The sequence below is a fragment of the Marmota flaviventris genome, chromosome 8 (assembly GCF_047511675.1).
Source record: "Marmota flaviventris isolate mMarFla1 chromosome 8, mMarFla1.hap1, whole genome shotgun sequence".
NCBI lineage: Eukaryota > Metazoa > Chordata > Mammalia > Rodentia > Sciuridae > Marmota > Marmota flaviventris.
In genome coordinates, this window is record NC_092505.1 from 24,095,396 (window position 1) to 24,239,574 (window position 144,179).

Genomic DNA, 144,179 nt, shown 5'->3' on the forward strand with positions numbered 1-144,179 from the left:
ACAGATAAAAGATCAATTTACATAAGATCAGGGGATTCCAGCCAGAATGGAGTAAGGAGTACCAGAAAAGAAAACTGGTCAAAATATATGAAACACCTATTTTTTTTTTTAAGAGAGAGTGAGAGAGGAAGAGAGAGAGAGAGAGAGAATTTTAATATTTATTTTGTTTTAGTTATCGGCGGGCACAACATCTTTGTTTGTATGTGGTGCTGAGGATCAAACCCGGGCCACACGCATGCCAGGCGAGCGCTCTACCACTTGAGCCACATCCCCAGCCCGAAACACCTATTTTTGACACCAAAGCATAGGCCATAGGAACATGTGATTCTTAATAGAAAGGAACAAATGAGATATATCTTACAATTGCCTTTTTGTTATGCCTGGAGGTATTTTCAGAGGTATTCTCTGGTCCATATAAGGACATATGAGCTAAGGACAAAAAGGTTCAGCTTGGAGAGTATGAAGTAACTGGAATTTGCAATACATAGCACTAGAAAGGAAGAACTATACATAGAAACTTTCAGAATTTTAAGCCTTTCACTGAAAGACTGAACTATGCATGTGTGGGGTGAGAGACTCCAAGAAGGTAGGCAAAAATTAACCACAAGGGAAAGGACAATTACTGGGGAACTGTGAACTGAACACCTACCAAAACCCACAGGAGCATGAGTCACTTGAGTTTTATTCAGCAAGAGCGTAGAATCTGCATAGAATCTTTATTGAACATCTGTGACACACAATAGAGAGCCCAGGAGGCCACTCCTTAAGGATAGGACTAAAATACCCTTACAACAACACAACAGTCTAGATCTTTACAAACTAAATTTATAAACAGCCTGAAGAAGTGGGGATGTGGCTCCGTGGTAGACTGAGCCGCTTAGCATAAATAAATGAGTAAAATAAAAATAAAAACAAGCTTTGAAGGGTTGAAGCTCATCACTAGTAGAATAGCCTCGAAAACAAAGCCCAGCCCTCTTTTAATGCTGCCATAACAAACACAATTTTGACTTAAAACAACCTGCTTATTATTTCACAGTTCTGTAGCTAAGAAGTGTAGTATAGAGTGGTTAAGTTTAATTTTATGTTCAGAATTTCACAAGGCGTAGTGGCTCACACCTGTAATCCCAGCAGCTTGGGAGGCTGGGGCAGGAGGATTGAATTCAAAGACAGCCTCAGCAAAAAGCAAGGCTCTAAGCAATCAGTGAACCCTGTCTCTAAATAAAATACAAAACAGGGCTGAGGATGTGATTCAGTGGTTTTGTGCCCCTGAGTTCAATCCCCAGTACCAAAAAATAAATAAAATAAACAGAATTTCACAAGGCCAAAATCAAGGTGTTGGAAGAGTGTTGGAATTAGTTTCCTACCCCTTTCACATTGTGGATTGAATTCATTTCCTTGCAGTTTTAGAACTGAGGTGGAACTTTTCTGACTGTTGGGTAGAGTCAGTCTTTGCCTAAGGTGTAGATGCAAGTCTTTCTCCAAGGTAGAGGCTAATCTTTGTCACAGAGTAATAAAGGGTCAATTCCCTCTAATGTTTCCAGTTGCTTTGACTTAGTCTTCTACTGCTGCTCTCTGAGCTTGGTTAGAGAAAAAAAAAAAAATCTCTGCCTTTAAGAATTCATATGATTAGACTGGGCTTTCACCTACCTTTTAATATGTTATAAACATATTCACAGGAAGCAAAGATAGGGGTATGATCTTTTTGGACACCAATGTCACATTTACAACGTGAGTATCCATCAAAGCATACCAGATAAGCAGCAGAAAAATATACCAATAACCAGTAGGTAAAACAAATCTATCCACAGAAATAGGCAACAGCATTGAAGATGATGGAATTCGCAGATAAGGATTCCAAAATAGCTATTTTAAATGTATGTCATGGTTTAAAGAAAAACATGAAGGTGCTGAAGAAAGGAATTAAAACTAACAAATAGAACTAAATGGAATTTCTATTTTTGAAAAGTATAATAATTGAAATGAGATTTTCACTGGATGGGTTTAGTAACAGGTTAGACACTATAGAATTAAAGATCAGTCACTGAAGTATAGAGAGGAAATACTGAGAAATAAAACAAATCTTGAGTAATCTCTGAGTTGGTCACAAACATATGTGTAACTGAAATCCCAAACTAAAATAAAGTAAAATAAAAAATATTCTTAGGCTTGATTTTTAAAAAAAGCCTATATCTAAGATGTTCACTAAACCCCAAATAAGATAAATACTAGAAAACAAACCAAAATGCATCATAATGAAATTAGCAATAATAATGATAAAAAGGAAAATCTTCAAGTAGACAGACAAAAAAAGGGGGGGACAAATACAAGGGGAAAAGTTAAGAACTACTGTTGACTTCTCATCAGAAACAGTGCAAACCCCCAAAAGACGGAATGACATCATTAAAAGGTTAAAGGGGTGGGGACTATATTCCTACAATTCTATATTTAGATGATGTAGCCTTTGAAAACAAAGGTGAAATCAAGGTCTTTCAGATGACAGAAGCTAAAATAATTTATTATTTCTACTAGTAATAATTTATTTCAGTTTCTGCTTATCTGAGAAAACCTTGATGATACAAGAAATGATAAAGGAAGCCCTTTGGGTGAAAGAAAATGATAACAGATCAATCTGAATATACATAAAGGAATGAAGAACACTGGAACTGGTAATATATGGGTAAATATAAAAGATATTTCATTCTCTTTTAAAATTTACTTAAAAGACAGTCAATTCAGAAAATATAATAATATATTTGGAGTCTATAATATGTAAAGTGAAACATGACAATAAATGAGGAGAGTGGAGAAAATAAGAATGTTATTATATTTTACATGAAGTGTTGTATTATTTCAGGTAAGCTGTGATAATTTTTTTAAAAATGGATTAAACCCTATAAAAAACCAAAAATAAATGGATACATTTATACATACATTTATACATGTATATTATATATAGTATCATATACATATATATATAAAATATGTATATATAATACTTTAAAAAGGAGAGAAAATACTAAGAAGAAAAAATCTCAGCTAATCTAAAGATGGCAAAGAGAGGAAAGGAGCCAGACACAGTGGCACACTCTTGTAATCTCAGCAACTGGGGAGGCTAAGGAAGGACGATCATAAATTTGAGGCCAGCCTCAATAACATAGACCCTTTCCAAAATATTTTTTTCAAAAAACAACTGGGGATGTGGCTCTGTAGTAAAGTGACCCTTGATAAAATTCCCAGTACTGCCTAAAAAACAAACAAACAAAACCAAAATAAAACAAAATGCCTATAGTCTCCAGTTACCTGGGAGCCTGAGGCAGAAGTATCACTTGAGTCTTTAGTTCAAGGCCATTCTTGGCAGCTGAAATAAGAGCCCCCCCCCCTTTTTTTTTAGTTGTAGATGGACAAAATATCTTTATTTATTTAATATTTTCATGTGGTGCCAAAGATCAAACCTAGGGCCTCACACCTGCAAGACAAGCGTTCTACAACTGAGCTACAGTCCCAGCCCCATATGACCCATTCTTTTTTTTTTTTTTTTACTATATACAGCAATATTAAACTTTATTTTTTTTTTATTTAATTTTTATTGTTGGTTGTTCAAAACATTACATAGTTCTTGATATATCATATTTCACACTTTGATTCAAGTGGGTTATGAACTCCCATTTTTACCCCGTATACAGATTGCAGAATCACATCGGTTACACATCCACTGATTTACATATTGCCACACTAGTGTCTGTTGTATTCTGCTGCCTTTCCTATCCTCTACTATCCCCCCTCCCCTCCCCTCCCCTCCCCTCTTCTCTCTCTACCCCATCTACTGTAATTCATTTCTCCCCCTTGTTATTTTTTCCCTTTCCCCTCACTTCCTCTTGTATGTAATTTTGTATAACCCTGAGGGTCTCCTTCCATTTCCATGCAATTTCCCTTCTCTCTCCCTTTCCCTTCCACCTCTCATCCCTGTTTAATGTTAATCTTCTTCTCATGCCCTTCCTCCCTACTCTGTTCTTAGTTACTCTCCTTATATCAAAGAAGACATTTGGCATTCATTTTTTAGGGATTGGCTAGCTTCACTTAGCATAATCTGCTCTAATGCCATCCATTTCCCTGCAAATTCTATGATTTTGTCATTTTTTAATGCAGAGTGATACTCCATTGTGTATAAATGCCACATTTTTTTTAATCCATTTGTCTATTGAAGGACATCTAGGTTGGTTCCACAGTCTTGCTATTGTGAATTGTGCTGCTATGAACATCGATGTAGCAGTGTCCCTGTAGCATGCTCTTTTTAGGTCTTTAGGGAATAGACCGAGAAGGAGAATAGCTGGGTCAAATGGTGGTTCCATTCCCAGCTTTCCAAGAAATCTCCATACTGCTTTCCAAATTGGCCGCACCAATTTGCAGTCCCACCAGCATTGTACAAGTGTACCCTTTTCCCCACATCCTCTGTACCCTTTTCCCCACATCCTAGCCAGCACTTGTTGTTGTTTGACTTCATAATGGCTGCCAATCTTACTGGAGTGAGATGGTATCTTAGAGTAGTTTTAATTTGCATTTCTCTGATTGCTAGAGATGATGAGCATTTTTTCATGTACTTATTGATTGATTGTATGTCCTCTTCTGAGAAGTTTCTGTTCAAGTCCTTGGCCCATTTGTTGATTGGGTTATTTGCTTTTTTGTTGTTTAACTTTTTGAGTTCTTTGTATACTCTAGAGATTATAAAGTGTGTGGCTTTTAACCAAAGGGATAGAGAAATTGGATAAAGGTAGAGAGAGAAATCAGACCTGAGCTACAGTCCCAGCCCCGTATGACCCATTCTTTAAAAAAAAAAAAAAATCAGACCTGGATGTGTAGCTCAGTGGAACAGTACTTAGAGCACTTGCCTAGTATGTGTGAGGCCCTAGGGTTGGATTCCCAGCACTGAGAAAACAAACAAAAAACAAGATGAAACTATGTTGTCTACAAAAATATATACATTAATGAAAGGACACCTGGGGGTAAAGCTAAAAAGAATAGCAAAATACATAAGTAAACACCAATCATAAGAAAGCAGAAGTATCTATATTAATATCAGAGAAAGTAGATTTCAGGAGAAGGAATGTTACCAGAGATAATTTATTTTTCTTTTTTAGGAACAACAGATCAATTAATCGGGAAGACATTAACAATCAATGTATAAAATGATATAACCACTTTAGAAAAGAGTTTTGACAGTTTGAAAGTGAACATATAGGGTTGGGCAAAGCCATTGTCTAGCAAATGCGAAACCCTGAGTTTAATACCCAGCATTGTAAAAAAAGAAGTTAAAATTAAACATAAACTTACCACATGACCTATCAATAGCTCTCCTAGTTATTTACCCAAGAGAAAAAGAAATTAAGCACATAAAAAGATTTGTACATGAAAGTTCATAGCAGTTCTAGTCCAAAAACTTACTTTCTCAATCCTGCTCCGACTCCCTCTCCCTCCCCCCACCCACAGTTTAACTTATATATATGAAATTTTAGAACAGGTTAAAAAATTTTAGTGATACAAATTAGATTCTCTGTTGGGGGAGTTTGATAGGAAGGGGGAGAAAGGAATTTCTGGATTGTATAAATGTTCTATATTTTGATTGTGGTTGTGATTACAGTAGTGTATTCTTTTGTCAAAACTCATCAAACTGTGTTTTCAAAATGTGAAAATTTTATTTCTGTAAATTTATTATATGCTTTTTTTTTTTAAAAAAAAAAAAAAGGAGTTTTAAAGACAGCAAGTAAACTGTACAAACATAACTTAGAATCAAAAACAACTTCAACAGAAGTAAATTACTAATAATTTTGGAAAATTTTTACTGAATCACTTTTTTTAAAACCATGAACGATTTATAGTCACACTAACCTACAATGAGAAATTCAAATAAAAATAACATAGATGTTTCTCTTTCAGTTAGTGTATCTCAGACTTCAATAAGCATAGGAATAACCTGGGAATCTTGTTAAACTGAAGGTTCTGATTGAAGAAATTAGGGGTAGGACCTAAGATTCTGTATTTGTAACAGGATATCTGGTGATGTCCATGTTGTTTTATTGACTACACTCTAGTAGCAGATCATTTCCTGAGGTATTCGAGCCCTGTCATCAAGCGCTGTTTAGTCCATAAGTTTCTAAGATGTATGGAATCCACTCTCTACCAGTTCAAGAATATTTACATGTAAATTGTCAACTCAGCTCCCTTTCCTTTGGTGAATATAAACGAAACAGGTGCTTATGATGCTGTGGAAAGCAGTGGTCTTGAGTTTGAGTTCAAATCCTAGCTCAGTTTGTAACGGTGACGACTTGGGTTAGTCACTGTAGGCTGCAAAATGAGAAAACAGTTCCCGTTTTTTCCTTCCTAGGCTGTTGTGAACACACAATAGAAAACGTACGCCAAAGTATTACAAGAACTGTAACCTTAAAAAAAAAAAAGGAAGAAAGAATTTAAAAGTCCATCAGAGTTTGAGAAAGAGGCAGGACCTAAACATGAGAGAGTTGGGGCTTAGGGATTACTCCCGGGGTTTGAAAGGAATGTACCATATTACGGGAAAGGGGCGCCCCATCAAAAATAATATTCAACGAAGAAGCTTCTGTACTTAAACTACGCTTAAATCGAGATACGTAAAATATGAAGTTTTCCCTCGTTATGTAAGTTAACGGGCATCTAATTGGAAGTTCAGTGGTAGTATTTCGCTTTAGTCTCCTGATTTCAATTCAAGTGCCACAACCCACGCATCTCGGTCCCTTTCTCCCACTCACCCATCACTTTCCAGGCCCCCACCGCGGCAGCCCGCGCCCCAGGGCAGTAGTTTCCACTACGCTGAAGGGGGAGGTAGTAACGGGCTCATCTATCTATGCACTTCGAAGAGGGGTGTGTGAGGAGCCACTTTCCTTTGAACGGTAAGGCGACCCGGGCGAGCAGACCTACGACCACTATGAAACTCGAGTCAAAGGTGTGTCGTCGGTGTAGCATGGGAGCAGCTGGCCAGCGGCCCTCCTGCGAGCGCACGGCTTTACCCCGCGTCACGCCGTTCTTCCCCGCAGCATGCCCTGCATGGCGCCGGCGGGAGGGGGCGGAGCCCGGCGCGCGGCAGCAGCCTGTGCTGCGGCCGCCTCCGCTACGGCCGGAAACAATAGTGGAGGAGCCCGTGCCGCGCGGAACGGCTGCGGCGGCCCACGGAGCCGGACGGTAAAGACCCCGCAGTCCAGTCCCTGTCCCGCCCGCGCCCCCTCCCGGGTCGTCCTGCCTCCTTCGAGCCCCACGTCCCATAGCCCCTATCGCTGCTGCGCGCCGAGTGCCCCTAAGGACCAAAAGACGGACGTGGGTCTAGGCTGTCTGAGGGACGGGCGTGCGCCCCCACTGCTGGAGGCCGGATGGTGACCCGGTTCCCGAGACGCTGAGACTGACGGACGGGCTGCTGTGGCCCTCGGAAGCCTTCCGAGTGGGAGGAAACCCGGGGCGAGTGGACAGGCGCTCCCGGCAGCCGGGCTCCGGTACCCTTCTCCCGCCCTGACCCCAACTAGGGTCCCTTCTGCCGTGCCTCACTGGTCGCCGTCAGACTTTGGGTGCGAGCATCCGGGACGGGGCCCGTCTTCCCCGGGTATTCACCTTCCCACGTGCCTTTGCCTGCCGCAGACCTTCGATGGGAAGCCTCGCTACGCCGAGTTAGCAAAACGCCTCTAAGGTTCCCACAATGAAGTTAGCAAAGCAGTGCCTGGAGCAGAGTCCTTTTTCTGCTTTTAACAGGGTTAAGTTGGTTGACAGAACGCGGGCTGAAAGACCGCGCTAAGTATGATTATTCAAGGTCTGGGGACGAAGAGGGAGGACTAGAATACCCGCAGAGCTTTTGCCTTTAGATCCCCATAGCCCAGTGAAATATGGGAAGGGGGTGGGTGGATGGATGGATGTAGTGTCACCTGTGGCCAGGCTTTTACTTGGCTTTGTGGTTTTCCACATTAAAAGTATGATATTGAACTACAAGTATGGCGATGCTTGTGTGATGGGGCTGTTGGGGAGAGCACCTTTCTTGTTTCCTAGAAGTTGTCAGATATTGCATGCCATAATGTCAAGTTCTCGAAATTGTATAACTTTCCTGTTTCTTAATAGGGGCAGTATGAACGAAGAGGAGCAGTTTGTAAACATTGATTTGGATGATGACAATATTTGCAGCGTTTGTAAACTGGGAACAGACAAAGAAACACTCTCCTTTTGCCACATTTGTTTTGAGCTAAATATTGAAGGTAAGAACATAGTATAGATTTAAATTTGTGACATGAATTTTACACAACTACTTTATGCTGAACTGGTTATAAGGTAAAATTAACATTTATTGAATGATTGGAAATTGTGCTAAGTATAAAGTGTGGAGATTAAAAGGGAAATGAAGCTGAAATGATGAATGTAAGAGAGAGCTTTGTTTTTAAACACCTACATACCAGTCCCCTCTTTGTCAATATAAAAGCAAGGTATGGATGTTGCCTCCTAAACATGTTTTCTGGTTGAGATCTTATTAAATGTGTGTGTGCATTCCCTTGTGTGTATTAAGAACTAGCATACCATTTAATTGATGAGCTAATGTAATTAGGTCCTACCATGCTAGTACCTGAAAGAAGTGAGCTCGAACTCTTCCCTTAGTGTTTCCATCATCTGGAAAAATGTTTCTTTTTTTGGTTTTTTTTTTTTTAGTTTGTTGCCATTTGTATTCATGCACCCTGTTTCTGAAATTTTTGATAAACTCTTTTCAGTGATCACACACACACACACACTTGGTAATTTTTAAAAATTAAAAAGGTTTATAAAATTTCTTAATAATATTACTTAGATACCTGAGAAAAAAGTTCTCTAGAGATTTAAAAAAATCTCTTATTGAAGGTATTTGTATTGGTCCACAATTAATGTGTCTATGGATATCAATCATTTGCTTCCAGGAAACGTGAGATATGTTTCCTTAATCTTGACATTGTTATATTAAAACTTTCAATCCTTTTAGATATTTTTGAGTTGCACTAAAAAAAAATTAATATTCTTGCAAAAATAAAAATTTCCCTAAAATTTAAATTTTGACTTTTAACCGATAGATTATCAGTAGGAGGATTTTTATTAGACCTTTAGATTGTGTGTGGACTATTTCTAAATATTAGCAGTTCCTTTTTCCTGGACTGTTGAAATTTTTCCTAATCTTTATTTCTTCTGTTTATTAAGAGATATGAAAAATTTTTTTTTTAAATATTTTATTAGGGGCTGGGGATGTAGCTCAAGCGGTAGTGCGCTCGCCTGGCATGCATGCATCCTGGGTTCGGTCCTCAGCTTCACATACAAATAAACATGTTGTGTCTGCTGAAAACTAAATAAAATAAATATTAAAATTCCCTATCTCTCTCTCTCTCCCTTTAAAAATAATATTTTATTAGTTGTTGCTGGACTTTTATTTTTATGTGGTGCTGAGAATCGAACCCAGTGCCTCACACATGCTAGACAAGTGTTCCACAACCCCAACCCTGAAATGTTCTTATAGTGAACACACACCACACACACACACACACACACACACACACTGTGATTATGTACCTTGAAATTCCTGTTAGGACTTGTTATTCAGAAATGGTGTAGTCACCAAATAGTGTGTGATGAGCATCATGATTTCCTGTGAGTTATATAGAATACCTATAACTTTGGCTTTAATGAATGTAGTAATTATAACTAATTTCAAAAGGATGATGTAAAAGTAGTGTTCTATAGCATTTAAATTACTATTTTCTTAATCATAGTAGAGTAAAAGATATAAAATTAATATTCTTTGGAAATAGAGTTGGCCCTGGATATACCAATGTGTTGTAGAATTTCACATTTAGATAAGCAGAGACATTAGAAATTATCCAGCCCAAACCCCGTGTTTTACATCTGAGGAAACTGAGGGCAAGACAGTTGGAACTGCTAAAGATTATTGTAGTGGTGATGGTAGGCTATTGTTTTATGTCAGGCATTTACTTTGAAAACTTCTGTACCAGGCATTATACTAAGCACCTTACATGGATTATCTTGCTCAGAATAGCTCTGGAATGACTACTGTGATTATTCTTTTTAAATGTGATGGAACTGAACCTTAGAGACCTAAGAAATGGACTTTGAAGTCATACAGCTAATAATTGACAGTCCTGGGCTTTGATGCATGGCCATCTGGTTCTAGTGTATATAATCCATTTATTTACTATCAATAGTTATTTTAATTTTAAGACTGATGTTAGAAACCTGTCCTTCTGAATTACAGTTCGTTATACTTGCTGTTTGTTCTGCCAGCTTTTCCTAACCAGTGCTTCCTGCTAAGTCATCATTAGAGGGGTTCACATTATATTAAAACTTTTTTGCAAAACCTAAATTTTCATAATTGATTTTCTAGCCTTTTTAAATATGCCTTTTAACTGGTTCTCAATCATTATATAGAAAATATACAACCTATCCTCAGGTGTCATCTTTGTAAACATTTCAGCTTTTGATATGTAAGCATAAGTCCTATGTTTTTGAAGTAATACTGTTACAGTTTGAAAGACAAAAACCATTCTCATTTTGAACTTAAACTACTTCATTTGATATTCTATGTGTATTTTAGATATTGTGTATTAAAATGCCAGTTTAACTTTTGTGAGGAAAAAATAGTTTAAATTTCTTCTCAAGGTATCTAGTGTTTGTTTCCAGCTCTATATTTTGTGGATTTTCACTTTTTATATCAGTTTACAGATTTTTAAAAATTAGAAAAAGAGTGGTAAAGCAATCACATACCAGATTATTATTGCTTATATTCTTCATTAGGAAAACTTTTGGGGGGCTTGGAATGTGGCTCAGTGGTAGAGCATTTGCCTAGCTTGCTCAAGACTCCAGCACCACAAAACAAAACAAAACCAAAAAACGCTCCTAGAATACCTTTTCAAAGAGTTTTTTCAACTGCTAAATTCTCAACACAATGCCAGTCAAAAGTCACTCTCACTCTTAAAACATGACATTTAACTAGTAATTTGGTATAATTTTCTTTGTAGTATGGTAAAACCATAGTCACCTGGTTTTGTGGTTTAATAACTGCTAAGTTTGAGCTAAATAATTCTGCTTTTCGTTTTTTCCACAATGAGGCTTAGTAAAAATAAATTATTTTGAGGAATGTTAACAGTTAAGATAGTTTTGAGTCCACACATTTGTAATAAATAAAAATAATACTTTATACTTTTTGGATTTACATCAAATTACACCAGTCTCCTACTAATCAACTGGCTTCTTGTTTAAAAGCTATGTGTTTGCATAGGTTTATGAAGCCAAAACAAAGGAAGAAAAGAGTAACAACAAAAGACAGTCTGATCTTGTTGCAGAGATTCTGTATTCTGGGCATGGCTCTAAGTTGTCTTTTTTTTCTGTGACTTCACAGTAGTTAAAAGGAATGGGGTATCTAACTTTTATGTACTTCCAACCATAGATGATATGTTTCAAGGATCTAAAAAATGGATTTTGACAAATGTTTTTAAATGTTCTCAAAGTTGATTTTTTTTAAGCCTATAATTCATTATTAGCGTAATTTGTCAACTTTTAAGATGAGGAGACAGATGCATAAACTTTCTAATCCCTGTGGCCTAACCTTGGCACTAAGACACTATAAACTTCCTATTACCTATGGGCTAATCTTGACATGAGACACCACATTTTTTCATACATGTTAATGACCATATACACATCTAGATCACCGTGGTAAAATCTCTGAAGCTATTCACTACTATTCCCTTAGCTGAGGCAGAGAGCAAGGCAGCCTAGAATAGTCAGCAGCCAATAATAAACTCAAATATAATGTAACAGTCAGAAATGAGACCAGAGGGGGAAAATCCAGGGTTCAATACTGTAACTTCATATTTTCTACTTTCATTTTGTGTCAGAAAATTATGCAAATAGTTCTAAGATCATTTTTACTTTTTCTGATAATTAACTTGCTTGCTTTTCTATGGAGAAAATCTCTTTTAGAAGATTGGACTGATTCCTATTATATCAAGCAAACAAAGTTTTCAGTGTAAGTTGACCTTGCTAGTTGATGAGCTAGCATATTTCTGGCCACTCTCTGTGTAGTCCATCTTGGACTTCTTTCATTCTAAGTGTTCTTTCCAGGAAGCAGAAGCAAATTCAGCTCCTTAGTAATCTTTTCAGCAATACAAATTTGTAGGTGTTTTCTCTTGTTTAAGGCACAGGTAAACACACTTTTTATTATTATTTTTTTTTATTTTATTTTTTTGGCAGTGCTGTGGATTGAACCCAGGGGCACTTTTCCACTAAGCTGTGTCCTCATTCTTTTATTTTTTTATTTTGAGATAAGTTAAGGCTGATCTGCAACTTGTGATCTTTCTGCCTCAGCCTCCTGAGTCTCTGGGAATACTGGTATGCACCACCGCACCTAGTGGCTTTTATTCTTCCTTACTTCTCTGATTTTGACTGTATACTGGTCATGGTTAATAGTCAGGAATCAGTTTGAATCTTAGTGTTAAATTTGACTTAATTTGGAAGTCAGAACTGGTTATTTACTGATTAAGATCTGTGAGTCTTTCTCTGTGTCCTACTTCTGACATATCATCTTTGCATGTAAGTAAAAGGGCCCACCCTAAACTGTAAATAGCAAATTCAGTCTTTCTCTTGTTTCTCATCATATAATGACAACATCATATTTTAACTTAAAGTAGCATTTTAAATATGAAGCCTAACAAATTCTGACCTTTATCTTGGTTTTCTTTTATATACTTGGAATTAAATACTGAAAGGTTTATTTTTCTCCTTAAATGCCTCTGATTGTCACTTTAAATACATTTGAGTACTTTTTAAATGGTTCTAATAGTAAAACTTGATTATTTGGACAGAAGGGATAAAAGTGGAACGTGGGCTGAATTGGTGATAAGTTTAAATTATTATTAAATTAAAATATTTTAAAAGAAAAGTAATTGAAAATAAGCTAACAAAATCTGGTAAAAACAAGTTTAAATCATACACAAATTTTGGTTTTGAAGATATACCTGTTAGGAATTAGGTCTGTATGTAACAGGAAATCCAAATATAATGAAAAAAAATGAATATTTGTATTTCTTATGTAAGAAATACATATATTTTTTTCTCTTCTACCTTCCTTTAATACCCGATTTCGATCTTTCAGGTTACTGGCTACTGGAACTCTAGCCATTGCTTCCTTATTCCAAAAAAAAAAAAAAGGAGATAACGCACTCCTGTATCTAAAAGAAGCTTTTCCTTAAAGTCCCTTGTAATTCCCCATTTCACTGCTCTTAATACAAGAGAAGCTGCTCCAAATTAAATCAGTGTTTTACTAAGAAAGGAACAATGGATATTGAGTAGGGCACTCACGAAATTGGCGACAAAGAGGCCTTTTTAGTAATTAAAGGATATCTTACATTGGAGGCAAACTATTTGAGCTACAACTAAGACCAACCATAAATGCTCTGATGAATCTTTATTTTTACTGTTTGAACGGAAAGCGATCTTAGCAAAATAAGGGATTATATTCTGAGAAAGAGCATGCAAACAGACCTTGAGTGGACTTGTTGCCAGAAAGTTGGGTCAAATTTTAAATTTTTAACCCATCTCAGTACATAAATGTAATGATTAATGCTACTGCCCATAAAGAGAACCCCCTTTCTTTATTGTCAGAAACTTGTGTAATTAAGCATAATTAAGTTCTCATATTTTATAAAATTAGAAAATCTCTTCATAGCTAATATATAGAGCTCTCCTATTTGATTCCCCATTTACTGTGTGATGTTGAGCAAGTTACTTACATGTATTATTCAGTCAGGTTGGCCCATCTAAGTTTTCAACAGGAAATGATAACATAGCAAAAATGCCTGTAGAGATAAACAGGAAGGTTGAAAACCTTACCTTATAAAATGATTTTTAAGTATAATTGATCATTTATCATAGCTAATATATAGAGCTCTCCCATCAGGGATAAGAAGTAAGAAAGAATATTATCATCCTCATTTATATATGGTAAAATGAAGGCACTCAGATAAATAAAGTTGTAAACCACCTTGGTTTTCCCAATGCCTCTGATGACTCCTGGTTTCCAAAAAAAAATAACAAGAAAGAAAGAAAAGGTAATATTGGCATGGCATGTTCTGTCCTGGTCTTCCAGACTCACTCTCCCTGGTCTTTTGTGACCCTGTCTATATATAGTATCTAGTAGATCACCTTCTACTTCATCTCCTTCTCAAGCTGTCAAGATGTAGACATCTTGTGTAGTCCATGAGTACCTCAAACTGCATATCTAAATAGACATTATTATTCTACTCATTCCATATTGAGGTTAAAAATGATGTATGGAGAAGAGAAGGTAAAGGGCTGTCTAACACATAGTAATTTTCTTACATGTTCATTTAATACACTGTCCCCTCTGGTGTTTGCAGTTCCATAAGACTATGGATTAGAGTTTATTTTATTTACTAGTATATGATCAGCCATGGTGCTAGGACTGTCAGAGAGTAATGAAAGACTATTTGATAAATGAATTAATCTAAAGGAGACTTTAGAGAACTGCCATTTTGAGTTTCTTCCTTTAAACTTGTCCACTGTGAAATTCTTTCGTTCATTCACCAAATCCCATGAGATCTTTCTAGAATCTATTAAGTTTTGTGAACCTTACTAGTGGAAGAGTTTTATCTCATAATCAGAAGAGAAATATAATAATAGCCAGTAATGATACCAGTAGTGATATCTGGTTACCTTATTTAATCAGGAGAATAAAAAACAGCATTTTGCCCCAAACATAGAGCAAATAATTTTGGCAGGGCTATCTTTAGAATGAGTTTTCTAGATTCATTTGATACACTGTAACTATTTCTGGACACCACAGTAGAGTAGTATAAAGTTAAAACAAGTATGCAGAACATATAACCCAGAATAGGTGTTAATAAGAATATCATAATTTTAAATAAAGGATTTATTGAATGTATAAAAATGACATTCTGGTTCAAAGTCACAGTTTATTAATCCCAGTAAATGACAGAAAATGAAAAAAACTGTTTTGTGAGATATGAAAACAGATTATATCAAGATTGAAAGGCTTTAATACTTGAGACAGAATTATTCCCAGCAAAGGATACATTTTTCATGATTGAAATGATTTATAATACTGTTCCTGGAGAATTGACAAAGAGAAATAAGCTGCTCAGGAGTAAAAAGTAATTTCTCAAGCACATGTAAATGACAATGGCCCCTGAAGAAAGAAGACAAAGAGGTTTATCTCTTATAGAAGTGAGGTCCCACCCTCTAGTTGGGAGAAGGTACTTCTAATCTGTTCTAAATAAATACTGAAGGAATTTGTACTTTAGATAAATGCCTTATCCAAATCATAGTGAGGTATTGTTGGCCATGTATTATATACTTTATATGCATTATTTTATTTCATTTTTAATACAATTATATGAGACAGGTGCTATGTTATCCCAATTTCATGAATAAGGAAAGTGTAGAACTAGTCCAAAATTATAGTTTAGATGTTCAAACTCAGAGTCTCTTGATTGCAGAAAGCCAAAGGACTTAAATCATTTCTGTTCCCAAAGAAAATTTCATGGACTCTCAAGAATTTCAGAAATAAAGTCTAGGCAAAATTGAAAATGAATTACAGTGAAGTAAGGAACAAAATTTGGATCGTTAGAGATACATAATTTTAAAATAATTCTACCTGTGCAGTTATTTAATTAATATACATTCTATGGAATATCCAAAAAATTTGTTTTGAATGACCTCAAGAGAGTAGTGTGATGTGGTTTCCATATAGATTATAATCTAAGTAAACAGTTATCTGCGAGAATCTTCTATATAACCTAGCATATTGCTCAAAAGGATGATTAGAGTAGCAAAAATGCTCACGTATCCCATATTTAAAAGAAAAGAAAAAAAATCTTCCTTTTCCTCCCTCAAACCATAAAACTTGAAAGAGCATTGTTCAGTATCTTCTTTCTCTCCTTCCAACTTAGTCATCAGCCTTAGGAATTTACATTTTAACAGGAATCCCAGCAGACACTTAAATGCAGGTGATATATGGACCAGGTTCTTAAAGACTTAACACGTTGAGTTGTGTAGGTGTAGTGATGAGTTGAGTAGCACTGACATCTAGTCTAGCTGTGCTTTTCAAGCTGTATACATTGACAGAGGATAGTTTTCCAGTTTGCAAAATGATATGGACTAGCAGCAGCCCTGTCACCCTCACTCTTTCCTTCCCCCTTACCCTCTCCATGTAATCTGTCTCTGACTCTTGATTCTCTCCAATCTGTTCCTTGTCTGTTATTCCTTCTGCTATACCTCAGTACAGGGTTATTCCTTCTTACCAGTGTTTCCTACAAAACCGCTTATTGCTTTCACTGACTTTATCCTCTATCCCTTATCCCTACCTCACATATTTAGGTCCTCTCACTATAATCAGAAAGGTCTTAAAATAAAAATCTGATCATGACATTTATTTTTCTTACCATTTTCTTCAGTTTAAGCTATTAACTCCCTAAAGAGACCATCTTCATTATTTATCATCCCCTAGAAAGACACTCTACAAGCCATTCATGCTCTGCTCTTTCCTTTCCCTTCGTTCTGACTTCTCTACTTTGATTATCTAGTTCCCTCTCTTTTCCTTCCTCCTCATATGCAACTGCTTGCTTTTGGAGTATGTTATTGAAAAAGAAAGAATCATAAATAAGACCATTGCCTATGTCACAGGGCTGCTGTAGAGATAAGAAAAAATGATGACTATAGGAACTATATAAATATACATATATATATAGGATGTGAGGCAAATGTTAGTATTCAAATCGAAGTACAGAGGCTTTTCATCTTGTCTGAAAAGGTGAAATATTACTGAAGGTATTGCTATTATTTGGATGATATATTGAACAACTTCTCCATTAACAAGTATTAGACACTGAGGAGGTTTAAATTGATGTTGAGTTAGCCCTTCTGTGGTTTTCAGTAGGTTTTTCTGCTCTGGCTTCCTTCATTTTCCTTCTGTACCAGGTACCTACCAAGTGCTTTCACCAGTTTTTTAATCGTGCAATGCATTGTGTTCATTTAACATCTTTCCCCTACACAAGCACACCCACAAATGAGAAAAACCCTTGAGATTCAGTTCCTTGCGTACTCTGGACTTTACTGAGGAATTTATTTAAAAGATTACCATTACCAGTTTGTGTGTTCAATCAGCCGCTACTGATGTACTTTATTAAATGGGGGAAATTCCCTCAGTTTTCCTGTTTCTTCTTTACTACAGCAAAAAGCGTTCTATAATACTCCTGCAGTATTTGTGTATCCAACAAGAATTGGCAAATAAAGCCCTACTGTGTTTATGAGTTTACTTTGAAGGAGGGGGACAGCTTTCATTTGAGGGTTAAATACTTTTCTTTGCTAGACACATTTTTAGTCTAAACAAATTTTCACAATCAAAAAAAATTCAGATTTTTAAGATATTTTAAGTTTTTTTAGGGTGAATTTTCTCTGATTCAGTTTCTTAATTTTTTGTTCACTTAATTCACTGGAACACACAGTATAGTACCTAAAGTCTAGTTTCTCTTGGACTAAGGAACAATTTGTTTTTTTCCAAACCAAAATGTATTTCTTCATGGGCACCTTAGTAATGTTTTAAATTTTCACTTTCACTACTTAAAATGATAAAAATTTTGTTTTCCCAAAATAAAGTTTCTTTATTTCATTGAAAACACAAAGTATACCTATTACATGACAATCAAAATATAGGATGCAAAATGAATATAGAGACTCCTAATCATACATACTTACTAATGATCTCAATATTTTTGGTGTGTTCTGCTTCTAAATTTTTGGCAATAGGGCATGTAAAGAGAAGGTAAATTGTATTTAAAAAATAAAATTAAGCATTTATGCCACTAAATAACCAGCTTTTTCATTTAATATCTAAGGAACATCTTTTTCATGTCAGTAGGTAAAATTTTACATCAGTTTTTTTTTTTTAAGGTTGAATCTCATTCATAATTCGTTTAACAGTATATCATTGGTGATGACTGTTTAGTTTATACTTCCAATTTACCAGTACTAAAACTTTCTTACATGGTATTTTTTTGCTTGTCTGGTTAAATTCCTATTGTGTTGTGGCTTAAATATCCACAACTAAGCTTATAGGTCAGTCATGTCCCATTTTACAAGCATCATTTGTTTTAATGTCTTCTATTACTACTAAATTGATAGCATGTAATCTGTTGTTTACAAAAGGATTCATTGCAAATCTACTAATTAATTATCTTTGCCCACATATGAATATAGCACAATGAATCTTGCACGCATACATATATATACACACATAAAATTAAGCACTAATTGAAATAATAATAGAAGGGAAAACAGTAGAGTGGATAGGGGAGGGAGAAGGAGAGGGATAAAATTATGTGCATGTACAAGTATGGCATAATGAATTCACTTTTATGTATAATTGTAATATAACAGTAAAAAATTAGAAAAAAAAAAAGCTATTCTGTTATCAGAAATACTTCGTCTTAATTTTGTAATCCCCGTATTTAGATCAAAGTTCTTTTTACTCTAGAATTGCTATGATATTTATGACAAAAGAGTCACAGCATTTAAGGATATTAATGCCAATTAAAAGTAGAATTCAGATTCCTGGTTATGAATCAGTATATTCTTGCCCCAATAATAGTTTCAAATCCTTGTCTTTGTGTATAGTTAGTGTAATTAAAAGAAATGCTTATAAAAATATGATTGAAATAAAGATCAGCTAAAGTGTGTTGTTATATCATTACATTTATGTAGTTCACTTTGACCTGCACTGCAATTTCTTATTTCTATTTTATCTTTTTGCAATGATTCCTTGGTTATTTCTTTTTCTCGTTTTAGCTTAGTTTTCGTACTAGTGATTGGTAAGTTGTAATGATTTTTTTCAAATTAGCTTTAATTTTTACTATTTATTACCTAGAATAGTAATTGAATTAGAAGTACCTCAACTTCACTAGCTAAAATTCACTTGTCTCTTTATTAAATGCTGTTATAAAATACTTATCCTGAAGAACATTTACCTAGAATTTCAGGATAAGTGATTCAAATATATGTGAAGAAGTTGAATTAATAGTTTTGGATCAGCTTTTCCTTTTGTTTCTCTTATCTATAAGAAAATCAGTTTCTCAGTTTCTCAGAATATTAACTGAGCAGATAGCAGTTGAGGAGATGAAAGGCAAAGAATTCATCCAATTATCACATTTCTTGATTTGGAACCCGTAAATTTACATTGTCATAATGGTTCACCTCCATTCATCATATTATTATGAGGTATTTTTAGGGCTATGTTTTGTTTAAATAACATTTGTCTTTGACTTTATTTACCATTAATAAACTATTGTTTTTCCTACAGTGTAGTTAGTGTCTCTGTATGTCACATTTAAGTGGATATTTATAACTAATAAATCAATCCTATCATAGTTAATTTGAGTAGCTTTTTTAGGAGTCTTTTATAACAACTTCATGTTAAAATTATTTTAGAATAAGTATCAGTGCACTGAATTAAAGCTGCGTAATGGAAAAGTGAATTATAGAGAAGGTTACTTAGGTCAATTGAATTATTGGCTTAAAATTTTTGTAGTATAATTTAAATTATTGTGCTACTTAAAAAATTATAGTCTAAATATGATGTATTTTAATACTGCAAAAAATATTTAGCCTTTTATATTCTGTGTTGCTAAGAGCTTAGTATCTTATATTAATCTTATATTAAAGACATGGTAATGGTTTACATCCATGTTCACTTTCCAATAGCCTTTTGTTTATCAGTTAACTATATACGAGCTGCCCTGTCCGATTTAGTAGCCTAGCCAGGATGTGATTATTTAAATTAAATTAAAACTTGAGTTCCTAAGTCATATGCACTGTATTTCAAATGCTAATAGTCACTTGTGACTGCAAGCTACTTTATTGGTTAGCTCAGATATAGAATATGTCATGTCCATCATCACATAAAGCTCTTTTGGATGTTGCTAGTTTAAAAACGGGTAGCTAAATTAGGGAGTAGACTTGAGTATGAATTGTTATTTTTTTATACCGTTTTAATAATAAACAGTTGTTATGTAGGTTTGTTTCCTCAACTTTCCAACTGTTAGAATAAAAAAGTAGAATTCACCAAGATAGATGTTTTTTGTTGTTATTGTTTCAACAAGTCATTTGAAGTTTATATATCCTGTCAATAAAATAACCCAGTTCTACGGCTTTCTTGGTTATTTGAGATTAAGGTTTTTCTTTTTAATATTATCTGTCTGAATTCTTAGCTCACTGACAATGGCCCTTCCAATTCATTTATTGGATTAAGCTGATTTGATTAACTATTTGATCCTTCTCATAACATATACAGAAACTTGAACATCCCTACAGACATCCCTAAGCTGAAATCTTCTGTCTAGTGACCACTTGTTGGCATATCTTTCTTTAAGGCAATACTTCTCACATGTGGAAAAGCAAGTTGCTGGACCCATCTGTTTATTGGCTTGGTGTGCTTGCCAATAATTCCATCTGCTACTAGGGCAGAAATAAACAATTACCTTTTACTTTCAAACAGTATGTTGGGTACTTGAACATGGCAGACTCTATTTAGTCATTTAAGTGGCTCTTGAGTTAGTAAAGGTCTGGAGGGAAAAGAATGTGGCACTCCTTTACTGTAGTACTCTCTAAATTGCATAGAACAGCTGATAAAATTTTCCAAGAAGCATAAATCTGTCCTATTTTGGATTCAGAAGTAGGCATTCCAATCTTGCCTTCCCACTTTTGGTCTACCATATTTAGTTCCATGATAGGATAGACAATTTGAACATCATCCCACTAACAGTTAGTTATTGGCAATAGATAAGATGGTGAGAGCTTTTCCTGAATCATGGCATGGCTATTGCTTGCTCATCAGATGCATAGTAGTTTCGTCAAACTGGGTATCAAAGCATCACTCATACAAGCAGTATTTAACTGCAGCAATCCATAGAGATATCAATATATAGTCCTAGTACAGGACAGGTGGCCTGGCGTGGCTCAAGAGCCCATGAAATTAGTTATATGACATTTATTAAGAGAGTGATAAGAACTGTTTTGAATTGAAGAACACTTGCTCTATTTTCTTTTGGTAGCGCTCTGTAGTACAACCTATTGGCTGCCAGATCTCTGATTTTGATTATAAAGATAAAACAAAAAACTGAGAATTGTATATGAACCTAATGTTTATTTTCTTTAAGACACGTGGAGGCCAAACAAAACTTGTCTGCAGTATGGATCCAGTCCATAGGCTGTGAGTGTGCCACCTGTACCTAATAGGGCTTTTCCTATATTCCTTTTATAAGAAATGGTTATTTGCTCAAGAGAATAAAGTAATCTTTTAGTGCTTTTAGTCTTTCCTACTGTAACTGTTTGGCCCTCCTCCCATTTTTATAAACAATGCTTGTTTAAAGAAGCACAATAATACTTCTTAATATGGGCAACTCCTGTAAATGCAGATGCTTATATTCCCTTTCTTAGGAACTAAGATTATCACAAAAAGAAAAACACTTCACATCTTGGGAAATTATTTCAGCTGGGTAAAATGTGAATTTCCATATAAAAGATTTTGAAGCAGTTTATTTCTACATAAATTATACAAATGTTTATGATATTTGATGGCAGTATACTTAAAACTTTTTCGCAGCATGTTAACAACCTGGAACTTAAATCACAACTTAATTTTCTTGCCATGTTTAAACATCAAGGAAGAACATACAAACCCACCATTTGGAAAACCCATGCTGCCAATTCTCTAATTCTGCTCAGAGTTTGAGGTTAAAGTTGACATGCTGTGATCCATGTATCTTACAACTTTACAACCAGCTACTGTTCATATTCAGTCTACCTGTGGAGCACCAAAGTATATAAGACCATTCCTTTGATTGGAAGATAGAATAATTAAATTCAAAATAAAGTCTGGTTGATAACAACTAAACATGCATAAGGCAGTCAGATGGTGTGATTCAGGAATGTGAAGTATAAAACTATGCAGCATCAGTGTAGAGACAGTGCTGAGAGTGCCATTGACAGGACTAGCTGGTGAACCATCAGGAAAGATTACATTTGCTTACTTTATTACCTCCATGTTTTAAATAAGATCTTCGGGAGATTAGGGATAAAAGGCAGAGGATAATAGGATATCTGAAAGAAGTTTTTAAGTGTTTTTGTATTTATGACTTTTTTGTGCTATTTGGAGTATCATCTTTATTAGGAAAAAAAGTTGCATTACTGCAATAGGCATATTAAATATAAGTATAGAAATACTCTTAATTTTAAGAGTAACAGTGGTAATTAAAGATAAATATTTACATTTTAGTAGCCTTTGAGTTTCTCTGGGTTTAACTAAGTTTACATAAAAGAATTACCTTAAAGAGTTAAAGAATACCAATGTGGGGATAGCATGCCAGATGGGTTAGTGGGAGGGTTTTCAAAGTATATAAGTGGTTCATATAAAAAAATCTGAGAAAAAATAACTGTTCAATATGAACAGCTTAACTTTGTAAAATGCCACTGTTCATACAGAAATTTCTAAAATCTTTTATCCAGAAGAACCTAGTACCTTTAAAAAAAAAAAAATACATCAGTATGGTTGCCAAGTAAGGTATTGGTTCTCTAATAGTAATGACCTTTTCACCAAAAAAGTGACATGGGTATCTTTCAGGCATGTTTTAAGGAAATTTTCATAATAATTACTATGTGACATTGGCCTTCAGAATTTTTATTGTAAAGAAATCTTTGACCACCATTTGACCCAGCTATTCCCCTTCTCGGTCTATTCCCTAAAGACCTAAAAAGAGCATGCTACAGGGACACTGCTACATCGATGTTCATAGCAGCACAATTCACAATAGCTAGACTGTGGAACCAACCTAGATGCCCTTCAATGGATGAATGGATAAAAAAAATGTGGCATTTATACACAATGGAGTATTACTCTGCATTAAAAAATGACAAAATCATAGAATTTACAGGGAAATGGATGGCATTAGAGCAGATTATGCTAAGTGAAGCTAGCCAATCCCTAAAAAACAAATGTCTAATGTCTTCTTTGATATAAGGAGAGTAGCTAAGAACAGAGTAGGGTCGAAGAGCATGAGAAGAAGATTAACATTAAACAGGGATGAGAGGTGGGAGGGAAAGGGAGAGAGAAGGGAAAATGCATGGAAATGGAAGGAGACCCTCAGAGGTATACAAAAGTACATACAAGAGGAAGTGAGGGGAAGGGGAAAAATAATACAAGGGGGACAAACGAATGTCAGTAAAGGGGGCAGAGAGAGAAGAGGGGAGGGGAGGGGAGGGGAGGGGAGGGGGGATAGTAGAGGATAGGAAAGACAGCAGAATACAACAGACACTAGTATGGCAATATGTAAATCAATGGATGTGTAACTGACGTGATTCTGCAATCTGTATATGGGGTAAAAATGGGAGCTCATAACCCACTTGAATCAAATTGTGAAATATGATATATCAAGAACTATGTAATGTTTTGAACAGCCAACAATAAAAAATTATAAAAAAAAAAAAAAAAAAAGAAATCTTTGAACTGGTTTGGAAATTCCTTATAATTCAGTTCCTCAAAAGTATCCATTCATTTAATTACATTTAAATTCATTCCTTTTCAAAAGCTGCTTAAGAAACAAATTAGTGCTGAGAGCTATTTACACTTGTAAATGCAATTAAAATAGAAAAGTGAGTTGAGAAACTCACTGAGATCTCTAATAATAGCAATGGTTGTTTCTCCCATATTAATTTGAAATGATGAAGTGGAAAAAATATAGCTTCAAGAATTCAATTTAAAAAGTGACATGTATATTACTGTTGTAAATTGAACTACTTACATTGTTTTTTTAGACTAAAAAGTAATTTGTTATATGAAGTAGTGTATTTTTAAAATTTTTTCTTTTGTTTTCTCTACTGCATGGGATATTTTAAAGTATATTTAGAAAACAAACATGTCCAAATTGAACTTTAAAATTAAGTTGTTTGAAAATGTTAGTATAATTGATATAGCTAAAGAAGTTAGAGGTGCAAATCTCAAAGAATGAATTACAGTGTACATTTTTAAACAGCCCTCTTTATATTTGCACTGTCTGTAAATTTCTATTTAAAAATATGTCAGCTTAAACATAGGTGTACCTTCACTTAAAGATGCTCTTAATTATTCTCTGAGCAGCCTGGTAGAACTGCACATTCTTCCTAGTACTGGCAAAACTTCATTGTAGTAGACTGTAAATGATAATTGGTAATAAGGTTTGTTTGGGATTTTTTAAAACATAGTTTTAATTTTTTTCTAATACAGTTGCTTTTTCTTGAGTACCTGCTATGTGCCAGACACAATAACACTGAAAATGCATATGTGGAAAATAGATATGGTCCCCTCTTAAACAGAACTTTCCTAGTAACAAGAGATAACTCTAATAAAGAGGCAGTTGTTAAATAAACTATCCAAGATGTATTGGTTAGAGAAGGATTCTTAGAGAAGGTGGGAACTAGACAGATGATGATGATGACTCCAATTTGCAGGGAATGGAGGAATTGAATGATTTAAGATGTTGTAATTGCTAGGTTTATGGGAGAAAAATCTATTAAGGTAGATAGAAAAACATCTTTTAAAATTTTCATATTGGACCTACAATTTAGTTAGTGTAAATTGTGCTGCTATGAACATTGATGTACTGCATCCCTGTAGCATGCTCCCTTGGGTATAGACCAAGGAGTGGGATAGCTGGGTCAAATGGTGGTTCCATTCCCAGTTTTCCAAGGAATCTCCATACTTCTTTCCATATTGGCTGCACCAGTTTGCAGTCCCACCACCAATGTATGAGTGTGCCTTTTTCCCCACATCCTCGCCAACACTTATTGTTGTTCGTATTCTTAATAGCTGCCATTCTGACTGGAGTGAAATAAAATCTTAGAGTAGTTTTGATTTGCGTTTCTCTAATTGCTAAAGATGTTAAACATTTTTTCATATATTTGTTGATTGTATATCATCTTTTGAGAAGTATCTGTTCAGTTCTTTGGCCCATTTATTGATTGGTTTGTTTTTTTTTTTTTTTTTTTTTTTTTTTTTTTGGTGTTTTTTTGAGTTCTTTATATATCCTAGAGATTAGTGCTCTATCTGATGTGCATGTGGTAAAAATTTGCTCCCATTCTGTAGGCTTTCTGTTCACCTCACTGATTGTTTCTTTTTCTGAGAAGCTTTTTAGTTTGAATCCATCCCACTTATTGATTCTTGATTTTAATTCTTGCACTATAGGAGTCTTATTAAGGATGTCAGGGCCCAATCTGACATGATGGAGATTTGGACCTACTTTTTCTTCTATTAGATGCAGGATCTCTGGTTTAATTCCTAGGTCCTTGGTCCAGTTTGAGTTGAGTTTTGTGTATGGTGAGAGACAGGGGCTTAATTTCATTTTGTTGCATATGGATTTCCAGTTTTCCAGCACCATTTGTTAAAGAGGCTATCTTTTCTCCAATGAGCATTTTTAGTGCCTTTGTCTAATATAAGATAACTATAATTATGTGGGTTAGTCTCTGTGTTCTCTATTCTGTATTCAGTAGATTAATGGATAAAGAAAATGTGGTATTTATACACAATGGAATATTATTCAGCATTAAAAGAATAAATCATGGCATTTGCAGGTAAATGAGTGGAATTGGAGAATATAATGCCAAGTGAAGTAAGCCAATCTCAAAAAACCAAATGCTGAGTGTTTTCTCTGATATGAGGATACTGATCCATAATGGGATTGGGGGGGTTGGATCAGAGGAATGGAGGAACTTTAAATAGTGCAAAGGGAAAGGAGGAGAAGGGAGGGGGCATGGGTGTAGTAGGAAAGTTGGTGGAATGAGATGGACGTCATTACCCCAAGTACATGTATGAAGATACGAGTGGTGTGACTCTACTTGTGTACAACCAGAGACATGAAAAATTGTCCTCTGTATGTGTGTGTACTATGAATTGAATTGCATTCATATATAAAAAATTAGAATAAATAAAATTTTTTAAAAATAGAAAAAAGTTTATTGATGCATTATAGTCATATATTGGGGATCATTTGGACATAATCATATATTTGTGGAATATAATTGCTCCATTTCTGTCCTCAATACTTGCCTTACTTCCCACACGCTATTCTTCTTCCTCTAGAGATATAATGTGGAATTCACTGTGGTACGTTCATATAGATACAGAGTACAAGTTGGTCAGTTTCATTTCACAAGTGCTCATTTTTTCCTATACCTCATGCCTCCTTTGGATCCCCTTCCTCTGCCTCACTGATCTCCCTTCTAATTTCTTTGGGCTCTGTCCTTCCTGCCCCCACTGTTTTCCCTTATTTTGTTCTAGCTTCCCCATAATAGAGAAAACATTCAACCCTTAACTTTCTGGATCTGGTTTATTTCATTTGGCATGATGTTCTCCTTTTCCATCCATTTACTAGCAAATGCTATAATTTCATTCTTCTTTATGGCTAATAAAAATCCATTGTGTATATATGCCACATTTTCATAATCCATTCATCTGTTGATAGACACCTGGGCTGGTTCCATGACTTGGCTATTATGAATTGCACTGCTTAAACATTGATGTGCCTGTATCACCGTAGTATGCTCATTTTAGTTCTTTTGGATAAATACCCACAAGTGGGATAGCTGGATCATATGGTGGTTCCATTCCTAATCTTTTGAGGAATCCTCATACAGCTTTATGGAATGTGGTTGTATTAATTTGTAGTCCTACCAGCAATGTATGAGTGTATCTTTTTCCCCACATCGTCACCAGCAAAGTAGTAAATAAAACTTGTGCTTACCGTATAAGTAGGAAAGTCTTATGAAATTATTTAACAATTTTTATGCACATTGGAAAAAACAAAGTTTGGATGTTTGAATGTACCTCATGAGAACAGCTGTTCATATGTGGCTATAATATTAATGTTCAGGAGGTATGCTCACATAGCTTAAGATAACTTTTGAAGGAACTGATAGATAATTTAGCATATGATTATGTATTTGTTATATGTTTGAAAATGTATTCTAAATTTTAAAAATCAAGTTAGAATAGTTTATTAGGAAATATAAAGTGGAATATAAATAATTTCATTATTTATGGTATATAATATAAATAATTTCATTATTTATGGTATATAATGAATTTTTGTGAATTGAATTGTACTGGTTACTGAATCTTGGCTGATTGAGCTTACAGCTGTATAAATAATAATTGTGTATAATGCATTTCTTCTTGAAGATAAAATTATCTTGAAAGTTTTACTATAAAATGAAAATGTGAAAATATTAATATTATAATATTAATATGCTTTCATTTTTCTTTCTTTTTTTTTTAACTTGACAAACAGTTTATTAACTTTTTAAGACTTTTATTGTATATTTTCTGGTTCTGGTTATCTCTCCAATAAAAACAGAACTAGTAATTTAAGAACATGATTTACCTTTTGTTTGGGGGAGGAGGGGCTTGAGCATTTCTGATATTGAGCCTTATAAAAGAAACTTTTGCAGGTGTGCACTTCAGGAAGATTTGTAAGGAAAGCATTGATGAAAAGGCCAGGAGTCAATGAGAATAAAGTTCTGGCCATGCACAGTGGCACACACCTGTAATTCCAGCAGCTTAGGAGGCTGAGGCAGTAGGATCACTAGTTCAAAACCAGCCTCAGCAACTTAAAGAGGCCCTAAGCAACTCAGCAAGACCCTATCTCTAAATAAAATACAGAAAAGTGCTAGGGATGTGGCTCAGTGGTTAAGTACCCCTGAGTTCAATCTCCAGTACCCTACACCCAAAAGAAGAATAAACTTCTGGGTTCAGTAATGTTTTTTGTAATGACTCTTGGTGGACTAGGATTAAAATTGAATCATTAAGTTCTTAGGAAGACATTGTTTTTTTAATAAGAATATTACTGAATATATAGTTAAATTGAAACACAAGTTATTAGGCCACATTTTATATTATTAATGCCAATATTCTGTAGCATTTTTCCTCTAATTTATAAGCTATAAGGGACTGTTTTACTAAGATTTGTATTTAAAGTAGCTTATAAACATAAACGTTTCTTTCTTTTTTTCCTATAGGAGTACCAAAATCTAATCTTTTGCACACCAAGTCATTAAGGGGCCATAAAGACTGCTTTGAAAAATACCATTTAATTGCAAACCAGGATTGTTCTCGATCTAAACTTACCAAAAGTACTTATGAAGGAGTTAAAACTATTTTGAGTAAGAAGATAAACTGGATTGTACAGTATGCACAGAATAAAGACCTGGAATCAGATTCCGAATGTTCTAAAAATCCCCAACATCATCTGTTTAATTTTAGGCATAAAACAGATAAAAAATTACTCCCACAGTTTGACTCTCAAGTACCAAAATATTCTGCAAAATGGATAGATGGAAGTACAGGTGCCATCTCAAATTGTACACAAACAATTTTGGAGCAGAGGGAAAATACAGACTTTGGCCTTGCTGTGTTACAAGATTCAGGTGCCACCTTATGCCATGACAGCGTGTTATGGCCTCACAGTCACAACCAGGCACAAAAAAAAGAAGAGACTCTCTCAAGTCCAGACGCTAATGGCCAGACCCAGAGTCTACATTACAGCAGAGAGGAATGTAAGTGAAATGGGAAGAAAGGTAAACAGAAGTTTGGGGTGGATGTATTGTTTGGTTGTTTTGGAGAGGGGTTTTGTTTGGGTTTTTGCAGTTTTATAAATGAGGGATGTGTCAAGAATTTTGATTTAGAACCACAGATTGGTTAAGCATAGTATTTAATAAAAGATTCACCTTAGCAAAAATGATTTGTATTTAAAGCAGCTTATAAAACACTATGCTTTAGAATAGTCATGTGTATGTCTCGCATGTTGATGTTTGGGAGTTCTCTATCATTTGTTTTGCTATTTTAATGATTAAATTGAATGGAATCAGCAAACTCAATTGGCAAGTTCAGGGTTCATGTAGTTCAGAAGTATAGCCTCAACTATTGGCTAATACACATTGTCACATTGCTAATCAATACCAGACTGACTGGGGGTGGCATTTAAAAGCAAAAATCTGACATTTTTACTAAAGGCTAAAAAATAATGTATGCATTTATTTAAAAATTAGAAAAAGTAACTATTTATATGAATAAAAATCACAGAAACTAAGGTAATATTAATTGACTTTGAATCAGATACTTAGAGTCAGAAGGGACTTGATGGGTAAAGACTAGCACTTTTTAAAACCTAAAATAGAATTGGAGATACCACAATTCAACAGACCTACTATTAAATATTTTTTGTGAAACTTTTGCTTCTGCTGGAGGGGTTGTTACTGCTAGAGATGTCAAATGTGGTTTTTGCTGGTAGGTGTATTTGAAAAGTTCTCCATATTATAAGAGCTAATGAATGAATCCTGGGGTACTCTTTAATGTTACGTTGGCAGATAACTGCAATTTTTTAAAATAGGATACCATATTAGGCAACTAATTAGGCAACTAATATTATTATATTAGGCAAATTATATTGTAGTGGTAACAATGAATGTATTTTCATGTTTCAGTGAATTTGATGACTCTTGATGAGGTAGAGCAACTGAATGCAAAGCTCCGGCAACAAATCCAGGGTAAAGAATCATTCTTAAATGTTTTTTCACATGAAAATTTTGAATCAGAAATCCTCTGTGACAAGACACCATTGGCTTTAGCAGCATTTATATTTGGAAAATAGAAATTTAAATTTTTTAGTTTACAGAGCAAAGAGAATAAGAAAACAACTTCTTTATGAACTGCAGGGGAAATAGGTCCTTTTCTTTTCTAATTAAAAATGGAGACTAGAGTTAACCTGTTACTAACATTTTACTGATTATGAACTACTGTGCCAGGGATTGTGGATGTGCTCCCTGATAGTTCTTTAAGGCAGATAATATTAGCCCTGATTTTTGTTTTGTTTTGGATACCAGGGATTGAACCCAGGGTGCTTAACCACTCAGCCACATCCCCTTCCCTTTTTTGGAGATAGGATCTCACCAAGTTGCTTAGGGCCCTCCTATGTTGTTTAAGTTGGCTTTGAACTAGCAATTCTTCTGTCTCAGTCTCCCAAGCCCCTGAGATTACAGAAATGTGCCACAGTGCCTGGCTTGTTTTATTTTAATTATGAACAATTTTTAAAACATATAAATGTAGTGACACCAGCATAGTGAAATTTTACCCATCTTTACCAGCTTCAGCTATTATCAATGCATAGCTAATTTTTCTTCGTTTCTACTGTATCCATTCCTCTTGCCCCACTTCCTCTCCAGCGTGGATTATTTTAAAAATAAGTCCCAGAAAACATATTGTTTGTCCATAAACACTCCAGGATTTTCCCTAAAAGATGACTTTTATTAAAGAATAAAAACCCTACAATCTTATTATCTCATACCTTTTAAAAATGCTAATAATTCCTTACCATCATCAAATATGATGTTAACACCAAGAGTTAATAAAGCTCTAATTACCCAATTATCTCCCTCTTTTTTTCTTTATAATTTGTTCCCATTTAGGTGAGGATATTGCACTTTGGAGACTTTCAGCCATTTTTTACAAAGTTATGCCATTCAATCAGTAACAGATCAAGGATTCTAAACCATTTTTAACTCCAAAGCTAATAGTCTTAACTATAGACTGAGAGTGATTATGATGATGATGATAGTAATAGCAATTTGTATTCATCAAGTACTTATTCTGTGTATTTTACAAATATGATCTCATTTCATCCTGGCAGTAACCCTGTTTAGTGTTTACTTTCTTTTTTTTTTTTAATGAGGAATTGAAACGAGGGCACTTAACCATCCCCAGCCCATTTTATTTTTTATTTTGATACAGGGTCTCACTAAGTTGGTGAGGCTGGCTTTGAACTTGCAATGTTCCTGTCTCAGTCTCCTGAGCTGCTAGGATTACAGGCATAAGCCACAGTGCCCCAGCACTATTATTTTCAATCTTAAACATAAAAGAAATTTGAAATAGAAAGCTATAAATTACTTTCTTGAGGTACATAATAGTAGGACTAAGAATTTGAAAATTTTGATAATCTGATTCCAAAGCCTCTTAGAGAAGTTTCCAGACCTGGTTATTAATGGGCACTTTCTATGCACACATAAATTTTATTGCGTATTGGTGAAACCTATTTAGAGATCCTAATTGAGAAGTGGCTCAGCTGTAATGGTAACCACCATTTCTGCTGTATGGGTCTGTAGTTATTGCTTATGACTCTTTTAAGTTTCAAACTACAGAGACTTCCAAGGATGATCAGAACTAAATAATCTTTGAGAACCCAGCTCTTTCCTTGAAGTCAATTCAATTTCATTGCTTAAATTTTCCCAATGCATTCCTTTCAGAGTACTTATATATTTTGAAAATATAAGTCATAGGATTAGCTTTAGTTTTCTGTGTACTAAAAAGGCAATTTTTTAAAATCTCTACAGAAGTATTTGAAGAGTTAACACATCAAGTACAAGAAAAAGATTCTTTATCTTCAGAGCTCCATGTCCGTCATGTCGCCATTGAACAGCTTCTCAAGAACTATTCCAAGTTACCATGCCTACAAGTAGGACGAACAGGAATGAAGACACACCTACCCATAAACAACTGAACTAATTATTTTTTATCAGTCTGCCAAGAATGCAACTTGAAGTTTTAAAGAAGGTTACGGTCCATTTTTTTATGGTCATTAAATTTGCAAAGCCTAAGGCACAGTATTTAACATCTTTGTCTAATAAAGCAGATCATTATAACCTAGTCTTCTAGGATAATCATTTGGCTTCATTTTGGGAATCTTTCTCATAATCACTAAATGCCTCTCCCTAACTTTTATCACGTGTATGTTTAAATATACTGTTACAGTGTGATTTTATTGTCAAAACAATAGATTAACAAACTCCATATATTAGCCTGAATTACTAAAGATAATTTTAAAAGGGAAATGGAATTCATAATAAGCACCTCTTATTTACTATGAGCAATATTTTAATATAAAAATTTTTATATATAAAAATGCTATTTTCATTCTCTTTGTAAATGTGTATTTGAATGGCTTTGTGTATTTACACTTATATGTGTGAATATGCTCACCTATATTTCAGATCACTTCATTTTATTCTCTTAAATATGATGTTTTTACAGTTGTTATCTTTCCTTCCAAAGATAAATGTATTTTGGAGTAGAAATCTATCTAATTGAGTTGTTTTAACTTCTAATAACTTATGAAAATAAGAATAACTTTTTAAAATAAATATCCAAGTATATAAAATACATTATTATTTTCTAACAAAAGTAGTTCTGAGATGGCTTAGGAAGAAAATACTAATCTAATTTTGCCTCCATAGAAGTGAAAACCTTTTCTACTTTATTATTACTTTCATTCTAATGACTTCGTTGTGTTAAAATTTAGATAGAGTAAGTCAAGCCTCACTTCCAAGTCAAAAGTAATATCTTCAATTTGAAAGTGTCCTATTTTGGAAAAAACTTATTTCCCACTTCACATAATTTCAAGAATTCTTAAATTGTCCGAATTCTGTTATCAGTGTCATTGAAATTAGTGTTCCAAGAAAGCTTTGTAAGGTGTTTTTCTAAATTTTAGAATCTAAGATAACATTGCTTGACATTAGAAAAATAAAGCTTCTAATTCAATAATCCCATGTTTAGAAGGTTATGCTTATAAGCTGCCTATGATGTTTCCAAAGAGTTGTTAACTAATAGATGTTAAGTTAAAACTATCAAGCAGCTAGATAGTTTTAATAATGTATTACAGCAAATACTATCATCAATGCAAAATACCAGTGGATTCTAAATTCTGTTTTCAGCTGGTGCTTAGAATGTATTTATGAGGTAGATCCTTTGGTTGAAAGAATCTACTGAGAAGTCTGTCTATTCACTCAGCAGCCTCATACATAAAGATATGAATGACTTCTGCTTAAATTTGGCAGCTTATCCTAGGTTGGGTCAGATTTTAGTCTTAAACACAAACAGTATTTAAATACACAAAGATATTCTTCAGTCTCATTGAAGGGAACTTTCTATAATGCTAAGATGTATGAAACTGGACTGAGGATAATAATTGCTAATCTCATTGATTTTATTTTTCTTTAAAATGTGACATAACTGTCAAGCTTTTTATAGGGAGCTCTTGAAATATTCTTTCAGTTTCTCTCAATTCTTTGAGTCATCCAGAATGAATTTAAAATCCAGGGAGTAGGAATGTGGATGCATTGCCTTAGTTTTAATAAGCTTTAAATTGAATATGTGCAATATGAAAATATCCAAATGTATACGTTGACTAAAGACTTGTGCTGATTATGCCAGTTAGTATTTTAGTGCTTAGTTATTATGGTTACATTTTTAAATTTGACTTTACTCTTTTTTGGCATAATTCATTAAGAATGTTACCAGCCTGAGCAGTTGCACATATTTGGGCTTCTGTTTAGATAACTTTGGGACAGTCATAAAAGTTTGGGATGTGTTGCATTTCATATCAGTAGTAGCATATTTCCAGAATATGAGCCATATGGTACAGTCCTAAATACAGTAGTGTTATCCAAAGGAAATGTTTGCTTATCCCTTAGAGTTTTTTGGCAAATACATAGCTTTTACTAATGAGTTCAGAATGATTGGGTAGGATTGTGCATGTACTAAGGTTTAATTGAGGACTTCTATTTATTCCATTTAGATAGTTCAGCTTAAGCTTGTTTTCAAGGGAAAGGTGCTCCTAAACTGTCTATGGTGCTGGTATTCACACTAGTACTTACTCAGATGAACTTCTAGGAAAAAAATTTTGAAATATTTTGCATAGCAGTCTATCCAAATATTTGGTAAACTTATATATTCTCATCCTTTGTTGATTGAATATGCAAGTATTGTATGCTAAAATAAGGTTCAGGAACAGAGTTGAATTATATCTTGAGAGAACATGAAATCACAAATTCCATATTTGGCTGTTTTGTACAGTTGTTAGTACATTTTGAGAAAGTTTAGAAAAATATCTCACGTATGGCTTCAGTTTCAAAAATGGCAAAAAAAAAAAAAACACTGCTAGTGAGACATTACTGACATTTTTTCAGAGCTTTTTTTTTTTTTTTTTTTTTTTGTATTAGTTTCATAATTAGACAAATTGAGTTTTAGAAAACTGGAAGTCAAATGTGGTAAGGCCTTGGATTTGATACCCAGCATCACAAAAAGATAAGTAACTAAATAAAGTGTTTAAATTGTTGTAATATTTACTTTTGAGATTCATCATCTTATCCATTGATCCTGGTATTAATATCTAAGTCCTTAAAAAGACATGCACTTGAGATACCAATAACATGATTCAGGCAGCCAAATGATGTTCTATTCCATTATGTAGTTTCTTTCCCATATGCTGATATCAGAGCAAAGAGATGTTCTTAGTTTTTCAAAGTACGTGTTCATTTTACCATAAAGTGCCCATTTTTATATGCATTTAAGAGTTATTTTTAAATAGAAAGTTCATGTTGGAAAATTATTAAAAAATATAATCAAAATATATTTTATTGTCATCTTGTTAGATTTCTTGGTTTTGTTTTACAGTATTTCTGCCATTGAAAATGGTTTAAAGTGTTTTGGGTTTTTTTAAATAATTGTTTACCTTGGTGTTTACCTTGGTGTTTACACTGTTGAGACTTATCAGTTTTTGCTAGTTTTTTTAAATAAGTTTTTTAGATCTATTTTTGTGTTAAAGTTTACCTATTTTGATTTTATTGTTTCATTTTAGAGGAAGTCTGCTTTCATTGTTAACATTGTAAAATGTCATAAAAAATGTATGAGCTCTAAAGTTAAGTAGAAATTTTAAACTATTTGTATAGTCTATTAGGTTCAGTTTAATAACTGTAAAGTTAGATGTACATGAAAACTTTTAAATGGAATATTGTGTAAAATCCTTGTAGTGTTATATTTTATGACTTTTGCCAGTTCATTTATAGACATGTTATTATTGCTTATGCTAAAATAAGATATTTGAGTATTTTAAGTACATATTGAGTTTAATATTCTATAAGATTTTCAGATACCATCTGTTCAGATGTGACTGTAAAGCAAACATAACTGATTTGATTTCAGTATATGATTGCATTTTTCACTTCAGATTTGTGGAAATGATTATTTGAGGAAATCTGTGGTAAAACTTAGTAAGAGATAAAGCTCTCAACAAGTTACGTTTGCGAAGTTAAGTGGTAATGGGATAAAGGAGCATTTATTTACCAGAGTAATAAGATAATGGGATTTGGCACAAAGGAGGAGGGCTACAATTCTGTGTTTGGGATATTGAGGTTCCATCTTGCATCTCCATATTTGCCTTTCACATTTGTCATTGTTATGGTGTAGGCTAACCTATTAAGCAACTTCAGGCTATGGTTATATGATTACTTTGCTGTGAATCATATTATTGCAAGTTGGTACCATTAATTTTTTTAACACCTAGTTTATAACATAACTTTCTCTGCTGTTTTTAGTTTAGTTCATATTAGAAGTGCATCTCACTGATTTTGAATTTTAAACTTACCAAAGTGCAACAACAAAAAATCATGGAGATGAATATTACCCTTTCCCAAAAAAAAGTGTTAATTAAACTTCCCCCAAGTGCACTAAAGAGTGGTTTAGATTCGTTTAAACTTGTCTAATTTTTTTTCCCTATCCTACTACTTTCAAAAGAGGCAATTTAGAAAGTATTTGGTAGTAATTGCTGTTGAATGCCATTTCTACTTTTATAATGTGTCTGTATGTATAAATCTTGCTTTAAATCTGAGTAACATATACTATGATCATTGAGCTAATCTTGCTTGATGTTACAAATATATTTTACAAAATTGTGCTGAGACATTTGAAAAAAAGAAAATGAAACTGCTATGGTTAAAACTAGGTTTGTTTCAAAAAAGTTTATTTAGACATTATTTGTTGTTATATTTTCTTTGAAAATTGCAATAATTTATATATTTGTATTCTGCTTTGGAACTGTATATATGCTTGTCTACTATTTTTAATTTTACAATAAAATAAATATTTTGTTATCTGCTACCTTCAGCGCATGTATTTAAGAGTGCCTATTTTTTTAAAAGTTGACTTGTAATGAGAGTTATGTTTCACGTTTAGGGAGTCTAACTTAGAATTGTCTTGCTGGAGACATAGTTCAACATTAGAGTGCTTATCTGGCATGTGCAAGGCCATGGGCTCCATCCCCAACACTGTGCCCAAAAAATAAGGCTTATGAGACTCTTACATTATTTTTTTTCTTTCTACATTGTCTTTGATACTTGATAGTCCCTGTGTCCCAAGATTTCAGAAGCAGGAAATAAAGATTCAAAGGATTCCTGTGACTTACTGGATATATGTGTAATTTTTTAAACTGGAGTGCAGGGCTAGGGGAGAAGTTCAGTGGAGAGTATTTGCCTAATAATGTGTTAGGCAAGTACAAACTGCAAAATAAATAAATTAGTGTGTGATGTTTTAAGGACATTGTTTTGAGTTTTAACAAATGTATATAGGTATTCAGTTATTACTACCTTTGCTCCCCTTTCTAATTGTTTCACTCCATCTCCGCCTATAGTTCTGATCTCTATCACCATAATTTTCCTGTGCCTGCCTTAGAATTTTAAGTGTACTTATACAGTATGTACTCTTTTGCCTCTGACTTTTTTCACTCATCTGTATGCTTTTGAAATTCATTCATGTTAGCTCAGTGTAGTGCATGTTAGATCAATAGTGCATTCCCATTTTTTGCTGACTGGTGTTCCTTTGTATGAATGTATTGAAATCAGTCTGTTTATCCTCTCTCCACTCTGAAGTTCATGGATGTGTTTGGGTTGTTTCCACTTTGAACTACTAAGAATAAAACTGTTAGGAATTTTTTTTAACTGGATTTTTAAAGAATATTAAAAATAGGAAAATAAAATATTTGAGATCTTCATCTATTTTTAATATTCTTTGTGTGGTATTAGCATTATGAATCTGGATATAACAAATTGCCCTTTTAATAATACTTCAAGTTATTTTTATATGATGTGTTTGTGGTAACAATTTAAAACTAGGTAAATCTTCAAAAGATCAGAGGCAGATTATGAATAAATATTTGAGAATTGAAACATTTAATAGAAAAAAATTGTAATTATTAACAGAGATTAATTATACAAATTAATAGGTTTAACTGTGGCATTTCCATATAAGCATATATCATGTTTTTTTCGTGTCTACCCTCCCTTCTACCCTCTCCTATACCCCTTTCCTAACCTAAGAGTCCCTTTGCTGCTTTCAGGTCTTTTTGATTAATTGATTGTTGTTTTGGGAAAGAAAACATGCAAAACTCGCCCTGGTTTATTTCACTTAACATGTCTTCCAATTCTATCCATTTGCATGCAAATGGCAGGATTTCATTCTTTATGATGAGTTGTACATCATTGTTTATATATATACCTTATTTTCTTTATTTGTTCATCTAATGGACAAGAAGGCTGATTGCTGATCTTGGCCACTGTGAATAGTAACACAATAAACATGGGTATATGGGTATTGCTTTTATATGCTGACTTCATTTCCTTTGGATATGTAACCAGGGAGTAGAATAACTGGATCATGTGGTAGTTATACTTTTAGTTTTTGAGGAACCCCAATACTGTTCCCCATAGTGCATGTACTAATTATCATACTCCCATTCTCACCAACAGTATATAAGCATTTTTCTCCACACCCTTATCAGCATTTGTGATTTGGGGGTTGGGGGGCAGTTCTAGTTCTCATAATAGCCATTCTAACTGTAGTAGGTTGGAATCTCAGTACAGTTTTTGACTCACATTCCCTGACAGCTAAAAATATGGAGCATTTTTTAATATATTTTTATTGACCATTTATACTTTTGAGAAGTATCTATTCAGATCATGTTTTAGTAAGCTTTTTCATTACTATGACCAAAAGACCTGACAGGAACAATTAGAGGAGAAAAGTTTATTAAGGGCTCATAGTTTCAGAGATCTCAGTCCCTAGAGGGCCAACTCCACTGCTCTGGGACAGATCAAAGCAGAAGGGCATGGGGGATGAAAGCAGCTCAGGACATGGCCACCAAGAAACAGCTCTGCTCACCATAGACAAAATATAAACCCCAAAGGGATGCCCCCAGTGATCCACCTCCAGACACACTGTGCCTGCCCAAAAGTTCCTATCCAGTTAATCATTACCTATGCCAATCAAGTGTTTCCCCTATGTTTTCTTGCTAGAAGAATCTTAACCCTGGAAAATCTCTTCAAACTTTTAAGTCGTAGTACTTTGTTTTTCAGGAAATGGAGGCCAAGAGTCTGGTTTGAAAAAAAAATGTTGATAGCAGACCACAAAGTTCTCCTGTTTAGCAATAACTACTCTGTGACATTAAAGGAAATTCAGCTAGACTTTTCTAAGCTTGGATTCACTAAATTTTGTTCCTGCTCAGTTGCTCAGCCTTCTAGAAATTTTTAAAACTGTTAAAATAGTTTGTTTTTTTCATTTGTTTAATGTCACAATAGAACTCAGATTTTTTTTGTAGGTATCTTAGAGGTTGACAAGCAAGTGTAAGTTTGAATAAAATAGGAGGGGGCAGCTATAGACAGAAAAAAATGCCCTTTTATATAATTTACTGATATTGGTTTTTAAAAAGCATTTTAAGGGGGTTTATTTTTGGAGTCTGATCTAAATGATGTGTTAAGTTCCTTCTAACTTGAAAATTGCTTATGACCTGCAGGTTTACATCAGTGGATTTTCTTTCTTAATTAATAATAATAATAATCATCATTCCTCCACATATGAATCCCATCCCATAGTTTGGATGGCACAATCCACCAAACCACCTCTAGAAGCAAAAATTTGCTATCCCAACCTCCTTTGCATATGGGACATCATTCTCTGTCTAGTGAAGAGGGAAAGAAAAAAAAAAAAACTGGATAAGCAGGAGTCCATGTTGAAAGCATCAGTTCTAATTATCAATAGGGCACAATAGCCACTATCCACATTCAGTGAGGCCATAGGTGAGCTGGCATCTGGTGTTGAATAGTAGCCATTGCTATGTGTATATTTGACTATGAACCTAACTGATTAGGTGCCATTGTTCCTGTGGTTTCCCAGCTTTCTGATTGGTTTTTGTCCATTGATTACATTTCTTTTCAGCCTAAATCAACTAGTTGGCTTTCTCTAGCTTACAATCAAGAGTTCTATTCTATATCTAGTACACTCCTACCTCGGAGATCTTAGGAAACTGGTTTGTAGAACTGTACTACTGAGAGCCACTGGATATCTAAACTCCTTCAGGGCCTCATGACTGCCTATTGGATCAGCTGAAACTTTTTGTGAAGAAAAATTAAACCTCTTGGTAATGGCAGATGTTAAGTTTGGTTGTTGAGTATTCTGTGTTCACAGGAGATGTGTCTTAGAGAAACCCCACTGTCTGCCACTAATAACTAAAATTGCTCAGTTTCTATCTACAAGGATCTTGGAAGGAGTGGTCTAATAGAACAGTGATGATCATGCAGGGGTCGGCCTGGGTTTTTGGTAATACCAAGCCTTCCAGTAACCATCTATTGAATGAATGAGTGAATGACAGATTTCATAGATAGTACGGGGGCTGCCTGTCCTCTAAATCAGTAGCTCCCCAACCCCAATCCCCCAAAATGTCTGAGCCCCCTTTCAGTAAGTGGTTAACTACTACATATTCTCTGCACGTACCTCACTCTATTTCACCTTCCAGACTTTATAGCTTTTGATAGCTGTTTTCATTTCTCCTCTAAACCAGTGATTCCCTAAATTTTGTGTTTCATCAAATATGCACATTAATGGGCCTCACCTCCAGATTTTCTGAATCAGTAGGTCAGGAGTGAAGTCCAAGAATTTTTCCTTTAATTGGTTCCACACAGCACTTAACAAACCAGTGCTTCAAACCATCCATTGCCCTATAGTTCACTTTCCAAAAGAATGTGATACTGCTTTTCTATTCAAAGATCTTTCAAGCAAGATATTATAGCCTATGCCATCTGATCCATATTTTTTTTTCCATTTCGATTCATCAAAGCATTATGTGCCAGGCACTCCACCAAACCCTACAAATTTTGGATCCAGGGGACATAGAAGCCAATAAGATTGTTGGTCAACTAAAGGATCCCACCAAAAAATTACAAATAAAAAAAATCACTATTGAAAAATGTACATTGGATTTATCAACCAAGAATTTACTAAGAACAGTTTAAAAGATCTCTGGGAACAAAATTGGATCACAATGGATAGAAGTGTGGGTGCTGGGGCTGGGATTCAAAAGCAGAACGCTTGCCTAGCAAGTGTGAGGCACTGGGTTCAATCCTCAGCACCAAAACTAAGGAAATAAACTAAAGGCATGCCATTCATCTACAACTATGTATTTTTTTTAATTGTGGGTACAGATGATCTCTCTGGATTTGGGGTAGGATCTCTTTTAAGAAGTTTAGCCAAAGTAAAGTTCAGGCAGTCAGGATGTGGGTCCAAGTTTTTTGTTTGTTTGTTTTTTTAAGTTGGAAAGTACTTAAGCATGAGTAAATACTAAGATGACAGATATAGCAGAAAGGCTAAAGATGAAGAGGTCGCAATAGTTAAAAAGAATCAAGACCTGAAGAGCCAGAGTTGGACATCCCCCCTAGAATGACTTGTCTTTGAATGAGGTTTAGGATCACCTCAGGCTTGACATTGAGAAGAAGGTAAAACTGCAGATGAGTGTATTTGAAGGAAATTCATTGGAGAGAAGGTTGAGAAAATCCTTACTTGATTGCCTTTATTTTCTGTGGCAGAAAAGGAAGAGCTAATGGAGTCAGAGGCTCAGGGAAATGGTGAAGGGCTTCACAGTTTCTTCCGGAGTAGTGAGAGGAGCCCAGATTACCACAGGAAATTTGCTGGACTGTTCAGAAAAGGTGGGAACTAAGGTCTATGAATCACCAATGGATGAAGTTCTCTAAATTTGCGTTCATATTTTGTTGTATATTTTTAATTGGAGTAAACTAAACTGAGACTCAGATAAATGTGTGGCTCGAGAATAGCCACAGAAACCCTACTCAATAGATGAAATTGCAAGTGCTGGAAAAATGAGAAATTTGAAGAGCTAGTATAAATGGTGTGTGGAGAAAAATCAGAATTCTGTAGCTTTAACTTAATTCATTTCAAGTAATAATTTCATTTGCCCGCTATAGAGACAAAAGTGAACTAAGACTGTTTCAAAGGCCAAGCCCTTATAGGTCAGTTAAGTATCAAGATTTACCAAATAAAATTCTGGAAAAACTTGACCTAAATTGGAGAAGATTGTAAGATTATAGGTCAGCATACAGAATGTGGATGAAAGCCAAGACACAGCCAACCTCAGAGTTTCAGATCTATAACTTCAAAGCAAAGAAAACCGCAATGTAAAAGGAGGCATGCCATTTTAGGGGAAAAGAGCAATTGAATTGAAAAGTAAGGAAGGCAGAAAAGGAAGTTCTAATGAGCAAGGGGATTGCCAGCCTCACACTCAGGAAGTTCAGTTCTAATCCTTCTCTGCCACACTGGGCACCTTTCTACCTCTTTTCCCTTCTGTGCTCTCATCTGCTGAAAATGGAAGTGAACTTGATCCTTAGGGGAACTTCCGGCAATCACATTCTACAGATAATATGAATGTTAAGAAATTTGCAGTGGAAAATCACCCCAGCACCTGCAGAAACAGCAGTACTGAGCCACTAAGGCACAAAGGAAGTGTGGTTTCCTTGAAGAAGCTTGTTACAGCAAGATCTTTCTATTATCAGCTATAGCAAAAAAGACAGCTGGGTCAACCTAGTACATAAGCTACACAATTCTCCACATACTATTTTTGAGCATGTAGGTTGCAGAAAGGGAAGAAAAAGCACTATAAAAGTTTTGACAACTTGTTATTCTTCTACATTCTTATATCAGGGGAAACTATTTGGAGTGATGCTCTCTCAGGACTAACAGTGGCATGGATGGTTCTGACACACCATCAGAAGATGGGTCCCCAAGAACCCAATTCCTAATGGCTGGTTCAGTGACATTTCCACCTGTGCACGGAAAATGAGAAGTGTGAAGGTGGTGTGGTAACTGTTTACTAGAACATACTTTATTTAATCAACAGAGTTTTCCTTTATTCTGAGATTACATCTTTCCTATTATAGGGAAGATGACAATGGATGATAGGTCTTCATATTTTTTTATTTGGTTTATTATTTGGTGTTTTAGATTTTTTAAAAATTTTAAGTCCTTGGTCAAATTAAAAGCACGATCCTATGTGTCAGGAATTTTCAAAGAAACAGACTATATATATGTGTGTGTGTGTGTGTGTGTGTATACATACTCACACACCATATACATATATACACATATATATCGAGAAAGAGAGGTTCATATGGCAAGTCTCAAATCTGCAGGCAAGATGGAGATTCTAGCAAGCATTAATGTTGCAATACTGAGTCCAAAACAGAGTTTGGAGGCAGAATTCCTTCCTGCTTAGGGACCCCAGTTTTCTTCTCTCGAGGTCTTCAACCAACTAGATGAGGCTCACATATATTGTGGAGGGAAATCTGCTTTACTAAGTCTACTGACTTAAATGTTAATCATGTCTTTTAAAAATACTTCCATGCACATCTAGACTGGTGTTTGACCAAACAGGCAGCACCACAGCATAGTCCACGTGACACATAAAATTGACCATGATGGTGAGTCTCTCCTTTCAACTTTAATACTCCATGAATTTGACAAGTCTGTAAACCACAGATCTGGCATTATTTATTTTAGACAGCTGTCTCTAAGCAGCACTCCCCACACCCTCTAGCAGACTTTATAATCTTTAAAGAAGGAAATGTATTCAACAGACTCATAGTACCCTGGATTTTTTTATATATTCTAACAGGGCTTCTTGTTATTTTTTAACAGTTCTTCATTAACAAAGACAAATAAAACATTTATCTGATTTTTTTCTCATGTTCAATACTAAATTAATTTGAAGTCTAGTTTTATATAAAAAGTAATGAATATACTGCTCTAAATAGATTCAATACCAAAAATTTTTAGGTAAATTATCAAAGGTTGTTCACACTGAATGTTTGCCATGTTCATCTCTTACTCCTCCTTATCTCCACCGCACAAAGGACATACATAAGAGAGTTAGTCTGTGTCAGAAAGATACTATTCATCACCACCACCAGCTCAAAGCACGCATTCCCTTGAAACAAATGTACGTAGTCTGTGATGTTAGAAGAGCTCCAAAACTCTCCACGTCTCACTGGGTAAACAACTAAGCTGCTGGCAGTCTTACTGTGGGTGCGTTTGTTCCTTGCAGTCCTGATTAGATAGCTCTGAAGTTAGAAGAGGCAGCATCTGGACCTCCTGCTAAGTTTCCCTCTACTCTTGCTTCCAAACTGTTCTGCACAAAAGCAACAGAAAAATGTGGGGGCCCTTTGTGCTGCTGTTGCTGCTGCTGCTACTCTACCGAGAGATCAAAGAAGTTTGCTACACTTAAAAGAAAATGCAGGAGAGTAGAACTAGTGACATGCAAAATCACATTTCTTTAGCTGCTTCTGTCTCTTCTCATCTTCATAACTGGTGTGAACCACATATGGGACAATATTCCTACATCCTACAGGGAACCACTGCTTTTCATCAAAATGGAAAGAATTCATGTTCCAGATTGACGCTTTGGTCTCATCTCACAGGATAAAATAAACCAGCATGTGAGATATATAAATATCACAGGAAACCACTAACTAGAGCTAGAGGGGTCTTTCAGAGTCTGTGGTTCTGAACTGGTTCAATTTGATTTTCTTATAACAGAGGCCTTTCTTAAAAGAACATCCTTCTGGACCAACTAATACATAATACATATGAAAACAAAGCTGCTGCTTTATTTAAAAGACAAGGGAGATTCCTAGGGCAAGGACCCATTCATATCCCTCTCAGTGACTATCCTCCCAGTTTACTGACCTGCCACCAGAAGCCATTGAGGCAGATCTGAGAGATCTACAGTGCCCTGGGTGCCTACAAAGCACAGTTTTAAATTGCTTATCTACTTTAATACGTCAGGTGGCCTAAGTCACTTAAGAAACTTTCAAACATTCTGCACTGTTAGTCTCAGAGATAAGGACAAAATCACAAAATCTCCTGATTCTATTTCCAGAGCTCCCATGACATGAGACCGTCTCCAACTAGGTTTCTAGTTTTTATTTTTGTCACACAAGATCTTCTGTCTAATGGACTTGTAGTCTATTTCTCCACACTGATGGACCACAGAAATAGCCAAGAGAGGCAGTGCAAGTTTTGTACTGAATCAAGAATTATCTTAGTTGTCTTTATTCTGAAAGGCAAACAGCAAAAACTATGGGAACAAGTCAAATCATTAGAACCTGAATACAGCAGTGCCTCCTTACATCAAAAAGCCAGTCTCAGCAAAATTCATAACAAGGAAATGTCAAAGTGTATGAATGTCCATTGCTATTACCTAGCGGGGAAAAAAAAGAAAATGCATACCTTGCTGCTTCTAACTAAGTCTTCAAAACAGAGGAGCTACAACCATTATTTCTTGTAGTTGTATGTTCAAAGGCTTGTGCATGGTGTGGTTAAGATTTTCTGTGTCAACAGAAGGAAATTACAATGATATGTACAAAAGCCCCAAATGTCCTTTATTAATACAAGCATCTCTTGGGCAGAAATGATATATTTCTATATTGCATCCTGGAACTAATGAGAAGAAGTTTAAGGTAGCTGGAGCAACAAAGAAGCTCATTAAGAAGCCAAATTCCAATCTTATACATGAATGAATTTGCAATGGAAACCCAGTTAGATACATAGAACTTTTAAACACAAACTGAAAATCTTAGGTAAGTAGCCCTTCTCTTAGTCATTACCACTAACTTAATGCTCATTAGAAGTGAAAGGAAAACCTATCTAATTACCCACTGCTTGGTTTCCTGTTGTGCTAATGAACAGGAAGAGAATTCTTGCTAAGCAAGAATTCATGTCTGCATGCATCTTGCAGTTTGGCCACATGGCTGGGTGTGCTGAGTGGTTCTGATCAGTTCTTGACCTAGGTAAAATGTCATTACTAGAGATGTCAGAAATAGTACCAGCAAAATGCCCTAAGAAAACCCCAAACACTTATGCTGCTCATTTCCTTCTGGAACAATACAGTCTTAGAGCTATTAGGTACAACTAACAAAGTAGGTGTCCAAAGGAGTATAGGGGATAGGGCTGTTGGTAAGGGTCACCAGAGATGAAGGAGACAAGATCTCCCATGAGGTGAGAGGGTTGGCTTGATGCAGAATGTCAGATCCAGAGTGGGATTAGGAGAACACCCCTGGGGGCAGCAGAGGGAGATGGAGACCTGGGTTTTTTAAGTCAGAGCCTCAGTGAGCTGAAGAGGGCATGTGCGGGGGAAAGGGGCAGAAGTCGCCATGAAAGATTGGTTATGTACAGGAAGGTGATCAAATAAGCAAATATATTAAGGATAATGGAAGCCTGGTTTCTCATTCCTCAAAGAGTTACAAATACAGAAAAGGAGAGAACTAGAATGAACCCTATGAGACTAGCAGGAACTAAAGATAATGGGGTAAACTCATGACTGTCTATATAAATAAAATATGGAGCTTGGATGAAGCTCTGTGGTAGAGCACTTTCCTGGCATGAGAGAGGACCTGGGTTCAATACAGAACAACAGAATAAAAATAAATAAATAAATTTTAAAAATCACCTAATAGCTTTCAACACAAATCATTGATTCCTATACTTTCAGATGTTAACAATTTGAAAGAAGCTCTAAATTGCTGGTCACACTATTCATTATATAGGTAATAAAATACTATTTTATTACTTGTAGATAGTATTTTATTCAGAGTTTTATTGAAAGATGAGTTTTTTTTGTTTTGGGGGGATTTTTTAGGCATAGACAGTGGCTTATTTAGGGAAGTAGATACATATTCAAGGGAGAATGGGGAGTCGGGGTGATCTCAGAGAGAGATGCCTTTAGGGTAAACCAAGGGCTACTCAGTCAAAGGAGAATGAAGACTATATCCAGAGAGAGAGAGACAGCAACCCATGTTGGGGGAAGGGGTAATATTTATAGAGCACCCATGCTAGTGTTTTATATGCCTTATCACATTTTACTTTTCACAATTTTTCCATGAGATAGGTACAATTATTATCCCCATTCTATGGATGAAAAAAGTGAGGTACAAAGAATTTAAAACTTAGCCCAACACAGAGGAGGGGGTCCAAGTTGGTGCCTGAGGGAGTTTGTGCAGACCTAAGGACTTCTCAGACCTTCTTTAAAAAACCTAAATTGTACCAAAAATGTAAATTAGACTCAGCTATGATCCTCTATTCTAAGTGAAGCCCAATACAACCCCAAAAGTTCATTAACTCATGGGAGGCTCAAAATAGACAGATCAAGATTTATTTCAAAAGATGTTCCATGTCCTTCCAGAGCATTACAAATCACACGGTAAGGGTAGATAATCTTGGGGCTTCCACTTTTTTCATGGCCACCTTTGAAAAAGCACATGGGTTATGACCAGACTGGTAAGGCAGAAGTTAAAGTACGGGGTAGAGGTGTACCTCAGTGGCATTACATTTGCCTAGTATGCACTATGGCTTGAGTTCAATCACCAGCACTGCAAAAATAAAATAAAATAAAGTGTGATGGTACTTTTTTGGCTGAGGATGGGGTTCATAACTTCCCAGAGGGTATTCAAAGCTCTGTACCATCATGTTCAATTCTGACCACACTTTTCTATGAAATGTTCTCTCTAATCAATACTGCAAATATATCTGTCATAAACCATTTTCCATTGCTATATCAAAATACCTAAGACCTGGTCATTTGTAAAAAGTGTAGAGGTTTATTTAGCTCACAGTTCTGAAGACTGAGAAGTCCAAGAGCATGGCCATTGGCATCTGGTAAGGTCCTTCTTACTATATCATAACGTAGCAGAGAACAGAGCAAGGGTGCTAGCTCATGTCTCTCTTCCTGTTCTTATAAAGCCAATAGCACCATCATGTCCCATTACATTGATGCCTTCATTTAACCTTTAGTACCTCCCAAAAGTCTCCTTTTACTGTTATCATATGGGTTTGAGGATTACGTTTCCAACATATGAATATTTAGGTACTTGTTCAAACCGTGCCGTTAGTCCTTCTCTATTCCTATGTAAGCTCTATCGAGGTTTATAGAATACCCTTCCCTCTCTTCTCTCCCCAGAAATTCTCTTTTTCTTTATAAGACTTATTTTAAGTGAGTAATGTTCTTGGCAAGGTTTTCCCCAAATTTCCATGCTCCTATAACACTTTGCTTCAACTCTATTTTGGCAAATATTTGTTTAGGGTCCATCTCAGTCAAAGACTGAAAATGCCCTAAAGGCAAGGACAGTATCTCTTAGTCTTCATATTCTCACCCCTTGCACAGGGACTGTAGTTAATGGGTGCCATTAAATTAATGCTGAGAGAATGAAGTGAATTTATGAATATGCTCTTTCCAAATTTTGATAGCCATTAAACTGGCTGGAGTAACAGATCATTTTTAAAAATAGAGGTTTATTTTAGAGATAATCTTGCTTATCTAATCTCCTAGCATTGCAGATTTGCTGCAGTTACACATTCAGGTCACTGATCAACTATCAAACAGAAAGATAGCTTGTCATGGCATCTGCAGTGAGTACACTTGCCTGGGGGGAAATATGTGTCACACATTTACATTTTGGCCTTTAGTTGAAGGTACTTTTTTTTGGTTTTCTGAACAGAGCAAGATTCTTGAAAACTAAAACAATAAATTCAATGCTGATTGTGCTCAGTGATGAAAACCTGACATCCCTTAAAAAAATACATAACTTCTGTAGGTATGTTCCTGATCTTGGGGCTAATATTTGTATTGATAACTCCTACTAATGAGTTGTCAAATCTAAAGTACCCTACAGATGATTGATGTCAACAGTCTATAATAAGCTTGCCTTTTGAGACATTTCTTTGAGAAACATCTTTTAAAAAAACATCTGGCTTTATCACTGGTGACCTTAAAAATTCTACAAGTATAAGAAGCTCCAATGTTTCTTTGAAAAGAAACTCCATCTAAGAGTGGTGACTAAAGAGATACTACTTAGGAGGCACCTACAATAGTCTAGAGGAAGACAGATATTTATTTGAAGTTTCTTGTTCTACCATTATTTGAAATATAGACTATTTAGGGATCCACTCACACATACTTGTATACATAATTTTTTACTAGAATAATATATTTGAGCCTACAGATTAGGTTCTTTTCCTTATTTTATAGGTGATATTAGTATATTAAAAAATAAAGTACTAGATTAAAATCCAGAGGACTTGGAATAAATGATAATAGTAAATAATCATAACACAATTATACAGCGATCACCATGTGTCACAAGTTGTTCTCTTGCTTTACATGTATTAAATAGGTCCTGTTAATAAACATAAGAAATGGATACTATTACATTACAGATAGGAAACTGGAGCATAAGAAGTAGTAACTACATTAAACAGGGATAAGTAGTAAAGCTGGGAAATGAGACCAGGCATGCTAGATAACAAGATCTGGACTCTTGATCACTAGCTCCAATTAGTTCTACTAAATTCTACTTATATAACATACTGTTCTTGTCTCCTTTTACTTGTCCCATTTGTTTGGGTTTTTAAGCATTGGTGGATTTGCCATGCAAACAACCCTCAGGCTGAAATTATACATTCCAACAGTTATGCAATATTAATTAAATGGCCAGAGCATATTCCTACTATACATAAGACTCTAAGTTCCATTCTTAGAACTGAAAAAAAAGAAAGAAAAGAAAAAGGAAACAAAGATCCCATTTCCTCAGTTATTCAAATGCCTATTAATATACCTATTCCTCAGTCATAAAAATCCCCATGTGTAACAGGCACCTAAACCGATGCATTCCATGTTCAATAATTCTACATCTCCTTCTCCTCACTACTAAATGAAATGCTTGTCTTAAAAAAAAACAGAAATCAAAAATATGCCAAAATTTGTGTAGATTTAACCTCATCTGATATTTAAGAGTGTTGTCTTTTCTTTAGGAAAGTTCTAGAAGCACTATTCAATTCACCTTAGAACCCTTGCAATATAATATCACTTGGCAATAACAATCAACACAAATAAATGTTCTGAAATTAAACTGAGCAAGAACAGTTGAGTGTGCTGATGAAACAGGACCCCAGGAGGTTTGCAAGTTGAGTCTCTGGTATCCTGATCTCAGCAAAAAATGCCTGGTAAACTCAGTATGCCTTTTAATTTCACAGTTCCATTTCCACCAAGATCCAACTTCAAAATCTTCATTTCTCAAAGTTCAGAATGTATCTGACTGTAGCTGTTTCCCTGCCTGCAGGTTTTATGAGGACCGTGAACTAGAGTTTATTTTGTTATTAAACTAAAACCAAGTAGTAAATTATAGGGAGGAAACAGAAGCAAATTCTGCTGAGGAGGTAATTTTTTCTAAGTGATTGCTGTACCTTCTTCTGAATGAGCAAGTAGTGGAGCATATCTTAGGAATTTGTCATCATATTTCATCTTTATTTGCCTGTGATTTAGCAACTGAAGCAATATTTTAAAGAAACAATTTCTACACAGGGAAAGGTAAATTGAGAGAATAATAATGTTTTAGCAGTTATAATAGTTCCCCAATAAATACTGTTTCAGCAATTGGATTGTTTTGTTTTTTTAAATCCATGGACAAAATGCTGGGGAGAGAATGAAACTCAAATATTTCATTCTTCTCAGCATTCCTGAAACTGCTGAATGTCAGTTACAGGATCTTTTTATACCATACAGTTCAGAATTTTCAGGGGAAAGTAATAGGGAAGGAGGGAATCAGATCAAAGTCATAAAATAGACAAAAATTAGTCTTTACCAAATAGTATGAAGTATGAAGTCTAAGAATAGTATAAAGACTAAGGACAGACAGCAAGCTTTTGAGTGCTTGCCCCCCATCAAACTTATCTCTACACAGTTTGCCCAACCCACTCACATCCTCAAAGCAGAACAAAATTTGCATAAAGGTCCAAGAATCTTTGCACAAAGAGAGAAAAACAAAACTCAGCAGGTTCCCTTCTATTTTCTATAATGCCACATGCAATGCCAAGAGAGCCTTATGAAATACTGACATGTGTCACACTGTAAAAGATTAAAAAAAAAATCACCCATCCAGTGATAATCCCCACCTCCACCCACCCACCCCCAATGTGGAGGAAATAAAACTGAAGCAACATCATCATGAGATGGGAATTGATGTTTTGACATAGAAAAACAAAGGTTCTAAGAAACCGCTGTTGTTTTTCAAGCCCACAAAGGTTCAAGCCTTTACAGGTTCCTTAGAGTGACTTTCAGAACATAGGAATGCTGCTCAGGGTTTAGACTGCTTATTGTGGAAATTCTGGATCTTAGGGAACCTCTGTCTTCAACAAGTTCTCAGATTCTGGAAAATTGATAGGATGAAACTCTACACCTTTTCTTTAAAAAACAAGAACAAAAAACAGCTCAAATTAAAATATTTTCTAAAATAAAATCATCATAAAATATTCCATATTACTTGATTTCTTTAGAAACACAGGTTTCTTTCCACCCTCTAAAGAGATGGTAGGGAAAGTGTTTGTATTAAAAATGACTATCATCTGGAGCTGGGGTTGTGACTCAGTGGTAGAGTGCTTGACTAGCATGTGTGAGGCCCTGGGTTCAATCTTCAGCACCACATATAAATAAATAAATAAAGGTATAAAAAATGACTAGCATCAAATATATTCAGAAGATAAGGGAATTTCACTAGAAATTCAAGAAATCAGGGTTATGGAAAGGCTCGTGAATTAAAGCGAATTAATTCTATTTCAAGAGTGTTCTGCGAAACAAGACTTTTCCTAGAATGTTTAAAAATAAACAGAAAGTGGGAAAAAAGAAGAAATCAGTACATGGTAGTGGTAAGTGCAGAAAGTGTGCTCCTAAATAGAAATATTAAGGAGCAATCTGTTATCCATGAAAAACAGAACCATTTGCCAGAACAGTTATGTCTTGCAATAAGAGATAGCTGAGTATCTGAGGGGAAAAAAAAATAGGGGAAGTAGAAACATGTGCTGCTCTCAGATACTTCTTAAGACAATCCCTTAATCCATGTATTTTCACAGGCTAGTTCTGAAGGGGATGACAGACTCTTCTGACTGACTGACACACCAAGAACAAGTTTGAGGCTCCTCAGACACTACTCTGTCTCAACTGCCCAGGCAGGGCTAGAGGGGGCTCTCCATTATGTTCACAGAGCTCTTCTTTCTACCACTATGTTGGCACATGTCACAATTGCAATATCATTTCTTTACATGCAAATGGATACCAAATGATAAGAAGGTAAGAACCAGATACTCATGTACTAAACTGGACTGATATGTTTACATCCTCTCCCCCAAATTCATACATTGAAATCCTAACTTCAATGTGGTCATGTTAGGATGCAGGGACACTGATGGTGGAGCTCCCATCAACGGGATTAGTGCCCTTATGAAAAAAAAACTCTGGAGAGTTCTCTAACCCTCTTTCTGCCATACAAGAAGAAGGTGGCAATCTGAAACCCAGAATAGGGCCCTCACCAAAATGCAGCCATGCTACCACCTTGGTCTCACCTTCTAGGTCTCAGGACTTTGCAAAATAAATTTATGTTGTTCATAAGTCACCCAGTCTATGGTACTTTGTTATACTGACTCAATAAATGGGCATCAATTCATTCATTACTAAATTAAATGATAAATTAATGCATAAGGAAAATGAGACCCAGACTTGTTAATTGACTTTGGAACAGCTGCTTTGTGACAAAGTAAATCTCCCCAAAATCCTTCAAATATTTTTTGAATATATAATCTAGCAAAGAATTTTATTATAACAAGAAAAATTCTACAATAAGACTGGTAATGACTTATTACATAATGCAAATGTGTGCTTCTAATTAGCTGTTTTCCTTTTTAACATTTAAGCAATAACACTGTGTTTCATACTATGGAGAAAAGTTGACACTTTGGAGCAAATATAAAAAATAATTCCATTCCATTTTCCACACATATGTATCATGGTTTATCTGTGTTCCTGATGCTGTGCTGGGACAGAAAGACAAATGAAGCAGATCTAGACTCCTGAGGAGCTTGTCATCTAGTAGCACTTACTGGAAAACCTACATATTCCTTTGTTTTAAAAAACAAATACAAGATTTTCTTGAGAGAATTTTTTTCCACAGAAAAATAATGCATGTATTTTTAAAAAGTTAAGGGAAAGCTCCTGAAAACAGAGACGCTGTAAAGGAAGAAAACAGCAGTGACCCTAAGTTCTAGTACCTCTCCCTGGGTGGCTTCCCACCAGCCTGGTGCTTTACAGAGCTCTTCACTGCTTTAGAGAGTATTAAAGATTATTAACTGAATTCTTGGCATTCTTTCTTAACCCATCATAGTCCATATATATTCTGAGGAACAAACCAGACATTCTCTGCTTTCTGTGTTCCAGAAAACTCCCAACTTCCCAGGCAATGCTGATGGTATAGGTTCAGGCACCAGATTTTCAGATGTGCCCCTCCCCACAAAAGCAACACTCTAACAATATATAGAGAAATAATGGCTAGGAAAGTCATCTCTTTCTAGCATCAGTGACCTGCCACAACATCCACATATGCATCACACGGCAACTTGTACCTTACCCATGCTCATTCCTGGAATTTACTTTCTCTTCCACAAATAACTTTACAGACATGTGACCTGGACAGACACAAGTTCTGCTCTTAAAAGGGCCTCATACTTGGTTAAAAGTCTTCTGTCTGTCATATGAAAATAGTTAATTTTTAACAAAGGATTTCTCATTTTTTAATTTTGCACAGGAATCACAAATTATGTACTTGTGACCTCAGACTCTTGAAATCTAAGATCAAGATTGTACAGTTTCCATATTAGCACAGTGTCCAACTCCCATAAGGTATTTTCATCCCAGGCATTACCATAAAAGCATACTGAAGACAAAATAGTGACTGACCTTCAAGTGCAACAATCCTTCTTATGTGAGGTGAGGACCATGATAAAGGGATTCCTTTGGATTCCATCGTGGACTCAAAGAACCAATAATTTCCAAAACAGTGCCAGTTAGAAAGGTTGCTGTCCCTTCAGTCACAGTCCATTGATATACTGGTCCGGTCAGAACTGTTCTTAGGGTCAGCCAAACATCCTCCTGGGTAAGCAAATGAGGGTAAAGGGGACTAAGGGGATGGGGTATAGTTCTCTTACTGTATACACATGATTACTAGATATTACTGTACAACTATAATAGGTCTCAAAACCTGAACCTATAACATCAACATCACTGAAGGATTTGTTAGAACTGTTCAATCTCAACCCTTCTGAATCAATCATAGGGGCAGGGGTAGAAACCTGTGTTTCAACAAATATCAAGGTGATTCTGATACCTCTGAGAACTACTGGCTTCTTATACATAAAAGAAACCATTACTTCTAGTTGCAAATATAAAGCATCAGTTGTGATAAATGTCATTCAACCTATTGAGGAAAGTTACATTTATTCATTCATGTACTTCAATCATAGTTACTTTATATATATGCCAAGTGTGTGTGTGTGTGTGTGTGTGTGTGTGTGTGTGTGTGTGTCTGAAGTGAGCCAGGCACTGGAAAGGATATAAGGCTAATTGTGTGTTGTAAAAGGGTTTACAACCTAATGGACAGAATAAGAAAAGCAAATTTATAGACAAGAATAATACTGCCCAGAATTCAAACTAAGTACCAGAAAGTGTACTATGGGCATGACTAAGAGGAGAGAAAACATGGAGTTTATGAAAACAAGGTTAGCAAAACTTAGCAAAAGCACTCCATAACTGGAATTTTGACATGTAGTAATAGGGAAAAGAACCTTCCCACACAGGAGAAACATAAAGGCATGAGTTGGGAAAGAATAGTGTATTTCCAGATGAATGAGTAATTCTCTTGTGTTGGATTTGAGTTCTGTGAAAAGGATTAATCTGAGAATAAACCAGAATAATAGTATGAGGCCAGCTTTTGGAGTAAGCGCCTTGGGTTGCAAGGTGGAATTCAGGCTTCTCAGACTGGGGGTGAAAAGAGTATTCTGAGTCCTGTAATGGGGGTGAGCAGCACTCATTCCTTCAGATTCCTGCTTAATCTTAGCCACATTTCCACTGTGTGATTCCCCAAGAAAACAAGTAATCAATCTGTGATGCTATTTTCACAAAGAGAAAAATACATTTGTCCTTTTATTTCAAAGGTAAAGTCAGGGGGCTGGAGATGTGGCTCAAGTGGTAGCACGCTCGCCTGGCATGCGTGCGGCCCAGGTTCGATCCTCAGCACTACATACAAAAAATAAAGATGTTGTGTTCGCCAATAAATAAATAAAAATATTTAAAAAAAAGGTAAAGTCAGTTGGGCAGAAATGTGTTGAGCCAGGTGGCGGCAAAAGCAGTTGCTGCTCCATCCTTTTGAACTAGATGCTTCTTTATGGTCTTGCCAGACAATGCAAAAGATGCTATTTGTAAATTGCTTTTTTATTTTTTCACATTGAAATCTCTCATAAGGACAGATTTGTTCTTGTTTTTGTTTATGGCTTTATTTTTTTTTAAGTTACAAGTAATTTGTAGTTTGGAGAGTTTTCTGAGCAAGGGTGTGTTTAAGCTTCCACTTTTAGACACTAGACTTCCAGCTCATTTTCTCTCTCCACCCTCATTTCCTGTGTGGTGTCGTGGATGGATTAATAGGCATCCTCTTTAAATCCCTGGGCAAGAGACATCTGTGACAACATGATGGGCACTAAGGAGAGGGAGTAATATCACTTGTTAGCTAGCTTTTAAGCTTTTTATGCTGATTTCACTACACTCACTCTTCCTGACTTTTGTAAGGCTAGGTACAGAAATGTAGACAAATGGATTATAATAAGCAAAACAACTTATTAAAAATGTGTATGTGCTTAGAAAATAATTAATCTTTTAAATGTTAGTTCCTGAGGGCAAAGACTATCTATGGTTAATTCTATACAGCATTCAAATGATATAAACTAAGTCAATGCTTTGAGGGCCTCATTTAAAAAGCAATACAAAAATAGCTAGGAAAATGTAAATTAGTACTACTTCTATGGACAGCAAGTTGGCAATGAACATGCAAACTTAAAATACATCTAAAATGCAGGCCAAAAGTTATAGTTCTAGGATTTTTATCTTATAGAAATACTCAAATAGGCAAATGGCTCTGTACAAGGTCAGCCAATAAAGTATAAATTATAATAACAACTTTTTAAAAGATTGTAAACAACCAAAATGACCATAAATAGGTAAGTGATTGAATAAAGAACATTTATAGAACACTTGGTAACGAGAGCAGAGGAGGAAGTATTAGTATTTATATACTAATATGGAAAGAGCTCCATCATATACAGTTCCTGACAAATGAAAGAGGCAGCATAATATGGTCAGTATATTAATATAAAAAATCAGGGACAAGGATTTATATGCTGATTTATAATAAATAAATAAATAAATACAAGACCAGGCACAGTGGTATGTGCCTGTAATCCCTGAGACTCAGGAGGCTGGGCAGGAGGATCACAAGTTCCAGGCCAACCTGGGCAATTTAGTGAAACTCTGTTTCAAAATTTTAAAAAATATAGCTCAGTGGTAGAATGTTCTTGTGTTCAATCCCAGTACCAATAAACAAATAAGCAAAAGTATACAAGAAATGTGGATACAAAACAAAGATAACATTGACAACTTCTGAGGAAAGGAACTAAGTGGTTGAGAAAACAGTTGGGAGACTTTTCACTGCATACCCTTTTGTGCCCCTTAGGTTTACAGCTGCATGAATGTGTTGTCTATATAAAAGTAAATGGCCCCTATCTCTGAATATTACAAAAATCAACTTGGAATAATGACTTAAATATAAGGCCTGAAACTACTAGAAGAAAACAGAAAATGCTTCAAGACATTGGAATGGACAAAGACTTTTTCAATAAGACCCCAAAGGCACAGGTAACAAAAGCAAAAATAGACAAATAGGATTATATGAAACTAAATGTTCTGCACCATAGAAATAATCAACAAAATTAAGAGATCAGCTGTAGAATGGGAGAAAATATTTACAAACTGTCTGAAAAGGGAATAATATCCAGAAAATATAAGAAACTATAAAAACTCAATAGCAAAACAACAAATAACCCCATTTTTTAAAAAATGGGCAAGGGCTCTAAATAGACATTTGTCAAAGAAAACACATAAAAGAGCAACAGGTACATGAGAAATTGGTCAAGGTCACTAATCATTAAGGAAATGAAAATCAAAACCTCAACAAAATAACACCTCATCACTTTTAGAATGGCTAACATCAAAAAGACTAAAGATAATAAGTTCTGGCATGAATGTGGAATAAATGAATCCTTTCAAACTGTTGTGGGAATGTAAATTAGTACAATGATTACAGAAAACAATATGGAAGTCCTCAAAAATTAAAAATAGAACTACTATATTATCCATAAATCCCACTACTGGGGAGTTATCCAAGGAAATGAAATAAATCTGTCAGAGACATCTGCACTCCAATGTTTACTGCAGCACTCTTTTGACAACTTCAGAGAAATGTAAATCTCCATTAACTGAGGAATGAATTTAAAAAATGTGGTAAATACACACAAAGGAATACTATTCAATCATAACAAAGAATGAAATTCTGTCATTTGGGACAACATGAATGGAACTGAGATCATTATGTTAAGTAAAAGAAGCTAGGGACAGAAAGATAAGCACCATATGAGCTCATATGTGGAGTATAAAAAAGTTGATCTCACAGAAGCTGAGAGTAGAATGGTGTTAACTAGTGGCTGGGGAGTACAAAGAAGAGAGGGTAGGAAAAGGTTGATCAATGCACACTAAGTTACAGTTAGATAGGAGTAAGAAGTTCTGGTGTACCATTGGACAGTAATGAGTCTCTAGATGATAATATACTGTATATTTCAAAAATGTAGAAGAAAGGGTTTGAATGTTTTCACTATAAACTATAAATGTCTAAAGAGATAAATAATGTTGCACCTGATTCAAATATTATGCCATGTTTACAGGTATCAAAACATCACATTGTACGCCATAAATAGGTATGATTTGTGTATTTTTATGTGGCAGTTAAAAATTAATTTAATTTAAAAATTAAATGAAGTAAAATAAGATTTCTGAGCAGGTTTTTAAAATTAACTAAATTATCAGCCTAAAAAGTAAAATAGAAAATCTTATTTCTCTTAATCCTTCTGAAAGACTATCACTTTGAAGTTCTTTTTCTTAAAAATACTCAACAAAATTTCTCCAGTCTAAAAAATAAATAAATAAATAAAAGGAAAAAAGTAGAGACCAGGAATGTAGCTCAGTGATAGAGCACTTGCCTAACATGGACAGGGCACTAGATCCTATCCCCAGCACCACAAAAAAAATAAAAATTGAAAAATAGATGCTAGATGATGAGTAGATTTGGGATAGATATAGATAATGAATAGACAGATTAGATGAATAGATGGTTAGGTAGATAAACAGATAGATAGATAAAATGTTTTATCCTGCCAAGTAAGAGAAAAAGATCCAAGTATCACCTTTACCCAAAAGAATCAAAGCTAAAAAAAATAAAGGCAGTGTCTGGGTCTGTTCGTGGTGCTATAACAAAATAGACTGGCTAGTTTATAAACAACAGAAATTTATTTCTTACAGTCATGGAGGCTGAGGTGTTCAAGATCAAGTTGCCAACAGATTAAGAATCCAAAGAGGGCCTGCTTTAGCACCTTCTTCCCAGATCATAACATGGTAGAAGGGGCAAGACATCTCTCTTAGTCCTCATTTATAAGAGCATTAATTCCATTTATGGGGGCTCCAATCTCATGACCTAATCACCTCTCAAAGGTCCTACCTTCAAATACTATCATCTTGAAAGTTAAGATTTCACATGATTTTTAGGGAGACACAAACTTTCAGACCATAGTAGACAGGTAAGAAAATGCCACTGAAACAGTGATCTTAAAAACGGAGGACAATATGTGAAAGTAGAAAGGGGATTAATAAGCCAAGTTATTTATTTTGATTTTCTCATTTCAGGGAAAATGTCATGCAGTCTAGTAATTCACATACAGTAAAAAATCAATGCCCCAATATAAACCAGTTGCTCAATAAAAATCAACCATTCTCCCAATGGATATGCAATATTTTGCAATGAAATAAAAAGAAAGTCATTACATGTGACCTTATAAAGAAAACATATCATGCCATGTAATGAGTAAGTGAGCCAACAACATCTTCACAGTAATTATTGTATTAATAACATGCAGGTATCATGATAACAAACATAATTGAACAAAAACTATTGTATGAGGGACCAAAACAATGGGTCCCATATGAAAGTCCTGTTATAATCTGTTTTAATTAAGAATGGATTCAGATCATCTGAGGAAAGCAAGGATTACATATTCTTTGAAGCTGTTCTCCATAAATATTACTTTTCTCAGTTGGCTTCTGCTTCATACAGAGTGATTGTGAATTTAATGTTATAGTTTCTGACACATGCCTACAGATATTAACAGGTACAGCTGTAGGACAGAACAATGGATTCTAATCATCAGCAAAGTTCATCCTTTAACTAAAGCTGAAGAGGCTTTCTGTCCCATGTGGGAATATAAATTTTAGCTACTTCTGCATAAAAGTAAGTTAAGAGAGGTCAAGTCTTTCCTTGAAAATATTTTAGGCTCATTCCAAAATATGCACAAATAGAGTAATTGATGGGCAAAACTGACAAAAATTTAACATTTTTGCCTGAAAAAAAATACAAGTCAAATGTTATCAAAAGTCCCTTTTAGTCTTTTTTTTTTTTTTTTTGGAGGGGCAGGGGGTACCAGAGATTGAAGTCAGGGGAACTTGACCACTGAGCCACATCCTCAGCTCTATTTTGTATTTTTATTTTAGAGACAGGATCTCATTGAGTTGCTTAGCACCTTGCTTTTTGCTGAGGCTGACTTTGAACTTGCAATCCTTCTGCCTCAGTCTCCCAAGCCGCTGAAACCACAGGCGTGCACCACCTTACCTGGCCCCTTCAAGCCATTTTTTAAAGTAGTCAGAGGATATTTAAACCTGAGCAAATGACTTCATGGTAAAGGACCAAAAATAAACTGGTTACAAAATGTATGCCTTGGTAACTAAATCAATTGACTTGCAGTAATGGATATAAGCAAGCAAAAACCCGATTACATGTTAGTGGATGCCTAACTAAGAAATCTGGTTTGGCTATATTTTATCCAAAGTTACTCTTTCCAGCAGTGTATTGGTTAGAATAAATTTAAACCTCATTTAACAGAAAGACCAAAATAACCTTGTCTGAAACAAAAGAATTTTATTTCTCTCTTACATAAAGAAGTCCTAGGGCTGGCGCAATGTCTCCATAGTCATCAGGACCAAAGTTCCTCCTCCCTTCCTTCTGAGCATCCTAGATGATATCCATCTTCAAAGACACCCACATAGTCCAAGATGGTGGCTTTGGCTTCTTCCCACATAACCACTTTACAAATATGAAGAGAGGAGAGAAAAGGGACCACAATTGTCAACTGAGTGCTGGAGAAATATAATTTAAAAGTAAAATCTCTGAATCCAGAAATCCTTCCAACAAAGGTAGTGGAGAAAGAAAGCATTTATTTTTGAATAAGCATGAAACCATGCTTATTCATATAGCCAAATGCACAATCCATTACATACATGTTCTCATATAGCCAAATGCACAATCATATAGCCAAATGCACAATCCATTACATACATATAGCCAAATGCACAATCCATTCATACAGCCAAATGCACAATCCATTACATACATGTTCTCAAGATAAATAATGACTAGTTTTCAAGTAATAGGACTTGTCCCTTACATTTTATTGCACTTAGCTCAGCCTAAATCTAGCTGGTAATTGAAGTTGGTTAATTGACTGTAAACAAAGGAAAAATAATGATCTATATCTTGGTGACAAGAGATAGTTTTACAACTTGTCACCAGGTTAAAATTGTCTCCTGCTTAATGTGGGGGATACGGAACTCTTCTCCTTTGATATTTACATTTAGAGGTGATGGATCCCCAAGTTTTGAGGACCTGTACTCCTAGACCAATTTGACAAAGGGCCTATGTACCTTTTAAAAAGATCTGTACTTTCCTACGAGGCGGGAAAGTGCTTCCAGTTACAAGTTTCCAAAATAAATGCTCTGAGCTAAGGGAAGGGAAATCTCTAGCTTTACTTTGAACAGGGAAAATTAAGCCTCTTACTTTTAATTTGCATTTTTCTTACATGTATCAATTTCCTTTGAGGAACATTTTTGGAAATCTCAGAAAAATTTCCATTTATATCTCATTAGCCAGTACTTCCTTAAATGGATACACTTAGCATCCCAGAAAGCTGCAGAACAGTCTTTTAGTTGAGTGCATTGCTACATTTTAAAAAGATAGATCAGGATTCAACTCTAAGAAAAATTTGATTTTTATACTGGTAATATTTAGGTAGCAGATCAAGTTGCCTATTGTATTCTTGTTATAAAAGAATGAAATATACCATCTATAGAAGAAATTATTACCCTTCTATAATTCTTTTTTTGGTAATAGGAAAATGGAAAAGGTAAGATCCATCAAAATTATCTGAAATGATTCCTTACTTAGAACTCAAGTTTAAAAACTGTGATAGAGGAAAGTTTTGCTGGAAATGAACTTGTTGTATTCCGTTATGTAATATCAGCTGACCCAGGAAGAGGCCACTCTTACTAATTTACTACTTAGGTATAGCTTTTATTCATATTCGTAACCAGTGAGCATCCTACTTACAGTAGGAAGAAAAGCATAGAATACTTCTGAATTGTCTAAATATGAAATGAACAAGAATGAAAAATGGAACTTTTAAAATCCTCTGAAGAACACAAAAGAACTGATCTAAAGGCAAGGCATACTTTGTGTTAAAATGACAAAAACCCAACATCATGAAAATGTCAAGTGCACAGATTTTTATCCCTTTAATACAACTTCAGTAAAAATAGGAGTTTTTCAATTAGACAAGATAACACTGAAGCCCTTTTGAAAAAGTAAATAAACAAAAATGCCAGGAAAATTGACAATGAAGAACAATGAGGATCTGCCCCCCTAGATATTGAATATGAAACAAAGCCTTAACCATTACAATAGTATTGTCTCCCACATTAACAAACAGATTACCAAACAGACCAAGACACAGAATAAGACGTCAAAAAATAAACCAAATCACATAAGGGGATTTAGTGTATATTAATGATGGTGGTTCACATCAGTAAAGAAAAGAAAAGCCATTTATAATATGTTACTGGGCTGGGTAGCCATCTGCTAAAATGTTAAAATAGAACTCAAATCTCAAAATGAATGCTAGAAAAAAATTTTAATGGATCAAATTTTAAATTAAACAAGGAAGATACAAGTGTACATGAAGAAAACATTAATAGACCATTCTAAATTGTGACTCCAATGTCCAGAAGTCTTAAAAGATTAATGAATTCAATTAAATAATATTTTTTTAAACCGTGTAAAAAATAAAACAAAGCAAGAAAAAAAGGCGGGGGGGGGGGGGGGTGTGGTGTGGTGTGGGTGGGCACCGGGACTGAAGGTCAGTGGTATAGCACTTGTTTAGCATGTGCAAGGCCCTGGGTTCAATCCTGAGCACCAGGAGAGAAAGAGAGTGAGAGGGAAAAACAGAGAAGAAACAAGAAAAACACTAAGCAAAACAAATAACAAATAGACAAATAAATTTGAAATTGATATTATATGAAAGACCTACTAACCCTAAAATATAATAAATATTTCAAAAACTAAGGAAAAAAACAATTAAAAGGATAAAAGATACAAATGGACAGTTCACAAAAAAAAGAAAATATGAATCTTAAATATGTTGAAGTCACCTACTGGGTTAAATTATCCTTTACAAATTGTTCTTTGCAAACTTGCCTCTTATTTTTCCCTTTGCCTAGTATTCAAAATTCAAAAGAAAAGCTGCACCTACACGATTTTAGATATTAACTGCTAGAGTCAGCTATTCCAAGAAAAAGGAACAAGAAAAACACTGGTCACAAGACCTCCTAATCATTAATCTTTCTTTAGATTTACAGAACCCGGAACACTGAGTCATCTTCAGGTAACATCAGAATGTGCAAGTCTGGGGATATAGCTCAGTGGGTAGAGTGCTTGCCTTGCATGCACAAGGCCCTGGGTTCAATCCTTACCATCAAGAAGAGAGAAAGAGAGAAAGAAAGACATGGACCACCACAGTATTAATGATTACTCTTGGCACCCACCCATGTGTGGCTAAGAATACACTTCCTTAAATTTCCTGTATATGCTCTTGGGTTGCAGTTAGTAGGGAAGATGATGTTTCCAGGACAGGAGTCTGCCATCTTCAAACTTGCCAGCATGGAGCCAGTAAAGTTCTTCCTACTCCTATTATTGTTTCTCAAGTCATTGGTTTTACCAGATGGCAAGAGAACCCGACATTTCACAGTTACAATATGAGAAAATGTGTAATCTCATTTATGACACAGATTAAAACTGACTGAATTGCTCACTTTTATCTATCAGAAGGACAAAAAGTAAAAAAAAAAATTCATACATTTATGTTGATTAAACTGTGATAAAATTGTACTCTAATGTCTTGCTGGTGAGATTGTAAGTTGGCACAACACTTAGTGGAATGGAATAGGATAATATCTATAAGAATAACACATTTAGAATGTATTTTTGAAATGGTTTTAATTCTAAACTCTTCACACATAGGTACAATTGTGTGTACACACACACACACACACACACACAGTTATTCATTGGAACATTATTTGTAATTGCACAAAGTTGGAAACATCCCAATAAAACTCCATGTAGCTGTCACAAGAATGAGGAAGCAATTAATATACTGTCATATAATTATCTTCAAGATATATTAATACATACAAAAAATACCCCAAGATGTAGAATAATTTGCATAGTACTGTAGGGAAAAGGAAATGGTCCCTCTGAAGGCTCAGTAATTAAATTGATGAAATAAAAAGGCAGTAGACAGATTAACAAGAGAAAATGTACTCAGATTTTTTATGTGCATGTAAGGAACTTTATAAAGGAAAAGTGATTACTCCAAAAGCCAGTAAAACCAAGAATCTTATATACTTTCTTCATATGGGAGAGTAAAAGAGGGCTTTAGGCAACTTAGGGGATAGTAAACAGTTTGGGGGGGAATAAGAATGGCCCTAAGAAGAGTAAGTGATACCTGGGACAAAGTCTGCCTGAGCCTGGTGCTTATCTTCAGTCTCCTCTCCAGTGACACAATCTTCCCTAGCTGACAAAAATTCCTGGAGAGACTTGTGGCACTTTTATTCCCTCTGGTGAATCTGTCTTTAATCAGACAAGGAAAGTTCAGAGAAAATCCTTCCCTATGCTCACTGCACCCCAAGTGCCCTCAGTTTGAAGTCCAGAAGATGATATATTAAGGGATGGCATTTACCAACCTCCTTCAGTGTGCTGCTTGTCATATGTATAAAAAGGGCAAAAAAATCACATTATTGTCTTTTTATACATTAAAAGAGTTAGTTTCCATTTCTCTCTCACATCTTCTTTCTCTCTTTGCCCCTTCCCCCTTCAAGGCACACACACAATACTAAATAAGTACACATATGTACATATATATCATGAGTATATATTTATGTACATACTTATACATTTAAAATTTCCAGATTAATTGAGTAAAGATGGTTACCTTATTGAATGGAGGGTGTCACAGGGGCAATACAGGACAGGGTGGGAAGGAGACTTCTTACCAAGTAACTCTTTAGAGATATTTTTAACCATGTTAATCCATTACTATTTTAAAAATATTTTTTAAAGGAGGGTCAATAGAGAGTGAACACTTGCAATTTGGGATATAAACTAAGTCTGTTTTGACTCAAAACTGAAGAAAAATCTATTATAATCATAAATGCCTACGTTTTTCTTAAAACACTTCTATATCTGATTATTTAAATTGCCAGTAATAGAAACCCTATGCCTGAAGCCTTTCATTGAATATTTATCTGAGATACTCAGACTTGCAGTGAATGAGTAAGGGAAAATGCATTTGAGTTAGATAAACAGATAGTTCCATTTAATTAACATAATTGTCACTTAGTAAAAAGGTTACCCTCTTTCCAAATGTGATAAATTACTTTCTCAATTCAATCAGATGGACACACATTGGTAGAACTGTTTGAAAAAAATTTTTTCCATTATGTATATAAACCACATTTTCTTTATCCATTCATCTGTTGATGCGCATCTAGGTTGATTTCATAGCTTAGTTATTGTACAAGACTGGGATCCTAATTAGAATAAGACATATCCTATGTGTGCATAAATATGTCAAAATAGATTCTCCAATCATGTATAACTAAAAAGAACAAACAAAATTTTAAAAAAAGAAAAGTAATTTTTTTAATTGGCCAAGATTTGCACTCCTGTTTACAGTTTTCTCAGGGTAACTCCTTTTGGATTTTAAAATATGTGTGAAACACAAGGGAGCATAAATGAAGCAATTTAGCATCTACACTATTCTGGTAACTGATTAATTGTTATATTTGGTAAAAAGAGAGCCATATTTTTAATGTCTATTTTAACTTTTGACACTTCATTTTTTACACCAATAATTTATTATTATTATTAAAACATATTAGTTGTACAAATTAATGAGTTTTGCTGTGCCATTTCCATACATGCATGTGTTGTCCTTTGATCATGTCTACCCTCCCTTTGACCTTCTCTTACCCTCCCATGTTTCTCCCCTCCCTCTCCCTGTTCACCATCCTTTTCTCTAATAGTCCCTTTTCTACTTTCAGGTCTTTTTTTTTTCCACTTTCCACATATGAGAAAAAATATTGTTTTTCTAGCTAATTTCATTGATTATCTCTCTGGTTCCATCTATTTTCCTGCAATTGACATCATTCTTCCTTATGACTGAATAATACTCCATCATGTAGCTATACATATTTTCTTTTTTTATTCATCCATTAGTGGGTATCTAGGCTGATTCCATAACTTAGCTATTGTGAATATTGAGTGATATTGTAGTTCTGTTTTCAGTTTTCGAAAAAAAAACTCACTATTGTTTTCCATGGCATTTCTTAGCGGCTGTACTCATTTACATTCCCACCAACAGGGTATAGGTTTCCTTTTTCTCCATAACCTCACTGGCATTTGTGACTTTTATTTTGATAATAGCCATTTTGACTAGGGTCAGATGGCTAAAGATATTTAGTATGTTTTCATGTATTCATTGGCATTTGTTTGAGAAGTGTCTGCTCAGATCATTTTCCCACTTTTGACTGGATTGCTTCTTTATTTGATGTTAAAATTTTCAAGTTCTTTACATATTCTTAATATTAATCCTCTGTCAAGTGACTAGCTGGCAAAGATTTTTCTTTCATTCAATAGGTTGTCTGTTAATTCCATTGATTGTTAACTTTTGTATTAGTCAACTTTTAGTCTGACTAATCAGTCTCTGTATTAGACTCTATGACAAAAATACCTGACAAGAACAACTTTAAGAGAAGTTTATCTGACTTACAGTTTCAGAGGTTAGTTTGTGAAAACCTGGCTCAATTGATCTGGGCAAGAGGTGAGGCAGAACATTATGTCAAAAAGTGTGGCAGAGGAAAGCTGCTTACCCCATGGAAGCCAGGAAGCAGAGGGGAAGGAGCCAGGTGAATGAGATGTAACCCCAAGGACACACCCCACCTGCCTACAGTTACCACCCAATATAATAGTCCTTTCGAATTATTAATCCATCAAGTGGATTAATCACTAATTAGGTTACAGCACTCATAATCTAATAATGTGGTTGCATTATATATATATATATATATATATATATATATATATATATATATATATATTATATATATATTATATATATATCCTTAATTTATTCTGGGATTTTGTCATGAAAAGATGCTGAATTTTTCAAAAGCTTTTTACTTCATCTGATGGGATGTTTATGTGACCTTTTTTATCTTTGTTGTATTTCTGTGGTTTATTATAGTTATTGATTTGCATATGATGAATCACCCTTAAATCCCTGCAATAAAACCAACTTGATCATGGTATATGATCTTTCCAATGTGCTATTGAATTTGATTTGCAAATATTTTTTTGAGGATTTTTGCATCACTGTTGATCAGGGATACTGGTCGAAAGTTTTCTTGTTTTTGTTGTTGTGTCCATATCAGGTTTAAGTATCAGGGTAATGCTGGCATTACAGAATGAGTTTGGGAGGTTTCTTTCCCTATTTTATAGAATAGTTTGAGAAGCACTGGTATTTTTTTCTTCCTTAAAAGTCTGGCAAAATTCAGCAGCGAATCCATCTAGTCCTGAGCTTTTCTTTGTTGGGACACTTTTTATTTCTGTTTAATTCCATTGCTTGTTCTGTGTTTAGTTTTATATATATATATATATATATATATATATATATATATATATATATATATATATATATACTCTGGGATCAATTTTGGTAGATCATATGTCCAGAAATTGTCCACTTCTTCTCTTGGTTTTCAAGTTATTGGCATACAGTTTTTTGAAGTATTCCATAATGATGCTATGAATTTCATTGGTACCCATTGTAATGTCCCCTTTTTCATCTCTAGTTTTATTTATTTAGATCTTCTCTTTTTTTCTTGGCAGGTCTAACTAATGGTTTGTAAATTTTATTTATTTTTCATAGAACTAGCTCTTTTATTTCATAAATCCTTTGTATTGTCCTTTCATTCTCTATTTTATTTATATCTGCCTGATCTTTATTATTTCTTTCTCGTCTACTGATTTTAGGTATCATTTATTATCATTTTTCTAAGACCCTGAGATGCAGTGTTAGGTTCTTTAACTATGATCTCTCTGTTTTTTAATGATGGCACTGATAGACGTAAACTTCCCACCTAGTACAGCTTTCACTGTATCCCACAGATAATCCTGTGTGTTGTGCCTTCATTTTTTGTTTGATTGAAGGAATTTTTAAATTTGTCATTTAATTTCTTCGTGCAAAATGTATTGTTCCAAACAAACTAACAAACAAAAAATGCTGGAGAGGATGTAGAGAAAAAGAAACATTTCTACACTTTGGTGGGATTGTAAATTAGTATGAAATAGTATGTAGGTTTTTCAAAAGACTAGAAATGGATCCACCATATGACCCAGCTATACCACTCATTGTATTTATCCTAAAGAATTAAAGTCAATATACTATAGCATTATATGCATACCCATTTTTTTCTGATAATAATTATTTTATTTTATTATTTTAATGTAATTTTTTATTTATATATGAAATAGAATGTATTACAATTCTTATTACATATATAGAGCACAATTTTTCATATCTCTGGTTGTATACATAGTATATTCACACCAATTCGTGTTTTCATACATGTACTTTGGATAGTAATGATCATCACATTCCACCATCATTAATTACCCCGCCCCCTCCCTTCCCCTCCCACCCCTCTGCCCTATCTAGAGTTCATCTATTCCTCCCATGCTCCTGCTCCCTATCCCACTATGAATCAGCCTCCTTATATCAAAGAAAACATTTGGCATTTGTTTTTATGGGATTCGCTAACTTCACTTAGCATTATCTTCTCCAACTCCATCCATTTACCTGCAAATGCCATGATTTTACTCTCTTTTAGAAGAGGAAAAGTTTATTTGGGACTCATGGGTTCAGAGGTCTCAGTCCATTGACAGCCAACTCCATTGCTCTGGGCCACACATGAGGCAGGACATCAGGGGATATGGAAGGGTGGGCAGAGTAAAGCAGCTCAGGGAGGGACTAATTTTGGCTCATTGGGGACAAAATATAAACCTCAAAGGCACCCTCCCAGTGACCTATCTCCTTAAGTCACACCCTACTGACTTATAGCTATCACCCTGTTAATCCATTCAGATGGATTAATGCACTGATTATGTTAAGTTTCTCATAACGGGATCATTTCACCTTTAAACTTTTTTGCATTGTCTCATGAGCTTTTGGAGGACAGTTCATATCTAAACCATCACAGTCTCTAATGCGGTGTGAGCCTTGTGGCTATCTTTTTTAAAAAATTTATTCTTTAAATACATGACAGCAGTGGAAGCATTACAATTCTTATTACACATATAGGGCACAATTTTTCATATCTCTGTATATAAAGTATGTTCACGCCAATTTATGCCTTTATACATGTACTTTTTTTTGCATTACAATTCTTAATACACCTACATATCACAATTTTTTGTATCTCTGTTTGTATATAAAGTATGTTGACACCCAATTCAAGTCTTCATACATGTACTTTGTATAATGATGTCCATCATATTCCACCATCCTTGTTAATCTCCTGCCCCCTCCCTTTCCCTCCCACCCCTCTTCCCTATCTAGAATTCATCTATTCCTCCCATGTTCTCCCTCCCTACCCCACTATGAGTCAACCTCCTTATAACAAAGAAAACATTTGGCATTTGGGTTTTTTGGTATTGGCTGACTTCACTTAGTATTATCTTCTCTAATGCCATCCATTTACCTGCAAATGCCATGATTTTGTTCTTTTTTAATGCTGAGTAAAATTCTATTGTGTATATATGCCACATTCACTGAAGGACATCTAGGTTGGCTCCACAGTTTAGCTATTGTGAATGTGCTATAAACATTGATGTGGCTGTGTCCCTGTAGTATGCTGTTTTTTAAGTCCTTTGGGCATACCCATATTTATAGCAGCACAATTCACAATAACCAAACTGTGGAACCAACCTAGGTGTCCATAAATGGATGAATGGGTAAAGAAAATGTGGCATATATACAGAATACAGTTTTACTCAATCATAACAGTGAATGAAATAGTGTCATTTGCAGGAAAATGGATGGAACTTGAGACTATTATATTAAGTGAAATAAGCCAAACTCAGAAACTATAAAGGGTTGTATTTTTCCTCTCATATGTAGAAACTATAGAGGAAAAAGAAAAGGTGGGAAGAAAAAGAATGGTGGGAAGGGGTGTGCTTCATGAAAATTGAAAGGAGATCAATAGAGGATAGGGACAAGAGGGAGGGAAAGGAAATGAGAGAAAAGGAATATACTGGTGAAGGATATTGGCCAAATTTTGTTTTTATATTATGTGCATGTACAAATATATAACAACAAATCCTAACATATGTGCAATCATAATGCACCAATAAAAATATGGAGAAAGCATATTGTTCAATCTCTATGTGTTTGCATAATTTCTGTAGTTGCTTTTGTTGTTGATTTCTAGTTTCATTTCATTATAACCTGATAAGTTGCAAAAGATTATTTATATTCTTAAAAATGTGTTAAGTCTTACTTTGTGGTCTATTATATAATCTACTTGGAAAAACTTTAATTTACTGATGAAAAGAATGTGAATGTGTTCTGTAACTGTTGGATGCAATACTCTATAGGTGTCTGTTAAATGCAGTTGATCTATAGTGTGATTTAACTCTGATGATTCCTTATTGATAATTTTTGTCAGGACTTTCTATTATGAGAGTGGGGTACTGAAATTACCCACTATTATTGTATTGGGGCCTACCTCCCTTTATGTTCATAGTATTTGATTTATAAAATTGCGTGGTTTGATATTTGGTACATCACATCTAAAATTATTAAATCTTCTTGATAAATTGTTCCTTTAATAGAAATGTAGTGAATTTCTTTGTCTCTTCTGACTATTTTTGGCTTGAAACCTCTTTTGTTAGATAAGAGTATAGCTAATTCTGCTTCCTTTTGGATTTCATTTGCTTGGAACATTGTTTTCCATATTTTCTCTTCCAGTCTGTGTATGTCTTTGCAGGCAGAAAATTGCTGGGTCTTATATTTTTGTTCTGGTTTCATTTTCTTTGTTTGTTTTAGATCCAGTTAGCCATTCTGTGCTTTTTCATTGAAAAATCAAGACCATTTCCACTCAATATTATTATTGAAAGGTGTGTATTGGTTCCCACCATTTTGTTGTTTTTCTAGTTGTTACGAGTGATCTATGTGCATTTATTTCTTCCTTATTCATTTTAAAGTATTTGTTACAGAATTAAAGTTTGATTATTTTCTTATTCTCTCTTACTTATCTACTCTATTAGTGAGGTTTGCTCTTTCCCATGCTCTCATTATGGTGTTTATCTTGCTTCCTCTTCTGTAGGTAAGTTTCCTAAACATATCTTTTGTAATACTGGTTGAGTAGTCATGAATTCCTTTAGTTTATGCTTATCTTGGAAGGTCTTTATTTCTTCTTTCAGTATGAAGGATAACTTAATGGATATAGTAATGTAGGCTGTTAGTTATTTTCTTTCTGGAATTAAAATATACCATTCCATGTCCTCTTGGCCTGTTGAGATTCTGCTGAGAAATATGATGTTATTCTGATGAGTTTAACTTTATATGTGACTTGGTGCTTCTCTCTTACAGCTTTCAATATTCTTTTTTCTGTATTTTTGGCAGTTTAATGTGTCACAGATAGGTTCTTTTCTGATCATGTCTATTTGGGGATATAAATTCCTCCTGTACCTAAATGTCCATATCTTTTCCAAGATTTAGAAAATGTTCTGCTATTATTTCACTGAATAGGTTTTCAATGCCTTTAGCCTATAGTTCTGCTGCTTTGTCTTTGCCAATTATATATACATTTAGTCTTTTGATGGTGTCCCACAGACCATATATGTCGTTTTCATTCTCTCTCATTTTTTTCTTCATTATGATCTGAATGTGATAATTTATCAACCTTGCCTTCACTTCCTGATTCTTTCTTCTACTTAACCTAGTCTTTTAGTAAGGCTTTCAACTGCATTTTAATTTGACTTACTGAGCTTTTTATTTCTAAAATTTCAATCTGGTACTTTTTCAGAATCCCTAATTATTTATTTAATTGATGTTTCATATTCTATATTGATTTTCTTAATTCACTCATATATTTATTTTATCCTTGATGAATTAATAATTTTATTGCCATTTGCTTAAAGATTAAAGACAACACAAGTAGAAAGACCTTCAATGTTCACAGATAGGCAGAAATAATATTGATTAAAATGCCCACACTAGCAAAAGTTTTCAATTAGCAATAATCGCGCCTCGGATAAACCTCATTGGCTACGATACTGCCACTGCGCAAAGCTAAGCAAAAGTAATATAGAGATTCAATGCAATCCCCATTAAAATACCAATGACAATCTTCATAAAACTAGGGAAAAAATTGTCAATTATTTGGAAGAATAAAAGAACTAGAATAGTCTAGGCAATTCTAAGCCAAAAAAGCAGTGCTGGAGACACCAAAATACCTGAATTCAAATTATAATATATAGTTTAGTAATAAAAACTGCATGGTGTTAGCACAAAAACAGACACAAATCAATTGTACAGAATAGAAGTCACAGAGACAAATCCACAAAAATACAGTCATCTGACCATCATAGTTCAGATATGATGTAGACAGCAAAAAATATGAGGTACATCCCCTGAGGTTACTTCTCCAGTCTTGTCATCAATGTGCAGGAAGAAACCTAGGCTGAGGTCCCTTGTAGGCGAAGTGTCCAACTTTTGTGTGCTCACTGCTGTTGCTACAAAGGTGAATGACAAGAAACAGGTCTTCAGCCCCCACCCCACCCCTAGCCATGCCTACTTGGTGCAGGTAATCAACTGGAGATTTTATATTCCTTATTCTTTAAGTTGAATTATCTACCAAGGTTCCAACAGGGTTGGGTCATAGGTGAAGTAAGGTAAAATTTTTCTCAGCTGGGTTGGGAGGGTAGTTCAGTGGCACACCATCTACCCAACATGCTCAAAGTGTTGGGCTCAATTCCCAGCCCCACACACAAAAAAAAAAGAAAAGCAAGTAATAACAACAAATGAAAACAAATCATATAAAGAAACAAGGTAAAAACTAAGTAAAAATAGTAACAATAATAATACCAAAACCAACAACAACAACAAAGAAAAGAACAAATCCCACACAACTATTCTATTCTGGCAAGCTGTAATAGCGTATTTCCCGAAATCAGTCCTTAAAAGAAAGCACCTCTACTTCCCTCCAAATAGCAGACCTTGCTTCTCACCAAAGAGAACTCTCAGCAGTTTTATGCCAAAGTCACTTCCTTGAGTCCAAACCGTCTCTCAGCGCAGCAGGTTCACCGATCCAGTGAAGAGGCCCTTGAGTCTTGAAGATAGAAAAATGAAGAGGCTTCTGACAACCAGAGCAGTAAACTCAGATAACAGAACCCTTCCTAAGATTGCTCCCAGTTAGAAACTGTATGAATACTTTTGGAAGTGCCGAGAACTTCTTCCCTAGAACCAACTAGCTTTGTAAATCCCAGGTCTCTTATAGACTGTATGTTTGCAAGATTCTGAGTGCTCTGCTTGTGGAGTTCTCTAAGATCCTCTCTCTTTTACTTATTCTGGAGGATACTTCCTTCCTCCTGCTGAGCCCCAAACACTGGGTACAGTGCTCAAAGGTGAAAAAGAAACTTGGTGCTGGGGAGCTCTGTTTTTGTTTTTGTTTTTGTTTGCTATTCTAATATACCCAGTATTTCTGAGTTTCATCCGATCACTTACTCTAGCATGGCACTCCAGCGCTTTCCTATGACACCCACCTCAACTATACCTACACACCTGTTGTTCTAGTTTAATCTGGTGAAGAAGCAGGTGAGTGCTGGTGCCTCTAATCTGTCATCTTCCAATCTCCAAAAAGAGCTTTCTAAAAACTGAATCCCATAGCCTCACATACTTTATAATTCAAGTAACTATTTCATTCAATTTACCCACACTACTAGATTTGATCATCTTTCTTTATGTATTCTTCATATTCAAGTTTTTTTATTTTTTAAATCAATGCAAATCCTCATATAAAACACATAAATGCAATAGGGTGCCTGTGCAGGAGCACACAAGATACCTGATATGGTTTAAAAATAAATTAGAGGAAGTCTTGCCCAGGCAAATCTTCTCCTTTTTAGAAAGTTTTGAGAAGTATTCCTTAGTTAAGTAAATGTAGAGGAACTTGAAGCAGTGGAGTGGGTACAGTGCTCAAAGGTGAAAAGGAAACTTGTTATTCCAGCAAGGTTTAATGATTCAAGGAAACTGGAGGTAAGCAAACCTGTTGCTTATAATCAAATGTGTTTATTTACATACAGAATCTAGACAAGTTACCAAAGGTCCAACTCTGTTCACAGGATCCTGAACTAGAAAAACCTTCTCAGGGTCAACCAGAGTCCATAGTTACTTGGAAGGGATTTTCACTCTGGATGGATACTTAAGTCTGAGAAGGAAATGCAAAGCAGTTTTTTAGGCGGGGGAAGTGTTGCTTTGACCACAGAGGATGGCTGATGCTGGACACATTGACCAGGTCTAAAATCTGACATCAGTGTTTAGAAAATTTAGCACTAAGCATTAATATGTACCAAGAGAATTTTGTAAACCAACTGCCATCTGTCTCTGATGGTATCTGGAAATTATGGTGTTTGTAAATATGACCAGGCTAGCTGGAGTGCTTAAACCATTGGGTAGGTCCTTAAGAAGAATTTTGTAGTCTTCCTGACAGGGTGACTGTTTACTGGACAAACTAATTCAGCAAATAAGAGGACATGACTATCTGTCTCTAGTTTAGGAAGTAACTTAATGCAGCCATGCAAATTTTAAAACATCCTGTTTTCAAACTTAACAAATTTTGTTTCTTACATGTGAGTTCACTCTTTGCTTCCCAGGTTTTGAGAAAGGGACAAACTCAAATGCCATCAAGTATGAGGCTGTTGAAATAATTGCATCATGTAATAAGGAGGGATTGTGACTGAGAATAACTGGAGAATTTCTCCCTCTTCCAAGGAATCCAAATGCAACAATAAATTAAAATCTGAGCTGAACACTCTCTCTCTCTCTCTCTCTCTCTCTCTCTCTCTCTCTCTCTCTCACACACACACACACACACACACACACACACATACAGAGAGAGAGAGAGAGAGAGAGAGAGAGACCATAAGTCAGTAGGCTAAATTTGCCTTGCAATTGTCACTTTGATACTCATCAATAGAATCTATTTTGAAGTGTTCAAATCTTTTCTGGGATGACAAAAACTACTCTTCCAAAGTCACTAACAAAGAATTTGAAAGGATAATATAAAGAAGAGTGAATACTTTACTGAACCACAACTCAGTTCTGAGCTCTAGTTCCTGTGATCCAAAGAAGACTAAGATAAGTTTCCTTCTTCAGTGAGCTCCCAGACTCATGTTCAAGAATGTCACCACCATTTGTTCAGGTTCTGGTCCCCTTGAATACTCAGGAATATAGCTCTGAAATGTCATTGGATAAACTCACTTGTACCTCCTTTAAAACTGTGTGTACTGTAATATTAACAGGACTTTTTTTTCTTTTAAATAGAAAGTAATAGACATCCACTCATATCTCTGCCTGCCTTTGCCAATGATGGGGTTCAGGAAACACTACCCCAGAGTATTTTAAGCTGAAGGAATTTGAGAAAAACCACAGAAGCAGAAAGGTCTCTCTGAACTTCCTCTGCCCTTATTCCCTGAAACAAGTCATGAAATCTAGGGAAAATTCTACTATCCTCTGAAGCAGGTCATAAAACCATGGTGTGAAAGGTACCTTCTCTATAGCATAAGGAAAGGAATATCCTTACCTCAAAGGGACACAGAGAAAAATCTGAACAAATAGGACTTGCTAAATTTCCCTAACTTATTACATTTAGTTCATACCTGCTTTGTACCATTATATTTCTCCATGTCTGCCTACTTTTTTGGCAGGATAGGGGTACTGTGGATTGAAATCAGGCCAACTGTCTACTTTTTATAATAACCTATTAATTAAAACTATACACTTAGGCTTAACTACTTCTTCAGGTTTTCATCTACTGATGAAAACTCCTGTGTCACATAAAACATTTAAATAACCTATGTGATTATCTCCTGTTAATCTGTCTTTTATGGTAGGGGCCTCAACCATAAACTTAAAATGAATTACAAAAAGATATCCCTCCACCCCATACTGCCCTTCACTTACCCACATCTCATCCTGCTAATGCCCCCTGTCATTTAAGCCCCTGGATACCCACAAACCCTAGCTTGCATCTCTGGCTGCACCTTCCGCACTCAACAAAGTTCCTGGCACCGCATATGCTCTTCTTGTACTCAACTATGTGAACTGAGTTCTGCTAACTTGCAATTCTGATTATTGGTCCTGAACTTGATCTTTGTGAATCTCACAATACAGACCTGAATCTCTGCATGTTAAACCACTCGACCCAGACCTAGTTTCCAGGACTTGGCCTTTCCTTCCCACTAGTCTGATGTGACATTTGACTTTGATTTTCCTTTCTTTAAGCACAGGGCCCCTCATGTCCTTCTTTCCCCAAGAACAGATGTTTCTGCAGTAAGATGCAATTTCTTTTCTGCATTCTCATCTCCTCTCGTTCCCTCACTGCCCTGGTTCTTCTCAGGCAGTCCCATCTCCTTGCTACTCATCAGTCCCCTGATACTTTAGATTGCATATTTCTGTAAAGCTGCTTTTAGAAAGACAAGAAATTCAGAGTCTAAAAGTCAAACAGTAAAAGACACAGTCATACATGAGAGATTCATGTTTTAGAAAGAACTACTGGGGCTCAGGAAATGATACTCCAAAGTATGGCACTTTGGATTGCTCCCTGCTTTGAACTAAATGAGAACCAAGGTCTCTCTGACCTCCTCCTGCCCTCCTGTCTGTCATTTCTCTTTCTTCCCCAAAGCACAGGCAGAAATTTTCTCTAAATATTCCTTGCCTACCTTGAAACTGGATCCTCCTTAAAGAATAAAATTTTGTCATATCCCCTCCCCAGGAATCTCTTCATTGGAGAAAATTGACTCAAAGCATTGGAAAGAAGACCAAAGGTTAACACCACATCCAGACAGTCTACATCACAGTCTTTCACCAGTTGTTCAGATACCTCGATTATCTCCCCTAAGTTGCCCACATGCCCCTCCTCTCTCTCCACTGAAGTCAGCATATAAGCTCTTACATTTCACTGGATTGTTGAGTACCCATTTTTTTTCCCCTTGTGATATACCTGTGCACATAATAAATTTGGAAGCATTTTCTCCTGTTGATCTAATGTCTATTTATTTCATAGATGTACTTTATCAAAACTTCAGAGGATCATGGGAAAGTTCTCTTTACCCCTACAAAACCTAATTCCCACCATACTTTAAAAAAGAATAAAGCATTAATTGGAAGATTTTGTCTATTGAATGAAAGTCCTTCATATATTTTGCTTATTCTTCCCATTCTGTTCCTCCATGTTTTATCCCTCAAATTATACATTTTTGTTTCATCAAAGAAAATATTATTGCTGCCCCTGTTCTGTATGAGCAGCTGAACTTGGGGTCACTCATGTGAATTTCCAGGGACTCCAAATAAAATGCAGACACACTTTACCTTTAAAGAAGCTTCTGGATGGTTTCTCAGCTCTTGGCCTCAGGCTCCCCAAAAGGGAGAGCAAGAGAAAGTCACGAGAGGCTGGCAATAGAGATCGAGCACGTTTGGAAGTGGGCTTTTATTGGGGTACTCTTGTTCTTAGAAAGTTCTATCCAAAAAAGGCCAGAAGGGGCAGGGTTACAAGGGACAGATGAATGTAATTCAACCTCAGGGATGACACTTACATCTGCAGACATGCCTTCTACTTCCTGAGCTGGGACAACGCCCAAGTCACCCGAAATGTAGTGATCGGTCAGAGCCTCTTGCTTCAGGACTGGAAAGTGTGGGTCATTCAAAGTGGCTCCCTACAGACTGTTTTTGTGTGACTTAATCATTTAATTCTAACTTTAAAAAGCTGCTTTCTATTTCATTTAATGTTTTATTTTCTGTGTGATTCTCATTTTGAGTTTTTCATTTTAGTTAATGAGACTATCCTCACTCCTACAGCCATAGGACTTTGTTGATCAGCTGTATATTCTGTCTCACCAAAACAAATGATTCTTCTCTTTCTTACCCAATTATTTCTCAGTAAATTCCCAAGTAGGCCTCAGGAGACATTTCCTTTAGGGAAAAAAAATTTTTTAAAGCATAAATAGTCTAGTAAAACACCATCTACCTTCTAAATCTGCTTTCGAAACACACACATTTTAGATGTGGGAGCGGTGAAAGAGATTCAAAATTATCTTCCATTATCCAGATTTCACATAGCTGTCCTTTGGCAAAATTTTAGAATTACAACACTTTTGTAAATAAGAACAAAGTTCCCTGAGAAGCCAGTCTACTGAGGCTTGTTATTCACTTTGACTGAATTGCTATATTATACATTAATAGCAGTTTTGATTACTTCAAAACTGATAGATCTCTTAAAAATCACAATCCATTTTTTAAACTAAGTGAATATGAATAGTACATGAATAGAGCTAGAAGCTCAGATAATTTCAATTTTTCATAAATCGACACCTTCCCTCCCCCTAACTGGTGTTAAACATACCTTCCATGTGACCATTATTGTGTGATGATTTGGTTCCAAAGTCAAGGAAAAAACCCACAAGTGAAGAAGGTGGTCTACTACATGAATTCCCAAAGAGAAACACATTTTGAGTTCCAATTTGGACTCAATCAAGCATGTCCACAAATCCAGAGTTATGAAACTCAACTCTGCTCTGTCATCAAAGAAGAAAAGAGTGACAAAAACAGTTAAGGCCGGGAGTGGTGCTAAGAGAGGGGGAGGAGGCAAGCAAGTGGAGGACTGGGTAGAGAAGACCACAGGATGCTGTCAGCTGGACCAATAAAATAAGGAAGTCCCTAACCTCAGGGTGAGAGAGACATGATAGCAGCTGCAAAAGGGAAGTGCACATGTTTATACAATAGATGGATGAATGTTCATAAGCAAGAGAATGTAATCCTGTTTGCCTTAAAACACTTGTTGTGAAAAAGCTATATTTGGGGACTTTTCTAGGAACAGAGCTGCAATCCCTTGCTGTTGCCGGAAATTGCCTTGTGGTTTGGCATCCTGGGGATTTGCCTGACTTTTTGTGGCTGTCACCCCAAACTAGGAACCACGAAGTCAAAGTTAAATAAGAGCTAAAATTAAATTACTTCCCTTCCTTGTTTATGTATTTCTTTGGAATGAAGACATTTTAGCACTTACAATGTATTAATTTGTAGGATGGAATGTCACAGCAAGTCAATCATAGTCATAATGAAAATACAGGAACAATCTTGTATATTTTTCCATAATACAGTATATTTAGTTAGGATAAAACATAGGATCCCTAGTAACATAGTACTATAAATAGATATGAATGCCCTTTATCTTAAATGTGAGTAGATATATGTGACAGAAATTTGTGAGTTGTGTTCAATAACTTCTAAAGAACAATATCGAGATTTCTTGATACTAAAGCAAAATTTTTAAGATTAAATAAAAAGCTGTCATTATAACTTGAAAACTGCCCTCAAGAAATAACCAAGGAAAAATGCATAGGACTTTCAAAGGGAAGAGATTTGTGATCAAACATATTAACATACACCAAAAAAGAAGGGTGAGAGAATATAAATGTTAAATGTTGAAGGTTTCAACATGGGAATAGAGTATGTAGAAGTGTTGGAACAGTGGTTCTGAATATTTTTGGAATTGCTACCATGATCTATAACTACACTTTCTGCTTCTTGTCAATCCATCCTTCTGGAAGCATGCAACCCCTTCCACAACTGCTAATTAACTGTACTTGGATCATAACTAAGTGCAGGTATGTAAAAAACCCAAAGTTTCAGTTACAGAAGGCTTTTGCCCAGGATTTGCACAATTTGAAAAGTAAGGGCAATAAAGAAATAGATAGGCTAATTCCTGTCCCAATCAAAATGATGTTTCCCCTTACTGTGTCTGAGAAATCAAACTAAAAGTGAGCACCCCAAAAGATTTCAGTTTCCTTGTTTTCCTTCATTTTCCTAAATTCACCAAGTCTCATCTTTTTTCTCATCTATAATTAGCATTTGATTTTGTAATATTGTAATTTTTTTTCTTCCTTCCCTCTCTCCTCTCCTGCACCCTCTCTTCTCTTTTCTCTCCTTTAAAAAGACAAAACAACAATGAAAAACTTTCCCAAAGTAGTAAGCATTTGCTGACAGTTCACTCTGATATGGAGCTCTCGGTAGTCAACTTTTCTAAAATAAACCTTTGGGGGCTGGGGTTGTGGCTCAGCGGTGGAGTGCTTGCCTAGCATGCTTGAGGCACTGAGTTCGATCCTCAGCACCACATATTATAAAATGAAGATATTGTGTCCACTTAAAACTAAAAAATAAATTTTAAAAATAAAATAAACCTTTGTACAACTAGACTAGATGCCAGCTCCAGTGTACCCTTGCCTATGTGTTATCAAGTTCTGTACTCATATTGTGTGCTTTATAAGGCATCTTTCCAGGATGACAACATGGACAGATAGAGGGCAACTCAGGTCTGTTCAGCAGTATTAGGAGAAAGAAATGAAGCAGAGTATATTCTTGTGATTCTCAAAGGTACTTCATAGAGCTGGGCACGGTGTTGCATGCCTGTAATATCAGCAACTAGAGAGGCTGAAACAGGAGGGTTGAAAGTCTGAGGCCAGCCTTAACAATTTAACAGGATCCTGTCTCAAAATAAAAAGGACTGGAGATGTATCTGAATGGTAAATTCTGTATTCAATCCCCAGTACATCAACAATGATAAAAACAAAGGAAAACAAAACAAAACAAATAGTAATCATAGAGCTAGAGTACAAAATTCTATTCTACTATAGGAACATACCAATAGAACAGCAGTTAGAGCTAATGAAGTAATTATTAGAACAGTGAGTTTATTCTCTCTCCATCTCCCCTTCTCTCCTTTCCTTTTTATTCTATATTACCTTTATGTTAAAATTAAAAACCTCTAAGAGTTAGGGATGTTGTTCAGTGGTAGGGAACTTGCCTAGCATGGGCAAGGCCCTGAGTTTGATTCTGCAAAATAAATAAATGCCTCTAAAACATGATCCCAATCCAATCATTAAAACATCAGATAAACCCAAATAGAGGAATCTTCCACAAATATTCCCAACCAGTACTCTTTTTTTTTATTAGTTGTTCAAGACAATACAATGATCGTGACATATCATACATTTCCAACCAGTACTCTTTAAATCCGTCAAGATGTTGGGCATGATGGTCCACTATAGTAATTTTAGCTCCTCAGTAAGCTGAGTCAGGAGGTCACAGTTCAAGGCCAGACTGAGCAACTTAGTAAGACCGTTTCTCACCTGTCTCAAAAGAAAGAAAGAAAAAAAAAACAATCATAAAAATATTATGCAGAATTATCCACATAATTTTCACTTACAACCATTGGCCAAAATTCAGTCATATGACTATAACTAACCCAAAGATAGGCAGGGAATGTAGTCTAGTTGGGAGGCTACATCTTAGGGACTAATATTAAAAGGAAGAAAAAGAAAGTATTATGGGAACAATTAATCAGATCTCCCACAATCACCAGGATCCTTAGAAGTGGAGCAAGAACTTTAATCAAGGTCTTTGTATTTCATATTTGATGTTATACCAATTGATTGTTGAATTATATTTATACTTTCCATTCATCTATATATAAAAAGAAAATAGCAGATTAGGTATTTTTTGCTTTCCCTTTTAATATCCTTAAACTTGCCGTTTAATAACATTATTGGCTTAGTAGTCAATTCCTTCAGGGTTGCAATCTTTTGATATGCATGTGTTTGTGGCATTATTAAATGTGTGCATAACTCCTGGAATACACATCCAAAGCAGTCTGAAATGCTGGACAGAAGGTTGAAGAGAATTCAGCAGTTCTGTGCTCAATTGTCATGTGATCTTTAGAAAACTACCTGACTTACCTCTAGGATCAAATCCAGGTATCATGGAAACTAAAATTATTTGCAATTTAGAGATCTTCTTTAAAAAAAATTCACAACACTTTTTTACTAATCAAAAATTAAGCATGAACATAAGTACTAATTCACAGTGAGAAATGAAATAATAACGAAACATTTTAAAGCTGACAAAAAACATAGATATCAAAAATTGTGAAAAATAAGATACTTTTATGCTGCCTGACATACCTTTACAATATATTTCCCCCTAAATTTTTGTTGAAAATTCATTGGTAATTTTTTCGTATGAAAATGTTGTAATATATTCTAAAGGGAACAAAAATAAAAGTTTTTTCCAGCATGACTATTGATATTTTTCCTCTATTATTATAGTTAGGATTCATAATAAACCAACTTCATACAATAGAATAATAGCACAATAGAAGTTTGCATTACTTCTATTGATCTTGCCTGAAAAAAAAAATAAAAATTGTTTACTTGTCATCATACATGCTACATTATTGAATATAGTCCTGACAGGAGGGAATCACCACTTTGAGTAGGCTTCAAAAACAACTGAATCTTTATGCTTACAATTTTATAGATTTGATGACTAGAAAAAATTTCCCCAACGTGGCTTCTTGATGTCTCCATTCTAAGTCTTCTGTTTTCTCTGTTGCTTACAGCCAGGCACCATGGGACATATCTGGGAACTACGTCTACCCTGGAACAGCAAATGATAGCCATACATGAGAGACCTAGAACAACACCCCCCCTCCATAAATTCTACTTCATCTAAATGCATCCCTATCTCAATGCCTCTCACCCAGTTGCTCAAAATGTCCAAATGTCATCCAATATGAGGCAATGCATGATGGAGGGAAAGACAGAAAGGAAAGAGGGAGAAGCTCTCTGAAGACTGTGATTCCTTATGTAAAATTTACAAAAACATGTGCTAATGTGATCACATTGTTAGAAGCTTTAGATGAATTCTGTGCTAGTGAAAATAGTACAATGCTGACATAAAAATGGGTACATTGACCAAGGGAATAGCATAGAGATCCCAGAAATAAGCATACACATTTACGGTCTATTGATTTTCCCCAAGGTACCAAAATGGGAAAAGAACAGTCTTGTCAGTAAATGGTGCTGGGAATATTGAATAGTCCCATGAAGAAAAATGAAATTGGACCCTTATCTTAGGCAAAAATGAATTTAATATGAATTTAAAGACTTACCTGTAAGTTCTGAAATGAAAAACTACTAAAAGCTAGCACAGGGAGAAAGCCCGTAATATTGGTCTGTGTAACAATGATATCCTCTATCTTACTACCCCAGATCTCAGATATAGCTCCCAAAGTACAGGCAACAAAAGCAAAAATGGTAAATGGGATTGTATCCAACTAAAAGGTTTAAGATTTTTTTGTTTCACAACAAAAACCGCCTCCTTTTTCTTCTGTAAAATAGGGATAATATTAACCTCACTTACTGAAAAGATAGAGTAGGGAAGAAATACATAAATATTTTGAAAATGAAAGTTTCCTAGGATAACAGGAACAGCTAGACCTGACAGGAAACTTTGTGGAGGACTTACCCTCCAAATTATCATCTCCGTGAATGTAAACAAAATAACATTTTGGCTTATTTTCATCTGTGCTTTCTTTCTTTTTCTTTATCCCCACATTGACATATAATTCTGATATTTCCTTCCCCCTACCTGGCTTACATTGCTTTCTTTTTTGTGTGTTCTATTTTCTGCTTTATCTGTTCACTCTTTTTTTTTTTTTAATTTTCTAACCCCTTTCCTTCTGCTCAGTCTCTAATTCCCATTGCTTGTTTCCACTTATGCAGTGGCAGAGCTGCTCCCCTAGCCTTCTCTAAGCTGCTTTTCATATCTTTAAAACCTATGGATGCTGGGAAATGGCGTCAGTCTGGAAGAGAAATGTAGCCATGTGGTGCCTTGCTCAGCAGATGGGATTTAAGGGTGACCCTGTCTGATCACCAGGCTTGACTTATGAAATACCGCCAATGATGAAATGCATGGCAAGCAAACTCCCTGCACAATGCAGGGCAGCAGCATGATGGATGGGCAGGCAATGCTGGATAAATCACTCCTCTCCATGAATTTTGGTTCATGGGTTTACTCCAGCAAGAACTGAATTATCCCAGAGATAACAACACTCTACCAGGAACTGGGCAGTGGGCTTATGGTTTACTTAGGGATAACACCCTCATTACTCAGTAAAGCAAACTGTTACTTACAATGTAAGGTTTCAGTACATTTCAGTGGCTTTTAAATTAAGCAAACAGTCTGGCATATGGATCAAGATTCCTCGGACTATGAAAGAGTCTCTTCTAAAGTATGGACATAATAGGAATTAAAGTAAAAGGGAAATTTTATATATAGAAGTTTAATAATCCTACTTGTCATCTGCTCTTTTTTTAGGGGGAGAGATCCCTAAAAAAAGAACTATTACTGTTCACCATAATCTTAATCCTGCATACTCGTTTTTTAAATACATGACCCATTTTAGTATTAGGAAATGGATCAGAAATTTAAATATGAAAAAAAACTGGGTGACTTTAATATGCCTGCTAACATTATCTCATTAATCCTCATTGGTTTTCTTTTTTTTTTTTTTAAAGATGTATGCAATGTATTTTTATCTCCACTTTACAATGTGAAACAAAGATATCCCAAAGCTCTTTAACATACTTAAGGTCACACAGTAGCTCAGTCAGAAAGAGAATCTGGTTTTATAACAAGAAGTTCTCTGACAATTAATCAGCAGCACAAGTCTACTCTTTGATGACTAGAAAATTTATCTGAAGCTAAATGCCAATTTGGGCAGGAATGAAGTCATTGCAGCTAGGGGTTTTGTATCTTTGGGAGAATTTCAGTCTAAAAACCTATAAAATCACATGTAACTCCCATTTGGATTTGATATATCTACCAAAAAATCATTGAAAAAAAATCTTGGGACTCGAGGTATAGCTCAGGGGTACAGTGTTTACCTAGCATGTATCATACCCTGGGTTTGATACCTAGCATTGAAAAAAAAGAAACTCTTATTCTCCCCTGATTATTCCACTTATAAAATTCAGAAAATGATTCCTATAAAAACAATTCATAGACCCTAGTTGAAAAAGAAGTTGCATTTCATAGATCAAGATCTAAAAGTGGACAAGGGAACATCTTGGAAATATGACTCAGTTACCTTCTGGGGCTTCTGGTCCAGGCATGAATAATAATAATGGCCACATCCACACTAAAGAGTTGTGGCAAAAAAAAAAAAACTTTTATCCCCTGTGCTTAGCTCAACCAGATAAGCAGGTATTTAATGCACAATCCTTGATGCAAAAAGAATCCTCGAGAATATGTAAATAATCAATAATATTAAAATATTTCTCTATTCCTGTGCCTCAATTTACCTCCATGTGGAGATAATACCTATATTCCTGGAGTATCTCAAGTTCTTTACACTACCTGATGCCTTTCCAACCAAGAGAGCTTGCATCAGTCTTTCACTGCTGTGACCAAAACACCCAACAAAAACAAAGTAGAGGAGGAAAAGTTAACTTTGGTTTATGGTTTCAGAGGTTCATTCCATGGTCAGCCAATTCCTTTGCTATGTACTCAAGACAAGGTAGAACATCATGGCCAAGGACATTCAGAGGAAAGCTACACAGCTCCTGGGGGCCAGGAAGCAGAGAGAGAAAGGGTAAGGGGCCACAGGGAAAATGCACTCTTCCAGGGCATATTCCCAGTGATCCACCTCCACCAGTCACTCCTTACCTGCCTGCAGTTACCACACTATTAGTTCATTCAAACTATGAAGGACTGATTAGGTTACAGCTCTCATAATCCAGTCATTTTACCTGCACTATTACAGAAGTTTTGGGGGCAACATCTCATATCCAAACCACAAAATACTTCTTCTGTCTACCTTTAAAAACAATGGAATTTTGCATCTCTATGTCTACCAAGATTTTACATTTTCAACTACCATTATGATATTTTAATTGAACAAAACCCAGTAATTCCATGGTTTTCTAACTTTACTAAGCCTAATCAAAATAAAAACAAAGAAGGCCTAGGGGTACATTTTAAACACAGATTCACAATCTTCCAGTGATTTGGATTCAAATGGAAGGAGGAGACTCCACACTTAAACAAGCCTAGATAATTTTAACACAGGCATTCCAAGGACTGCTCTTAAAGAAATAAAGCTCTCTGTTATGGTTTGATGTTCTGCTTTATGTTGGGCCCAGAACAATTTTGCTGACCAGCCATGGACTGAACCTCTGAAACCTGAGCCAAAATAAACTTTTATTTCTCTAAGTTGTTCTTTTTGGATATACGGGTAACAGTGACACAAAGCTAACTAAAACCCTCTCTACAATGGCCTTATTTTGCAGCTAAAATAATGGAGACACAGAAAAGATTCCCACCCAAAGCAAACCATTCATCCAGTCATTTAAAAAAAATGGAATATAGATGCTCAGATTGGTTTGCACAGAACTGGATCCTGGTCTGGTCTTTAATTCATTGCTATTTTTATTCTTCCTACTGCTAGATGTTATGCAAGTTCAAAATAACACAGAAGGCTGGCAAGGGATGGACTAAAAAAAAAAAGGCTTCATAGAGCAAGATGTATTTGGAATCAATTTTCAAGGGTGGATAGAATTTCTGCTGGAAAGATGAGAATCAAGGAATGGGCCAGCAAAGATATTGATAATGGGGCAATGATTTATGTTCAAGTTGTACCTAAATGAACAAATAAATGAATAAGAGATGATACAAGGTAGAAAAGATAGCTCAGGGTATCCCATTCAACATATTTCAGGACACCTCAAAGGTTTACCTTGTGAATCCCCTGGGCAGGTCTTACTACCATGTTCATGTTTGATGGGATTTCCACAAGGAACAGAAGATTCCCTGCAGCAGTAGCAGCCAGAGCTTCCTCCCACCTACCCTCAGTCTCCAGTGTCAGGAGCCCTATTTGGAGTGCCTCTCTTCCACAGACTGTCAGGAAAAAGAACCTCTTCCTCACCAACAACTTACTGATGCAGAAGGATAGGGAGTAAGATAGGAAGGGCAGCATATCAAAACCAGACAAGCAGAATAAATATGACCTGGATAAGTCCTCAGGATTCTTGGGCCTTGTGAAGGAGAAAAGAATCACTAATCAAGATGCATGAATATAGAGTGATTTCTCAGGGCATTTTTGTTCTCCATATTTGAATCACCTAAGAAGATTTTTACTTAAGTATCGATGCCCTGGTATCTCCACAGAATAATGAACTCAGAAGCTCTAGGGTAGACTCCAGGCAATAGTATCTATTAAAAGCTCACCAGGTAGTTCGAACATGCACCCAGGGATGTGAACCACTGATCTAAAAAGGTAGACCTTGAAGATAAGAGATGCAACATAAATGTGCTAGAGCCAATGAATTAAAATGCATGTGACTTTGGACAGAGTAATTTCAACCTGCAACCAAGAGCCTCAAGAAAAATGGCCTAGTAGAGCATGTTTGCAACTCCAGTGACTTGGAGGCTGAAGCAGGAAGATCACAAGTATGAGACCAACCAGGCAATTTAGCAGGACCCTGTTTCAAAATAAAAACAAAGAAAGACCTAGGTAATTCAAAGAGCAGGGTAAAGATGAGAGCCAGCCAATCAGAGGGTAGCACCTAGGGCTCTTGTCTGTGGAGGACTAATTAATATGTGCCAGAAAAGATGAACTGACTTTAACAGTAAATAATATATAAATAAATTCTGTTGTTATCATCCCTACTCCATGTAGGGGAAAAACTACCCATAACCCTTGATCAAAAAGAAACATTTATTAAACAAAATGCTGATATGAAACATGCAATAGAATATATTTGGTTGAATTATAGAACATTTCCATTTCTATAGGTCATAAATCACTGAAAATAGATAATTCTGCATGCCTTATCCTAATAATTTCCATCCCATCTTTATGTGTGTTTCTTATTCAACTGTTGCTCTGACGTGTTTAGACAGGAAATCTGATTGTAGCTTAGCTTCCTATGCCCCTAGAATCTTCTTCCAGGCACTAGTTTTAACATTCCAGAATTATCAATATTACTATATCACCAACAACTACATCAATTTATCTATTTGTCACATTGACCAATTGGTTCCACTTGATAAAACTTAAACCAAAATTCACTGAATATATAAATTATTTTCCCTGATACTGATGCTAGACTAATAAACCTTTCTAGGGCTTTTAAACTTAGCAGGGAGAACTTAAGTTGAGTTGCTACCTAGCAGGTTTCTGTGAGAACAAGGGCAATAGTTGTAGCAAAGTAACAGAAACAAAGCCTGTGAATGTAAGCTCTAACTTTTTACTAAAAGAGAAAAAGTGCGAACTTTTCTCCCCTTTGAACGTTTAGATATAAGACTATCCTACAGGAAACTATGCTGGCTCTCACCTTAGTTCAACTAGTAAGACTATGCCAAGATAAGTTTAATTTTATTGTTATCTTGTTAATTCTATTATCCATTAAGAAGTACTATTTTTATTTATCCCACCAGATTGCATTGAGTAAACTCCATGATGCTAAGACTATCTGCCTTATTTGGCTCTTCATTACAAGTATTATAGTACACAAAATCAGATAGAAGTCAATAAGTATTTTGGAAAGAATGAATATGTTTAAAACAGTAGAAGTTAATGTAACCACAACACAAAGACTGTTTCCCCAATCCCAACTTTCTGAGAACTGGCTATGTGATATTGGACAAGTTATCTAAACTATCTGAGCTTCCCTTCACTTCATTAGTAGAAGTGGGGATTTGGTTCAAATCCCTCTTCACCTATAATTCTAATGCACAGAAGAATGTGATTGGTCTTGTAAACAGAGTAGTTAACACTTCTGTTCTATTTCTCCCATCTGTTCATCAGTCCTCTCTATACTTATCCAACAACACACCAAAGAAAGACAGGGAATGCAAAATTAACTAAATTGCAAAGAATTCTCAGGAGGCTTCTCAAAGCATCTGTGTTTCTCTGAGATTTTATAATAGCAAGGCTCATAGGGGAAAAGCCTCAGAATACAGAAATTATGTACTTCTTGTGCTTTATTCATTTTAGTTTAGGAATAATTTCTCAATTGTATTTCCTTCCTTGAGGTCCATATTTTCAGTGCAGTTCAGTGAAAATTCTGTTTTCTCTCTTTTTAAAAACAATTGAAAGTTTTCAGTGAAAACTGATTCTCTGCCTTCTCCAAAGTATTGGATTTTCCTCTGGAAAGAGAGTAGCTAACAATGCCTTCTTAGAAGAGTCAAACTTTTGCAGTTTTGCTTCAAATGGATAAATATACTGTCTCCAAGAATTGAGAATCCAACTCTATGCCTTGTGGAAAGATAAATCCTCCAATTGATAAATGGTATATGTCCTAGGATTCTACTCCATTCTGCAGTGGAACAGCAGAATGTTCCAAACAACAAAACTTTGAACTCTCTATTCATCATCTTCTTCATATTCCTTTTTGTAGGGCTATAATCAGGATCAAAAGGAATATATTTCAAAGAGGGAAGGAAAAGGGAGAGTTCTTTGAATCTCTTTCTACCAAGAGGTTGGGCTGGAGTGGGATAACTATATCCCTTTGCTTTGACAATGTATGACTTAATAATTGCCTTGACAACAGAAAAGAGCACATTGACACTGCACAGTTGCCCTTAGACATTTACTAAAAATGATTAAAGTTTTCTTGCTTGGGAATTTAATAAGACAACTTTAATGTACTCTAGGGAAACTTTTACAAACTTTTGTTCCCCTTCTACATAGCGAATATATGTGAGCCATTCAGCTTCCCCTTCAAGACCAAAGCACTTCTTCCTCCAGCTGCTCCCAGAATTGGTGGTCTAGGCTTCTCATCTGAGTTCCTCCCTGGAATTCACCTCACTCTGAAAAAAGCCACGTTGTCCAATGGGCTGCCCCCATCTAACTGCTGCTCTTTCTCGTGGCATTGGCTGACATCTTTTTGATGACTACATCACTGTTCAACTCCTTCCTCTGTGTAATCCTTATCTCCTTTTCCCTATCCTCATCTTAGAGTTTGTTTCCCAGGAAACTTAACCCAAAACATAAGCACAGCAGCAATTACTGGAATAATTCTGATGAAAGGAGTCTGTGTTTACTTTGGAAGTTCTGCGAGTGACCAGGTTAGACTGAACAGGCCATGCAAGGACGTGTCAATTATACTGCCCCACTGGGGAAACCTCAGAATGGGAACCACACAACCACAGGAAATGGCTCTGAATGTGTCTTCAAGGTGGAGCCTTGTTCTCTATTCCATTTAGTAGTGTGCTAAAAGCTGGCTCTGTGGAAAGAAAGTCTTGATTTGTATTCTTTGCCAAAATCTGGGGTATAAATATTCCTACCTTGGCTGATTTCAGGCTTCAACTGTTTTACAACTGTGTTCATCAATTTTCCAAATATTTTACAATAAGTTCTTAAGGACCAGTAGGTGCCATTACCAGCAAATCATTCATGTTTCAGAACTGCTTGGACTAGGATAAGCACTAAACTCATGGGCAGCAAATCTAACATAGGCCTGTCATCAGTCCTAGGCTTTTGACATGAGAATCAGAGAAAAATAATAGTATTAAACAAAGCAATATGATTTGAATGCAACATATGTAAAGAATAAGAGCAGCAAATACCAGGGATTAAAAGCTAGGAAGGCAGCCAGCAGATGTAGTAAGGCCACAGAAACCAGGAAGTGGTAGAAACTATCAGTGAGCAGTTGGTAGTGAGAGATAACCAAGTGGCACTAAAAACAGAAATTGAAAGCTACTCCAAGTAATACAGAGACAGGAGAACAGATGAGCTGTCTTAGTAGTGGAGCCACACAGCAAAGAGTAATCAGTCACACTGTTGACACAGTGAAAGGAGGCTGCCTCAAGAGCTGCATTTAACCCTCGACAACCATGCAGTTCTCTGTTGTGTAGTGGCCATCCCTCCAGCTGGGCTCCTCATCTACCTTATTTCCATATCCATCTGACAATCAAGCCTGTTGTTTGGAGAAACTAGGGAGACTCTTTGTTGCCCATAGAGACATGATTTTATTAATTCCAGGTCACTATCTCAGTAGAGCAGTCACAAGGCAGAAACAAATCCAGAGTAGATGCCAAGGTTGTTGACATCATCAGAAGCCACCCAGAATAGAAGTGACAGAATCTCATTTACAACAAGGGAAAAACAAAGTCATGTTTTTTTCCTGAGGCTCTAAACATTTATTGCAACAACTTGATTAAGTCATTCCTTTACTCTGCTAGTCAAGGAAAAAACTAGTAGGGAGTTGGTGCCACCAATTAATTCACTTGACAAATATTTGAGTGTTCCTCTAAGAGCCCCACGTTGTTTGGGGCTCTAGGATGAATTGGTATCAGATACAGGTGCTCCATTATGGAGCCTGTATAGTCCAATAGGAGAGAAAATATTTGATCAGAAAATGTCAGAACACATAGAACTCAACTATGCTAAGAGCTCAGAAGGAGAAACATATGGCTCTGTTAGACTTTACTGTGGGGCTGGGGGACTTGGTTTAGTCAGAGAGATTACAGGAGACTTCCCAGAGAAGTAACAATAATTAAGATATGCATAAAGTGTTTAAATGATGATAGGAGGAAAAAGTATTGAAGAAAATGAGGAATAACATGTGCAAAGCATATGCAAAGGGAGCACAGGAGCTGACAAATGTTTGGATTTAGAGCAGAATCCTGGACATGCAGTTTCAGTATCACTTAAGAGCTGGTTAAAAGTGCAGAATCTCAGGCTCCATTCCAGATCTGCTTAACTATAATCTTCAGCAAGTAGATTAACCCCCTGGATGAATTAATAATTCAGACAAACTAATGGGAGGTGGAGGAAAATGTAGGCAGGTGCGGCATGCCTGGAGGAAGTAGGTCACTAGAGGCATGCCATTATGGACTATATCTTACCCCTGACCCTTCCCACCCCTCATTCCTTCACCCCCACCCTTCCTCACCCCACATCCTGGCTGCAATGAGCTGAGCAGCTTTCCTCTCCTATGCCCTTCTGCTATGATGTTCTGTTTCACTTCAGGCCCAAAACAATGGAGCCAGTTGACCTTGGACTACAGCCTTTGAAGCTGTGAGCCAAAATAAATCTTTCCTTATTTAAGTTGTTTTATGTGGTTATTTGTTACTGAGATGAAAAGCTGACTAACACAGATGAGTTCCCATATTTGTTAGCAAAAACAGCCTAGGTGATTCTAAATGCCCCTTTGACAACCTGAAAGTTAGAAAGGAAAAACAAAAGGCATAAGAGAAAAAGAAATGTTGGGGAAAAAATAAAATACAGTGGAAAACATTGAGAAAGTTGTTCTACAGGATTTCTCCAACTTCTGTGGAGAGGAGCAAAGATGTTTTCATTTTGTGTGAGATTGGTGTGTTATCTGACTACCTGGCACAGTAGCTACTCAGAAGTCTCCTTAGAGATTTCCTCTAATTGAGTCATCACTTTCGTAGAAGGGCTAAGAGATAACCTTTCTGATCCTTTCCTGTGACATAAACATTATAATCAACTCCCTGTCTGATTCTAAAGGTCACTCTCATTTATCAAGGGGTAGTCTACATTCTGTTCAACCACATATCAGAGATCACATGGTTGTGACAGGCTCATCATCAGTGTTATTGTCTTCACAACATCTGCAGTACAACGGGGTCCTAAGTCCAGAGAAAAATGACTAGAAACTTGAACTTCCTGAGAATGAAAATTTCAATGTTCATCATGCTTAGGTTTTTTGCACAATGTAGGTACCCACTCTTCCTCCACAGCTGGCCAAGAGGAATTATCCCAGACTAGTCTTGTCTTGAACCTGACTATGACTAATATGATTCACTCTGGAACAAGAAACAACAAAGGTACTTTTCACACAGGTAGTGTCTAAATATTGGTGCTTCAAGAATTCATGTCTATGCAGTTATCTAGGATTTGGAACCATATTTTCATAAACAATGTATTGGCTGTGCCAACAGGCTCCAAATTTGTCACCTAAGGTAGACAAAAATCACTGAATGCAACTATAGTTGATAGATGATTACTATATGACACTCTACTCAAAGTTCCCCTTTGAGACCTACCTGCTGAATCAGAGTCCTTGTCTCCTTCCTCCTGATTCTCCCCCCATCTACCTGCTAAGCAATCAGAAGCAAATATTTTCACCACTGGAAGCCAAATCAAGCAAAATTCCTCCAAATAATATGTAGAGATAAGTTTATGCAACAGACAATCCCAGGTGGTCAGGGAGAAATAGTCAAGGGCTCTCTAACAAAACCTTGTCCTATTGAATCCTCACCTTTTTCCTGGGCTACTTTTAACAGCTTAATTAATTTTTGTGCTAAATAGCTTCCTTCTGCAACCCTAGACATAAACCAAGACTTTGTTTTATCCCCTCTCTCTGGCCAAAACAAAAGAAGATGAGTATTTTTTAAAGGAAACTGTATCAACAACAAAAAGGTACAATAAAGGAAATACATAAGTATGAGTCCATGGTAAATGTCACTACTGGGTAGACTGTGGATTGCTGAGCAGAATACCTAAGTAGCACCCCTTACTCATTTGGTTAGCATATAGCAGGTGATGTCCCTCTGCTCTCCTCTTTCCCCAGCTGGGGAGCCTAAAGCTGGCCTCCCCAACCCCTCCTACTTGCCTCTGTAATCATGTTAGCTGTGAATTGGCTCCTGCGGGCTCACTGAAGCAAGACTTTCTGGTGGATTGGCATGGACAAGAGAGGAGTGAGTAACTGAAGACTTTGAACTCTGCACCCATAAGAAGAGTTCATCGTGGAACTGGATAACAAGACACAGCACAGGCAGAGTAACAGTGGTCCCTCTGACAGAGTCCCCGCAGTGGTGGCAGCAATATCACACCGCCTTATCCACCCTCTTCCAGCCTTCAACGCAAAAGCGAGCTAGCAGCTACTGCTCCAGAAACCAGTGGCCTCACCTCATTCACCATAAGATCCTCTCACCAATCACTCAAGCAAAAAGGAGCTTGAGTGAGTGGTGATGGTCAGGTTTTGTTTGTGACTCTGGGAAAGGCCATTTCCTGTCGCTCTCCTTGGCAGCCTTGCTGGGTGAAAGGAGCCAGGAGGCTCCTGTCCTACCCTCATCTTTCGGAGGTACAGGGGCTTGACACCTGCCTGCCTCCCTTTTGGTCTCTTAGTGTGGCGAGCAGCAGTAATTCCAAGGCCAAATTCATTTGGTGGGGGCAGAGGGTATAAGCTGGTACTGAAGATCCAGTCTTGCTCCTTTGCTGATATAGTTCTGGCAATTAACACCACCACCAGTAAGGAAGTGGCACTGAAGCTAGAGTGCATCCCCTAGTTGCTGTAGGAGCACAAACTGTTAGTCTTCAGGTGGAATTGGCATCTCCCACATATGGGATTATGATTAGGAAAAAGTCAATAATGTGCTAGTCATGGATCTTTGGGGACCCAGCCTTGAAGATCCCATCAATTTCTGCTCAGGAAAGTTCACAATGACAACTGTGTTTATATTAGCTGACCAGAATTGAACATGTGCACACAAAGAATTTTATATACAAAGACATTAAGCCTGATAACTTTCTAATGGGTATTGGGCATCACTGTGATTTTGTTCCACATTGACTTTAGCTTGGCAAAAACAAACAAACAAAAACCAAACAAACAAAGAACAGAGATGATAGGACAAGGATACACATACCGCAAAGAGAAAATTAAAACCTCTCTGGCACTGCCCAATATGCTGGCATCAATGCACATCCTGTTATTGTGCAGTCACTGAGATGACAAGAAATCACTAGGATGTTTTGATATATTTTAATAAAACCATCCTACCATAGCAAGGAATGAAGGCTGCAACAAAGAAACAGAAAATATGAAAAGATTAGTGATACAAAGATGTCCACTCTTGATAAATTTTATGTAAGGGGTTTCCTGTAGAATTTGCTATTTACTTCAAATATTGTCCTAATCTACTCTTGGAAGAAGTCTTGGATTACATGAACCTATCCAAGGCAGCTATTTCACATCCTTTCAGGCCCCTGAACCATGAATATGCTACAAATTTTATTGGACAATATAAAAGCAACACAGGCAACCTCTTCCAATGGGCAGGGCCAGCAAATCCAAACCCCCAGAGATAAGCAAACTGAGAAAACCTTACAATAGTGAAACATAGTGCCTGGTTTTCAATTGATTTTTTTCAAGCAGAAAATTTAAGTATATGATTGACGATACATAAATTGGTAAAATCTTGCATATATCATTTTTTTGTTGAAATTTTTCTTTTGAACTGTACTGTTTTGAGATTTCATTTCAGAAAAATGGTATGAATAGTCTTCAGTCACACTTGTGATGGTTGTAAATGCTCACAATTGTGCATTCTTGGGTTTTTTTTTCCCCCACTTCTATGGTTTGCAACTATTCACTTAAAACATTCTTCAAATGGTTGTCTTCTAGTTTGCAAGCCAGCTATGGGAGCAACCACATTCTAGTACTAGAGCATATGAGAGAGTCTGCCTTCTTACCTGTTTCGGAAATAACAGCACCTAAAGTGAAGAACTGCCAGCCATGGTGGCACATGCCTGCAATTCCAGCAGTTTGCTCAGGAACCGGAGGAAGGAGGATCACAAATTCAAAGCCAGCCTCAGCCAAAGCAAGGCACTAAGCAACTCAGTGAGACCCTGTCTCTAAATAAAACACAAAATTGGACTAGAGATGTGGCTCAATGATTGAGTGCCCCTGAGTTCAATCCCTGGTTCACCCCCTCCAAAAAAATAAAATAAAATAAAGACCTAAGAAAAACTTAGTGACTAATATTTTTTTTAAGATTCTACACACACACACACACACACACACACACATATGGCTTTGATAAATGTAATCACTGTAAACATCTCCATCATCTGGGATTTGGTTATTATTTTGAAATGGGAGCTTTCTGTTTACAAGTTCACTAAACACTAAAAACTATTTCAATAAGGAAATAAATATTTTAAAAAATGAACAACAAAATGCCTTGCTGACTCACTATGAAATATAAACATCCTTGATTTTTTGATAGATTACTTCAAGCCACTTATTACATGATATTCCTTTATAAATCTATTAAGAGTTAGTGTTATAAATTCTCATTTTTAATTTATTGTTTTTCTTTGGTCTGAAGGGAAAAGGCATTCTTTCTTTCTTTCTTTTTTTCATGACTTGTAGGCATAATGTCCAGTACTACACTTGCCAGAAGTTGGCATTATAACTCCTGTTGCCGCTGACCAACAGCTAGACTGATTCTGAGTAAGAATGAAAGCCTTAAAGTGTTGGACTACAAAATGTTTTTCTTTGAAATACTTGTGAAATGGCTATAAGCAGTTGACTCTTAATCTTGGACATCACACTGTGTGAATTTCAAGTGATGGTTGACCCTCTCTAGACTCCCCACCCTCTTCTATAGATTACCTGTGTCCCTGTACTCCCTCTCAATCATAGTTGGTTATTCTTTTAATTTTCTCTGACCCAAGAGAAAGAAAATTTATTGATGATAATTCCTTAAATAGTATGATTTATTATTTTATAGCTTGTCAAAATAAATTAAAAGAACACTTGACTGAAAATGCTGCCAGGAGCCTATTGTGCAAATATATGTATTTTATAAAATAACATTAAAACTGTAAATTGACTTGTGTGGTCAGATTGTGTCAAATTTAATTTTTTTTTATTTGAAAACTACTTTTAGAACAATTAATTCTATGATTTCCCATTCTTCCATTAAGGGACACATTTCTTTGATACCCTAAATAACAAAGAAATCTTAGTAAGCCAGAACTTTTGGGATATGAGGCTTCTGTGTTCTTCTATAACCACCCTCATCAATTAACGTATTTTTCTTGACTAATAAACCTTTGATACTTACAGCCAAAAATTAATCTTATAAAGCAATGTTTGATCACAGTGAGAATAAAATAAAATTGTTGAGCTTTGGTGATCAATTTTCCAAGATGAATTCCCTCCAACAAGATATTGTTCAGTGCTTTTATTTACTATGCACTTAGACTATGCATTTTTGCTAAAATATTTTTGTAGCACTTTTTTGTATTTTTTCCCTTTGAAAGGTTGTGGTGTTGTTGGTCTGAAATTAAATGGCAGATTTAAAACTGCTGTTAGCTTTGTAAATCAAGATATAGGAGTTTTTGTGCTGGCATATTGTCATTCATCTGCAGCTGGAGCTGGAATCCCATTGATCTTCTAGCTACCATTTATCATCTTCACAATTCACAAAAGAAAACTGTGAAATTTAGTGAATGTTTTTACTAATCCTGTCAGGAGATGAATCTGATTTTACCAAAATTAAAGTATGTTTTTTCCACTGAAATGATGGTATGAGTTGAAAATACATTGCTCTAAAATTGGAAGACTTCAGCACTTAACCCTCACAGTGGCTTACTCAGCTAAACTCCAGGTTACTACTCTTTACTTTGCTCACAATTGGAGGGTGCAGGCTTTTTTTTTTCTTCTTCTTCTTTTTTTAAAAATATTGTGAAATGGCCATTCTAATTACTACTGAATGTCTCTGTTTGGGGAAGGTTTAACAACCCAGTGAAAAATAATATACATATTAAAAAAATATGCACTGTATTGAGAGAACAACAGATGAAGCCAGTTAAGGGAGTGGTGAGAAGTTCAAAGAGAAGCCATCCTTGCCAAATGCTGCATTTGTGTCTGACTTCTCATCCTCTTTATAGGTGCCTGGGGCTGTGCAGACAGTCTCCTTCCTTGTCTCTAAATCTGGAGTGGGAGAGGGAAAGGAGAGAGAACTTCAGGCAGGCACACACTTGCTCAGCTGTCAATGAGAGCATGGTAGAGCCCTTGAAAGAATCTGGGCTTTTTCTTTGAAAAACATCAGGTGACCATGGGTTCTTTTGCCAGGAATGGTGGTGCTACCCTTACAGACTCTCCTTGGTTGTCGCCCCGTGGCTACAAAGAACTAAGAAACTGCAGGGAACTGACAGTACAAAGATAACAAGAGTAAGTAAAAATAGATCTTCTTAGCTACTCCCAACCTATTATCTGTACAGAGTGTCCATGAAGAATTAAGAAGAACAATAGCAACCAGAAGAAGGAGTGAGTGGGTAGGAGAAAAGGAGGAAGAAAGGAAAGGGGAGACAGAGGAAGGATAAAGAGAAGGGAGAAGAGGGTAAGGAAAGTAAAGAGATTTTAAAAGCAAATACTGGACTTCTTCCTGGCTTCCCCAGCCCCTGGATCTCCTGCTCCCTGAAGCCAGGGAAGGTCTCTGATGATCATCTCCCACCAGAAGCTCTTGCTTAACCCTATTATATAGTCAGAAGCTTACTTGTTCACAGCGTCCCTTCTGAAATGTCTCAGAATGAAATCAGACTCCTAGGACAGAGCCTGGAAACTAATTAAGAAGAGCAGTACTCCACAGTTACCCATCTACTAGAATACAAAACAAACCTCTTGGAGTTGGTGTCATTTGTTTTCCTATTAAATATTTTGATTCAGTTGAAGGCTTCTGCCTGACTCTCCTTATTTCTAGCGGGTGATTTTCTGAATACTCCAGTTCCATCATGTAAACTTGCTATCCTCTACTCTTATCCAGAGGATGAGACTCTCTATCTTTTCCCCATCCAGTCATCACCTTGCTCCTATAATTTATCCTGCTGTCTAGAGCCTCAAAAATATAAATGGAATTCTAACATAACATAACATAACATAACAGTAGTTGATTTGGGTGTAGTAATGCACCCTGTAATCCCAGCCACTCAGAGGCTGAGGCAGAAGGTTTGCAAGTTCAAGGCTAGCCCAGGCAACTTAGTGAGACCCTGTTTCGAAATAAAAAATAAAAAGGTAAAAAGGGCTGGAGATTTAGCTCAATGGTAGAGCATCCCTGAACCCAATCCCCAGTAACACATAAAGCAAACAAACATAAAAACCACTAGTTGAAAAACCAAATTCAATAGCACAGCACATTAAATGAATCATATGCCTTTACCAAGTGGGATTTGCCCCTGAAATGCAGGGATGGTTCAACAACAACAACAACAACAACAAAAATCCATGTGATATGAATCAAGTAAACAAGGGGTTTCTATCCTCATATCAGATAAAGTGGACCTTAAGCCAAAGTTAATCAGAAGGACATAGAAGGACATTTCATACTATTTCAGGGAAATACACATCAACAAGACATAACAATCATAAATATTTATGCCCCAAACAATGGAATATATATATATATATCTCAAACAAACCCTTTTCAATTTCAAGAATCAAATAGGCCACAACACAATAATATTGGGTAACTTTAACATGCCTCTGTCACCACTGGTATATCCTCCAAACAAAAACTAAATAAAGAATCTATAGAAGTAAAAAAATACAATTGATAATTTAGACTTAACAGACTTATATAGAATATTTCATCCATCATCATGACTTTCTTCTCAGCAGCACACAGAGCCTTCTCTAATACAGCTCATGTTATCTATCACATGTGTTGGCATACAATTATAATATTACTTTAATATATTTTTAGCATCTGTAGGGTTATTTTGATAGCTCCCTTTCCATTGATATTAATTTTTATGTTCTTGCTTCTTTCTTGATTAGACTTGTTTGATTATTATCAAATTTTAGCCATATTTTTTCTTCTCTATTTCATATATTTCTGCACCTGCTTTTTTTCCTTCCTACTACATAATTTGAAAATAATTTGATTGTTACTCTAGTTTCTCTCTGATACAAGTACTTTATAAATGTTCATCTGAGTACCACTTCATCCCAGAGATCCTGATGTTTTAGGCATTTATTATCACTAGTTCAAAGTACTTTTTATTTACTTTTCCTGTGCTTTTTTCCTTGACCTCTGAGAATATTATAAGTGTACCATTTAATCTTGAAAAAGTTGACATGGGGGTGGGATTCTATAATATCCTAAGGTGACTGATTTCTAATGTAATTAATCATGAAGTAACACAGCCTGCATGGTTTAAAATGAAAAAAAAGTAATGAAAATGATTTTTATATTGATTGTATTAGCTACATACATGTCAAAACTGATCAAATTGCATATTTCAAATATGTGCATTTTATTGTACTTCACTTTTACCTCAATGAAGCTGTGGGGGGAAAAATGCATGTATTGAGAGAACAACAGATGAAAATCACCTGGTCATCTCAACTGGTGCAGGAAAAATATTTGATAAAATTCAAGATTTTCCCACACCAAAACCACTTAACAAACAAGCAACTGATGGTGATCATGTGGGAGAAAGGGTACACTCATATGTTGTTGGTGCGACTGCAAATTAGTGCAACCACTCTGGAAAGCAGTATGGCAATTTCTCAAAATACTAGGAATGGAACCCCCATTTGATCCAGTTATCCCACTCCTTGGTATATATCCAAAGGCCTTCAAATCAGCATACTACTGTGATACATCCACATCATTGTTTATAGCAGCACAATTCACAAGAGCTAAGCTGTGGAACCAACCTAGATGCCCATCAAAAAATGAATTAATAAAGAAAATGTGGTATCTATATACAATGGAATATTACTCAGACATAAAGAAGAATGACTTTATGACATTTGCTGGTAAATGGATTGATCTGGAAATTATCATGCTAAGTTAAATATGGCCATTCTCCAAAGCCAAAATCAAATGTTCTATCTGCTGTGATTCCCCACAAAAGCGGGGGAGGGGGCAGAAATAGAAGCTCATTGGATTAGACAAAGAAGATGAAAGGAAGGTAGGGGGGATAAGAACAGTAGAGACAGTAAAATTAATCTGACACAACTTTTCTATGCACATATCTGAATATACCACAATGAGTCTCAATATTGTGTACATCCATAAGACTGGGATCCTAATTAGAATAAGATATATCCTGTGCTTATATAAATATATCAAAATAGATTCTACTGTCATGTATAACAAAAATTAAAAATTAGAAAAGAAAAACACAGTAGTGACTGAAGAAAATAACCTCAATAACTGCAAAGACCAGATAGAAAAAGGATTCTGCTGACATCATACTCACTGGTAAAAATCTGAAAGCTTTTCCTCTGGAACAAAGCAAGAATACTACCTCTAACCACTTGATATATAAGAACTTATAGTCAGAGAAGTTAGCAAAAAAAAATAATAATTAAGACATCAAAATTGGAAAGGAAAAAGTAAAATTACTTCCCTTTAGAGATTATATGATCTTGTACATAGAAAACCACTAAAAAAGTTTGAAAATAAAAAATGAACAACTGGTAGACTTAATGAACAAATTCAGCAAAGTTTCAGGATGTAAACACAACATAAAAATATTTATTGTGTTTCTATAAACAATGAGAAATTTGAAAAGGAAATTAAGAAACAATTCCAGGGGCTGGGGATATGGATCAAGCAGTAGCGCACTTGCCTGGCATGCGTGCGGCCCAGGTTCAATCCTCAGCACCACGTACAAACAAAGATGTTGTGTCCGCCGAAAACTTAAAAAAAGTAAATATTAAAAAAATTCTCTCTCTCTCTCTCTCTCTTTCACTCTCTCTTTAAAAAAAAAGAAAGAAAGAATTCCATTTGTGATACTGTAAAAAAAAAAAAAAAACTAAGAATAGAAACTAATAAGGTAGCATTTGCAAGAAAATGGATGAAACTGGAGACCAACATGTTAAGCAAAAGAAGTTAAACTCAGAAGTTTAAAGGTCTTATGTTTTCTTTCATATACAGAATCTAGAGAGGAAAAGAGAAAACAAAGATGGGGATAGATCTCTCCAAAATCAAAGGGAGATCAATAGAGGACAGGAGGTAAGCAGTAAGGAAGAAAGGTAGAAGTTCTGGGGAGTGATATTGATTAATTATATTGTTACATTGTATGCATGTAGGAATATGTAACAACAAACCCCATTTATATGGACAACTGTTGGGAATGGCAACTGAATTATGGGTCTTGAACTGTCCTGTGACAGAGGACTTGCCTCTCTTGGGAACTCTTGGCGCAAAGGCAATGCTTTGAGACTGTCCAGTTGCCAAGGTGATGCCCTGTTCAATAGGAAGTTCTGTGCCAGCCACAAAACTATTCAGTTCTTCACCTTGAGGTTCAGATGCCAGCTACTCAGGGAGTAGAAAGTTATAGGCACAAGCTGATAATCATAATGGGGCTGCTCATACTCATGACCTTGGTGTTGCTTACTTTGAAGAAACTTTCTCACAATAAATCCTTTTGATGTTGATACCTATATAATAAATGTGCTGAACCTGTTGTGTATCACTACCTCCCTACTGGGGTTGTAGTCAACCACCAATACCCTCTATTTGTGTGTCTGTTTGTCTGTTTGCCTTTTCTTTACCCCTCACCATCCGGTCCAGGAACTTAAATTAATGGCCCCGTAGGTCATGGCGTACAACTATTATGCACCACTAAAATATGTGGATAAAAGGTGAAAATTTTTATGTTGGAAATTTTTTTAAAAGGTGGATGAAAGAAATTAAAGAGACACAGATAAAAATCAAAGACATCCTATGTGTATAAACTAGAAGATTTAATATTGTTAAAATATCCATAATACTTAAGTAATCCACAGATTCAATGCAATCAATCTATCCCAACAGCATTTTTTTCAGAAATAGAAAAAAAATTCTTATGGAATCTCAAATGACTCTGAATAACCAGAACAATCTTAAGAAAGTAGAACTAAGCTGAAGACCTCTTACTTCACGAGGTCTACATTAATCAAAATAATATGGTAGAGGCGTCGATAAGATATACAGACCAACACATAAGAAGGGTCCAGGAATAAACCCTCACATATGTGGTCAAATTATCTTCTACAAGAACACCAAGACTATACAATGGGGATAGGGTAGTCTCTTCAAGAAATAGTTCTAGGAAAACTGAGTATCTACTTCAAAGTGGTTTAGAGGCCTAATGATAAGACCTGAAATTACACAACCACTAGAAGAAAACATAGGAGAGATGCTTCCTGAAATTGAATTTAACAACTGGTTCTTGGACACAACACCAAAAGCACATACAACAAAAGCAAAAATTGACAAATGGGACTACACCAAGTTTTAAAACTTCTACGTTCAAAGGAAATAACCAACAGAGTGAAAAGGCAGCCTTCATAATAGAAGAAAATATTTGTAAACCATGTATCTGGTAAGGGGTTAAGATCTTAAAGAACTCTTAAACTCAATATTTTTAAAAAAACTAAAAAATCTTGATTAAAAAATATGCAATAGGTGTCTTATTAAGGAACTTGGGGCCTAACCCCATGTGATGGAGATTAGGGACTACCTTTTTTTTCTATAGACGCAGAGTCTCTGGTTTCATTCCTAGATACTTGATCCATTTTGAGTTAACTTTTGTGCATGGTGAGAGATAGGGATTCAATTTCATTTTGTTGCATATGGATTTCCAGTTTTCCCAGCACCATTTGTTGAAGATGCTATCATTTCTCCAGTGCATGCTTTTAGCACCTTTGTCTAATATAAGGTAGTTGTAGTTTTGTGGGTTAGTCTCTGTGTCCTCTATCCTGTACCATTGGTCCACCAGCCTGTTTTGGTGCCAGTACTATGCTGTTTTTGTTACTACTGCTCTGTAGTACAGTTTAAGATCTGGCATAGCGATACCACCTATTTCACTCTTCCTGCTTAGAATTGCTTTAGCTATTCTGGGTCTCTTATTTTTCCAGATGAATTTCATAATTGCTTTTTCTATTTCTGTGAGGAATGCGTTGGGATTTTGATTGGAATCACATTGAATTTGTAGAGTGCTTTTGGTAATATGGCCATTTTAATAATATTAATTCTGCCTATCCATGAGCAAGGTATATGTTTCCATCTTCTAAGGTCTTCTTCTGTTTCTCTCTTTAGGGTTCTATAGTTTTCATTGTATAGATCTTTCACCTCTTTTGTTAAGTTGATTCCCAAGTATTTTTTTTTTGAGGATATTGTGAATGGGGTAGTTTTCCTCATTTCCACTTCAGAGGATTTGTTACTGATATACAGGAATGCCTTTGATTTATAGGTGTTGATTTTATATCCTGCCACTTTGCTGAATTCATTTACTAGTTCTAAAAGTTTCTTGGTAGAACTTTTTGGATCTGCTAGGTATAGGATCATATCATCAGCAAATAGTGCTGGTTTAAGTTCTTCTTTTTTTATATTTATGCCTTTAATTATGAAGTCAAACAACAAGTGCTGGCGAGGATGCGGGGAAAAAGGTACACTCATATGTTGCTGGTGGGACTGCAAATTGGTGCAGTCAATTTGGAAAGCAGTGTGGAGATTCCTTGGAAAACTGGGAATGGAACCACCATTTGGCCCAGCTATTCCTCTTCTTGGACTGTACTCAAAAGACCTAAAAACGGCATACTACAGAGACACAGCCACATCAATGTTTATAGCAGCACAATTCACAATAGCTAGATGTGGAGCCCACCTAGATGCCCTTCAATGGATGAATGGATAAAAAAAAATGTGGCATTTATACACAATGGAATATTACTCAGCACTAAAAAGTAACAAGATCATGGCATTTGCAGGGAAATGGATGGCATTAGAGCAGATTATGCTAAGTGAAGTTAGCCAATCCCCCAAAAAAACAAATGCTGAATGTCTTCTCTGATATAAGGGAAGTGCCTCAAAATGGGGTAGGGAGGAAGAGCATGAGAAGAAAATTACCTTTATATAGGGAATACAGGTATGAAGATGTGAGGGGGAAAAAAAAGAAGTGGGTCACATTAGATTGTGTAGAGAGAAGTGATGGGAGAGGAGGGAAGGGGAAGGGGGGAATGGAAGACAACAGAATAAAATAGACATTATTATTGCTGTGGGTATATATGTGACTACATGACCAATGTGATTCTGCAACCTGTACACTCAGAAAAATGAGAAATTATATCCCATCTGATTCAAATGTATGATATGTCAAGATCATTGTACTGTCATGTGTAACTAATTAAAACAATTTAAAAAATAGATAAAAATTTTAAAAATGCAAAAGACTTAAATAGACATTTCTCCAAAGAAGATATACAAATAGCCAACAAGTATATGAAAAGAAGTTCAATGCTTCCAATTATTAGGAAATGCAAATCTAAACCACAATGAGATATCGTTTCACACCTAGGAGAGTGGCCACTCTCAACGGAACAAACAGAAAACAGAATATAAGTGCTGGTGAGAATGTGCACTCCTGGTAGGAATATGAAATGGTGTGGCCACTATGAAAAGCACACAAAGTTTACTCAACATTTCAAAAAGAGAATTTGCCTAGCTTGATATGGTGGTCAACGCCTGTAATTTCAGCTACTCAGGAGGGAGAGCAGGAGGATCCAAAGTCCCAAGCCAGCCTCAGCAACCTAGTAAGACCCTGTCTCAAAATAAAAAATAAAAAAGACTCAAAATTAAATAAATAAGATAAAGTTCAAGATATATCTTTTGGTACTGAGTTCAATCCCCAGTACCAAAAGATATAGATAGATAGATTAGTCTATGATCCAGAAACCCTAATATATATATATTCCATTAACCCTGTACTACTCCTTGGAATTTGTCTCCTTCATTCTCTGCCAGGTTTTCAAAAAGCAATCAATATTCACGTTCTGCTTCCATTTCCCTCACCAAGGTCAACAATGACTCTATACTATCAAATCTAATGAACATATATAAGTCTTTATTGTAAAAATTATTCCTTTGATTTCTTCCCACATTTCCTTTGGGGCTATTGTTCTCTCTATTAATCTTAAAATATTGGTGCTCCAAGGGTTCATTTTCAGCCAATACATGCTTTACACTCTGTCATTTTAGCCACTCTTGTATCTTTAACAACCACCTTTTTGAAGATGAGTCCCTAATCTATATCTCTGACCGAGACTTCTCCCCAAAGCTTCAGGCACATATGTCTAATTTCTCATAAGTACTATGCACTAACCAACATTTCCATCTGGATGCCCCATGGAAAAATCAGATTCACAAGGTTCAAAGTAACCCAGCAAATTTCATACAAAGCTTTCTCTTTGTGTAGAAGAAATCTTCATCTGATTAGATAAACTAAAGCCCTGAGAGTTACCTTTGGATCTTTGAACTTTTTCACCCTAGTCTCTAAGTGTATTAGGTGTACCTAATTCTTTTTCAAAAATACTCTAATAATCCTTTATTTTCTTATAACTTACTATAATGTCAGAGTCTGGATTTCTTAGGGGCTTCTGATTTTGCTGAGTAGTAGCAAATCTCTCAAAACTGAAGCAAAACCAGTAGAAAAAATAAGGAGTTAAAAATCTAGTAAATATGACTAAGATATAAAATGATCTTCATCTCATGTCTATATTAATGCATTCACCAGAAACTTACATAGTAGATTTTTTTATTAAAGGGAGAATATTGATAATTAAAATTGATATCTTAATTTTAAAGTAAAATATACCATTTTCAGAATAAAAAAGGGACAACTGATTCTACAATACAGAATGAAATAAGTGTTCATTAAAACCAAAGATATTTTGAATAAAATTTGGATGTTGACCTTTGACAGAAAACTATAAAAGTAATATACATAGTATTTCCAGAAAGTAAGACACAGTTCTGAAAAATTCTAAGGCAGCTCATATTCCTCTATAAACTTTTGAAGGAGAAATCTTGCTGGTTTCCTTATTTTGACAGCCTATCCTATTCAGCATTAAAATACAAATATGAAAACTATCATAGGTATTGTGTGCATATACAAACAGATAACAAAGAATTCCATTGCTATGTATAATTTTAATGCACTAATTTTACAAAAAGAAAAAAAAAGAACCACAAAAAAGAAAAAGTACCATAGAAATCACCTAATTCTGGTAATTATACCTCTTTACTATTTCTCAGAATTGATCGTGTTACTTTCTACTTAAAACTCTACAATGGCTTTCCACTGTACTCAGTATCAAATGAATATTTCAAGGTTCTACGTATTCTGCCATCTGTCCCTCTCATATAACACGGCCCTTCTTTTACTGGGCTCTAAATACTTTGGTCCTCTTTCTGTTTCCCAAACACTCAAGTTCATTCATATCTCAAGGTTGTGCCACTTGAGGTTTCCTCTTCCTGGAACAGTCCCTGCCAGTTCTTTTCAAGGCTGGCTCCTCTCTCATATCCATTTCTCAACACAAAAGACATCTCTGAGAGTCCTTTCCAACCACTAATCCACCTAATCCTGACCCACCTCTTTCAACAAGCAGGTCCTTTTGGACACATCATCCTTTTATTTTCTTCATGGCATTTACCACTGTTTAAATTATTTGATTTGTGTATTTGCTTATCATTTATTACCTCTATCAGAATAAACACTTATAATTTTTTTAAAGAGAGAGAGAGAGAATCTTTTTGTAGATGGACACAACACAATGCCTTTATTTTTTTATGTGGTGTTGAGAATCGAACCTGGGTCACGCCTGCGCTAGGCGAGCCCTCTACCTCTGAGCCACAATCCCAGCCCAAACACTTATAATTTTAGAAATGTATTTGTTTAACTTGCCTTTAGCCCATCTCCCTACTAGAATTTAAATTTTATGAAAGTCAGGATCTTGTGCACATGCTATATAGCCAATTCCAGTCCCCTTCAGCTGGTCATATGTATATATTTTCCCTCACCTTCCTAGCCCAATTCCAGGAATGTTCCAGCAGGCTTTATACCTTAATTAAAATATGATAAAGAACAACTCAAAACTTACTCCCATTCACTTTTCTGAGAAGAGAGTTGTGCTGTCAATTCTGAGTAATGCTAAAAGTATCATGATCCTCACAATGGCACTGCCATGCTCACAGAAATGTTCAATATTTATTAGGCACCTTCTATGTGCCCTGTACTATATTAAAGGCTATATCTTACATTGGTGAATTCAGCTCTGTCTCTAGCCTAGAAAAGCTCATACTTTTACCAGGGAAGACACAAGCAACTGTTAACTGTGATAATCAAATATCTTAAATAATCAGGGACAATTCTAATAGTGCCAGGTCATGTGTCCTCATTTGGGATTCAGACTAGCTTGACTTGTAATGATAAATTTAGTATGATAAATAGTTGTATATTGTTTGTATGAACAAATTGGTTGGGAATATAGAAGAAGCAATTAACTCTGATGGTAGGATCAAGGGAAACCTCACAATGGATTGTCAGTTGGATATTGATGTAAATATAGGATTTTTTTTTTTCCAAATGCAGAAGATCGTTCAAATCAAAGAGAAAAAAAATATGAGCAAATGAGAAGAAGAAAGATAGATCATGAACCAGGGGTAGGAGAAACCACAAAGATAAAAGCTACAGAATAATAGAGCTTGTGGCAAAGAGCGTTGAATGTCAGGGTAAGGAATGTTGATTTCCCTTTCTCCTTCCAATTCATAGGTTCTCTAAACTGTGCCAAACTGACCAATTAAGAATCACCTGGAGGGGCTGTGGCTGTGGCTCAGTGGAAGAGTGCTTGTCTAGCATGTGTGAGGCACTGGGTTCAAATCTCAGCACTGCCTATAAATAAATAGAAAATAAAGGTCCATTGACAACTTAAAAAAAAAAGAATCACCTGGAAAACTTGCTTAAGATGAATATTCTCTGAGTCAGATCTAGATAATCAGATTCAGGATATTTTTCTTTTTTAAATTATTGGTACATATTAATTATACAGAATAGTGGGTATCATTGTGGTATTTTTTTATTGGTCTCTGAAATCTTCCCAGGATTCACATGATCAGCCTCTCTTGAAATTATAACTTTAGAAAAAGCCCTTCTTCGTCTTGTTCGACTGGGGTCATAAAGATATAAAACTGGTAGGTTTGACCTTGGAGACTTCCTAAATAGGGCAGGAGGTCAACTTGTTATCCCATATCCATCAGAGCATGGGCGTTGGGTTTAAAAGTCTTGGTGTTGCTAACCATTGCCCAATATACTTGGGCACTCAATGTCCATTGGGCCTCCTGTCTTCTTCCATCCTTTCCCACAGATGCCTGGTACATATAGCTGAGCTTCTGTCTCAGTGTCAGCATCAGTATTCTAGTCTGACTAAGTCTAGAAGCTTCTGCAAAAATCCTGAATTGCTTGGCTGGGGCACAATAACCTACCAAATCTTAACACTCTTTTCTGTATGGCTGGCTCCTACTTGTTAGTGAGGGTCTCAATCCAAAACAGAGAGACAGAGGTCCTTGCCTGAATCATCTGCACTATAAAAATAAAGGCTTTCAGCAGGAGGCTGACATAACTGGATCTATGTTTCGGCAAGATGTGTTACAAAACTCCAGAAGTAATTGCAGGAAAACATTTAGAAGTCTGTTTTAGTAGATCGGGAAAAGAGTGAAGAATTTTGCAAAGCAGTGGCAGAGAGAATGGAGAGGAAGGAACTGAAAACTTGATCACAGATTATAGGCAGAGAGGACAGAGGCAAAGATGTCACCACGGTATCTAACTTTATGAAGTGATTTATTAGTTGATCAGATATTTTACTTCTGTATCTTGGTTCCCTGGTTTTTAACCGTACTCAAAGATTTCATGCATAGAGGAGCACCATTATTAATTTATGTCACTGGGTATCACAGTCTGTCTGTATAAAGCACTCTAAGTTCCATGACATCAAATATTTTCCCCTTAACTTGAACCAGTTTTCTCCATCACAAATAACAAAAATGCTTAAAATGTATAAAGCAATCATTTTCAACCACCAAAAGTAATAATATGCTTCTTACCCCAACATATTATCCCATGAAATGTTATTTTAGAAAAATGAAAATATATTTATATAGTTTATCTTAGAGGTAAAACTCTCTATTCGGGTCTACTAACATGAAAACAAAACAATTTTTTAAAAAGTGGCAGGCTATCAATTTTGTTTTTGCTTCCCCCGCCCCACACACATAAGCATTCCAGCTTTATTTAACAAAGCTATTTCTGACTAATTTGAACAGCTGTGCGTTACTTTAATATTTGGCTTGGAAGACAGTTTGGGGGGGGGGGGTAAAAATAATACAAAGTCATGCTTTGCTTTTAGAATATTTATTTCTCCTGAGATTCTAAGATATGCATAGATTTAAAGAAACTACAAATTTATATTTGTATTTACTCTTGGACATTAGAGTTGTCATTACAGTTACAGAGCTATCATCCTTAAAAAGACACACTAAGCCAGGCATAGACCTGCATTTCCAGCAGCTCAGGAGGCAGAGACAGGAGAATTGCAAGTTCTAGTCTGGCCTGAGCAATTTTGTGAAATTCTGTCTCAATATTTTGAGATAGCCCTCAAAAGGGCTGCAGATGTAATATACTATGTTGTCTACTGTCCTATCTTGGTTCCTTGAAAAACTATGCTGCTTCCTTCAAAGTGCTTAAAGTTGCTAAGTAGAACCAATAGTGGTGTTCAGTAGCAAAGGAAGTAAGATTTTTTTTCTTAGTTTCGCTAATGACCAACTCTAAATTAGAATACAACAAAACTCCCACAGGTGTTATTTGCAGAGAAAGCTGACTCATATGTTGAGTCCACAACCTCTGAAATGTCAATCTGGTTTCCTAATATGCAGGCCACACTCACTGTAGGAACCTGTAAACCTGGAGGACCTGTAAACTGAAGCAACATTTCCTTTAACCACGATTTTTTCTTCGCTTTTTTCTTTTAAGAAAATAATAGAATGATTGCTCATCTCCACTTTTCTTCTGTTACATAAATACTTTCCTTTAACAATACACATTGTGAAATTATTTACTTCCTTGATGAGTCTGTTAGCCTAGTGTGTTCAGGAAGAAGCAGAAACTCCACCTCCAAAGAGCTGATGAGTAATTGCTTAGAAGGAAGAAGCAAGCTCTTGGCTGTGGAAGGGAGTTGCCCGCTTGATACTTGTTTATCATGTCCCCAGCCAAGTAACAATCCGAAGGCTGATTTTCCACACTCCAAATGCAGAAGCAATGATGTTCTTCTTTGTTCAGATAAACTGGGGAGAAAATAATAAAATAAACAACAGGTATGGCCTAATTCACCACCACCTGAGCTGAACTTCTAACAAAGAAGAAGAAAAAAAAAAAAAAAAAAAAAAAACAACCTCTGACAACCTACATGTAAGAACAAAGCTCTGCTACAACAGGAATTTGGATTGAAAGCCAGTTTTCAAGCAACAAGAGTTTGGAATTAATTACCTTATGCCAAAATGCAAAGAAAGTCAGCACAGGCTAAGACATGATGGGCTCTTGGAGGCCTTGACATGCCCTTTCCTTGCCTTCTCTCCAACTGGTACTTAAAAGTAGAAATGGCAGGCATGTTACTACATTACCCTTGCTGCCTTATTCCCACTAATGTCACCGAAGCCCTGAGTTCAAAGGAAATTTTAAAAGAATTGCTTCTATGGAGCAAAACTAGAATTGCATTATCTTTTTTAAATGTTCTTGTTTTTAGTGAAATTCTGTATAAGTGGAGCAAATCCAGTTAAATTTTTCCCTGGAAGAAGAGAGGGATATCAAAGTGCCATCACATTTATGTTCTAAGCCCTCACAGAGTCACGTCAGCATATTCCCTCCTCCTCCTCCTCCTCCTCCTCCTCCTCCCCCACCCCCATCATGGATTGAACTCAGGGGCACTCAACCACTGAGCCCACATCCCCAGTCCTAATTTTATTTTATTTAGAGACAGGTTCTCACTGAGTTGCTCAGCACCTCACTGTTGTGAACTGGCTTTGAGCTCACTATCCTCCTAACTTAGCCTCCTGAGACCCTGGTATTACAGGCATGTGCTACTGCACCTAGCTATATTTTCAATCTTTACCATAGGCGCAGACATTGGCCCCATGTTATAAAGATGGTAACAGAAATTTGGAAATGTTAAGTCATCATCATCTCAGGGACAAATGACAGAGCTGGTGAACGGGACATGGCAGACCTCAAAACAGAAGTTTGTCCCTCGCCCCCTAGCTCCCAAATACTTATCCTGAAGTGGTGCCAGCCTGGGCCCTACCAAGACCCACCTGGGCATGGGTCACAGGCTTCAGAGAATTGAACCAAGTAACTCTACATTGTGACCTATGAAACTGTGTTCTAGTTTCAGTGGTCTTTTAAAAATGTCCTTGAGTTGGGACTTAAAGGATACTTCCTTATATTAAGAAAATGAGGATGCATTCTTGGGGCTAATTTACCACCCACAATAGTCTTGCTTCAAAACTCCAGTTTTCTGAAGGTTCAAGATTTTTTTTTTAACTTCTCAGTAGCTCACAATGCTAGGGCTTCTGACACTCAGGACAAATTCCCCATCTGACATTTGTAGATTTATTGCACCTCCAGAACTTTATTTTAGGTGTAGGTCTGTGCACGTGTTTCAACCAATTTCCTAAAACATACTTTTTCCTAAGACAATTTTTGCTTCTTGTTAAGGGCTCTGTTGAGGATTCCTGAGACCTGAGATGGAATTTTTCTATTACTCTGTTCTCCAGTTAAAGGTTGTTTATGTCCCTATGTCCAGGTCTCAAAAGTTTATTTTTCCTTCTCGTTCACTCCTTTGTTATGAAGTGATCCACAGCTGGACTGAAGCAGGGTTCAGCAAACTACAACACTGGCACCAAAACCAGCTTCACACTTGTTTTGTTAAATTAAGTTTTATTGGAACGCAACCATGCACATTCATTTGCTTATTTCTGGCTGCTTGCACACAACAGTGACAAAGTAATCAGAAGTAGACTGAGTCCATACAGTCTTCAAAGTTAGAAATATTTATTCTTTGGTTTGTTAGGGTTTGAATGTGGTTTGTTTCCTAGGGATTCCTGCATTAGAAGATTGATCCCTAGTTTGGGAGAGTGTAGACCTTTAAGAGATGGAGCCTGGTGGAAGGTACTTAAGTCATTGGACTGCTTCCCTTGGAAGCAATTAAGGTAGTCCTCGTTGAACCCTGGGTTCTCTTAAAAGCAAGTTGTTATAAGTGCAATGTTTGAACTACTCTCTGACTTCCTGTCTGGTGATATGATCTCTTCTTCTCACACATGTTCCAATCATGATGTCATCCACCATTAAGCCCTCCCCAGAGGCTAAACTAATGGGGCTACCTGATCTTTGACTTTCGGCCTCCAAAACTGTGATCCAAATAAACTCCTTTCTTCAAAAGTAGTTTACCTCAGGTATTTCTTTATAGTAATACAAAACTAAGACTGTGTATAGAAAGCTTATTGATCCCTGGATGAAAGGAAAATATGTATAAAATCTTCTTCTAGGGCTGGGGTTGTAGTTCAGTGGTAGAATGTTTGCCTTGAATGTGTGAGGTACTGGGTTCGATCCTCAGCACCACATAAAAATAAATAAATAAGATATTGTGTTCATCTGCAACTAAAAAAAATTTTTTTTAATCTTCTTCTAAGTCAAACATCACATGTAGTTCCAGGATCACCTCAAAATGCATATTCTGCGAGAATTTTGATGTTTACCTATTTTTTTAATTTTTAATCATTTGGTTGAAGACACAACATATAGATTATTGTTTCAACCTCATTTTCAGGTTTTACTGATTATTTAAAAAGTTGTATAAGGGCCTAAAAATGATATAAAGCCTTATCAATAAAAAGTCATTCTTTAAGTGAGCATGGAGGTGCGTGACTACAGTCCCAGTGACTTGGGAGGCTAAGACAGGAGGATCACAAGTTTGAGGGTAAGTTGCTAGCCTCAGTAACTTAGCAAGACACTGTCTCACAATAAAAAATAAAAAGGGTTGAGATGTACCTTAGAAGTAGAGTGGTTCCTGGGTTCAATCCTTCTCCCATCCCCACAACCCAAAAAGTTCCTCTTTAATAATAGTGAATCACCTAGTTACATGTATAAGAGGAAGTAGTATGGAGATTACATGAATCTCTATAAATTTGCTATAATTTTCTGACATAATTCTTAACCTTTTATCTGCTAAAATAAACCCCAATTTCACCAATATGTAATTTGTATTGCTGATAACAAAAAGAAATGACTTTTCATTTACTTTTCCCTAAGTCATCTGTATATTTGATAATGATACAAAATGTATACCTTAAAAACAACCCAAAACATGTTTCTAATAAAATATTACCAGAGGAACATAATTTTTTAGAGAAAATGCTTATCTCTTTCAATGAAAGTAAGAAGTAGTATAGCTTATTTAGTAATGAGTAAAACCTTGTTGTTTTTTTCAAATTTCATGAAAGTTACTAAGAAAATCTTTTAGATTTCATATTCAGTTAGCATTTAAAAGCAAGCTGAGCAAGGTGTGGTGGTGCACACCTTTAATCCCAGTGACTCAGGAGGCTGAGACAGGAGGATCACAAGTTCCAGGCCTGACTCAGAAAGTTAGCAAGACCCTGTCTCTAAATAAATAAATAAATAGATAGATCGATAGATAGATAGATGAGGATGTAGCTCATTGGTAAAGAACCCCTGTGTTCTATCCCCAGAACCAAAAATGAAAAAGGAAAAAAAAAAAATCAAGTCAGCCTGTACCTTGTATTTGTGCGTCCATCGTCTTGATATTATTTAAAAGTACCAGTGCGCCCTCTTGTGGTATGCTGCAACTACTGTTTTGTTTTGTTGTTTTTTAACTACTAATTGAAAAGTTTGGTATGGAACTGTTAACTTCCATGTAACTCATTTTACAAAACATCACCCTATCTTACATTTCATCTAGAGTTGGTTCATATAGAATAATACTTTTTTTGGGTATCAGGGATTGAACTCAGGGGCACTCAACCACTAAGCCACATCCCCAGCCCTATTTTGTATTTTATTTAGAGAGAGGGTCTTATTGAGTTGCTTAGTGCCCCACTTTTGCTGAGGCTGGCTTTGAACTCGCAATCTTCCTGCCTCAGCCTCCAAAGCCACTGGGATTACAGGAGTGCACCACCATGCCCGGCTAATCATACATTACTGAACTTGCAATATGTACTGCTAAAATTAACCTTAAACCATATAGATTATGATTATCAACACCCACCCTGAGTTAAATCTATTAACCTGCCATACATTTTTAGTCCATAGGACTACTTTGCACAAGGAAAATGTAAAATGATCTTATATTCTTGCATGTCAGAAGTTATAAAGAATTTCTGTCTATTCTGCTTTCCAATTTGAGCATGTGAATACATAAATAGGTGTAAACAATTTTATCAAAAGCACATGAAAATTCTCCTAGTTAGAAGAATGAAAAGGCTTTGTGAAAGTCAATTCTACATCCCATTGTCTGGCTGCCACCTTTCAAGGGAACCTTTGGGTACTTATTTATTCTGACTACTTGACTTTGTGAATTCATTGGTTTGGGATAAAGTGCAAGCCTCATGGATCCTTTTGATTATATTCTGGCACTTGTAAGAACAACCACCTGCAGTATCACCTGTGGACACAACACATATTAATTTTTCTTTTGTTACCTAAAAATAGGTTTAATCTCATCCTTATTTCTATAATATCCACTGGAAGTTCAGATCTGGGTCTCCAAATTGCTTGGACTCTTTTTTTTAAAAAAAAAAAAAACATATGCAAGTCCTACCACTTACTGATTTTTGAGGCTCATAAAGCAGTTTCCTAAAGTATGACTATTGGCAGGCAAAGTACATTGCACTGGAGATGTTTGGAAGATCTCAGAAGCAAGTTCTCTCTGACATTCTCTGCCCTCCTACCTCCCACTATTACCTCTCCCTTGAAGCAAGTGGAGTCACAGAAACCACAACTCCTCTTCTTTAAAACAAGCCCTGAAGCCTAGAAAGGTTTTTTTCTCCCTCAAAAACCCTCATTTCAAAGGGTCCTGCCCCATCTCTTGGAGGAAGGCATGCTATACAGAGAAGCCAAGAAGAATTTGAACAGACAGGCCTTACTGGGTTTCCCCCTCAATCTATTATCTCAGGTCATTTTTCCCAATCACAGCTGTCCATTCTTCATTGAACCTAAGCATAAAAACAGACTCTTGTGGTGAGGAAGGGTATCCACACAACTTCTCACCTTTATACTGAATTAGCTGGGGTCCCTTGGGCAATTTCCTTCAAGACTTTCTGCTTTAATTCCTTATCTGTAAAATGGAAATATTAATAATGGTAACCTCATATAACTGTCATGAGGATAAAATACAATAATGAAATTTTTTATTAGTTACACATGACAGTACAATGATCTTGACATATCATACATTTGAATCAAATGGGGTATAATTTCTCATTTTTCTGAGTGTACAGGTTGCAGAATCACATTGGTCATGCAGTCACGTATATACATACAGCAATACTAGTGTCTATTTTATTCTGCTGCTCTTCCTATCCCCCCTTCCCTCCTTTTCCCTCCTATCCCTAGATATCTGAAATGAGACTGGGAACATAGAAAAAGTTTCATAAATATTATAGTTGTATGATTTCCAGGTTTTCTGAATATATTCTTACCCTTTATTCTCTTAATAATCCCCCTTTCCTTTGGTCAATTTTCTATTACATGGGTTGGTCTATTTTGTTATTTTTTTGTGTGTTTGCCTTTGCTTACTGTGTGGCAATAGAAAAGCTAGATTGTAAAGTTTGGGTTCCTGTTTCAGAAGTTGACTTATTTCTATTTCTAATACAGGAAGATTGCATTATAAGACCAATACCTAGAAATGTAAATGGTGGAGTATTTTTATGCTACTTAGGTATGAAACTTTATTGGAGAGCTGAAAGAAATGCCTCCAGATAGATGTTTTACAAGTAGGGCTAGCCTTATATGTAAGAATCTAATATTCACCCTGCCCCCAGTGGTCAAGAGATTCTTTTGCATTTATTTAGAAGTTTCTATAGCAAGTTGGTTTTGTTAATAAAAAACTCCCACAGCATGTATTACTTTTGCATTTATTATTATTATTATTATTATTATTATTATTATTATTATTTTCCTTTATGCAGTGCTGGGATTTGGATCCAGAGCTTTATTCATGCTACACATGCTCTTTACCACTAAGCACTTGTCCAGTCCTGTCTGTCCATTTTAGGAGAAGAATAAACATTGAGTATGATACGACATTACTGGATGAAACAGCTATTCTAGCTATCTGAGGGTATCCTTGTTCACATTTTCATAGAGCATCAAGAGTAAATTTCTAGGCCAGCTCTTGCTGGAAAATGCTAATTTAAGAACCCTCATTTTTTGTTTCCCTAGCAATGCTTTAATATGTCAAGATTCTTAAATTCAGAATTGGGGACTACACATGCTTCGTGATTCTTCTTATCCAACTTATATTTGGAAGTGTTTCAAACTCTTCATTATGTTAGGTAAGCCTAAGTATGCTTATGAGAGAGACAAAGAAAGTGAGTGAGACATGCTTTTCAAGCAGATCATATTAAACAGATTTCTGCTTATGTCCGCCCTGGTATTCATGATTATTGTCTGTTACCTAGGAATTTAAATGTTGAGCAGCAAGTTATGATCACTATAGTAACTTGAAGGTCACTGGAACATTGAAAATGAGAAGGTGCTAAATTTAGATCAGAATGAGTATGTGTCCCATTATCAGTTCTTCTGTAGAAGCACATTTTCTTCAACAAATCTCCCTTATATTTTATGTGAAAGACATTTTTCTCTCTTGTTTTTTTGCAATTTTCAAAACTGTTCAGCTTGCGTAGTATGTGTTAAGCTGTAGGTTCTATCACCAGCACTCAAAATATAGAAACAAAATAAAACAACTGGCCAGGTATGATGGTGCACGCTGATAATCTATGACTTAGGTTGAAAGAGGAGAATCACAAGTTCAAGGCTAGCCTCAGCAACTTAGTAAGACCCTGGCTCAAACTAAAAAAAATAAAAAGGGTTGGGGATGTAGCTCAAAGATAAAGCATCCCTGGGTTGAATCTCCAGTAGGAAAAAAAGTGTTCAAATTATCAATTTTGATTCCTTTTTGTCTTGTTTTCAGTAATAATTGGGGTTGCCAAGCACAGTGGCACACACCTGTAATCCCAGTGGCTTGGGAGGCTGAGACAGGAGGATTGAGAGTTCAAACCCAGCCTCAGCAAAAGCAAGGCTCTAAGCAACTCAGTGAGACCCTGTCTCTAAATAAAATACAAAATAGGGCTGGGGATGTGGCTCAGTGGTCAAATGCCCCTGAGTTCAATACCTGGTATCTGCCCCCCCCCACCCAAATTAGGGTTGTTTTTTCAAAATGTAACTTAAAATAACCATGTTCCTATGTTATGTAGCTTTCATTGTATAATAAACAGCACAACTGTCTTTTTTTCTAGATACATGCTTTTAAATACTTCTTCTTCTTTTTCTTCTTTTTTTTTTTAAGGTCAGAAATATACCATCTGACCCATAGTGTGACTGCTGTGCTGTTGCTGGCATGTTGTAAGATTTTAATGGTTTTTGTGGTATTAACTTCCCTACCCATAAACAAACAGCCTTCGAACAACACAGATGAGATCAAACAGTTGGCATTTATATTTTCTAGGTGTCAGAGAGGAGAATTTAATCCTGCAAAGTTAAATGCCCTTAGGAGGGAAAAGTGAACATGCGGATGCTTGGCTTCAAAGACAGAACTATCTTCCATCTCGGTTTAGTGTTTCCAAACTCCAGGCAGTCTTTTCATTTTTTTTTAAATTTCTTTCTCCATTCCCTTTCCCTCATGGCTCTCTGAATTATAATTAGGGACCTACAGGGCAGATCTGACCTTCACTTGTGTTCATTTTTAGTAATATACAAAGTCTAATAGAAGATTGTTCTGCTTCTCCACAAATGATTGATTCTAGTTCTTTGGTATTCCCAAACACAAGTCTGTGGGGTATTGGCAATTGTCTTACAAACAGTAAACTAAAGGTGGACTGCATTCCAAGTAGTGCAAAAACTTGTGTTGTTGGTTATATATCATGATTCATCCACCTCCTGTTGCTGTCTAAAAATAGCAAAAGCTCAGGACCCAGCTTTTCACTAAGACTTTTAGAAGCTTGGGTTGTGTCTCTGGGAGAAATGGATGAAGGGCAGAAAGACTGTACATCCATCCCTCAGTATACACAGGGGATTGGCTCCAAGATGCCCTATAGAGGCAAAATCTGTAGATTTTCAAGATCCTTATGTGAAATAGTTTAGTGTTTGCACTATAACATACGCGCATCCTCCCATATACTTTAAATCATCTCCAGATTACTTACAATACCTAATATAAAGTTAATGCTATGTAAATAGTTATAATGTGTTCTTTAGGGAATAATGACAAATTTTTAAGTCTATATATATTCAGTATATATGCTATTTTTTTCAAAAATTCTTGATCCATGGTTCATTAAATTCATGGATATGGAACCCACATATAGGGAAGGTCAACTGTATTTTCTTTCCAACCAAATTCCCAGACAAGAGCAGGCACCTTCTTCTGATCAGAATTAGGAAGTGAATGAGAGGTGTTGTGCTTCTATGATTCAACATGACAAACTGGATATAGTTCATAATAATTTAAACCTAACGCAGACATACAAGGAGTCCTAAGAATGTCCCGAGACAAAATACTTATTTTCCAATATGGTGCCTGACAGTACTTTCAGAATCTGCCTTGAGTGGGCACCTGGGGGCTCTTTTGTCTACTATCTCCTTCCTCTCCTGGCCTCACTGAAGATGCCTATACCCCTCCCAGAGGTGCCAGCTCTTTCTTGGGAGTAGAGTAAGCAATAAGATCCTTGGTGACTGATTTTCTTAGAAAACTCAGGAATTTCAGATTCTTCTAATTGGAATATTTAAAATAAAGACAAATCATTTTTACTATAGCATTGCTACTGCTGATAGCATAACATATTTAATGTGTTTAAAATTTCTTTCCCTAGAAAATATATTACAAAAATTTCAGAGGAAAGGAAGAAAGAAAAAAAATTTAAATATATTCATTCAAGAAATCTAATCCAGGCACAGTAACACACTCCTGTGATCCCAGCCATTTGAGAGGCAGGGGCAGGTTAAGCACATGTTCAAGGCCAGCCTCAGTAATTGAACGAGACCATCAACAACTTAGTGAGATCCTGTCTCAAAATAAAAAATAAAATAACCTGGAGATGTAGCTCAGGAGTTAAGCACTCCTGGGTTCAATCCCCATGGAAGGAAGGAAGGAAGGAAGGAAGGAAGGAAGGAAGGAAGGAAGGAAGGATAGAAGGAGGGAGGGAGGGAGGGAAGGAGGGAAAAAGGGAGAAATAAAGGGAAATCTAAACATAAACTAATGCATTCTTTAAACCAAAAATTGTAGTAGATGCTGGGACTACTGAGATGAATAATTTATAGCTACAATGTCAATGTCTATGAATTCAGAATTTCATTGGGGATGTACTGAAAGCGGTAAACATACATATAAAAAATCAATGGTGATGCGGTCCTGTAAGAACTTGTGTCTAGGTATGAACAAAGTGTGGTGTTAGCTTTGAGGAAGGCACTATTCCCTGGGAGAGCATCAGCAGGTAGGAGGCAGGCATAAGAACACAAAGGAAAGCATGTACCTTGATTAATTTTCCTAGTTCAGCCCACCCCACGGCCAACTCCAAAGTGGACCTGTATCCTTTTATACAATGGTTCTCACTCTTCACCTGATGCTTAGTGACTGTGGAACAAAGTCATGGGACACCAAGAGTAGAGAAAAAGGAAGAAAAGGCGTCACAGCTTTGAATATTGCTTTGCTGTTTAGACTACTTTATGATATACTAGTTTGACAGGGCTGCCATAACAAAGGACCATAGACTGAGTGGCCTAAACAGCAGAAGTATATTTCCTCTTAGTTCTGGAGTCTAGAAGTTTGAGATCAAGGAGTCAAAAGTGTTGGTTGCTTCTGACACCTCTCTCTCTGACCTGTAGATGGCCACTGTAGGGAATAAAAGAGTAATACTCTTTCACCACCCTTTGCAAGGGGCATAGCTACCACCACTAAGCAAAAGACAGGTGCTGAAATTTGGATTCTTTTTTCTTTGGGCACTGGGAATTGAAAGCAGGGGTTCTCTACCACTGAAGTATACCCCCAGCCCTTTTATTATTCTTTATTTTGACACAAGGTCTCCCTAGGTTACAGGAGCTAACCTGGAACCTGCAATACTCCTGACTCAGTTTCCCAAGTAGCTGGGATTATAGGTGTAGGCTACCATGCCTGGCTACAATTGGTACCTTGAATATCACCCAGAGGCCCAAGGGTTAAATGCTTGGTCACGGGATGGTGCTATTTAAGAGTGGTAGAACTGTTGAGAGGTGGGGCCTGGTGGGAAGTCCTTAGGTCACTGGGGACAATCTCTTGAAGAGGATTGTAGGACACTGGATTCTTTCTCTTTCTCCCTTTTGCTTCCTAGAGATGAGGTGAGCAGTTTTGCTCCACCACACACTCCCATGATGATACGCTGCCTTGTTACAGGCCCAAAGCACCCAGAGCCAACCAATCATGAACTGGGACCTCTAAAACTGAGAGCCAAAATAAGACATTTCCCTTTATAAGTTGATTATCTCTGTTGTAGTGATAGAAAGATGACTAACAACAGGTTAACAAGAGAAGAGCATAACAAATATATTCAATCAGAATTTTACATGACAAAAGACACTTCAGAAATGAAAACCCCAAAACCCAAAGGAAAATGTATATTTATATACTTACAGTGAAGAATGGATAGCTGTGTGGAAATGTGATTGGACAAAATGGTCTGAGATAATAGTAATTAACTGTTAAAGATTTTTCTTGGCCATTGCACATAGCAAACACTCCTCAAGGCACAGGGCAGGACCCCTGTCACATGAGGCTCTTCAGGGAAGAAGGAAGAAGGCTGCTGCAGAGTGGCATTTTTAGGTTTTAATGGTTTGCTTTGGGAGAACAGAGTTCCAGTTTCTATGACCAGCTCAGGAAAGAGGAAACTTGTTTCTGTGACCTGCCTTGGGAGAGAAAGAATTGGCAGAAAGGTAGAAAAAGATCAGGGCCTTCTGAGGCCCTCTCAATCTTCTTCAGTTCAAGGTACTCAGAATGGCTGCAGCAGTAGCACACTCCTGTAATCCCCGAAACTTGGAAGACAAAGGCAGGAGGATCACAAGTTCAAGACCAGTGTGGGGAATTTAGTGAGAACCTGCCTTAAAATAAAATTAAAAGTGCTGGGGATATAGCTCAATGGCAAAGCACCTCTGGGTTCAATTCTTAGTACTGCACTAAGTTGGAACTCCACCCAGTGATTAGAGGATTCCAAAAATAAAATAGGGTATCATGTTCTGAGCCCCAACACTGTCTTCCTCCCATCATGGTCTTTCATCTGTGTGTGTCTATGTCCTAATCTGTTCTATAATACCAACCAATTATAATGATTTAGGGCCCAATTATATTACCTCATTTTACCATAATTACTTCTTTGAAGGCTATATCTCTAAATAAAGTCACATTTTGAGGATGTTTAACTGAGGATTATAACCATGACATAGGAATTGGGTACAACAATAAGCCCATAACATAGGGCCTTGAAATATTTGGGATGTGTAGTAAGGAAATGCCATCTGAGAAAGAGAGAGAAAATAAGGAAGGGAGGGAGAAAGAAAGGGAGAGAGAAAAGAAAGAGAAAGAGGTAAAGAGAATTTTTTTGTTTTTCTTAGAACTCTGTAGGAGGACTAAGATTAAGATTATGTTTCAATTTGTAAACTCAGTAGATTGGCTGGGGCAGCATGGAGCCCTACATTGAGAAGTGAGGAGGGTAGAATAGAAAACAAAGTGGTTGGCATCCAGATGACACTTTCCTCCATGTGCTTTAGGAAAATTAAACTTAAGGGGAAACAATCAACAAATGCTGTGATGTTTTGCTATATTATCACATGACAATTGAAACTCCTACCAGTTATCAATCACTTACTAGTTCAGCCAGTGGAGAAGTTAGAGGCATGGTTGTTAGACAATCTTGAATTTGAGTCCAAGCTCTACCACTTATGATGTGTCTTGAACAACTCAACTTCTCTGTGCCTCATTATTTCATCTGGAGGGGTTTTATATATCTTACTTTTAGTTCTACAAATATCCTATGAAGTATCTATCACTAGTTCCCTATGTCCTAGTATCCTACTGATTCTTGCTGTTATTGAGGACAATTCTCACGAGAAGATTCATGAGCGCTTTACACTCTGAAACTGATAGAGCAACTTCAAGATCACTTCCTTATACCAGATTCAAGGCTGACCTTGAACTTGCAGTCTACCTGCCTCAGCTTCTTGAGTCACTGGAATTACAGGCATATGCCACTTATCTGGCTCAAAAGGATTTTTGACATGTGGAATTCATTTCAGAAATCTTTGAGTATGTAATACACACACACACACACACACACACACAGGTTTATTATTTAACGTTAGAAAAATTTTTTAATCAGTGAAATGAGCGGAGTTTAAGTTGTGCAATTATGAGAAGTTAGGCACCTCTACCTTTGCATGAGTAACACATAAATAATGACCTGCCTGGGCCAGTAGTTCCTGACAGAAGGGAAGCTTCCAGATCCAAGATTCCACTGGCCCTATGCTCCTCCCCTTAGCAAATGATTAGACCAAAAGTCCTGAGCCTTTGTCCATCAAAACACATCCATCTCTCTCAGATTCTATCATGAAGGTGCTGTTTATGGTTGACAGTGAAAATATTCCAAGTATACACACACTATTTGTTTTCTGCCTGCTTGCTAGCAGATATTTGTTTGCTTACAATAATGTGGTCTGAAAAGTACTTTTGCTACAACTTCCTGGTAGGAAGATGAGGGGTGGGGCGTTAGGTTGGCACCCCACCTAATGATTAGAGGATTCCAATGAAGTCCAAAACTACCTAAGGTTCATGGAACTATTGGTTCAAATTCTCATATTTTATTCTTCAACACATACTCATAACAATCGATGTATCTAAATTTCTTCCTGCCACACTGGCATGTGTCTTTATTGACATGCTCGTTGATCTTTATATAAATGCAGCCTGCTGGTCAGATTATCATTTGCAGGTGATATAGAAATATTCCGATTTTCAAAACTACCATTTAGGTACTGGAATCATGAATCCTCATACTAACTTCCAGATTAATGTTTTTCTACTTTTAAGTGGATTCTATTTTTAGAACAATTTCAGGTTTATAGCCAAACCAAGTAGAAAGTAGAGCTCACATATGCTCCTTGCTCTATGCCAGCTTTCCCCACTACCAACATCTTGCACTAGAGTGGTATGTTTGTTAAAACTGATGAATCTACACTGACAAATCATTAAACACTATCAAAAGGCAAAACTGTCACAAAGTTAGTTTAAAGATCTGATTGGTGGTGGCACATTCTTGCAATCCCAGCTACTTGAGAGGCAGAGGCATGAAGACAGCAAGTTCAAGGCCACTGCAACTTACCCATTGCTTCAAAATAAAATAAAAACTGGTAGAGAACTTGCCTGACATGTACAAGGCCATGGCTCAATCCACAGGGCCAAAAAAAAAAAATAATCAAATGGACTTTAATTTGAGATTCTAGAACTGGGAAGTCCTCATGTTATAAAATGGAAAGACTGTTCTGATTAGCTGAGCAGAGGAATTGGATTCATATACAGAAAAGAGCTAAAGAAAGCAGAAGCAGGAAACAAAAAGCAGACTAGCCATGTCAAAGTATCTTTACGATGTTAAAATAGAGGGGACTTCCTTATTATGCTGATTCAGGTTGACTGCAATCTCCTGTTTTTCTGGAAAACTTGCCCATTTCTAAATTCAGTTTGATTATGTGGCACATGAGTGACCCTATGGTTACCTGGTCTACTGTGCTTGCACCTAGTCCAAATAGCTAATCCAAAACAATGGCTTCCTATGAATTTTGTTTAACAAACTCAATGTCTATAGTTTACATTAGGGTTCATTCTGGGTGTTGTATATTCTATGGGTTTTGACAAGTGTATGATGATATATATCCACCATTGTAGTACCACACACAGAAAGGCTGAAAGCAGAGGATGGATATGTATTAGAATAAAAACTATATTTTGAATTTTGAATTTTTCCTGGGCTAGCAAGATTCAGCAGAAGTTCTCTTATGATGCTGAGCAGCCTCAGTGAGCTGCAGCTCCTAGTCAGTCATGTGATCAGGAGGGGAAACAACTGATACTCTACAGTGTACTGTGTTGCTAAGCTATGAGGTTCAGTAGGGTAGTAAGTGCATTCTCAACTTATGATATTTCAACTTACAATGGATTTTTAGGCTCTAACTCCATCATAAAATGAGGAGCATCTGTGTCAAAAATCATATATATGAATGAAACCTTTTCAGGCTGGCTTCTTTCACTCAGTATCATGCATTTAACTTTCCTCCATGTCTTCCATGGCTTGATTGCCCTTTTCTTTTTAGTGTAGAATAATATTCCATTGTCTGGACTTATCATCATTTGTTGATCCACTCCCCAACTGAAGGATATTTTGTTGCTTCTGAGTTTTTCAGTTTGAATAAAGCTGCTGTAAACATCTGAATGGGATTTTTGCATGGACAAAAGTTTCCAATTCAGTTGTATAAATATCAAGAAGTCCAATTACTGGATTTTATGGAGGGGTATATACCATTTTGTAAGAAACTGTCAAAGTTCCTACCAGAGTTGTACCATTCTGTATCCCCACCAACAATACATGATAGTTTCTATTGCTGCATATCTTTGCTAGTATTTGGTGTTTCTAACAGGTATCTCATAATATCTCAATGTTATTTTAATTTTCATTTCCCTAACGATATATAAAATGGTATTCTATTTGCCATCTGCATGTCTTCTTTGGTGAAGTATTTGTTTAGGAATTTTGCTTACTTTTTAATGAGGTTATTTGTTTTCTTATTGAGTTTTAAGAAGTGAGTTTTATATATATAGGATAACAGACGTTCATCAAAGGAATTTTTTGAGCCAGTTGTTCAACATAGTTATTATTAAAAGTTTAATGATATAAACTTCCCTCTCTTCCCCCATCTCCCTAGAGGAGCCTCCCATTCCCACCTGAGATCCCAAAGTGCTTTGTAAAGACTTGTTACAACAAACCAGACATGGCTCCCAATTGTTGTTTTCACTAAAATATCCTCCAGATTCTGAGATTGCAAATAAGATTTCTCATTCATATTTGTCTCCCTTGCTGGCAGAGGATGTGGCACATGGTAAGAATATAATAATAATTTTGTGAGTGGATGACTCTTGCCATCTTTCCCTGACCTGGAATACTGGGATCATCCCTCTACCCAGCAGCACTCTGAGTTTCCCAAATCAAGCTTTATATTCATAAAACCTGAGTCTTTCCATTCTTTGATCAAGCACCATGGAGGAAAATCTTTGCTTCTTTCCCAAAAAAGATGTGATTTTCATCCTCCAAGGCTCTTCTACCAGGGGAGGCTTAAAATGCAAATAGTTAAAAAAGAAAACAACAGAATTTCTTGATGCAGTGATGCATGCATGTCATACCAGCTACTTGGGAGGCTGAAACAGGATTATTGAAAGTTTGAGGGGGGCCTTAGCAACTTATCGAGAACCTGACTCAAAATTTTAAAAAGATTTGCAGGGGCTGAGGTACAGCTCCATAGTAGAGCACCCCTAGGTTCATCATTAGTACTAAAAAAGAAAAAGAAATGAGGAAGGGAGGGAGGTAAAGGGAAAGAGGAAGGAAAATAAAGGAAGGAGGAAAGGAGGGAGAAAAAGAAACAATCTACACATTCCCTGAGCAACAGAAATCAAATGGATTACAAGTCTCAGCATTCATAGGGTCATGTCCTCTGATATGTGAGCCTGAAATAGAAGGTCCACACGGGTTGGTTTGTGAACCAGTGGAAAGCTTCCTTCAACCCAAAAGGCATTTTGGAAACAGAGGATGGATATGGGATATGGAAATGAGTGACATGTATCACATTGTTGGGTGGGTTGACAAGTGAACAAAACAACCAGGAAGGTTGCTCATTGCATAGATATACCTGGAAAACATCCCCTTTTACCTTTCAGCACATTATGGATGGTTCATGACAATAAAAGTACCAAAGACTGGAAAAAACCAAGGTTGAAAGCCACTGCTTTAACTTTAGACCATGTATCCCCAAATATGGATCTTCTTGACCTAATTTCTGATTCCATAAACAGCTTTGGGGAAATAGTCATTGCATTGCCCTAGTCTTCCCAGAACAAGAACCAAACATCCCAAAGGACACCAAATGACACCACCACCCCACCGCCAAGCTGGCACCGGCAAAGACAGGCTATTTGCAGAGAGCATGCCGCCTCTGCTGTGAGTGGGCAGTAAACTACCAGGGAGATGCACGCTGCCTGCCTGGAGACAGGGTTGCTAGGTGCCTCTGAAGTAGTGAGACCGAGAGGTGTACATTATTTCCCCCACACTTCTTATTTTACACAGTGACAGTTGTATCTTGGAAACAAAAGTGAAGAACAGCGTCTGTGGTGTTAGGAATAATGGCCAGCCAAGAGCCCTATAGGCAGAAGGAGTGGGGCTGAGGCTTTTATCAGGACAGCAGAAAAAAAATAATGTGATTTGGTTTCACCATAATTGCTTAAGCAGCCTGGGTGAGAACTAATTATGAGTTCATCTGGCTCCAGAGAAACCCCACCTCTTCCCTTCTCCAGAATGGTACTAAAATATCGGCATTGCATCACCAGAAATCACTCTCATTGGTGGCCTTTCTTAAGGAAGGCAGCATGCTCTGTCTCTCTGAAAGCCACTGGAATCTATATACACCCAAGAATTTACATCTTTCCATGACAAATAAGATATCCCTGGCACTAAGTTATCACTTGAAAATTCAGCATACTTGCCCACTATTGTATCATAGAGAGATTGTTGTTTTTAAAATGTAGGAGTGATGAAACACAGAGAAGGAAGTAAAGGATGAGTTATAAACTTTGTGTGTATAATAGTCTTGCCATTGTTAGACTCAGAAGGGGTTCCTGGATTTCAGGACCAGGCTGTTCATCAATGATATCTTTATCCTTCCAGGCTCTTCCCAGCTCCAATGGCCCTCAAGAGACAAGTACTTTTGTTCAGAAAGCTGGTCGCCTAATTCTCAAAAGGACAGAGTTAACCCTGCAAATCATTAGGATAGGACTGGGATTCCATACAGGTTAGTAGTCCAAATTACAGATCTAAATAAAAACTAAACAATGCTGCAATTGAGAGCTTGTATATTTCCATAATATGCAGACTGTAGGTGAGCTCTGAGAATGAAGGGAGCTGGTACGTGGTGGTAGAAAGAGCATGTATTCAGATCCTGGATTCAACCTGGCTTCAAGTCCTGACTCAGATACTTAACAACTACATGGAAGTTATTTGCCTTCTCTGTTTTAGATTCAACTGGAAAATGAGGTACAAATATCAATTATCTTTCAGGATTTACATAAGGACGAGAAATAATATGTAAAGTGCCTACACGGTGCTTGAGAGTGAGGAGGTACAAGATAAGTGGTGGCACATATCATAGTTGTGTCTCTTGTTCCCAGAGTCTTATCTGAATACCTCTGCAAGCAAGCACTGTGGGGATTACAAAGATGTACAATGCATGACTTTTGTCTTCTAAACCATCAAAATTTAGTTAAATGTTGGTGAGGAGGAGGTGGTGGGGTGGTAGGACTATCTGAAGAAAGCAGCAGCAAAATGGCACTATATAATTAGGTAGAAGATCTTGCTGTACAAATTCTAGGTGGGGCAAACTCAGTGAAAAGGAAGAACAATGAGAGTGAAGCATAACTTCAAGCATTAAACAGAAAAATAAACACAAGTGTGATTTGCAAACTGCTAAGATTTACACAGAACTTATATATAGGTTTAATAAAAGCAGAAGACAAATTCAACAAGAAGAGGCCCATTTTAATAGATGAAGGACATGCAATGAAAACCAATAAGTTATGAATAATTATTTTCCACAATATTATCAAAAATATTATGGAAAATAAGAACTTTGAAAGTTCTAAACATGATCCTTCACTGGGTTTATCTGTGATGGATACAAGATGAATCACCATCTTTGTTTTTCAGGAAGAGTTGGTTCAAAGTTAGGATGCAGGGAGCAGAAATAAGTCATCCAAGTTCATAAAATGTCCAAACTAAAATGCAAGTTTAAAAACTATTGTTGTATAAAGTTAAAATGGCTTAGTCTCCCTATGACTCTGCTGATTTCCCTTGTCATAAACTCCTCCCCCTCACACACACCACCCAGTACTAAACCCAGGGCACTCTACCATTGAGTTATATCACCAGTCCTTTTTATTTTTTATTTTGTGACAGGGGCTCAATAAGTTGCGGAGGTTGTCCCAAACTTGAGATCTTCCCACCTCCCAAGTAGCTGAGATTACAGGTGTATGCACTGTACCTTGCTTCATATGTTCCTTTTTATATATATATTGAGCTTATTATGCCCAATTCCATAAACATGGATATAATAAGTGGCACTTTATCTCTGTAAGTCATCACTAATCAGAATATTTACTCCAGGAAAATTCAGTCTTAGTCATTATTGACCACCCTCTTAAGTGAAAGAAGAGGAGGGAAAATACTATAGCAATAATTGGGTGTTTCAGTTATACCCATGCTTTATATTTCGACCAGAGTTGAATATAAGATGGTATTTTCCCAAAAAATTATTTCATAAAACAACTGCTTTATTTCAGGGTTTTACAAAATATCTTCAGTTATAAGGGTCCAATCCAACCATTTTGAACAACTAGTTGTATATGTCTGAATAAAAGGTGTAGGTTTTCCAATTTTTTTCTTTGTAATAAAAATTCACCTTATATTTGAATGGGTACAAATTCTATCCTGTTATGGGAGGCCTATTCAATTATTCTTAAAAGTTAATTGTAAGAAGACACATTATCTTAATTCTGTCTCCCTAAGTAGAACTTTTAGCACAAATCTTCATCATGTCGGATTAGGCCCTGACTTCCTTAACAAGACACCTAAAGCGCAATAAATAAAATCAAGAATCAATAAATGGGGATGGATTCAAACTAAAAAGCTTCTTCTCAGAAAAAGATTTAATAAATGAGGTGAAGAAAGAGCCTATGGAATGGGAGCAAATTTTTACCACATGCGCATCAGAGCACTAATCTCCAGGATATATAAAGAACTCAAAAAACTTAACACCAAAAAAAACAACAAACCCAATCAATAAATGGGCTAAGGATCTGAACAGAAACTTCTTCTTCTACAATCAATCAACACATATATGAAAAAATATTCAACATTTCTACTAATTAGAGAAACACAAATCAAAACTACTCCAGTCAGAATGGCAGTTATCAAGAATACAAGCAACAATAAGTGTTGGCAAGGATATGGGGGGAAAGGCAGACTCAAACATTGATGATGGGACTGCAAATTGTGCAACCAATCTGGAAATTAGTATGGTGGAGATTCGTTTAAAAATTTGGAATGGAGCCCCCATTTGACCCAGCTATTGTACTCCTCGATCTATACCCAAAGGACTTAAAAACAGTATACTACAGTGACACAACCACAACAATGTTTATAGCAACACAATTCACAGCAGCCAAACTATGGAACCAACCTAGATGCCCTTCTAAAGATGAATGGAATATTACACAGCATTAAAAGAGAATAAAATATGGCATTTGCAGGTAAATAGATGGAGTTGGAGAATACCATGCCAAGTGAAGTAAGCCAATCCCCAAAAACCAAAGGCCAAATGTTTTCTCTGATAAATAGATACTAATCCATAATGGTGAGGGGATAGGACAAGTGGAGGAATTTTGGATTGGGCAAAGGAGAGAGAGGAGAAGGGAGGGGGCATGGGGTTAGGAAAAATGGTGGAATGAACAGATATCATTACCCTAAGTACATGTATGATTGCACGAATGGTGTGACCCTACTTCGTGTACACCCAGAGAAGTGAAAAATTGTGCTTCATTTGTGTACAATAAATCAAAGAGCATTCTGCTATCATGTATAACTGATTAGAACAAATAAAAAAGTGAGTAAAAGCTTTAAATGTTTATAGAGGTCAGCCAATAGAGTTGATAGAGGTTAGAGGCAAAAAATATTTTATACAGATTTATAATTATTCCTCAAGTTATAAATTCTAAATTAAAACAGTTGGATGACTGCTATAATTTGGATCTGACCTGTCCCCCAAAGGTCCATGGTTTAAAGGGTTAGTGCCTAGATTGGTGCAATTGATACAAAGTAGAAACTTTAAGAGGTAAGCCTTAGTGAGAAGTCTTCTAGTCTTTGCAGGTGTGCCCCTGAGAGGCACTGTGGAACTCTGTCCCTCCCTCTCTGTCTGCTTTCTGATCACCATGAGGTGAACAGCTTGATCTATCATATGTTCCTGCCCTGATGTACTATTTTTCCATTGTCAAAAGCAGTGGGGCCAACTAACCATGAACAGAAGTCTCGAAAACTGTGAGCTAAAATAAACCTTTTCTCTTTATAAGATGATTGTCTGAGGCATTTGTCACAATAGCAGAAAGCTGACAAACACAGTGACATTGTAAATAATCCATGTAAAGATCAATTTAAAAAGCAGAAAAGTAAATGATGATTTTGGAAAGGACATAAACAGACTTATGTGTGAAATAAACTATGGAGCAAAGACGTATGTTAATTTGTTTTTTGAAGCCCCACTAAAAACAGGGCAAAGAGTTTTGGTTTGGTTTTGTTCAGGACAAAGAATTAGGAAAGATACAATAGCATCAAAATTCAGAAATTGGAAAGGACATGAGTAAAAGTTCACTTATGGGGCAGACTCAACAGTGCTGGGTCCCAAGACAGTGGAAGAAAAACTAAGAAACCATTAACTACACCCAAGTCTTGGAAACTGGTGGTGCTGGATAGTTCTGGAAGAAAGATCAAAAGTTGAGCAAAAACAACTTAGTGTTAGAAACTTAAATCCCCTGTTTGCTCTCAGTGAGAGTCTGGAAGTTTATTTGGGGGAAAAAACTGAAACAGAAGGCTCTGGGAAAGGTGACAGCTATAACACTGAACAGAAAAATAGGATTAGGTGGATGTTGACATATTGAAAACTAAAACTCATTCTTGCTGCCTCATCCTCTTTCTCTACCTGGCTCTCAGAATGCTAGCAATCAGATCTAAACCATCCCCCCAAAATTTAAACTATTTTTCCTAATAAATTCACCCAAATCAACAACAAAAAGAAAGAAAGAAAGAAAAAGAAAAAAGAAAAGCATGGAGGAAGTCTAGACCCCCACTGTCCAGTATAGTAACGAATAACTACCTGTGGCAACTTTTTTTTTTAGTATACTGATTTTTATTATTGTTATTATTATTATTATTATTATTATTATTATTATTATTATTTGCATTACAATTGGCAACTTTTTCTTTTTCTTTTTCCTTTCTTTCTTTTTTTTTTTTTTTTTGTTCAGTGTTAGGAATTGAACCCAGGGCTTTGCACATGTGAGGAAAGCACTTTACCACTGAGATAAACCCCCAACCCCATAATTCATTTTAAAAATTATAAATTAAGTAAAGTTTGAACACCATTTCTTTAGTTGCACTAATCACTGAAAAGTGATCAACAGGCCCGTGTGGCTAACGGCCATGGTATTATAGAGCACAGATAGGGAATATGTCCATTATTACCCAAAATTTTATTGCATAGCACTAGCCTAGATAAATCTCCCCAAAGTAATTTTAATTATCTTGACCCTCACACTCTACGTGTGCCATATTCTCAAATACATACAAAGAATGAATAAAGTGTTACTAGATTCCCACAAAATTTCAATACAAAATAGAGAACAAGGTTAAACAAACTGGAAGAATCAGGCAGAAGAAAATACATAAGCATTAATATCCTGAAGAAGGTAAGAGGAGATAATTTTTGTATGAAATAAGTGCAGCTTGCTATAAAAAGAAAAATTCAATCAATAAAATAATGAAAATTAAAAATATAAAGGCATAAATGAAAAACTCAATAGAAATGTCAGAAAATAAAACTGTAGAAATATTCCAGAAAATAGAACAGCAACAAAAAAAGAGAAAGACATGGAAAAGTCTAACCAAAAAAAAAAAAAACAGAAAGAGGACAAGTTCATAAGTTCAACATTCAAATAAAATGTAGTCCCAAGAAACAGACAGATAAAAATCATTTGAGAAACATTATAGGTGAATTTTCCAGAATAGAATGACCCAAGTATTCAGAATGAAAGAGATCAGAGTACCTCACTGATGACTGAAATAAAATACACCAAAACCACCTCATCATAAAAATCTTAAAACACTGGTGACAAACACAAGTTTAGAGGAGACAGGGAAAAATGATCACCTAAAAAGACCAAGAATCAAAATAGCTTTGGATTTTTCAGCAGCAATTGGAAGTTAGAAGAGCAATACCTTAAAATTTTTGAAAGAAAATATTTATCAATAGAAATATTTATATCCCGTCAAGTTGTGAATTAAGTATGAAAGAAGAATAAGAACATCTTCAAACATTCAAGGTATCGAAAATTTTGCATTACCTGTGCGTTCTCTCAGCCGCTTACAGAATATGCTTTACTAAAATCTGTGGATAAATGAAAAGAAATATGTATTTTAAGGAAAATATTCTCTCCATCTCTCTCCCTGAAAGAACAATATTCATAAGCAAATTCATGATCACAAATGTGTGGCTGGCTCTGAGTTCACTCTTTTCAGATTAAAACAGGTTATCATTCTTCAAAAAGGGTTGCTTCAGGGATATATTAATACCAGAATATTTATAGTTCTGAATACACTAAGAAGAAATTTTCAGAAAGTTAGGAACACATAGAAAAAATGATTTTTTAAATATTTAAAGACAATTATATAATAAAAAAAAAACATAGTTTGTGAATGGGAAGATAATGAACTTGTATAAATTATTGTATTCTATACAGTATAGCTGTGTTTAGGATTTGCATTACCATAATAATACAATAATTTTGCTTTATATCAAAGTATTATATAATTACACTGGAAAGATGAAGAGCAAAAGAAGGAATTCATGGGATGGAGTAGAGGTGTGGTGTATGTATGAAAAATAGAGTTAAAAGTATCATATTCCAAAATGGGAAGTAAATAATAATAGACAATGTCTAAAACAAAACAAAACAAAAAAAATCAAAGCTAGGCATGGTGGTAGATGTCTGTAATCAGCTACTTGGAAGGCTGAGGCAAGAGGATTTTAAGTTCAAGGCCATCCTGGCAACTTAGCCAGACCCTGTCTCAAAATGAAATAAAAGGATGGAGATGCAGCTCAGTGATAGAGCATCACTGGGTTCAATCCCTAGTGAAAGTGTTGTAGGGACTGACAGGCAAGGCACTGAAGACAGCAGGAAACAGTTTTATTTGGCTGTAGCCATATTCAGAGGGCACAGCTTTTGCAGTAATCAATCAATCCCCTGAACCCCAAGTTCAGGTAGTTTCAGAATTTTATACCCAGCACTTAAGGGGAGGGGCTCAGAAGTTCACAATCTGTAGAAGTTCACATAAAAGCAGCTTTTTCTTTCGCTGTTCTGGGCAAGTTAACCCTTCAAGGAAACACCTGAGAAGGGGAGAGCTTCTTCTTCCCTTTCTTTCCTCCCCCTGCCAGCTGGAGCCCAATTGGTAACTTCTCTTATCTTAGAAATGTAAACATCTCTGTGAAGCTCCAGCTCAAGGCCAGAGGCCTTGTTTACACATTTCTACAAACTACTATTACTGGATACATGTTTGAAAAACTAGTAAGGGGGTGTCCGGCACCTGGAATGCAGATTTCTTCCCAGCCAAATGAAACAGGGAAACACAAAAATAGGAAGTTTATCTACATTGAATTATTTTGCTGACAGTCCTAAAATCAGCCACCGTGAAGATTTCTGGACAAGCCCCACTTAAGACTTTTCTGTGGAGAAAGGCAGTGCCACTACAAAAGAAAAAAAGAAAAGGAAAGGAAACGAGGAAGGGAAGGGAAGGGAAGGGGAGGGGAGGGGAGGGGAGGGGAGGGGAGGGAGAAAAAGAGAAAGGAAAGAAGAAAGAAGGAGAAAGGAAGAAGAAAAAAAAGATCAAGAATGGAAACATGGGGGCTGGGGATGTGGCTCAAGCGGTAGTGCACTGGCCTGGCATGCATGCAGCCCGGGTTTGATCCTCAGCACCACATACAAACAAAGATGTTGTGTCCGCCAATAACTAAAAAATAAATATTAAAATTCTCTCTCTCTCTCTCTCTCTCTCTCTCTCTCTCTCTCTCTCTAAAAAAAAAAAAAAGAATGGAAACATGGGCTAAGGGTGTAGCTCAGCGTGAGAGTGCTTACTGAGCATGCAAGAGCTCTGGGTTCAATCCCCAGTACTCCTCCTTCCCTCAAAAAGAATGGGAACATTAGCACATTATTTGGAAACATGAAGGTCCTATTCCTAAGAGGAAAAAAAAAATTCAAAGTTAAAATGGTTGATTCTGGGTAAAGAGAAATGGATGAGAGTAACTATGGTTTGTTTGACACATTCTGTTATTTTATTCTTTAAACTTTATGCACTAAATTTTAATTAAAAAAAAAATTGAATGGTAAAAAGGCACCATGAAGAAAATCAAAACCTGCTGTCCAGATGTTATATGAACACTTATTTGTCTCTCACAGAAAATTTTCCAATGATAGCAGCATACACAAATTCCTCTCACCTCTCCTGTTGCCATCTCTCTTCTAAGCTTCCCATAGGGTTTCTGTCCCACTCATGACTCCTGCTTCCAAATTCTTCCATCTAATTGTCTGCTGTCATGATTCACCTACCTGTGTGTCTTGCTAAGAGATATGAACCAGTCTTTCCAGATAGTTCTACATACTTAATTTGTGCCTCCAATTATAACATAAAATCCTTGAGAACTAGATGTTTTGTGCATTTTTAAATCTAGTACCTTATTCCATTTTTGCAACAGTATGCACACATACTGATTTCTTGGTAACAATTTATTGAACATATAGCATCGTGATATAGTCACTTTGAGTAATCTAGTTTAATGTTAAAACAACTCTGTAAGGCGAGTTTAATAGTTACCATTTTGGAAAGAATTAAAAAGTGGTGGGGGGGAGAAAGCAGTGAAAATTTATCATAGCCCTGTGTAGAAATATCACTTTTCTTTATTTTATTTAAATCAAATTAAGCTGCTGAGAGTAATAATCCGCTGGCAGGAAATTCCATTTCAATCATTTCTGGACTTCCCTCCTATGCTCCCACTTCCAGGTGAAGCAAAGATTGGGAATGATGATGTTTTCTGCAGCCCAAAATACTGAAAGGAAGGAGTAAGGCCCCACTGGTCCCCACTGTTATGCTCATTATCCAGGGCCATAAGATCTGTCCCTGATGGAAGTTGTAATTCTGATAAGCCTAGACAAGGGTCTTCATCATGGCAGTTCCCAAGACCACCATTGCTAGAGTCTTTATTTCCTAGCATCCTGTATCAATCCACCCAACTGGGGATTAACAGAAGGATGTTTACTACCCTCTTGGAAACCATCCAAACTCTCTTCCTTCTCTTTGTCTCAAGGAATTGCTACATGAGGTCAAGTCTGTCTCAGCCTCCCAGCACCTCCCAAAAGATCTCATCTTCTCTTCCACTCTGGGTGATATGGTATAATACCACCAGGGCTCTAAAGATACAAAACAAAACAAAAGTGGAATGAAGTCCTCCTCTGGCAACATTAGGTTTCCACTCAGCAATCCAAAGCCCCTGGGGCAAAAGAACACAATGGCTTGGCTACTTTCTTGGAATGGGAAGGGGAAAAATACCATTTAGCAGTGAAAACAAAGTACAAATCTGAACTGCAGAGAAAAAAAAAGTATAAATACACATATTTGGAGGGGGAAGGGGACAGGAGAGTTGTTGGCCAAAGGGTACAGTTACAGTTAGGAGGAATAAGCTTTGAGATCTATCAACATAGCAGAGTAACTACACTCAGTAACAAATAATGTGTATTTCAAATTAGTAATTTTCAAATGTCTCACCACAAAAAATGACAAGTAAGTGAATATGGGTATATTAATTAGCTAGATTTATTCATTCCACATATATATGTACAAAAACATCACATGGTTCCCCATAAATGTATACAATTATGATTTGCCAATTATAAGTAACAACACATATTTATCTATTCCAATGTAAATATATGTATACATAAACACTATAAACAAAGAGAAGTGTATATGTATACATATATATGTATATATATATACAATTATATTTATATCATACAGTTGAATGAATATTGTGAGAAAAAAAGATTTTTACTATAAAAGAAGTAATTTTTATTAAAAGAACTTTCCTCATCCTCTAGACTTCTATAATTGCCTTTGAACCACATTCCAAACCCAGGGAAAAAACATGTTTATAAAACTGCAAAGGTCAAGGCCAGTAATGGAAATTGATTTTACATGCTCAGCAGAGTGTTTTTAAAACCATGGAACAGTCTAAGGGAAAAGAAATCTATTTAATTACTCGACAGTCTTTTGTAGTCCATTAAAATGGCTCCACAATTGTCTACGTCCCCTGAACCAACTTAACATAAATCCTTCCCATTAAAGAAGTACTTCTTAGAAATAGCACAGAATGAACCTCTGAAGAGGTGAAAACTCCAGAGGATGAACTCAAACTGAGAATAATGATTCCTACATGAAGACAAGCTGCTTCCTTTATATGTTTTTAATGAGGCAGAAATTTTCACTTCAAGCTCCTGCCTGTTACCTGAGTAGCAGGTCCCTTTGAACTTTTATTTTTCTCCCTTCACTTTATGTTTGATGAGATAATGGAGAAGAAATCAATAGCCTCTGCTTCAGGAGCAATTATGGTGCATTTTTTTTTTTTTACTTTATTCTTTTTGAATTTCAGTCTATTATGTCCAACACTAAAATCTTTCTCTATATTTTAAAGCAAATTCACGATAATTGATAATTTGAAATATGATCTTACTGTGATTAAGAATTGACTGCTTTTTAAATTCTTACCATTTCAGATAATAAATAAAGAGGAAGGAAACAGTGTATAAATTAGATTTAAGGAGCTGTGGATTTGAATGACTACTTGGTTATACAGGCAAGTATGCTTCTCATGACAGGTCAGTGCTCAAATCAGTCTCCAAGGACAACTGTTCGCCAGCTATGGGAGGTCAGACTACAAGTCCTAAAGATCACTATGTTCATTAGATCATTAATTAATTCCATTCAGCTAAGATGGTTGAAGAAATGCATAGTCAGACATTATTGTTTGAAATTTTAGTAGTCTTCCCAAATCAAGCCCAATTAATCAATTATACATTAACTATATAGTATCTCTTCCAGGACAGTAACTTGGAAACTATGGTAAATGGATTTTGCTATCACTATTCATTTGAAATATATCATATTTCAGATTGATTTATAATGGTCTTTCTATATGCTAGCAAGATTTTATGGTATCATAACTATTATATTAAGGTAGGGTTTCATCTAATCCTACTTCTATCTTCTTAACTGAAATTCAGCTTTCTTCTGATTCCTTCCCTTGCATCCCATTCCAATGACACTCACCTCCTTCTATTCTTCCTAAAACTGCAAAAGAATTGTCACTTTAGGGCTAGGATATAACTTAGTTGGTAGAGTGCTTGCCTAGCATGCACAAGACCCTGGGTTCAATCTCCGGCATCACTCACACACACACAGACACACAGACACACACACACACACACACACAACAAAAGAATTATCATTTTATTCTTCCAGACTATATAGTCTCCAGCCAAAAAAAATAAAAATCATCCTCCATGTGTTTATACTGCTCATTTGAGATTCATACTATTTGTTTGCATTAGTTAGACCCAACTCAGTCAATTATCCTTGACTCTTAGTCAAGTTTTGAATTTCTAGGTCAGTTTTCCTTCTTCAAAGTTCTCCAAAATATAGCTATGTCCCAATCCCTGAAGCCTTTATGTGTCACATTGTTTGAAAAGAGTCTTTGTATATTTGATTAAATTAAGGATCTTGAGCTGAGGAGATTGTCCTGGATTATCTGGGTAGCCCAAAATGCTGTCACATATATTCTCATAAGAAAGAGGAAAAGGAGATTCAGTACACACGGAGTTAGCAATATGAAAAAAGAACAGAAAGAGATTTGAAGATTCTGGCCTTAAAAACTGGAGAGATGTAATGGATCTGGGGTTGTAGCTCAGTGATAGAGTGCTTGCCTCATATATGTGAAGCACTAGGTTCTATCCTCAGCACCACATTAAAAAAAAAAAAAAATATATATATATATATATATATATATATATATATATATATATATATATATATCCCATCTACAACTAAAAAGAATATTAAAAAAAAGTTTGCAGTGATGTGGCCACAAGCCCAGGAAAACTGGCAGCTATCAGCTGCTGGAAGTGACAAGGAACAGATTCTTCCTCAGAACTACTAAAGAGAACACAGCCCTGTTGACACCTTTATTTCCATCCACTGGCACTGCCATTTGATTTTTGACCTCTAGTACTGTGAGAGAACAAGTTTATGTTGGCCTAAGCCAAATTTGTGGTAACTTGTTACAGTTAATACAAGTGCAAATTGTATTAATCACCTCTGATTTACTACAGTGAAATATGGGAGGCAGTTAACTTTGTAAAGATTAAATGTTTATTTATCTCACAGCTTTGGAAGCTCAAGGGCATAGTGAGGTAACAATGGTAGGAGTTCTGGTCAGAGTAAGCAGTCACATCTCAAACCAATAACAGAAAAAAAGGCAGGGGGGTGGAGGAATAGGACTAGCTTTGCTCCTTATGTAACTACCTTTTAGTGACAATAACCAAAGGAGTCACCAGGAACTACTAAGGGGTTGCACAAGAAATTCATCATGCCCTTATTGACTTCTTAGAGGACCCACCTCCCAGAGTTCTTCTACCTCCCAACAGTGCCACCCAAGGAACAAAGGTTCAATCACAATGGACCCTCCAGGGACACAAACTATATTAAAATCATAGACTGTCCTGTTCTTTACCTCCTTTCTCTGAGATTCCTTGTCTACATTGTGCCAAGAAGTCATACAGAAAAAAAGGACTCATAAAAGCCTATGAACAGAATCAAGAACAGGAGTGATGAATATCTTTAATAATATTAAATAATATTTAATAATATTAAAAGTTAAAATAAAAAATGTCAAGATAAAAGTTACAAATTTCCTATTAGATTAAACAACTAAGAAGTCTTTAGTGACCAAAAGAACAGTTTCAATATGGTAATAAAGATAATGAACCATATGCAGTATCTAGTAAATGAGCAGTGAATGGGAAGTAAGAAAAAAGAAATCAATAAGGATAAATCCAAATTTAAAAAATCATGACTATATATATTGAAAGGAAAATATGAGTTAGTTACCTGGAGTGGACCATAGAGTCAAAAATAAATGTTTATCCTTAAGGGGGAGGTGAAGATATTAAGAAGAAAGCCCTGAGTAGGAGAAGACTGAGCATGCAAGAGGAGATTTGATAAAATTAAGTCCTTGAAGAGGTGAGCAAGGCTAAGAGCAAGCTTTTGAAAGATCAATCATGAATGGGGAAAAAAAATTCCTCCAAGATGGAATGAAAAAAGGTAAAGAATGGACATGGTGGCAATGCATTTGGTGTTAGCATGTGGCGTATTGAATTTTCCAAACCATATGCTTTTTAATAATGTGACCAAGCATTTCTCCATCAAGAAGTAGAGTCTTATTCTCCAACCCTTGAATACAGTCTGTTTTTGGTGACTTGCCTAACCAATAAAATACAGTAGAACAGATGTTCTTGGGCATCCATGACTTAAGATCTGAATGTCTTAGAATCCTTGCCTGCTCTTGGGATGCAACCTTTGAGACCCAGCCACCATGCTATTAGCACCCAAGCCATAGAAAGCTACATCCCCAGTTCCCCATGTAAGTACTTTGAACAACAGCCCAAACCCATCTTATAGCTTACAACTAGCATCAGTTGCCAGCCATGCTGGAGAGACATCGTAAGCATTAAGCCCAGTCAAATTTTTATCTACAGGCCAAGTTGACTATCTATAAATCAGTCTCCATTACTGAGAGATTTAAAGTGATAAATGCCCAGCTGTATACTTTCAACCTACAGTATCTTGAGATTAAAATAATTTTTGTTTTACGTTACTAAATCTTGGGGTATTTTGTTACCTAGTGAAGCCTTATCAGAACACAGAAGGAAGTGAGAAACGGATGTGACTCCGTTTTTTTAAAACAGCTTCTACCTCAAGGCCTGTCCAGAGGGAGGGGGCATGACCCTTGTCCTTGGAAAAACCTACAGAACACTCCTAGGCAGATAGCCACCCTGCTGAGTTGTTTGTCTGCAAATAACAAGAGAGATCTGTAGCGCCAGGTGTCCCTGACTCAGTTAGGCTAGGTGAGGACCCATAGCAGCCCCCTAGCAACCACCAATCAGCATGAGACAGGGAAAATACCTTGGATGCCAGATGACCCCCCAGTAGTCTTAGTTGATAACATGCTTAGTTGATAACACGCGCGTGTACACCAATCATGGCTTAAACCAATCAGTTCAAACAAATCACTCCAACCCAACTTGTTCTCGACAGTGAATGTGCTAATCAATGTTAAGAGTTGTTTGATTTTCCCGCGGTGTGAAATGATTTACTGTGTGTTGTTGTGACACATAGAGTTGTAAAGGTCAGGCGAATGTCGGAGGAAAAGACCACCAAGAGACTGTCTCATGCAACAGCAAAGGGTTTATTAGGGGTCCAGCATGCTGGGGCTCAGAGCTCACTTCAGAGGAGCAAAGAACAAAGAGCCCCGGGAACAACTTGAGCAGAGCTTATATGCATTCTTTGGAGGGGGCAGGGACTTTACATACATCATAGCACCCTTTAGCAAATCATCACATACCACGGGAAAATCAAATGACAACTCTAAAACATGATCAGCACATTCACTGGCGGGAACAGGTCGGGTGGGGGTGATTGGTCAGTACTAAGATGGGTATATATTTAAAATGATTGGGTTAAGCCCTGAGGTGTGTACGTGAGGGACTGCACGGTTTCTGAGGAAAGGGGGTTGTTCTCTGAGGAAAGGGGGTTGTTCTCGTTGAGCAACTAGGTGGTCAGGGTGTAAAGGTCAGGCGAAGGTCAGAGGAAAAGACCACCAAGAGACTGTCTCATGCAACAGCAAAGGGTTTATTGGGGGTCCAGCATGCTGGGGCTACAAGCCTACCTCGAAGAGGTAAAGAGCAAAGAGCCCGAGAACAGCTTGAGCAGAGCTTATATACATTCTTTGAAAAGGGCAGGGACTTCACATACAGCATAACAAATCACCTCACGCCTCGGGAAAATCAAACAACAACTCTAAAACATGATTAGCACATTCACTGGCGGGAACAAGTTAGGTAGGGATGATTGGTCAGTACAAAAGGGGTATTCGTTTGAACTGATTGGTTTAAGCCAAGAGGGGTGTATGTGCTGAACTACATGGTTTCCCAACAGGTTATCAACTACCATAAACTACTGGGAGGGTTATCTGGCATCCCAGGTATTTCCCTGTCTCATGCTGATTGGTGGCTGCTAGGGGGCTGCTATGGATCCCCACCTAGCCTGACTGAGTCAGGGACACCTGGCGCAGCAGATCTCTCCTGTAGACAAACAACTTAGCAGGGTGGGAATGTGCCTAGGAGTGCTCTGTGGGTTTTTCCAAGGACAAAGGCCATGTCCCTTCCTTGGACAGCTTTGCTCTGAGATAGAGGCTGGTTTTTCAAGGGGAGATTTCGACACACATCTAATGGGCAGTTCCGGGAATAAAAACTTTTTAGGACAAACCTTATCCTTTACATTTCAATTTTTTTTTTATCCTTTCAGAATATGCCCAAAAACCTATAAAATCTCACTGAACAAAGGACCATGGCTCACTCCTCGGGACTGCTGCATCGGAAACGGTTGTGAGTCCAGACTCCAGCTTGCAATAAAGACTTGTCGGATTCGGCTCCTAGAAGTCTATTGGGGTCCCACGAATCTGGCATTACAAAAGGGAATTAAGAAAGCTCATATTTTATTTTCTCTTATTGGAGGCAAATTCTAAATGATTTGGAATAGTTAATATGAGCAATGAAAAAGATCATTGACTAGGGACAGGTAGAAAATTGCTAAACTATATGGAGAGCATCTGTGAAAGTATCCGTATCCTTTATAACTTTTCTATGTAGAGTGCAATGGATTTATCTAGAGTTGAAGGCTGGCAGTGCAGGTATGCTCGAAAAAAGGGCCAAGAGAGCAGAAGGTGTTATCAATAAAGTGGATAAAGTAGTGAACTATTGCCTAGGAGCACAGCTAGCTGACTCTTCCGACACAAGAGTATCAGAGCCTATGGTCTACAAAGCTCGTGATACCCACAGAAATGTTCTCATTTTTTTTTAAATAAAAAGAATAAACACTGAGATGAGAAAAAGATTTAATATATATCAATATATTTATCTTTATACAAGCACAATTGTAAAATGTAACATTGAATTTTTATGTGTATGTGTGCACTAGCAGGGAGTGAACCAGGAAATGTTCTAACACTGAACTACATCTTCAGATTCTCAGCCATTTTTTATTTTTTATTGAAATGGGGTCTCATTAAATTGCAGAGGCTGACCTTGAACTTGCAGCCTTCTTGCTTCAGCTTACCAATGAAGCCAGATTTGAAGTTAGGTAAATCAGGTCTAATATCCAGTACATAAAGAAAATGGAGACCATATCGAGAAAGGAGTCCAGGAAACCAGAACAACACCTGGGGAATTGAAATGTTAATGTACCCAAGGCCAGGAACCCATCCTAAAGAAATCTTAATGAAGTAGCTCTCAGCAAACCTGGAGGTGCTAATCAAACCACCCAGGCCCTGCCTGCCCAGATTACTCCTCTTATCAGTGCCCCATCAGTCCACCCATCTCCCACCTTTTGGCCTTCTCCTCTGCATTCTATCCCTGCACAACAGAGGGAAACAAAGAACAGGAATGTGGGAGGATTAAAAGACCTGAGATATAACAAAGGGAAGACCTCCCCTTTCCACAGATTACACCTTTCTGGTCCCCTTCTTCCTCCTCCTCCAGGAGGAAGTCTTTTCTGCTCTCCTTTGATAAAGCCTTCCACTTTCCACTCTACACTTGCCTCGGTGTGCTTCTCTGGTGTTATACTTAAGCATTCAGGGAAGCAAGGAGCTGTAAACAGTGGTAACACCAGGTTGTGGGGGATAACAGGCATGCAACACTGCTCGTGGCTTCATTTTCTATTATTTTAATGAGGAACCACTTGCCACAGTTCTCGGTCATGGTGTAGATGACCACATTCACTTAGGCAGGGTAGTGTGTGTTAGACTTGTGTGCCATACCACTCAAAGGAAGAAGGCTTTTGGGATGTGATTGGAGAGTCAAGTTTTGGAAGTGCCAATGATGGTCTAAATTACCTAGAGATAGAGATGAAAAAAGAATGCCAATTTCTTTAGCAAAAACTGCCTGTGGAGTGATGATGTCAAGGAAAAGTCAAATTTCCATTAAGATAAGAACATAGAAGTTCTGCAAACAGATTGAGGCTATTATAGAAAATAGAATGAGATTTCCTGAGAGCATGCAGAAGGGTTGTGAGAGAGGTCAACAGTGGGAAGCAATAAGAAAATGACTCAGAAAAAGAAAACATAGAGCAGAATGGAGAAAAAAGAAAAAGAGGGATGACTGAGGAGCCTACATTCTAGACCTGTAGGTGACAGCTATTAGAGAAATAAGAAGAATTAAGAGTTAATAAGATTCTGTGGGGTTTTTTTGAGTGTCAGCTTGGGCTCAGGCTCCAGGTGACCAATGGTGTTAGTCAGTGGCCCAGTCTGTAAATGCTAAGATTAACACTGGCTAGAACCCAGGTGCTACTGACTGTTCTGACTGGCATTTATTTCACAGACCCTACACAGTGTTCCTAACAGAAGGTAAAAAATTGTTTCTGTGCTGTCACAAATTCAATCCTAAATAGTGTTTGCCACCTACATGGGGTGTCTTTACCCTAAATTCACCATCAGTCTGAAATTTCATGTCCTGACTTATTTTTTTTTTTTAACATTCATTATCACTCACTGCAATTGATTTAACACCCACCCACCATCACCAAATCCCCAGTGTGATAGAGGTGGAATCTTTAGGTCATGATCTTTCAATGAATAGGACTGATATCCTTATAAAGGGGA

The 144,179-nt window shown here is 36.2% G+C and overlaps 1 protein-coding gene, 1 long non-coding RNA gene, 1 other non-coding gene and 1 pseudogene across 6 annotated transcripts; 2 read left to right on the forward strand and 2 right to left on the reverse strand.

Moving 5' to 3' along the window:
• The first annotated feature begins 6,832 nt into the window (after window positions 1–6,832).
• Window positions 6,833–36,136, forward strand: C8H21orf91 (chromosome 8 C21orf91 homolog). 3 transcript variants are annotated; one of them, XM_071615119.1, is made up of 5 exons: window positions 6,833–6,917; window positions 8,125–8,258; window positions 28,165–28,701; window positions 29,629–29,691; window positions 31,531–36,136. In XM_071615119.1, the coding sequence occupies exons 2-5, from the start codon at window positions 8,132–8,134 to the stop codon at window positions 31,695–31,697; spliced, it is 894 nt and encodes a 297-aa protein (XP_071471220.1). In that variant the 5' UTR covers window positions 6,833–6,917; window positions 8,125–8,131; the 3' UTR covers window positions 31,698–36,136. The 3 variants fall into 3 exon arrangements, with proteins under 3 accessions (XP_071471220.1, XP_027785027.1, XP_027785028.1); XM_027929226.2 differs by lacking the exon at window positions 6,833–6,917 and adding an exon at window positions 7,130–7,206; XM_027929227.2 differs by lacking the exon at window positions 6,833–6,917 and adding an exon at window positions 7,223–7,511.
• A 1,932-nt stretch (window positions 36,137–38,068) lies between these two features.
• Window positions 38,069–76,726, reverse strand: LOC114087678 (uncharacterized). Of its 2 annotated transcripts, none has more exons than XR_003581875.2 (5): window positions 76,646–76,726; window positions 72,286–72,386; window positions 59,539–59,688; window positions 53,139–53,330; window positions 38,069–38,397 (listed from the first exon to the last, which is right to left on the reverse strand). It is a non-coding gene; the product is annotated as an uncharacterized lncRNA (long non-coding RNA). The 2 variants fall into 2 exon arrangements; XR_003581876.2 differs by having other exon boundaries at window positions 72,274–72,386.
• On the reverse strand, window positions 71,214–71,349 carry LOC114087861 (U4 spliceosomal RNA). The gene has a single exon (XR_011708443.1). It is a non-coding gene; the product is annotated as a U4 spliceosomal RNA (small nuclear RNA).
• Window positions 76,727–93,524: 16,798 nt separating the features above from the next.
• Window positions 93,525–94,257, forward strand: LOC114087799 (casein kinase I pseudogene; annotated as a pseudogene).
• Window positions 94,258–144,179: the final 49,922 nt, after the last annotated feature.

What these genes read in the sequence shown, in the direction of transcription:
- C8H21orf91 (XM_071615119.1), top strand. Translation starts at nt 8,132, where the DNA reads ATGAACGAAGAGGAGCAGTTTGTAAACATTGATTTGGATGATGACAAT. An exon ending in ACATTACAGCAGAGAGGAAT is followed by an intron (nt 28,702 to 29,628) that starts GTAAGTGAAATG and finishes TTCATGTTTCAG; the next exon opens with TGAATTTGATGACTCTTGAT. An exon ending in GCTCCGGCAACAAATCCAGG is followed by an intron (nt 29,692 to 31,530) that starts GTAAAGAATCAT and finishes AAATCTCTACAG; the next exon opens with AAGTATTTGAAGAGTTAACA.